General features: G+C 54.8%; 5 protein-coding genes across 5 annotated transcripts; 3 read left to right on the top strand and 2 right to left on the bottom strand.

The window, feature by feature from the left end:
- Positions 1 to 53,907: 53,907 nt before the first annotated feature.
- DOT1L (DOT1 like histone lysine methyltransferase) lies at positions 53,908 to 107,068 on the top strand. The gene is made up of 28 exons (XM_065874543.1): positions 53,908 to 53,988; positions 66,615 to 66,658; positions 75,179 to 75,253; positions 78,038 to 78,101; positions 78,685 to 78,913; positions 80,531 to 80,625; positions 81,024 to 81,086; positions 86,412 to 86,467; positions 88,443 to 88,522; positions 92,343 to 92,411; positions 92,924 to 93,030; positions 93,179 to 93,220; positions 93,883 to 93,993; positions 94,105 to 94,339; positions 94,618 to 94,737; positions 95,548 to 95,639; positions 96,035 to 96,136; positions 96,381 to 96,518; positions 96,726 to 96,851; positions 97,699 to 98,183; positions 98,335 to 98,470; positions 98,823 to 98,969; positions 100,110 to 100,239; positions 100,945 to 101,522; positions 101,606 to 101,811; positions 104,392 to 104,456; positions 104,841 to 105,770; positions 106,488 to 107,068. The coding sequence occupies exons 1-28, from the start codon at positions 53,908 to 53,910 to the stop codon at positions 107,066 to 107,068; spliced, it is 5,187 nt and encodes a 1,728-aa protein (XP_065730615.1).
- A 4,990-nt stretch (positions 107,069 to 112,058) lies between these two features.
- Positions 112,059 to 114,074, bottom strand: PLEKHJ1 (pleckstrin homology domain containing J1). Its single transcript, XM_065875266.1, has 6 exons — positions 113,700 to 114,074; positions 113,551 to 113,618; positions 113,359 to 113,425; positions 112,365 to 112,455; positions 112,225 to 112,288; positions 112,059 to 112,124 (listed from the first exon to the last, which is right to left on the bottom strand). Exons 1-6 carry the CDS (start codon positions 113,791 to 113,793, stop codon positions 112,059 to 112,061), a joined length of 450 nt encoding a protein of 149 aa, XP_065731338.1. The 5' UTR covers positions 113,794 to 114,074.
- Positions 114,075 to 119,051: 4,977 nt separating this feature from the next.
- SF3A2 (splicing factor 3a subunit 2) lies at positions 119,052 to 124,711 on the top strand. The gene is made up of 8 exons (XM_065874705.1): positions 119,052 to 119,207; positions 120,759 to 120,830; positions 121,565 to 121,611; positions 121,811 to 121,920; positions 122,894 to 122,943; positions 123,024 to 123,164; positions 123,643 to 123,711; positions 123,798 to 124,711. The coding sequence occupies exons 1-8, from the start codon at positions 119,082 to 119,084 to the stop codon at positions 124,575 to 124,577; spliced, it is 1,395 nt and encodes a 464-aa protein (XP_065730777.1). The 5' UTR covers positions 119,052 to 119,081; the 3' UTR covers positions 124,578 to 124,711.
- Positions 124,712 to 125,428: 717 nt separating this feature from the next.
- On the top strand, positions 125,429 to 128,207 carry AMH (anti-Mullerian hormone). Its single transcript, XM_065873950.1, has 5 exons — positions 125,429 to 125,895; positions 126,453 to 126,595; positions 126,809 to 126,917; positions 127,032 to 127,191; positions 127,277 to 128,207. The coding sequence occupies exons 1-5, from the start codon at positions 125,433 to 125,435 to the stop codon at positions 128,133 to 128,135; spliced, it is 1,734 nt and encodes a 577-aa protein (XP_065730022.1). The 5' UTR covers positions 125,429 to 125,432; the 3' UTR covers positions 128,136 to 128,207.
- A 295-nt stretch (positions 128,208 to 128,502) lies between these two features.
- Positions 128,503 to 131,220, bottom strand: JSRP1 (junctional sarcoplasmic reticulum protein 1). Its single transcript, XM_065875447.1, has 6 exons — positions 131,103 to 131,220; positions 130,679 to 130,716; positions 130,404 to 130,533; positions 129,853 to 130,020; positions 129,072 to 129,163; positions 128,503 to 128,964 (listed from the first exon to the last, which is right to left on the bottom strand). Exons 1-6 carry the CDS (start codon positions 131,218 to 131,220, stop codon positions 128,503 to 128,505), a joined length of 1,008 nt encoding a protein of 335 aa, XP_065731519.1.
- Positions 131,221 to 138,873: the final 7,653 nt, after the last annotated feature.

The raw sequence follows: 138,873 nt of genomic DNA, 5'->3' as shown, positions 1-138,873 counted from the left end.
GATAGAAATTTACTCTCCAAAGTATGTGGCGAAGTCCCTGTGTGTCTCCAAATACCCTTCCATGTGGAATGCAGAATTTATTGTTTACGTATACAGCATTTATAAGTAATACATCTAATTTACAGCTTCCGTATGTACATTATTAAAACTCAACAGAGACTGTAATAATTGCAAATGTTAGGCCAACCAAAGAAATTTCCCAGAGAAAGAATATTTAATGAATGACATTGCTTAGAATTGCCACTCATGGTGAAAACCAAAAGCAGATGAATTTATAGTTAACTTTCTAATTGTTTTCAATGTTTCTTTTTTTGCCAGGGCTCACTCCCACCGACCCACTTAGGGTGCCACTTAAGTGTCCTCACTGTGGGGCTAGTATGCCTTTACTTTTTTTTAACTTTTTGGCCACACCGCATGGCATGTGGGGTCTTAGTTCCCCGATCAGGGATGGAAACTGCACCCCCTGCAATGGAAGCGCGGAGTCTTAACCACTGGACCACCAGGGAAGTCCCTGGTGTACCATTATTTAGGCTCTGTTTTCTTGAGGCTGGAAGAGCCTATGGGTTTCGAAATCTGGGTCTTTGCCTCATGGTAACTCTCCGGTGTGTTACACAGACGGGCAATTCTGGGCTAAGAGTCCAGGATCTGGAACAGCCCATGGCTAGCCACTGGTCACTGGGTCGAGCCATGTTTACCCCCCATGACTGAGGCCACGAGTGACAGGGCTCCCAGCTGACTGCCAGCACAGTGGGCTCAAGCAGCCATGCAGACCCTGGTCCAGGGAGTTGTCTCCAAGAATGCCTCGCATGCCAGGCCAGTCTCTGAGGGATGACATTTAGGCCACGTCCAGGTCTCTGCAGTCCAGGAGAGCCAGCAGGAAACTCCAGACCCAGGACTTGGGGTGGGAGGTTCCTTCTTCATCAGCAGGCCGTGCGCCCTTGCTGGCCAAAGCACGCTTTAATTTGGAATCACTGTGGGTGGAAAGGGGAAAAGTATGTAACCTCTTGGTAAAAAAAACAAACTGCAGCAGCTGGGGGAAAAAAATGGGTGGAGAAGAAAATGGGTGCACATGAGGTCGGGGTGAGACGTGTCAGGAAAAGTCACCGTGAGGTCTCTAGGTGTTGGAGGGCCCCCAGCTCTGGGCGGGGATATGGGGAGCAGTGTCACGTCTTCCTCGTGGGGAGGGTGGGCTCCGGTTCTAGGGACAGCTCCCTCTGCCTGCTGTTGGGGAGGTGAGAGTGACCTGGTACAGGATGACACACGATGGGGACCGTGTTCCTCTGCTCTATCCCTGTGTGTGCATGTTGGGGGCACCAAAGCACCTGCCACTAAGATTGTAAACTCTGAACAAGACCAAACTCTCCTTCCAGGTTTCATCCGGCACCAAAGACCTTGCTCGCTGTCAGATCTCGGTTGTGAGCCTGCGGTCAGGGTTGGTTGTTTTTGTGTTTTTTGTGTTTTTTTTTTTTTTTTTTTGCCATGCCACGTGGCGTGCAGGATCGAACCCGTGCCGCCTGCTTTGGAAGCACAGAGTCTTAACGACTGAACTGCCAGGGAAGTCCTAGGGTTGGGTTCTCGAGGCAGAAATGAATGCCCACTCTTCACATTCGGGGCCATCCCGGGTGCCGTGGGGTGTGGAGCAGCCTCCCTGGCCCCCACCCCCTCGATGCCAGGAGCCCCCTCCCAGCGTAACAACCACAGAAGTCCCCAGACATCATCCAGTCTCCCCCCTCAGTGTCACCTTCTCCTACTTTCTCCCACTGATCTGGGGGCACCTGCACGTGCTGGGAAGGGGGAACCTACACACTGAGCAGACCACAGTGGGGAAGGCTCAGGGTGGGCATGGGTGCCCAAGGCAGCCACCCTGGCTGGGCTTGCTGGGGACGGAGAGAGAAATCAGGTGGGGCGACAGGGGTGATGTGGTAGGGAAGGATTGGGAGTTTGGGATTAGCAGATGTAAACTATTATATAGAGAATGGATGAACAGCAAGTTCCTACTGTATAGCACAGGGAACTATATTCAATATCCTGTGATAAACCATAATGGAAAAGAATATGAAAAAGAATGTATATATGTGTAACTGAATTGCTTGCTGTACAGCAGAAATTGACACTACATTGTAAATCAGCTATACTTCAATGAAAAATAAATATATAAATAAAAAATAAAAGACCCCCCCAAAAAAGAAAGAAATCAGACAGAGGGGAGGTGCCTCACTGGGAGCAGGGAGTCTGTGAGAGGCGAGGGCCCCAGACTGCAGGGAGGGAGAGGGGGACATCAGGGAGGGCTTCCTGGAGGAGGTGAGAGCTGAGCTGCTGGGAAGGGATAACAGAAGACATGGGACAGGCACGTCAAGGATGGAGGGCCCATGCCCGGTGTCCTGCTAAAATCAGTATGGCGAGGCGGGAGGATGCCACGGATCTCACTCTGATTTTTAGAAAGATTCATGGAGTGTAGTCGGCTGAGTAACAGCCCCCAAACACCTCCCCATCCTAGTCATGGGAACTGTGAATGTGCCACCTCACCTGGCAAAGGGACTTTGCAGATGGGGTTAAGTTAAGGCCCCTGAGATGGGGGTGACCCTGGATTCCCTGGGAGGTCCCAGCATCATCACAAGGTCCCTATAACGGGGAGGCGAGAGGGTCAGAGGCAGAGACAGAGACTGGAGATGCTGCACTGCTGGCTGTGAGGATGCAGGAGGGGCCGGGAGCCAGGGATGCAGCGCCTCTAGAAGCTGGAGAAGTCGGGAACTGCTGCTGCCCTGGAGGCTCCGGAAGGACCAGCCCGGCCCACGCCTGGATTTAGCCCCATGAGGCCCGAGTTGGACTTCCAACCTCCAGGACTGTGAGTGGATAAATCTGTGTTGGTTTAGGTCACTACACTGATGATGATTCGTTACAGGCGCCCCAGGGAGCTCATACACGGAGTGAGGGCAACATTCAGCATCTTCATGGGCCATTGGTGACATTCGGCACATTTGACAAAACCCACCTTACAGTGCAGTTGGGACATGTACATTTCCCTCGAGTGAATTTCATCCAAACATTAAAGACACATTAAAGACACAAACATTTGTCAAATGATTCTTTTTTTTTTTTTTTTTTGGCCACGCAGCTTGTGGGGTCTTAGTTCCCCACCAGAGATTGAACCCACACCCCCTGCAGTGGAAGCGTGGAACCCGAACCACTGGACCGCCATGAAAGTCCCTATTAATGACACAAACATTTATGGATCCCCAGTAAACGGTGCGCCTGCTAAAGGGGTTTGATGCCTGCAGTAGACTTTGAAATGAAATTTTTTTTTTTTTTTTTTTTTTTTTTTTTGCGGTACGCGGGCCTCTCACTGTTGTGGCCTCTCCCGTTGCGGAGCACAGACTCCGGACGCACAGGCTCAGCGGCCATGGCTCACGGGCCCAGCCGCTCCGCGGCATGTGGGATCTTCCCGGACCGGGGCACGAACCCGCATCCCCTGCATCGGCAGGCAGACTCTCAACCACTGCGCCACCAGGGAAGCCCCTGAAATGAAATTTTAAAAGTAAGGTGAGTAAACAAAGACAGGACAAGGCGAACACAGCAAAAGATGACTTGTAGAATCTAGGCGGCGGCAATGTGGGCCTTCACTGTAGATTTCCCTCAACTTTTCTGTCCGTTTGAAAATTTTCGTCATCAACTGATAAAAAGTAAACATAAAAGGGGCGAAAGTCCTTTCACCGCATTCAGCATCCTTTTCAAGCCTGGCCCTCTCTCCTAACCTTATTCTCCAAACAGAAAGTCAAGAGGCCGGAGGCAGCCAGAAGAGGGAAGTAAACAAAAAACGACCACTTTTCCTACAGTGAGAATCGGGCCAAAGGACAACAGCCTCAAATGGCCGGATTTGGCCACAAATCCGCACACACGTCTGTTGCCGAGTGATAAAGTACAGGACACCCCAACATGCTCCTGGCGTTTTGACAGCCCCGTAAAAACACCATGACCAAGGACTAGAGGGGGTGACGGGAGAAATGAGCAGGCTTATCTCAAACTCTGGGCTACTTTTTATGTTGTTCATATATATTTTTTTGAAGTATAGTTAATTTATAATGTTGTGTTAGTTTCAAGTATATAGCGAAATGATTCAGTTACACATATGTATTTATATTCTTCTTCAGATTCTTTTCCATTATAGGTAATTACAAGGTACTGAGTAGAGTTCCCTATGCTATACAGTAGGTCCTTGCTGTGTACTTTGGAGTTTCTGCTTTTGTGGTCATTACACAAAGGCTGTGTTGACTCTCTTGGTGTATACATATTTGTGGCATCCTAGATAACTTTCTTAGGATCAATTCCTAGAAGTGGAATCTCTAGGTCAAAGAAATAGCTATTACCTAAGAGCTTCTAGAAATGTTACAAGAATTTACTTTCCCACAGGCAGCACAAGCGAAGGCCTGTTTTGCCATGGCCTCACCAAAAGGAAGTATTATCATTAAAAAAATGTTTTGGACCTCTTTTTGCCTTAATCTGCATGTTAATGGTCACTTGTGGGGTTGGAGAGTTTCCACGTGGTGAGATTTTTTTTCTGCTGTGTTTCTGTTAGTCAGGAAGGCTGGGTACTGGGGTCTGCTGCAGGAACAAAAGCCCCCAGCTCACTGGCTTAAAGCACGAGGGGCTCGCCACAGTGAGACGCCACCTCACACCCAGTAAGGTGGCTATTATCAAAAAGATGGAAAATGACAAGTGTTGGCAAGGATGTGGAGAAATTGGAACCCTTGTGCACGGCTGCTCCGAAGGATATAAAATGATGCAGCTGCTGTGTAAAAGTCTGGAGGGTCCTTGAAAGGTTAAACATAGAATCACCATATGACCCAGCAATTCCGCTCCTGGGTACATCCCCAAAAGAACTGAAAGCAGGGTCTTTTTTTTTTTTTTGTCCATACTGCAGCATGTGTGATCTTAGTTCCTCAACCAGGAATCGAACCCATGCCCCCTGCAGTAGGAGCATGGAGTCTTAACCACTGGACCACCAGAGAAGTCCAGCAGGGTCTTGAAGAGATATTTGCACACCCGTGTTCAGAGCAGCTTGAGTCACACCAGCCAAAATGTGCAAACACCCCAAATGTCCATTTGACAGATGATGGATAAACACGATGTGGTCCATCCACGCACTGGAATATTACGCAACCTTAGAAGGGAAGGACACCTGCTACATCATGTATGAACCTCAAGGACGTGGTGCTCAGTGAGAGAACCAGACACAGAAGGACAAACACAGTCTGATTCCACTCACAGGGGGTCCCCAGAGGAGTCACATTCACAGAGACAGGAAGTAGATGGTGGGGGCCAGGGGCTGAGGGAGGGGCTGGGGAGTCAGGGTTTCATGGGAACAGAGTTTCAGTTTGGGAAGATGAGAAAGTTCTAGATATGGATGGTGGGGGTGGTTGCCCGACAGTGTGAATGTGCTCAATGTCACTGAGCTGTGCGCTTAAAGATGGTTCAGATGGTGAATTTGTTATGTGTATTTTACCACAATAAAAAAAAAGGCACCCCACACCCACAATCCAGGGGTATTTCTTCCTCTTGCCCAGTGGCCTTCTGGGACCCACACGGGTGCTGCTTCCCAGAGTGGCCCGGGCACCCTACCCTCTTGGACTTCACTGTGGCCCTGGAAGGAATCACGCCAGCAGCTCAATACCCCAGCCTGGACGTGATCCCACCAATGGGTACAATGGTAAATTTCTTCTGCGAGCCTAAAATTATTTCAAAATAAGAAGTTAAAAACGAAGCCACTCTCTATATCTGTGGTTCTGCCTGTTCTGGACGTTTCCCACCAGTGGAATCACACCCTGTGTGTCCTTCTGCGTCTGGCTTCTCTCACTGAGCATCGTGTTCTCAGGGTCCGTCCACGCTGTAGCGAGGGTCAGGGCTTCTCTCCTCTTCATGGCTGAGTGATGCTCCCGTGTGTGGAGGGACACGTGTGTTTATCCACTCATTAATCTGTCAAAGAACATTTGACTCATTCGCACATTTTCGCTTTTGTGAAACATGCTGCCATGGACGTGCGTGTAGAAATATCAATTCCAGTCCCCACTTGCTCCTCCTTTGGGTGTATACGTAGGAGTGGAATTGCTGTCATATGGTGATTCTATGTTTAGCTTTTTGAGGAACTGCCAAACCGTAATATACTCTTGAGAGGAAAAGAAAAAAAGAAGGTTCCAAAACAAGATGTTCAGACCTTCACTAATGATGCCAGTCTTGTAAAAATAAATATGTAAATAATATTGAAACACAAGGTTACAAAAACATCTGAGGAGAGAACCCTCGAATATTAAACAGCGTCTGTTTTCGGATGGGAGCAGGAGGGTGTTTTAAAAACTGTCCTCTTTGAACTTGGGTACGTTTCTAATGTTCAGGTTTTGCCTGCGTCATAAGGCAGAGAGTAAGAGCTGTTTCTGAGCGAGGTGGGAGGGGGCAGGAAGCCTTCGGCCTCGGCCCCGAAGGTGGGCAGGTGCGTCTGGCCTCCGGGTGTCTCCGGGGGTGGGGAGGGCAGTGAGGTTATGTGTTCAGGATTTTTACTGGTGGAGACTCATTGAAGAAATCCACTTCCCTTTCTTCTCAGGGGTCCCAAAGTGGCCCACGCTTTCCAGCTGCAAACACCTGGCTGCAGGTCTTAGGATGTCCCTCTGAAGGCTGAGGTCCCCCCAGAGGAGGGGAGCTGGGTTTCTCTGCACCACCAAATGGGGGTGTGTGTGTGAATATTCAGGATGTTTGAGTTTCCTGCAGCTGCTGTAACAGGTGACTGCATACTGGCGGGCTTCAGTCAACAATAATTTGTTCTCGAATGTTCAGGAGGCCAGAGTCTGAACCCAGGTGTGGCAGGGCCGAGCTCCCTCCAGAGGCTCCAGGGGAGGGTCCTTCCTGCCCCCTCCAGCTTCTGGGGCTCCAGGTGTCCTTTGGATTCTGGACACATCACCCCAATCTGTCTCCGTCTTTACATGGATATTCTGTTTCTAAATTTCCCTCTTCTGATAAGGACACAGTCATACTGGATTAGGGCCCCCAACATTCCAGTATGACCTCATTTAACTAATTACATCTACAATGACTCTATCTCGGTCCATTCGAGCTGCTGCAGCAGAATTCCTGGGACTTCTCTGGTGGCCCAGTGGGTAAGACTCTGCGCTCCCAATGCAGGGGGCTCGAGTTCAAGCCCTGGTGGGGGAACTACATCCCGCATGCATGCTGCAACTAAGAGCCGGCACAGCCAAAATATAAAGAAATAATAAAATAAATTAAACAAACAAAAAAAGAGAATTCCTCGGACTGAGTGGCTTATAAACAGAAGTGTACTTCTCACAGTTCTGGAGGCTGGAAGTCCAAGATCAAGACACCGGCAGATTTTGTGTCCCGGTTCAAAGTTGACACCTCCTCTTCGCTGTGTCCTCACATGGTGTAAGAGGCAAGGGTGTTCTCTGGGGTCTCTTTCATAAGGGCACTGATCCCATTCAGAGGGCTCTGCCCTCCTGACCTAGCGTCCTCCTGACCTAGCGACCTAGCCCATATCATGTTTACTGATGGTTTAAATTAAACAGGGTCTCCCCCAGCACTGCTGACATTGCGGCCGGGTCACCCTCTGTCGGGGTCCATCCTGAGCGCTGTGGGGTGTGGAGCGGCCTCCCTAGTCCTGCCCGTTTGATGCCAGGAGCCCCCACTAAGTGATGACAACCAAAGATGTGGCCCAGTGTCCCCTGCAGGCAGCATCGCCGCCAGTTGAGAACCACAGACCTACCATCACAGACATCATGTCGTTTTACAAATTTCAAAATATATAGCTCAGGGGCTTCCCTGGTGGTGCAGTGGTTGACAGACCGCCTGCCGATGCGGGGGACATGGGTTCGTGCCCCGGTCCGGGAAGATCCCACATGCCGCAGAGTGGCTGAGCCCGTGAGCCACGGCCGCTGAGCCTGTGCGTCCGGAGCCTGTGCTCCGCAACGGGAGGGGCCACAACAGTGAGAGGCCCGCATACTGGAAAAAAAAAAAAAAAAAAAAAAAAAAAAAAAAAAATATATATATATATATATATATATATATATATATAGCTCAGGGAGAGTATTCCAAAGTTCCTCGGTGCTTTCGAGATAAGCCTGTGACTTGTAACTCTGCCAGTGCACGTTAGCTACTTCGTCAGGGTGAGGTTTGTACAGGCAGCCCTTGTGGAAGGGGGTTAAATTACTTTCAGTCTCTTTGTATGCCGTTTTGGTAACGACCAATGGATGTTTTAGTAATTATCAGGTGAAGTGGTATTTTAAGATTCTACAGAAGCTTACAGGGCCGGTACTGTTCATTTGACCATAGGAAATGGAATCCATAGATAAGTAACTCTTGGGTTGTCTTCACACATTTCAATATTACTAACTGTATGCTTTTTAAGGGTGAAGAGTACAGTATGTAAATTATATCTCATAAAGCGGGTATAAAAAAAGAAAGCAGGGTTTCACCCATGTTCAAAGCAGTGTATTCACAATGGACAAAGGTAGAATGAACCCAAGTGTCCACTGATGGATGATGGATAAACACGACGTGGTCCATCCCTACAGTGGAATAGTACTCAGCCTTAAAAAGGAAGGAGATTCTGACACCTGCTACAACAGGGATGCACCTTGAGGACATCATGCTCAGTGAGAGAAGCCAGACACAAAAGGCCCCATACAGTGTGAACCCACTCACAGGAGATCCCTAGGGAGTCAGATCCACAGAGACAGGAAGTAGATGGTGGGGGCCAGGGGCTTGGGGAGGGGGAGGGGGAATCAGTGTTTCATGGGGACAGAGTTTCAGTTTGGGAAGATGAGAAAGTTCTGGAGATGATGGTGGAGATGATTGCCCAACAGTGTGAGGGTACTTAATGCCACCGAGCTGTGCACTTCCAGATGGTTGAAATGATCGATTTGGTGTTACGTGTATCTTTCCGCAATAAAAAACTGGATATGGTGGCGAGTGACTGCTGTGTTGCAGAGCCCAAATTTAGAGAAAGGTTGAATGGGGGCGGGGTGAGGTGGAGTGAGGAGTGGCCTGCACTCCGTGGTTATGCCCACGACTCTGTCGGGGACTCAGGCAGCTCATTATTGGAGCCTCAGTTTTCTCATCTGTTTTGAGACGAAAACTAAACAAAAGTCCTTGATTCATGGGGTTGAACTAGGATTAATACAGAATCTCTCACCTGGGGGCGATCCCCCTCCCAGGGGACACTGGGCCACGTCTGGGACATCTGTGGTTGTCACGACTGGGGGGAGGGCTAAGAAGCTGTAGGAGTGATCATCTCTTTCCCAGAATCCAGCTTCTTAAGTCGGATTCACCTTTGCAGGCCCAATGTCAGCCGTGATGAAATAGAGAAACTGTGCCCTAGAAAATGCAAGGTGACCTATAGTGACACAAAGCAGATCAGTGGTTGCTTGGGTACAAGGGGTGAGGAGGGAAGGAAGGAGGGATCACAGAAGGGCATGAGGAAACTTTTGAGGATAATGGGGTGTTCACTACCTTGACTGTGCTGATAGTTTCCCAGGGTACACTAATGTCAAAGTTTACCAGATTCTGTAATATACATATGTGCATTTTACTGTGTCAGTTATACCTCAATAAAGCTGTTATTTTTTTTTAATGAAGCCACCCCCAGACTTCCCTTGTGGAGCAGTGGTTAAGACTCCGAGCTCCCAATGCAGGGGGCCTGGGTTCGATCCCTGGTCAGGGAACTAGATCCCACATGCACGCCACAACTAAGAGTTCACATACCATAACTAAGGAGCCCACCTGTCGCAGCTAAGGCCTGGCTCAACCAAATAAATAAATAAATATTTTTTAAAATAAATAAATTTAAAAAAATGAAATGAAACCCTGTGATATCTGCTCCCTTTTCTGCTGAATTTTTCTCCATAAACTTTAGTATCTTCTAACACCATATTATTTTTTTATTTTTTTTTATTTTGCGGTACGTGGGCCTCTCACTGTTGTGGATTCTCCCGTTGCGGAGCACAGGCTCCGGATGCACAGGCTCAGCGGCCATGGCTCCCGGGCCCAGCTGCTCTGCGGCATGTGGGATCCTCCTGGACCGGGGCACGAACCCGCGTCCCCTGCATCGGCAGGCGGACTCCCAACCACTGCGCCACCAGGGAAGCCCTAACACCATATTTTTAAAAAATAAATTTATTTATTTATCTTTTTATTTTTGGCTCTGTTGGGTCTTTGTTGCTGTGCATGGGCTCCCTCTAGTTGCGGTGAGAGGGGGCTACTCTTCGTTGTGGTGGCTTCTCTTGTTGTGGAGCACGGCTCTAGGCACAGGGACTTCAGTAGTTGTGGCATGCCGGCTCAGTAGTTGTGGCTTGCAGGCTCAGTAGCTGTGGCGCACGGGCTTAATTGCTCCGCGGCATGTAGGATCTTCACGGACTAGGGATCAGATCCGTGTCCCCTGCATTGGCAGGCAGATTCCTAACCCCTGCGCCATGAGGGAAGTCCCTAGCACCATATTTTTGACCACTAGGCTTATAATCAGTATCCATCACTTCTCCCACCCTGAACTCAAATTCTATGATCTATGGATCTTTGTCTTTTTGTTTGCTGTATGGATAGGTGCTTAATAAATGTTTATTAAGATGATGAAGACTGGGGACTTCACTGGTGGTCCAGTGGTTAAGACTCCGTGTTCCCAATGCAGGGGGCCTGGGTTTGATCCCTGTTCAGGGAACTAGATCTTTTATGCCACAGCTAAAAAATATCCCGCATGTCGGAAAAAAAAAAAAAAAGAAGAAGATGAAGACTAAAGCAGGATTTTGACAAGAGCCTATTTTTACATTACTGAGAACGGGTGGGCTGCATGCAAACTCCAGGACAGCCAGCAGAGGGCAGCGGTAGTCAGGCTCAGAGAAAGGATGGCTCTTCTCTGAAATGATCTTGGCCTGGAACCCTGAGCATGGGGATCTGGCCAGAGGTTTGGACATGTATGATCAGTCCTTTTTCCAGCCCTGAATCAGTTCCCTCATCCCAAAATGACCCATCCATCCATCTATCCACGCACCCAACCAATTTGTCTATCCATCAATCCATCCATCCATCCATCCATCCATCCACCCATCCACTCGCCCATTTATTCATTCATTCAGTAACAGTATACTGAGTGTGTATTGTGTGCTGACTTCGGCAGTGAGCAGAGGTGGAAAACAAAGTCATAGCCGAGAAAAGTTTTTGGGGAAACGGTCCAGGCAGATGTCAGGACAAAGTGAAAGGTTAGAATGAACTTGTGGTGTTTGGTATGATGTGGGGACAGAGAGGAGGCGAGTGTGGTTGGAGCAGAGTGAGCAAGGAAGGGAGTGAAGGAGGGTGAGTTTGGCAAGGTCATCAAGGCCCAGATCAGGCATCGCCTTATGGGAGAATGTATTGAGTGCCTATGGTATACTGCGCACATGTTCTTCTATTTTGATCCTCGAGACAATGGGTGGGGGTTCTCTCCATTTGCTCTCTCTTTTTTTTTAATGGAAGTATAGTCGATTTACACTGTTGTGCCAGTCTCTGCTGTACAGCAAAGTGACTCAGTTATACACGTATATGTGTGTGAGTATATATACATCCATATATATATGTATATATATACATCCTTCTTTTCATATTCCTTTCCATTATGGTTTATCCCAGGAGATTGGATATAGTTCCCTGGGCTATACAGTAGGACCTTATTGTTTATCCATTCTAAATGTAATAGTTTGCATCTGCTAATCCCAAACTCCTAATTCATCCCTCCCCCACCCCTTTCCCTCTTGGCAACCACAAATCTGTTCTCCATGTCTGTGAGCCTGTTTCTGTTTTGTAGATAGGTTCATTTGAGCCATATTTTAGATTCCACATATAAGTGATATCATATGGTATTTGTCTTCCTCTTTCTGACTTACTTTACTTAGTATGATAATCTGTAGGTCCAACCATGTTGCTGCAAATGGCATTATTTCATTCTTTTTATGGCTGAGTAGTATTCCATTGTATATATGTACCACATCTTCTTTATCCATTCATCTGTCCATGGACATTTAGGTTGTTTCCACGTTTTGGCTATTGTAAATAGTGCTGCTATGAACATAGGAGTACATGTATCTTTTTAATTATAGTGATGTCAGGATACATGCCCAGGAATGGGATTGCTGGATCATACAGTAATTCTCTTTTTAGTTTTCTGAGGAATCCATTTGCTCTTGACAGCCAGAGGCTCAGAGAATTGAGGTCAGTTAACCAAAACCCCACAGCTATTATTAAGTTGCCAGATTTGAAGCCAGGTCTCGTGTTCGCCTGTGCTCCCAGCTACCTTTGGACGCCACCCATCACCCTTAACAGACTCTCATCTGCACTTGGCTTCACTGCTCTGACGCTCTCTTGGTCCAACATGGTGGACACCTGGTGTATCAGTCAGCAAGTGTTGTGATAATGCCATGTAACAAACTACACCAAAGCTCAGTGGCTTAGATCATGGTCACCCATGGTCAGCCAGGCTTCAGTAGGTCTAACCTTGGCTCAGCTGGTCTTGATTCCAAAGTTTAAATTGGCCCAAGTATGTTCCATGCAAGGTGAGCTGGCAAATGTTTAACCTCGGGCTCCTTGGCAGGGGTGGGGTGGTGGGGGCATTGATTTGTCACCTTGGCCAATTTCTGCTGTGTAAATACTCTCACTGATTTCAAGCTACCATTGTGACATCACCGAGTGCAGAATTAGGAAGAAAGGTGGAGGGGTGGGCCATTACACACTGTCTCAGTCTGTTTGAGCTGCTGTCACAGAACATCACAGCAGACTTTTATTTCTCATAGTTCTGGAGGCTGGAAGTCCAAGATCAGGGTGTCGGCAGATTTGGCATCTGGTGAGAGCCCGATTCCTGGCTCCTAGGTGGCCGTCTCCTGGCTGTGTCCTCACATGGTGGAAGGGGTGTGGGAGCTCATTGGGGTCTCTTTTACAAGGCACTCATCCCATTCATGGGGGCTCCACCTTTATGACCTCATCCCAATAGCCCACCTCCTAATATCACCTCCTGAGTCCTCAGTCCTCTTGTGTTTCTCTTTTACTTGCACACTGCTGCCCACTCACATTTCTGACACCAGATACATGGTTTTATTTCCCCCAGAGCAAGCAATTCTCTGTGACATCAGCTGGGAGTCCTACCATTCAACTAAATTCTGACACGCTCTACCTGAAGATGGCATCAGACCCCACAGGTTAAAGGCTCGGTCCCACAAGACTGCCCCTCCCCACAGATGCCAAACTCAAGTCCAGGTTGTCACCTGTGCTTCTGACCAACTGGCTAGAGATCGGAGGTCCCATGACCCCCTCCTTGGGTTCGATTAATTTGTTAGAGCAGCTCACAGAACTCAGGGAAACTGTTTCCTTACTGCTTATTGGTTTATTATAAAGGGTGTGATAAAGGATACAGGTGAGCCTCCAGATGAAAAGATGCATAGGGCAAGGTATGTGGGAAGGGGCACAGAGCTTCCATGCTCTCTCTCCAAGCCCCTCCCCATGTTCACCGACCAAGAATCTCCCTGAGCCCCATAGTTTAGAGATTTTTATGGAGGCTTCATCATATAGGCATGATCCATCATTAACTCCATCTCTGGCCCTTCTCCCCTCCCTGGAGGGTGGCAGTGAAGCTGAAAGTTCCAAGTTTCTAATCATGGCCTGGTCTTTCTGGTGACCAGTCCCAGCCAGGAGCCCACCCAGAGCTATCTCATTACACCAAAAAACACTCCAATCAACCAGAAAATTAAAAGAGATTTAGGAGCTTTGGCCACCAGAAACCAGGGGTCAGAGACCAATAGATATATATAGATAGATAGATAGATAGATATTTATTGTTTCACAAATATTATTATTATTATTATCTTGGCTGTGTTGGGTCTTTGTTGCTGCGCGTGGGCTTTCTCTAGTTGTGAGAGTGGGGATTACTCTCTGTTGCGGTGCACAGGCTTCTCATCGTGGTGGCTTCTCTTATTGTGGCATGCAGGCCCTAGAGGGCATGGGCTTCAGTAGCTGTGGCACATGGGCTCAGTAGTTGTGGCTCGCGGGCTCTAGAGCACAGGCTCAGTAGCTGTGGCTCGTGGGCTCTAGAGAGCAGGCTCAGTAGTTGCGGCGCATGGGCTTGGTTGCTCCGCGGCATGTGGGATTTTCCCAGAACAGGGATGGAACCCGTGTTCCCTGCCTTGGCAGGTGAATTCTTCACCACTGCGCCACCAGGGAAGTCCCACAAATCTTATTTATATACCATGAAATTTACACTTTTAAATGTACAAATCAGTGGTTTTTAGTACATTCACAAAGTTGTGCAACCACCACTCCATCTAATTCTAGAATAGTTTCATCACCGAAAGACAAAAACAAAATCTGTGTCCACTACCGTCGCTCCCCACCCGCTTCTCCAGCCTCTGCAATCAGGAATCCATTTTCTGTCTCTGTAGATTTGCATGCTCTGGACGTTTCCCATCAGTGGAATCACACCCTGTGGGTCCTTCTGCGTCTGGCTTCTCTCACTGAGCATCGTGTTCTCAAGGTCCATCCACGCCGTAGCGAGTGTCAGGGCTTCACCCATTTTCATGGCTGAGTGATGTTCCCGTGTATGGAGGGACCACGTTTTGTTTATCCATTTATCTGTTGATGAATATTTGGGTTGTCTCCACTTTTTGGCAATTTGGAATCACGCTGCTGTGAACTTTCATACACAGGTTTTTGTGTAGACACATATTTTATTTCCCTTGGGCATATACACAGGAGTGGAATTGCTGAGTCATATGATAACTCTGTTCAATATTTTAAGGAATTTTCAGACTGTTTTCCAAAGCAGCTGCACCATTTTACATCCTCATCAGCAATGTATAAGTGTTCCAATTTCTGCACCTCCTCTACAACCCTCGATATTATCTGTCTTTTTGATTCTAGCCATCCTAGTGGATATGAAGAGATACCTTATTGTGATTTTGACTCGCATTTCCCTGGTGGCTAATGACATTAACCAACTTTTAGGAGCGCATTGACTATTTGTATATCTGCTTTAGAGAAATGTCTATTCATCTACTTTGCCTTTTTTTTTTTTTTTTTTTTTTTTTTTAGCGGTACGTGGGCCTCTCACCGTTGTGGCCTCTCCCGTTGTGGAGCGCAGGCTCCGGACGCGCAGGCTCAGTGGCCATGGCTCACGGGCCCAGCCGCTCCGCGGCATGTGGGATCTTCCCAGACCGGGGCACGAACCCGTGTCCCCTGCATCGGCAGGCAGACTGTCAACCACTGCGCCACCAGGGAAGCCCCAAGTTTGCCTATTTTTTTACAGAGTTTTTGAAAATTTTTTGAATTGTAAGAGTTCTTTACACAGTCTAGATAGAAGTCCCTTTTCAGATATCTAGATGCAAATATTTTCTCCTATTCTGTGGGTTGTCCTTTCATTTTCTCAGTGGTGTGCTTGGAAGCATAAAAGGCTTTCCTTCTGATGATGTGACATTTATCTAAATGGTGTACATTCTTGGAAGTTCCCTGGTGGCCTGGTGGTTACAAGTTGGTGCTTTCACTGCTGTGGCCCAGATTCAATCGCTGGCCAGGGAACTGAGATCCCACAAGCTTCATGGAGCAGGCAAAAAAAAAAAGATGTACATTCTTGTGCATGTTTTTTGGTGGACAAGTGCTCTCATTTCTCTTGGCTGTGTATGCGGGAATGGAATCACTGGGTCATGGGGTAAGTGATTGCTAGATTTAGTCATTGATGCCAAACAGTTTTCCAAAGCATTGTACAAATTTACAATCCCAGCAGCAATGGGTGGGGGTTCTGGTGCTCTCTATTCTCGCCAACTCCTGGTTTTGTCAAAAAGTTTGTTCAATTAATACATGCCCATAAGGCGATAGTTCTGGTGCCCATATGGCAGGTGAGGAAGCTTACCCGGGTCACTGAGAAGGTCAATGGCAGAGGAACAGCCATCTGGCTCAGAGCCAGAAGACACCTCTGCTTCTGCCTTTGAAAGGTGGAGTCCCGAGGGTTGCGTCTGGCTGGTGTCTGGGTGAGTGATTAGGCACCTCCAGCCCCCAGACACACCAGTTAGGCTGCCTCAGGCCCCTGGTGGCCAGGGAGGAGATCCCAGCAAAGTGTCCATCATCTTGCATCACCTGCGGTACCAGGCACCAGTTCCGCCGGGAGGGCTGGTAACTCCTGTCACGACTTCGGTGTGAGCTGGGCTGCCAGGGAGTTGGTTCAGGAGCCTCGAGGGGTCACAGCCAAGGCTCCACCAGGAGCTCAACTCAGCAATGTGATCCTGGGCCTTGGTTTCGTCAACTTTAAAGTGGGGTTATTGTATTCCCTGCTTGCCTAATTTCATGGGAAGAAGGAAAGGCAGCGCTGACAGGAAAATGAAAAGAAGGAAGGGTAAAGCTGTTAGTTATATGGAAACTAATAATGACAACAGGACTTTCCTAGTGGTCCGGTGGTTAAGACTCTGCATTTCCACTGCAGGGGTCAGGGGTCTGATCCTTGGTCGGGGAGCTAAGATTCCGCAAGCGGTATGGTGCGGCCAAATAATAATAATAATAACAATGGGCAGATTTATTGAGCACTTAGTATAAGCTTTGCCTATGGTGCCTCGATTAATTCCCTTTATGAAGTTCATATAAAAATCTGAGGCTTAAAAATAGATAACTAGGGCTTCCTTGGTGGCACAGTGGTTGAGAGTCCACCTGCCGATGCAGGGGACACGAGTTCGAGCCCTGGGCTGGGAGGATCCTGTGTGCCGCGGAGCGGCTGAGCCCGTGCGCCACAACTACTGAGGCCTTCGCGCCTAGAGCCCGTGCTCCACAATGAGAGAGGCCACTGCAATGAGAAGCCCGCGCACCGCAATGAAGACCCAATACAGCCAAAAATAAAAACAAATAAATTTATTTTAAAAAATAGATAACTAACAAGAAACTGCTGTATAGCACAGGGAACTCTACTTCACTTTGCTGTACGGTAGAAACTAACACAACATTGTAAAATAACTATACCCCAATTAAAAAAAAAATCTGAGGCTGAGGACCCTCCAAAACACAGCCACTAAGGATCAGAAGCAGGATTTGAACCCACTTCTATTTCTCCCTTCACTATTCCTACAGAGGAAGGCTCTCATTGGTCCAGTATGTCACCGCCCAATGCCCCTATTGGCTAGAGCTCCAGGCTACATGATAGGCTGCTTCTCCAAACATATGGCTGGAAGCTTTGGGAGATCCAGTCCCTGTCAAGGAACTATGGTCACGTGACAGGGTCACATGATAACAAATAACAAACCCAGGCCTCAGGAATTGACCGGGACCATTTTTCCAAAAAGGCTGCCAGTATATTTCTGGGTTGGAATGCCACCTAAAATACAGGACTGCCCAGTTAAATTTGAATTTCAGATAAATAGTGAATTTTGTTTAGTATAACCATGTCCCATTCAATATTTGGGCCATATACTACAAAAATTATGGTTTATCTGAAATTCAACTCTAACTGGAAATCCTGTATATTTATTTGCTAAATGGCAATCCTAATTCTGGAAACTCTCTACTGCAGGCGGTTCAGAGGGAGGGAAGGGGAAAGGGACTAAATATCTGGATTGTTGATCCTGTCTCTCCCTCCTCCCACCCACATTGCAGCCTCACCTTTCCCCAAGACCCTTCCTTTCTTTCCTCCTGCGAAGAGGACAGCTGAAATACGTCTCATTTCTCTCTCCTCTTCCATTCTCACAACATCCACGGAAGTTCACTGGAACAAATTTACTGACCCCATTATGCTAATGAGACAACTGTGTCTCAGAACAACTGAATGTCTTGTGGAACATTACACAGAAAAAAATGAGTCTAAAGACCTGGACTTAGCAAGGGCTAATCCCCACTTCCTTCTCTGTGTTGCAGAAATGGCCCTTCGCCACCCCCATCCCCTTCACTGGTAAAGCCCATCTGATAAAGACCTCCCGGGACACAATTTTGGTCTCTGAAAGTTAGGCTTGATAACTTGATGCAGCAAGAGTAGACAAAGTATGGGTTATCTCCCCAAACAAAAAAACAAAAAGACAGAGACATATTATAGGATTTGGGGGAGATGTAGAGTTTAGGTGATATTTACATAAAGTGGAGTTTGTTAGGCTCAAAGCTAGGCAGAGCTATGAGTAAAGAGGTTGGCATTAAGCTTGGGCTGATGGGAATTCCCTGACGGTCCAGTGGTTAGGACTCTGAAATTTCACTGCCAATGGCCCGGGTTCAATCCCCAGTCAGTGAACTAAGATCCCAAAAGCTGCACAGTGTGGCCAGAAAAAAAAAAAAAAAAAAAAAATATATATATATATATGGCTGAGATGAGGATGCAGGGTCCTGTTTCCTTGGAAACTACCAAATAGAATGTTTTGTCTAGACAACCTTTACTTGAAGCTCCACACCTGGGCTGGAAAACCAGGCTGCTTCTCTGGGTCAAAGTGACCTACAGGGTTCACACCCTCCAGGCAAGAGCAAGATGTTGGATTCTCACTAACGGGACTCAAAACAGCAATGGTAGTCTATAATTTTAGAGTACAGTGTGGTCCAGCACTATATCTTCAATGTGATTAACAAAAGACATTTATACAGTCTCACATCACATATCCCTGCCCCATCCCATGGAACACTGACAAGTTCATGACACCCAGCACCCAGATCTTGGTTTCTAATACCATTCTCCAATAAAAGGAACCAGAGCTTTGTGGAGAAATGGCTGATTGTAAGCTGGGGCAGGAAATATAGAAGATGAGCCTGGAGCATCTTGTGCTACAGAAAGTGTTAAGAAATCTACCACAATTGGGACTTCCCTGGTGGCGCAGTGGTTAAGACTCCGCGCTCCCAACGCAGGGGGCCAGGGTTCAGTCCCTGGTCAGGGAACTAGATCCCGCATGCCGCAACTAAGAGTTTGCATGCCACAACGAAAGACCCTGCCTGCCACAACTAAGACCCAGTGCAACCAAATAAATAAATAAAATCAATATGAATATATAAATAAATAAGACTCCACGCTCCCAACGCAGGGGGCCAGGGTTCAGTCCCTGGTCAGGGAACTAGATCCCGCATGCCACAACTAAGAGTTTGCATGCCACAACGAAACACCCTGCCTGCCACAACTAAGACCCAGTGCAACCAAATAAATAAATAAAATCAATATGAATATATAAATAAATAAGACTCCATGCTCCCAACGCAGGGGGCCAGGGTTCAGTCCCTGGTCAGGGAACTAGATCCCGCATGCCGCAACTAAGAGTTTGCATGCCACAACGAAAGACCCTGCCTGCCACAACTAAGACCCAGTGCAACCAAATAAATAAATAAAATCAATATGAATATATAAATAAATAAGACTCCATGCTCCCAACGCAGGGGGCCAGGGTTCAGTCCCTGGTCAGGGAACTAGATCCCGCATGCCACAACTAAGAGTTTGCATGCCACAACGAAAGACCCTGCCTGCCACAACTAAGACCCAGTGCAACCAAATAAATAAATAAAATCAATATGAATATATAAATAAATAAGACTCCATGCTCCCAACGCAGGGGGCCAGGGTTCAGTCCCTGGTCAGGGAACTAGATCCCGCATGCCACAACTAAGAGTTTGCATGCCACAACGAAAGACCCTGCCTGCCACAACTAAGACCCAGTGCAACCAAATAAATAAATAAAATCAATATGAATATATAAATAAATAAGACTCCATGCTCCCAACGCAGGGGGCCAGGGTTCAGTCCCTGGTCAGGGAACTAGATCCCGCATGCCACAACTAAGAGTTTGCATGCCACAACGAAAGACCCTGCCTGCCACAACTAAGACCCAGTGCAACCAAATAAATAAATAAAATCAATATGAATATATAAATAAATAAGACTCCATGCTCCCAACGCAGGGGGCCAGGGTTCAGTCCCTGGTCAGGGAACTAGATCCCACATGCCGCAACTAAGAGTTTGCATGCCACAACGAAAGACCCTGCCTGCCACAACTAAGACCCAGTGCAACCAAATAAATAAATAAAATCAATATGAATATATAAATAAATAAGACTCCATGCTCCCAACGCAGGGGGCCAGGGTTCAGTCCCTGGTCAGGGAACTAGATCCCGCATGCCGCAACTAAGAGTTTGCATGCCACAACGAAAGACCCTGCCTGCCACAACTAAGACCCAGTGCAACCAAATAAATAAATAAAATCAATATGAATATATAAATAAATAAGACTCCATGCTCCCAACGCAGGGGGCCAGGGTTCAGTCCCTGGTCAGGGAACTAGATCCCGCATGCCGCAACTAAGAGTTTGCATGCCACAACGAAAGACCCTGCCTGCCACAACTAAGACCCAGTGCAACCAAATAAATAAATAAAATCAATATGAATATATAAATAAATAAGACTCCATGCTCCCAACGCAGGGGGCCAGGGTTCAGTCCCTGGTCAGGGAACTAGATCCCGCATGCCGCAACTAAGAGTTTGCATGCCACAACGAAAGACCCTGCCTGCCACAACTAAGACCCAGTGCAACCAAATAAATAAATAAAATCAATATGAATATATAAATAAATAAGACTCCATGCTCCCAACGCAGGGGGCCAGGGTTCAGTCCCTGGTCAGGGAACTAGATCCCGCATGCCACAACTAAGAGTTTGCATGCCACAACGAAAGACCCTGCCTGCCACAACTAAGACCCAGTGCAACCAAATAAATAAATAAAATCAATATGAATATATAAATAAATAAGACTCCATGCTCCCAACGCAGGGGGCCAGGGTTCAGTCCCTGGTCAGGGAACTAGATCCCGCATGCCACAACTAAGAGTTTGCATGCCACAACGAAAGACCCTGCCTGCCACAACTAAGACCCAGTGCAACCAAATAAATAAATAAAATCAATATGAATATATAAATAAATAAGACTCCATGCTCCCAACGCAGGGGGCCAGGGTTCAGTCCCTGGTCAGGGAACTAGATCCCACATGCCACAACTAAGAGTTTGCATGCCACAACGAAAGACCCTGCCTGCCACAACTAAGACCCAGTGCAACCAAATAAATAAATAAAATCAATATGAATATATAAATAAATAAGACTCCATGCTCCCAACGCAGGGGGCCAGGGTTCAGTCCCTGGTCAGGGAACTAGATCCCACATGCCGCAACTAAGAGTTTGCATGCCACAACGAAAGACCCTGCCTGCCACAACTAAGACCCAGTGCAACCAAATAAATAAATAAAATCAATATGAATATATAAATAAATAAGACTCCATGCTCCCAACGCAGGGGGCCAGGGTTCAGTCCCTGGTCAGGGAACTAGATCCCGCATGCCGCAACTAAGAGTTTGCATGCCACAACGAAAGACCCTGCCTGCCACAACTAAGACCCAGTGCAACCAAATAAATAAATAAAATCAATATGAATATATAAATAAATAAGACTCCATGCTCCCAACGCAGGGGGCCAGGGTTCAGTCCCTGGTCAGGGAACTAGATCCCGCATGCCACAACTAAGAGTTTGCATGCCACAACGAAAGACCCTGCCTGCCACAACTAAGACCCAGTGCAACCAAATAAATAAATAAAATCAATATGAATATATAAATAAATAAGACTCCACGCTCCCAACGCAGGGGGCCAGGGTTCAGTCCCTGGTCAGGGAACTAGATCCCGCATGCCACAACTAAGAGTTTGCATGCCACAACGAAAGACCCTGCCTGCCACAACTAAGACCCAGTGCAACCAAATAAATAAATAAAATCAATATGAATATATAAATAAATAAGACTCCACGCTCCCAACGCAGGGGGCCAGGGTTCAGTCCCTGGTCAGGGAACTAGATCCCGCATGCCACAACTAAGAGTTTGCATGCCACAACGAAAGACCCTGCCTGCCACAACTAAGACCCAGTGCAACCAAATAAATAAATAAAATCAATATGAATATATAAATAAATAAGACTCCATGCTCCCAACGCAGGGGGCCAGGGTTCAGTCCCTGGTCAGGGAACTAGATCCCGCATGCCACAACTAAGAGTTTGCATGCCACAACGAAAGACCCTGCCTGCCACAACTAAGACCCAGTGCAACCAAATAAATAAATAAAATCAATATGAATATATAAATAAATAAGACTCCATGCTCCCAACGCAGGGGGCCAGGGTTCAGTCCCTGGTCAGGGAACTAGATCCCGCATGCCGCAACTAAGAGTTTGCATGCCACAACGAAAGACCCTGCCTGCCACAACTAAGACCCAGTGCAACCAAATAAATAAATAAAATCAATATGAATATATAAATAAATAAGACTCCGCGCTCCCAACGCAGGGGGCCAGGGTTCAGTCCCTGGTCAGGGAACTAGATCCCGCATGCCGCAACTAAGAGTTTGCATGCCACAACGAAAGACCCTGCCTGCCACAACTAAGACCCAGTGCAACCAAATAAATAAATAAAATCAATATGAATATATAAATAAATAAGACTCCATGCTCCCAATGCAGGGGGACCAGGTTCATCCCTGTTCAGGGAACTAGATCCCGCATGCCACAACTAAGAGTTTGCATGCCACAACGAAAGACCCTGCCTGCCACAACTAAGACCCAGTGCAACCAAATAAATAAATAAAATCAATATGAATATATAAATAAATAAGACTCCATGCTCCCAACGCAGGGGGACCAGGTTCGTCCCTGGTCAGGGAACTAGATCCCGCATGCCGCAACTAAGAGTTTGCATGCCACAACGAAAGACCCTGCCTGCCACAACTAAGACCCAGTGCAACCAAATAAATAAATAAAATCAATATGAATATATAAATAAATAAGACTCCACGCTCCCAACGCAGGGGGCCAGGGTTCAGTCCCTGGTCAGGGAACTAGATCCCGCATGCCACAACTAAGAGTTTGCATGCCACAACGAAAGACCCTGCCTGCCACAACTAAGACCCTGTGCAACCAAATAAATAAATAAAATCAATATGAATATATAAATAAATAAGACTCCATGCTCCCAACGCAGGGGGACCAGGTTCATCCCTGGTCAGGGAACTAGATCCCACATGCCACAACTAAGAGTTTGCATGCCACAACGAAAGACCCTGCCTGCCACAACTAAGACCCAGTGCAACCAACTAAATAAATAAAATCAATATGAATATATAAATAAATAAGACTCCATGCTCCCAACGCAGGGGGCCAGGGTTCAGTCCCTGGTCAGGGAACTAGATCCCGCATGCCGCAACTAAGAGTTTGCATGCCACAACGAAAGACCCTGCCTGCCACAACTAAGACCCAGTGCAACCAAATAAATAAATAAAATCAATATGAATATATAAATAAATAAGACTCCATGCTCCCAACGCAGGGGGCCAGGGTTCAGTCCCTGGTCAGGGAACTAGATCCCGCATGCCACAACTAAGAGTTTGCATGCCACAACGAAAGACCCTGCCTGCCACAACTAAGACCCAGTGCAACCAAATAAATAAATAAAATCAATATGAATATATAAATAAATAAGACTCCATGCTCCCAACGCAGGGGGCCAGGGTTCAGTCCCTGGTCAGGGAACTAGATCCCGCATGCCACAACTAAGAGTTTGCATGCCACAACGAAAGACCCTGCCTGCCACAACTAAGACCCAGTGCAACCAAATAAATAAATAAAATCAATATGAATATATAAATAAATAAGACTCCACGCTCCCAACGCAGGGGGCCAGGGTTCAGTCCCTGGTCAGGGAACTAGATCCCGCATGCCGCAACTAAGAGTTTCCATGCCACAACGAAAGACCCTGCCTGCCACAACTAAGACCCAGTGCAACCAAATAAATAAATAAAATCAATATGAATATATAAATAAATAAGACTCCATGCTCCCAACGCAGGGGGCCAGGGTTCAGTCCCTGGTCAGGGAACTAGATCCCGCATGCCACAACTAAGAGTTTGCATGCCACAACGAAAGACCCTGCCTGCCACAACTAAGACCCAGTGCAACCAAATAAATAAATAAAATCAATATGAATATATAAATAAATAAGACTCCATGCTCCCAACGCAGGGGGCCAGGGTTCAGTCCCTGGTCAGGGAACTAGATCCCGCATGCCACAACTAAGAGTTTGCATGCCACAACGAAAGACCCTGCCTGCCACAACTAAGACCCAGTGCAACCAAATAAATAAATAAAATCAATATGAATATATAAATAAATAAGACTCCATGCTCCCAACGCAGGGGGCCAGGGTTCAGTCCCTGGTCAGGGAACTAGATCCCACATGCCACAACTAAGAGTTTGCATGCCACAACGAAAGACCCTGCCTGCCACAACTAAGACCCAGTGCAACCAAATAAATAAATAAAATCAATATGAATATATAAATAAATAAGACTCCATGCTCCCAACGCAGGGGGCCAGGGTTCAGTCCCTGGTCAGGGAACTAGATCCCACTGCCGCAACTAAGAGTTTGCATGCCACAACGAAAGACCCTGCCTGCCACAACTAAGACCCAGTGCAACCAAATAAATAAATAAAATCAATATGAATATATAAATAAATAAGACTCCATGCTCCCAACGCAGGGGGCCAGGGTTCAGTCCCTGGTCAGGGAACTAGATCCCGCATGCCGCAACTAAGAGTTTGCATGCCACAACGAAAGACCCTGCCTGCCACAACTAAGACCCAGTGCAACCAAATAAATAAATAAAATCAATATGAATATATAAATAAATAAGACTCCATGCTCCCAACGCAGGGGGCCAGGGTTCAGTCCCTGGTCAGGGAACTAGATCCCGCATGCCACAACTAAGAGTTTGCATGCCACAACGAAAGACCCTGCCTGCCACAACTAAGACCCAGTGCAACCAAATAAATAAATAAAATCAATATGAATATATAAATAAATAAGACTCCACGCTCCCAACGCAGGGGGCCAGGGTTCAGTCCCTGGTCAGGGAACTAGATCCCGCATGCCACAACTAAGAGTTTGCATGCCACAACGAAAGACCCTGCCTGCCACAACTAAGACCCAGTGCAACCAAATAAATAAATAAAATCAATATGAATATATAAATAAATAAGACTCCATGCTCCCAACGCAGGGGGCCAGGGTTCAGTCCCTGGTCAGGGAACTAGATCCCGCATGCCACAACTAAGAGTTTGCATGCCACAACGAAAGACCCTGCCTGCCACAATTAAGACCCAGTGCAACCAAATAAATAAATAAAATCAATATGAATATATAAATAAATAAGACTCCGCGCTCCCAACGCAGGGGGCCAGGGTTCAGTCCCTGGTCAGGGAACTAGATCCCGCATGCCACAACTAAGAGTTTGCATGCCACAACGAAAGACCCTGCCTGCCACAACTAAGACCCAGTGCAACCAAATAAATAAATAAAATCAATATGAATATATAAATAAATAAGACTCCACGCTCCCAACGCAGGGGGCCAGGGTTCAGTCCCTGGTCAGGGAACTAGATCCCGCATGCCACAACTAAGAGTTTGCATGCCACAACGAAAGACCCTGCCTGCCACAACTAAGACCCAGTGCAACCAAATAAATAAATAAAATCAATATGAATATATAAATAAATAAGACTCCATGCTCCCAACGCAGGGGGCCAGGGTTCAGTCCCTGGTCAGGGAACTAGATCCCGCATGCCACAACTAAGAGTTTGCATGCCACAACGAAAGACCCTGCCTGCCACAACTAAGACCCAGTGCAACCAAATAAATAAATAAAATCAATATGAATATATAAATAAATAAGACTCCATGCTCCCAACGCAGGGGGCCAGGGTTCAGTCCCTGGTCAGGGAACTAGATCCCACATGCCGCAACTAAGAGTTTGCATGCCACAACGAAAGACCCTGCCTGCCACAACTAAGACCCAGTGCAACCAAATAAATAAATAAAATCAATATGAATATATAAATAAATAAGACTCCATGCTCCCAATGCAGGGGGACCAGGTTCATCCCTGTTCAGGGAACTAGATCCCGCATGCCACAACTAAGAGTTTGAATGCCACAACGAAAGACCCTGCCTGCCACAACTAAGACCCAGTGCAACCAAATAAATAAATAAAATCAATATGAATATATAAATAAATAAGACTCCATGCTCCCAACGCAGGGGGACCAGGTTCGTCCCTGGTCAGGGAACTAGATCCCGCATGCCGCAACTAAGAGTTTGCATGCCACAACGAAAGACCCTGCCTGCCACAACTAAGACCCAGTGCAACCAAATAAATAAATAAAATCAATATGAATATATAAATAAATAAGACTCCACTCTCCCAACGCAGGGGGCCAGGGTTCAGTCCCTGGTCAGGGAACTAGATCCCGCATGCCACAACTAAGAGTTTGCATGCCACAACGAAAGACCCTGCCTGCCACAACTAAGACCCAGTGCAACCAAATAAATAAATAAAATCAATATGAATATATAAATAAATAAGACTCCATGCTCCCAACGCAGGGAGACCAGGTTCATCCCTGGTCAGGGAACTAGATCCCACATGCCACAACTAAGACTTTGCATGCCACAACGAAAGACCCTGCCTGCCACAACTAAGACCCAGTGCAACCAAATAAATAAATAAAATCAATATGAATATATAAATAAATAAGACTCCATGCTCCCAACGCAGGGGGCCAGGGTTCAGTCCCTGGTCAGGGAACTAGATCCCGCATGCCGCAACTAAGAGTTTGCATGCCACAACGAAAGACCCTGCCTGCCACAACTAAGACCCAGTGCAACCAAATAAATAAATAAAATCAATATGAATATATAAATAAATAAGACTCCATGCTCCCAACGCAGGGGGCCAGGGTTCAGTCCCTGGTCAGGGAACTAGATCCCGCATGCCACAACTAAGAGTTTGCATGCCACAACGAAAGACCCTGCCTGCCACAACTAAGACCCAGTGCAACCAAATAAATAAATAAAATCAATATGAATATATAAATAAATAAGACTCCATGCTCCCAACGCAGGGGGCCAGGGTTCAGTCCCTGGTCAGGGAACTAGATCCCGCATGCCGCAACTAAGAGTTTCCATGCCACAACGAAAGACCCTGCCTGCCACAACTAAGACCCAGTGCAACCAAATAAATAAATAAAATCAATATGAATATATAAATAAATAAGACTCCATGCTCCCAACGCAGGGGGCCAGGGTTCAGTCCCTGGTCAGGGAACTAGATCCCGCATGCCGCAACTAAGAGTTTGCATGCCACAACGAAAGACCCTGCCTGCCACAACTAAGACCCAGTGCAACCAAATAAATAAATAAAATCAATATGAATATATAAATAAATAAGACTCCATGCTCCCAACGCAGGGGGCCAGGGTTCAGTCCCTGGTCAGGGAACTAGATCCCGCATGCCACAACTAAGAGTTTGCATGCCACAACGAAAGACCCTGCCTGCCACAACTAAGACCCAGTGCAACCAAATAAATAAATAAAATCAATATGAATATATAAATAAATAAGACTCCACGCTCCCAACGCAGGGGGCCAGGGTTCAGTCCCTGGTCAGGGAACTAGATCCCGCATGCCGCAACTAAGAGTTTGCATGCCACAACGAAAGACCCTGCCTGCCACAACTAAGACCCAGTGCAACCAAATAAATAAATAAAATCAATATGAATATATAAATAAATAAGACTCCATGCTCCCAACGCAGGGGGCCAGGGTTCAGTCCCTGGTCAGGGAACTAGATCCCGCATGCCACAACTAAGAGTTTGCATGCCACAACGAAAGACCCTGCCTGCCACAATTAAGACCCAGTGCAACCAAATAAATAAATAAAATCAATATGAATATATAAATAAATAAGACTCCGCGCTCCCAACGCAGGGGGCCAGGGTTCAGTCCCTGGTCAGGGAACTAGATCCCGCATGCCACAACTAAGAGTTTGCATGCCACAACGAAAGACCCTGCCTGCCACAACTAAGACCCAGTGCAACCAAATAAATAAATAAAATCAATATGAATATATAAATAAATAAGACTCCACGCTCCCAACGCAGGGGGCCAGGGTTCAGTCCCTGGTCAGGGAACTAGATCCCGCATGCCACAACTAAGAGTTTGCATGCCACAACGAAAGACCCTGCCTGCCACAACTAAGACCCAGTGCAACCAAATAAATAAATAAAATCAATATGAATATATAAATAAATAAGACTCCATGCTCCCAACGCAGGGGGCCAGGGTTCAGTCCCTGGTCAGGGAACTAGATCCCGCATGCCACAACTAAGAGTTTGCATGCCACAACGAAAGACCCTGCCTGCCACAACTAAGACCCAGTGCAACCAAATAAATAAATAAAATCAATATGAATATATAAATAAATAAGACTCCATGCTCCCAACGCAGGGGGCCAGGGTTCAGTCCCTGGTCAGGGAACTAGATCCCGCATGCCGCAACTAAGAGTTTGCATGCCACAACGAAAGACCCTGCCTGCCACAACTAAGACCCAGTGCAACCAAATAAATAAATAAAATCAATATGAATATATAAATAAATAAGACTCCATGCTCCCAACGCAGGGGGCCAGGGTTCAGTCCCTGGTCAGGGAACTAGATCCCGCATGCCGCAACTAAGAGTTTGCATGCCACAACGAAAGACCCTGCCTGCCACAACTAAGACCCAGTGCAACCAAATAAATAAATAAAATCAATATGAATATATAAATAAATAAGACTCCATGCTCCCAATGCAGGGGGACCAGGTTCATCCCTGTTCAGGGAACTAGATCCCGCATGCCACAACTAAGAGTTTGCATGCCACAACGAAAGACCCTGCCTGCCACAACTAAGACCCAGTGCAACCAAATAAATAAATAAAATCAATATGAATATATAAATAAATAAGACTCCATGCTCCCAACGCAGGGGGACCAGGTTCGTCCCTGGTCAGGGAACTAGATCCCGCATGCCGCAACTAAGAGTTTGCATGCCACAACGAAAGACCCTGCCTGCCACAACTAAGACCCAGTGCAACCAAATAAATAAATAAAATCCATATGAATATATAAATAAATAAGACTCCACGCTCCCAACGCAGGGAGCCAGGGTTCAGTCCCTGGTCAGGGAACTAGATCCCGCATGCCACAACTAAGAGTTTGCATGCCACAACGAAAGACCCTGCCTGCCACAACTAAGACCCAGTGCAACCAAATAAATAAATAAAATCAATATGAATATATAAATAAATAAGACTCCATGCTCCCAACGCAGGGGGACCAGGTTCATCCCTGGTCAGGGAACTAGATCCCACATGCCACAACTAAGAGTTTGCATGCCACAACGAAAGACCCTGCCTGCCACAACTAAGACCCAGTGCAACCAAATAAATAAATAAAATCAATATGAATATATAAATAAATAAGACTCCATGCTCCCAACGCAGGGGGCCAGGGTTCAGTCCCTGGTCAGGGAACTAGATCCCACATGCCGCAACGAAGAGTTTGCATGCCACAACGAAAGACCCTGCCTGCCACAACTAAGACCCAGTGCAACCAAATAAATAAATAAAATCAATATGAATATATAAATAAATAAGACTCCATGCTCCCAACGCAGGGGGCCAGGGTTCAGTCCCTGGTCAGGGAACTAGATCCCGCATGCCGCAACTAAGAGTTTGCATGCCACAACGAAAGACCCTGCCTGCCACAACTAAGACCCAGTGCAACCAAATAAATAAATAAAATCAATATGAATATATAAATAAATAAGACTCCACGCTCCCAACGCAGGGGGCCAGGGTTCAGTCCCTGGTCAGGGAACTAGATCCCGCATGCCACAACTAAGAGTTTGCATGCCACAACGAAAGACCCTGCCTGCCACAACTAAGACCCAGTGCAACCAAATAAATAAATAAAATCAATATGAATATATAAATAAATAAGACTCCATGCTCCCAACGCAGGGGGCCAGGGTTCAGTCCCTGGTCAGGGAACTAGATCCCGCATGCCACAACTAAGAGTTTGCATGCCACAACGAAAGACCCTGCCTGCCACAACTAAGACCCAGTGCAACCAAATAAATAAATAAAATCAATATGAATATATAAATAAATAAGACTCCACGCTCCCAACGCAGGGGGCCAGGGTTCAGTCCCTGGTCAGGGAACTAGATCCCGCATGCCACAACTAAGAGTTTGCATGCCACAACGAAAGACCCTGCCTGCCACAACTAAGACCCAGTGCAACCAAATAAATAAATAAAATCAATATGAATATATAAATAAATAAGACTCCATGCTCCCAACGCAGGGGGCCAGGGTTCAGTCCCTGGTCAGGGAACTAGATCCCGCATGCCACAACTAAGAGTTTGCATGCCACAACGAAAGACCCTGCCTGCCACAATTAAGACCCAGTGCAACCAAATAAATAAATAAAATCAATATGAATATATAAATAAATAAGACTCCGCGCTCCCAACGCAGGGGGCCAGGGTTCAGTCCCTGGTCAGGGAACTAGATCCCGCATGCCACAACTAAGAGTTTGCATGCCACAACGAAAGACCCTGCCTGCCACAACTAAGACCCAGTGCAACCAAATAAATAAATAAAATCAATATGAATATATAAATAAATAAGACTCCACGCTCCCAACGCAGGGGGCCAGGGTTCAGTCCCTGGTCAGGGAACTAGATCCCGCATGCCACAACTAAGAGTTTGCATGCCACAACGAAAGACCCTGCCTGCCACAACTAAGACCCAGTGCAACCAAATAAATAAATAAAATCAATATGAATATATAAATAAATAAGACTCCATGCTCCCAACGCAGGGGGCCAGGGTTCAGTCCCTGGTCAGGGAACTAGATCCCGCATGCCACAACTAAGAGTTTGCATGCCACAACGAAAGACCCTGCCTGCCACAACTAAGACCCAGTGCAACCAAATAAATAAATAAAATCAATATGAATATATAAATAAATAAGACTCCACGCTCCCAACGCAGGGGGCCAGGGTTCAGTCCCTGGTCAGGGAACTAGATCCCGCATGCCACAACTAAGAGTTTGCATGCCACAACGAAAGACCCTGCCTGCCACAACTAAGACCCAGTGCAACCAAATAAATAAATAAAATCAATATGAATATATAAATAAATAAGACTCCATGCTCCCAACGCAGGGGGCCAGGGTTCAGTCCCTGGTCAGGGAACTAGATCCCGCATGCCACAACTAAGAGTTTGCATGCCACAACGAAAGACCCTGCCTGCCACAACTAAGACCCAGTGCAACCAAATAAATAAATAAAATCAATATGAATATATAAATAAATAAGACTCCATGCTCCCAACGCAGGGGGCCAGGGTTCAGTCCCTGGTCAGGGAACTAGATCCCACATGCCGCAACTAAGAGTTTGCATGCCACAACGAAAGACCCTGCCTGCCACAACTAAGACCCAGTGCAACCAAATAAATAAATAAAATCAATATGAATATATAAATAAATAAGACTCCATGCTCCCAATGCAGGGGGACCAGGTTCATCCCTGTTCAGGGAACTAGATCCCGCATGCCACAACTAAGAGTTTGAATGCCACAACGAAAGACCCTGCCTGCCACAACTAAGACCCAGTGCAACCAAATAAATAAATAAAATCAATATGAATATATAAATAAATAAGACTCCATGCTCCCAACGCAGGGGGACCAGGTTCGTCCCTGGTCAGGGAACTAGATCCCGCATGCCGCAACTAAGAGTTTGCATGCCACAACGAAAGACCCTGCCTGCCACAACTAAGACCCAGTGCAACCAAATAAATAAATAAAATCAATATGAATATATAAATAAATAAGACTCCACTCTCCCAACGCAGGGGGCCAGGGTTCAGTCCCTGGTCAGGGAACTAGATCCCGCATGCCACAACTAAGAGTTTGCATGCCACAACGAAAGACCCTGCCTGCCACAACTAAGACCCAGTGCAACCAAATAAATAAATAAAATCAATATGAATATATAAATAAATAAGACTCCATGCTCCCAACGCAGGGAGACCAGGTTCATCCCTGGTCAGGGAACTAGATCCCACATGCCACAACTAAGACTTTGCATGCCACAACGAAAGACCCTGCCTGCCACAACTAAGACCCAGTGCAACCAAATAAATAAATAAAATCAATATGAATATATAAATAAATAAGACTCCATGCTCCCAACGCAGGGGGCCAGGGTTCAGTCCCTGGTCAGGGAACTAGATCCCGCATGCCGCAACTAAGAGTTTGCATGCCACAACGAAAGACCCTGCCTGCCACAACTAAGACCCAGTGCAACCAAATAAATAAATAAAATCAATATGAATATATAAATAAATAAGACTCCATGCTCCCAACGCAGGGGGCCAGGGTTCAGTCCCTGGTCAGGGAACTAGATCCCGCATGCCACAACTAAGAGTTTGCATGCCACAACGAAAGACCCTGCCTGCCACAACTAAGACCCAGTGCAACCAAATAAATAAATAAAATCAATATGAATATATAAATAAATAAGACTCCATGCTCCCAACGCAGGGGGCCAGGGTTCAGTCCCTGGTCAGGGAACTAGATCCCGCATGCCGCAACTAAGAGTTTCCATGCCACAACGAAAGACCCTGCCTGCCACAACTAAGACCCAGTGCAACCAAATAAATAAATAAAATCAATATGAATATATAAATAAATAAGACTCCATGCTCCCAACGCAGGGGGCCAGGGTTCAGTCCCTGGTCAGGGAACTAGATCCCGCATGCCGCAACTAAGAGTTTGCATGCCACAACGAAAGACCCTGCCTGCCACAACTAAGACCCAGTGCAACCAAATAAATAAATAAAATCAATATGAATATATAAATAAATAAGACTCCATGCTCCCAACGCAGGGGGCCAGGGTTCAGTCCCTGGTCAGGGAACTAGATCCCGCATGCCACAACTAAGAGTTTGCATGCCACAACGAAAGACCCTGCCTGCCACAACTAAGACCCAGTGCAACCAAATAAATAAATAAAATCAATATGAATATATAAATAAATAAGACTCCACGCTCCCAACGCAGGGGGCCAGGGTTCAGTCCCTGGTCAGGGAACTAGATCCCGCATGCCGCAACTAAGAGTTTGCATGCCACAACGAAAGACCCTGCCTGCCACAACTAAGACCCAGTGCAACCAAATAAATAAATAAAATCAATATGAATATATAAATAAATAAGACTCCATGCTCCCAACGCAGGGGGCCAGGGTTCAGTCCCTGGTCAGGGAACTAGATCCCGCATGCCACAACTAAGAGTTTGCATGCCACAACGAAAGACCCTGCCTGCCACAATTAAGACCCAGTGCAACCAAATAAATAAATAAAATCAATATGAATATATAAATAAATAAGACTCCGCGCTCCCAACGCAGGGGGCCAGGGTTCAGTCCCTGGTCAGGGAACTAGATCCCGCATGCCACAACTAAGAGTTTGCATGCCACAACGAAAGACCCTGCCTGCCACAACTAAGACCCAGTGCAACCAAATAAATAAATAAAATCAATATGAATATATAAATAAATAAGACTCCACGCTCCCAACGCAGGGGGCCAGGGTTCAGTCCCTGGTCAGGGAACTAGATCCCGCATGCCACAACTAAGAGTTTGCATGCCACAACGAAAGACCCTGCCTGCCACAACTAAGACCCAGTGCAACCAAATAAATAAATAAAATCAATATGAATATATAAATAAATAAGACTCCATGCTCCCAACGCAGGGGGCCAGGGTTCAGTCCCTGGTCAGGGAACTAGATCCCGCATGCCACAACTAAGAGTTTGCATGCCACAACGAAAGACCCTGCCTGCCACAACTAAGACCCAGTGCAACCAAATAAATAAATAAAATCAATATGAATATATAAATAAATAAGACTCCATGCTCCCAACGCAGGGGGCCAGGGTTCAGTCCCTGGTCAGGGAACTAGATCCCGCATGCCGCAACTAAGAGTTTGCATGCCACAACGAAAGACCCTGCCTGCCACAACTAAGACCCAGTGCAACCAAATAAATAAATAAAATCAATATGAATATATAAATAAATAAGACTCCATGCTCCCAACGCAGGGGGCCAGGGTTCAGTCCCTGGTCAGGGAACTAGATCCCGCATGCCGCAACTAAGAGTTTGCATGCCACAACGAAAGACCCTGCCTGCCACAACTAAGACCCAGTGCAACCAAATAAATAAATAAAATCAATATGAATATATAAATAAATAAGACTCCATGCTCCCAATGCAGGGGGACCAGGTTCATCCCTGTTCAGGGAACTAGATCCCGCATGCCACAACTAAGAGTTTGCATGCCACAACGAAAGACCCTGCCTGCCACAACTAAGACCCAGTGCAACCAAATAAATAAATAAAATCAATATGAATATATAAATAAATAAGACTCCATGCTCCCAACGCAGGGGGACCAGGTTCGTCCCTGGTCAGGGAACTAGATCCCGCATGCCGCAACTAAGAGTTTGCATGCCACAACGAAAGACCCTGCCTGCCACAACTAAGACCCAGTGCAACCAAATAAATAAATAAAATCCATATGAATATATAAATAAATAAGACTCCACGCTCCCAACGCAGGGAGCCAGGGTTCAGTCCCTGGTCAGGGAACTAGATCCCGCATGCCACAACTAAGAGTTTGCATGCCACAACGAAAGACCCTGCCTGCCACAACTAAGACCCAGTGCAACCAAATAAATAAATAAAATCAATATGAATATATAAATAAATAAGACTCCATGCTCCCAACGCAGGGGGACCAGGTTCATCCCTGGTCAGGGAACTAGATCCCACATGCCACAACTAAGAGTTTGCATGCCACAACGAAAGACCCTGCCTGCCACAACTAAGACCCAGTGCAACCAAATAAATAAATAAAATCAATATGAATATATAAATAAATAAGACTCCATGCTCCCAACGCAGGGGGCCAGGGTTCAGTCCCTGGTCAGGGAACTAGATCCCACATGCCGCAACGAAGAGTTTGCATGCCACAACGAAAGACCCTGCCTGCCACAACTAAGACCCAGTGCAACCAAATAAATAAATAAAATCAATATGAATATATAAATAAATAAGACTCCATGCTCCCAACGCAGGGGGCCAGGGTTCAGTCCCTGGTCAGGGAACTAGATCCCGCATGCCGCAACTAAGAGTTTGCATGCCACAACGAAAGACCCTGCCTGCCACAACTAAGACCCAGTGCAACCAAATAAATAAATAAAATCAATATGAATATATAAATAAATAAGACTCCACGCTCCCAACGCAGGGGGCCAGGGTTCAGTCCCTGGTCAGGGAACTAGATCCCGCATGCCACAACTAAGAGTTTGCATGCCACAACGAAAGACCCTGCCTGCCACAACTAAGACCCAGTGCAACCAAATAAATAAATAAAATCAATATGAATATATAAATAAATAAGACTCCATGCTCCCAACGCAGGGGGCCAGGGTTCAGTCCCTGGTCAGGGAACTAGATCCCGCATGCCACAACTAAGAGTTTGCATGCCACAACGAAAGACCCTGCCTGCCACAACTAAGACCCAGTGCAACCAAATAAATAAATAAAATCAATATGAATATATAAATAAATAAGACTCCATGCTCCCAACGCAGGGGGCCAGGGTTCAGTCCCTGGTCAGGGAACTTGATCCCGCATGCCACAACTAAGAGTTTGCATGCCACAACGAAAGACCCTGCCTGCCACAACTAAGACCCAGTGCAACCAAATAAATAAATAAAATCAATATGAATATATAAATAAATAAGACTCCGCGCTCCCAACGCAGGGGGCCAGGGTTCAGTCCCTGGTCAGGGAACTAGATCCCGCATGCCACAACTAAGAGTTTGCATGCCACAACGAAAGACCCTGCCTGCCACAACTAAGACCCAGTGCAACCAAATAAATAAATAAAATCAATATGAATATATAAATAAATAAGACTCCACGCTCCCAACGCAGGGGGCCAGGGTTCAGTCCCTGGTCAGGGAACTAGATCCCGCATGCCACAACTAAGAGTTTGCATGCCACAACGAAAGACCCTGCCTGCCACAACTAAGACCCAGTGCAACCAAATAAATAAATAAAATCAATATGAATATATAAATAAATAAGACTCCATGCTCCCAACGCAGGGGGCCAGGGTTCAGTCCCTGGTCAGGGAACTAGATCCCGCATGCCACAACTAAGAGTTTGCATGCCACAACGAAAGACCCTGCCTGCCACAACTAAGACCCAGTGCAACCAAATAAATAAATAAAATCAATATGAATATATAAATAAATAAGACTCCACGCTCCCAACGCAGGGGGCCAGGGTTCAGTCCCTGGTCAGGGAACTAGATCCCGCATGCCACAACTAAGAGTTTGCATGCCACAACGAAAGACCCTGCCTGCCACAACTAAGACCCAGTGCAACCAAATAAATAAATAAAATCAATATGAATATATAAATAAATAAGACTCCACGCTCCCAACGCAGGGGGCCAGGGTTCAGTCCCTGGTCAGGGAACTAGATCCCGCATGCCACAACTAAGAGTTTGCATGCCACAACGAAAGACCCTGCCTGCCACAACTAAGACCCAGTGCAACCAAATAAATAAATAAAATCAATATGAATATATAAATAAATAAGACTCCATGCTCCCAACGCAGGGGGACCAGGTTCATCCCTGGTCAGGGAACTAGATCCCACATGCCACAACTAAGAGTTTGCATGCCACAACGAAAGACCCTGCCTGCCACAACTAAGACCCAGTGCAACCAAATAAATAAATAAAATCAATATGAATATATAAATAAATAAGACTCCATGCTCCCAACGCAGGGGGCCAGGGTTCAGTCCCTGGTCAGGGAACTAGATCCTGCATGCCGCAACTAAGAGCCCACATGCCAAAACTAAGACCCGGTGCAGCCAAAAAAAAACCACAAAAAACAAAAAAAACACTACCACGGTGATGGGAGTACGTTGTAGAAACACAGAAACCAAATGAAGGAGTTCCCAATGCCCAAAGCTAGAACAACTTTTGCTGCAAGGTAAGGCAATGCTGGATTATAACCCCAAAATTAACATAAATATCCATGACTCCATACTGTTATAAATAAATGATTAAATGAATAGGAGATTAGACAGACCTCCCAGGCAGCAGAATTCAAAATAATTTACGTAAATAGTCATCAAGGAAAGGGAGCATAATTCCCCACTTCTTAAGTATGGGCTGTGCACTATTTACAATAGCCAAGACGTGGAGACAACCTAAACGTCCACTGACAGATGAATGGATGAAGAAGATGTGGTACATGTATACAATGGAATACTACTCAGCCATGAAAAAGAATGAAATAATGCCATTTGCAGCTACATGGGTGGACCTAGAGATTATCACACGAAGTGAAGTAAGTCAGAAAGAGAAAGACAAATACCATACGATATCACTTATACGTGGAATCTAAAGTATGGCACAAATGAACCTATCTATGAAACAGAAACAGGCTCACAGACATAGAGAACAGACTTGTGGTTACCAAGGCGGGGGTGGGGGTGAGGAAGGGAAGGATCGGAAGTTTGGGGTTAGCAGATGTAAACTATTATATAGAGAATGGATAAACAGCAAGAATGGATAAACTGAATTCCCATCAGAATGGATAAACTGAATCACTTTGTTGTACAGTAGAAATTAACACAACATTGTAAATCAACTATACTTCAATAAAATAAACTTTTAAATTTTATTTATTTAATTAATTTTTTTTTTTTTTTGGCTGCGTTGGGTCTTCGTTACTGTGCGAGGGCTTTCTCTCGTTGCAGCGAGCAGGGGCTACTCTTTCATTGTGATGTACATGCTTCCCTTTGTGGTGGCTTCCCTTGTTGCGGAGCATAGGCTCTAGGCATGTAGGCTTCAGTAGTTGTGGTACACGGGCTTAATTGCTCCACGGCATGTGGGATCCTCCCAGACCAGGGATCAAACCCATGTCCCCCGCACTGACGGGAGGATTCTTTACCACTGCACCACTAGGAAAGTCCCAATAAAATAAATTTTTTTTTAAAAGTCTGTGCCGTGCATTTTGACTTCTTTCAAAAGAGTGGGGGCTGGAAAGACTGTAGGGAAGAGTAAATTTATGGTGGAGAAAACTGACAAACACACCTCAGCCAGGTGATCAAGACCAGCACCCACAGGGATAAGTCATGTGGATGGCACAGACCCTTGATACGACATGATGAGAAGTGCCCTTCACCTCTGCAGTGTCTTCCTTCCTGAAAACCCATCACCACAGCCTAATCATCAGAAAAACACCAGACAAGCTGCATTTGAGGGATATTCCAGAAAATTTCCAACTAGCACTCCTCAAAACTGTCAAGGTCATCAAAAGCAAGAATTTCTGAGAGACTGTGTTAGCCAAGAGGCACTTAAGAGAATGGACGTGACATCTAAGTGTCATGTGGTACCCTGGATGGGATCCTGGAACAGAAAAAGGACACAGAATTGGCAAATCCATAGAGACAGAGAATAGAACATGGAATGGTGGGGGCCAGGGGCTGGGGGAGGGCTGGGGAATCAGTGTTTCATGGGGACAGAGTTTCAGTTTTGGAAGATGAGAAAGTTCTGGAGATGATGGTGGGGACGGTTGCACAACAATGTGAGTGTGCTTAATGCAATTGAATTGTCACTTTAAAATGATTAAAATGGTAAATTTTATGGTATGTGTATTTTACCAAATTTTTAAATTTTAAATTTTATTTAATTAATGTATTTTTGGCTGTACCACGTGGCAAACGGGATCTTAGTTCCCCGACCAGGCGTCGAACCCGTGACCCCTACAGTGGAAGCCCAGAGTCTTAACCACTGGACCGGCAGGGAAGTCCCTACCATAATTTTTTTTAAAAAGCACATCTGGAGATTCCAGGGATCCTATGTGGCTGACCAGATGGCTTCTGGAGGCTGCCATGAGGTCAAAATAGCAGAACAGAATTTGTTTTTTGTTTATTTTCCCTTTGTTTTTAATCAGCATGCTCAAACCAACTGGTATAATTTGAAGCCCAAACCTGGACGCTTGACCTTGCCTAATTCCTAAGAGACATGTCAGTAAAGGGAGCGCTTCCTTCAGTTACAGACCTCCCCTACTGCACATCCATTGAGAGTCTCTAAGTGCAAAAATATTTAGAGGTTCCAGGAAAGATCCAAGATATGCGTTGCCCTAGAACTTGAGGATGACCCCCAGCATGAGACCAAGTAAGGATCTGGAAATAAGGAGGCCTGGGGTGTAGTTAGCAAGACAAAGCAGGAGCTAGAACTTCAGAGACCCTCAACTCTCTCTAGAGACGAACTAGGGGTGGGGGGGGCATTTCAGTACCACGGAGAGCGCCAAGCTGCCCAGAAAGAGACAAGAGCCCAGATCCTGCTGAAGTGGGGAGGACGCAGCAGCCTGGACTAAGGGGGCAGAGGAGATGCAACCTCAGACCCCAGGGACTTTATGGGGAATATGGAGTGCCCTAAAATAGCTCCGCCTACTTTACTTAGTGAAAGACCGGGTTTCCACTTTTCTAAACCCTGCATTCAGCCCTCCACTGCCTTCCTCCTGTCCACAGGCACTTGGGGCCCTGAAAATCACAGCTCTGGTGAATAGCCTGGGCTCTGGAGTTAGACCACCCAGACCAACCACTGTCTAGTCCCTTGTGACCCAAGCAAGTCACTGAACCCATGGGATGTTTTACAAAATATGGTAGGCAGGTAAAAGGGCCTCCCCACAAAAGAGGTCCACATACTAGTCCCCAGAAGCTGTGAATATGTTAGGATACAAAGGAATTAAATAAACAACAAGGTCCTACTGTATAGCACAGGGAACTATATTCAATATCCTGTGTCAAATCATAACAGAAAAGAAGATGAAAAGGAATGTATATACTTTACTGTACAAGAGACATTTTTTTTTCTTTTTTTTTTTTGCGGTACGCGGGCCTCTCACTGTTGCGACCTCTTCCGTTGCGGAGCACAGGCTCCAGATGCGCAGGCTCAGCGGCCATGGCTCACAGGCCCAGCCGCTCCGCAGCATGTGGGATCCTCCCGGACCGGGGCACGAACCCGTGTCCCCTGCATCGGCAGGCAGACTCTCAACCACTGCGCCACCAGGGAAGCCCTAGGAGAAATCTTTTAAAATATTTATGTATATATATATGTATGTATGTATGTGTTCGTTTGTTTGTTTTGGCTGTGCCGTGTCCTAACTGTGGCACGTGGGATCTTCAGTGCAGCACGCGAGATCTCTTAGTTGCGGCATGTGGGAGGTAGTTCCCTGACCAGGGATTGAACCTGGCCCCCTGCATTGGGAGCTCGGAGTTTTATCACCGGACCACCAGGGAAGTCCCTGTACAGCAGAAATTAACCCAACATTGTAAATCAACTATACTTCAGGGACTTCCCTGGTGGCACAGTGGTTAAGAATCCACCTGCCAATGCAGGGGACATGGGATTGAGCCCTGGTCCGGGAAGATCCCACATGCCGCGGAGCAACTAAGCCCGTGTGCCACAACTACTGAGCCTGCACTCTAGAGCCCGCGAGCCCCAACTACTGAAGCCCGCGTGCCTAGAGCCCGTGGTTCACGACAAGAGAAGCCACCGCAATGAGAAGCCCACGCACCGCAACGAAGAGTAGCCCCCTCTCGCTGTAACTAGAGAAAGCCCGCACGCAGCAATGAAGACCCAACGCAGCCAAAAATAAATTAAAAATCAACTATACTTCAATAAAATTAAAGAATTAACGTTATAGGTGGAATTCACATTGTGATTTAGCTGACCTTGTTGAGAGACCAACTGGGGATTTTATCTTAAACGGGGAGTTTATCCTGGTTTATGCTGGTAGACACAAGGTAATCCCAAGGATCTTGAAAAATGGGAAAAGGCCAGAGGGATGGCAGCATAAGGACTCAGCCTGATGTTTCTGACCTTGAACATGGAGGAAAGGGCCACGAGCAAAGGGTTGCAGGCAGTTCCCAATAGCTGAAAAGAGGAAGGGAATGGATCCCCCCCAGACCCTTTAGAGAGGAATGCAGCCCTGATGACACCTCGATTTTAGCCCAGTGTACTAGTCAATGTTCTCCAGGGAAACAATATATGTATGATAATGAATTTGTGTTGTTTTAAGCCACTAACTTTGTGGTCCTTTTTTACAGCAGCTGTAGGAAACGGATATGAAAAGAATGTCTCCCACGGGGGTCCTTGAAGGATCGAGTGAGGATTGTGTGTAAAGGGCGTGGTGCAGTCCAGGCACGCAGTAGTCGCTCAGTAATTGGAGGTGTTTTAGTTGCCTAAGTCCCCAGTAGCAGGGAACTCAGAGACTCTGGGCTCCGGAGGGGTCGGCAGGCTGGACTTTGGCCCAGCAGAGCCAATGTGATTCTTCTGTTCTCTGCAGCTCTTGCTGTCCCTCTGTTGCAGGAAGGGGGACCCCTTCCGGGGCCTGAGAGTGGGCTCTTGCCTAAGACTCAGCAGTGAATTGTCCGAGGAGACACATGTTTTGACAAAGCAGGAGACTTTATTGGGAAGGGGCGCCCAGGCAGAGAGCAGCAGGGTAAGGGAGGCCAGGAGAACTGCTCTGCTACAGGGCTCACAGTCTTGGGTTTTGTGATAATGGGGTTAATTTCCGGGTTATCTCTGGCCAATCATTCTTTTTTTTAAAAAAATATTTATTTATTTATTTTGACTGCTAGGGGTCTTAGGTGCAGCGTGCGGGACCTTTAGTTTTGGCATGCGGGATCTAGTTCCCTGAATAGGGATCAAACCCGGGCCCCCTGCATTGGGAGCAGAGAGTCTTAACCACCGGTCCAGCCGGGAAGTCCTTCTGGGCAATCATTATGACTCAGGGTCCTTCCTGGTGGCGCGTGCATCACTCAGAGGAGATGGATTCCAGCGGGAAGGATTCTGGGAGTTGGTAGGACATGGACTGGTGTCTCCTCTCTCCTTTCGATCTTCCCCAAGTTCTTCCAGTTGGTGGTAGCCTGTTAGTTCCACGTCCCTACCAGGACCTCCTGTTGTAAGATAACTCATGCAAGTGGTTACTATCGTGTCTGGCCGGGATGGGCGGTTTTGGTCAATGGTTCCCTTAACGCCTCCAGAGACTTTATTTATTTATTTGTTTGTTTGTTTTGGCTGCACCACATGGTATGTGGGATCTTAGCTTCCCGACCAGGGATCGAAACTGCGCCCGCTTGCAGTGGAAGTGCGGAGTCTTAACCACTGGACTGCCAGGGAAGTCCACCTCCGGAGACTTTCAGGTAGGCCTCGAAGAGCTGGCAGCTCCATCATTTCACTTCAGAGGGAGATTTGGCAGTTCGGCAGCTGATCCCAAGGGGAGGGTGCTCTTGATGCATTACATCAGGGGCTGGCAAACTTCCTGTAAAGGACCGGGGAGTAAATGTTGTTGCCTTTGCAGACCAGGTGGTCTCTGTCCGATGGTGCAACTGTGCTGTTGCAGCGGAAAAGCAGTCACAGACAGTGTGTAAACAAATGGGTGTTCTGATAAAACTTTATTTACAAAAACCAGAGGTGGTCAGGACAGTCAGGACTGTCTTTAATCAGTCCTCCTTAGGGGAGAAAGCATGGGCCCTTAAAGCCTCTCCAAATGGCCTCAAGAGGTCTGGAAACTTCCATCCTTGTCCTCTTACAGGAACGTCAGGTTATACTGCACTGAAGTCTGATTTGCCTGCTGGAGGACCAAGGTCAGAGATGAGCCAGCCCAGCTGAAGCCCTCTAGAGCAACCAGCCTGCCGCCCACCAGCTAAATGAGCACATATATGTGAGTGACCCCTGGCAAGACCAGCAGGGGAACTGCTCAGCTAGGCCCAGTCCAAATTGCTGATCTATGCCCTAATTATTAGAGAAATGCAAATCAAAACGACAATGAGATACCACCTCATACCGGTCAGAATGGCCATCATCAAAAAGTCTACAAACAATATGGGGCTTCCCTGGTGGTCCAGTGGAAGCACCCTTCTATCACAGAGGGTGTGGGTTCAATCCCTGGTCCACATGCCTTGTGGCCAAAAAATCAAAACATAAAACAGAAGCAACATTGTAACGAATTCAATAAAGACTTTAAAAATAAATAAATTTTAAAACTCTACAAACAGTAAATGCTGGAGAGGGTGTGGAGAAAAGGGAACCCTCTCGCACTGTTGGTGGGAATGTAAATTGATACAGCCACTAGGGAGAACAGTATGGAGGTTCCTTCAAAAACTAAGAATAGATGGGCTTCCCTGGTGGCGCAGTGGTTGAGAGCCCGCCTGCCGATGCAGGGGACACAGGTTCGTGCCCCAGTCCGGGAGGATCCCACACGCCGCGGAGCGGCTGGGACCGTGAGCCATGGCCTCTGAGCCTGCGCATCCGGAGCCTGTGCTCTGCAACGGGAGAGGCCACAACCGTGAGAGGCCCGTGTACCGCAAAAAATAAATAAATAAATAAAACTAAGAATAGAACTACCATGTGACCCAGTAATCCCACCACTGGGCATATACCTTGAGAAAACCATAATTCAAAAAGAGTCATGTACCACAATGTTCATTGCAGCACTATTTACAATAGCCAGGACATGGAAGCAACCTAAGTGTCCATCGACAGAGGAATGGGTAAAGAAGATGTGGCTCATATATACAATGGAATATTACTCAGCCATAAAAAGAAATGAAACTGAGTCATTTGTAGTGAGGTGGATGGACCTAGAGTCAGTCATACAGAGTGAAGTAAGTCAGAAAGAGAAAAACAAATGCCATGTGCTAACGCATATACAAGGACTCTAAAAAAAAAACATGGTACTGGCTATTGTAAAAAATTGTCCTGGCTAATAATTAGTGCATAGATCAGCAATTTGGACTGGGCCTAGCTGAGCAGTTCCCCTGCTGGTCTTGCCAGGGGTCACTCACATATATGTGCTCATTTAGCTGGTGGGCGGCAGGCTGGTTGCTCTAGAGGGCTTCAGCTGGGCTGGCTCATCTCTGATCTCGGTCCTCCAGGAGGCAAACCAGACTTCAGTGCAGTATATCCAGACGTTGCAGTAAGAGGACAAGGATGGAAGTTTCCAGACCTCTTGAGGCTATTTGGAGAGGCTTTAAGGGCCCATGATTTCTCCCCTAAGGAAGATTGATTAAAGACAGGGTCTAGAGTTCTCAAAACATAGAACATCCACCATGTAATACGCTCCTTGCTCTGTAGATCAGCAATTTTAAAAATTTTTTATTGGAGTAGAGTTGCGTTACAACGTTGTGTTAGTTTCTGCTACAGAGAACAGAAAACCATGGCAGAAAACCACAAAGAAGATGAGAAGACAACTCTCAGAATGGGAGAAAGTATTTGCAAACGAAGCAACTGACAAAGGATTAACCTCCAAAATATACAAGCAGCTCATGCAGCTCAATATCTAAAAAGCAACCCAATCCAAAAATGGGCAGAAGACCTAAATAGACATTTCTCCAAAGAATATACACAGACGGCCAACAAACACATGAAAAGATGCTCAACATCACTAATCATTAGAGAAATGCAAATCAAGACTACAATGAGGTATCACCTCATACTGGTTAGAATGAAAGGGAAAAACAAATACAGTATATTAATGCATATATGTGGAATCTGAAAAAATTGGTATAGACGATCTTATTTATGAAGCAGAAATAGAGACACTGATGTAGAGAACAAAAATATGGACACCAAGGGGAAAGAGCGGAGTGGGATGAATTGGGAGATTGAGATGGACATATATACACGATTGACACTATGTATAAAATAGATAACTAATGAGAACCTACTGTATAGCACAGGGAACTCTACTCGGTGCTCCGTGGTGACCTAAATGGGAAGGAAATCCAAAAAAGAGAGGGAGGATATATGTATGTGTATAACTGATTCACTTTGCTGTGTAGCAGAAACTAATACAACATTGTAAAGCAACTATATTCCAATAACATTTTTTTGAAAAATTGCTGATCTACAGAGCAAGGAGCGTATTACATGGTGGATGTTCTAAGTTGTGTGCTGGTTTGTATGCAGCAGCAGATAACTGCTCTGCATCATCAAGCCTGGGGTCAGTGGGGCAGGGTTGTATGTTTTGAGCACTCTAGCGGGAGACCCTGTAAACACACATGGCAGAGCGTGGGGATGTGCACGGTCCTCTTTTTGGGAGAGACTCGGATATCCGGGAATAGCAATCTACTCTTCCCTTCCAGGTACCGTGCGTGGTGTGTTTCTTGTGAGCCAGAAAGAGCCCATCATACGCAAGCACACTGTATGTACGTGTGTGTGTGCAAACATGAGTTTCTTCTGCACACCCCTCAGCACCTTGCTTTGTCTGTAGAACGTATTGTGTCCGTTTTTCTCCATGAGAACATCGTCCAAAGTTACATCTGCTGGATGACCTTCACCTTGACATACAAATTTCTCATCCTCCTTCCCTGCTGAAACAGATGCATGCGTGCTCCCAGTCTTGCCAAGAATGAGCTCACTGACCCCGGGGCAAAGGAAAGGAGGTATCAGGAAGGCATCAAGGGGACGCAGAGGGGGATCCAGATTTCTGGGGCAGAAGCTTTGCCTGCAAAGCTGCTTATTAGGGTTGTATTTGCTACCACTGTTTTTCTTTTAACTGTGATAAAATACACATAAACATAAAATGTACCATCTTAACTATTTTTAAGTGCACAGCTCACTGGTATTAAGTACATTCCCATTGTTGGGCAACCATCCCCACCATCCATCTCCAGAACTTTCCCATCTCCCCAAACTGAAACTCTGTCCCCATGAAACACTGACTATCTGTCCCCCTCCCCCAGCCCCTGGCCCCTACCATCTACTTCCTGTCTCTGTGGATCTGACTCTCTAGGACCTCGTGTGAGTGCAATCAGACAGTATTTATCCTTTTGTGCCTGCCTTATTTCACTGAGCATCATGTCCTCAGGGTTCGTCCATGTTGTAACGAGTGTCAGAATTTCCTTCCTTTGTAAGGCTAAATAATATTCCATTGTATGGAGGGACCGCATTTTGTTTGCCCACTCATCTGTTGATGGAAATTTGAGGTGTTTCTGCTTTTTGCACATTGTGAATGGTGCTGCTATAAACATGGGTGTACAAATATCTGTTGGAGTCCCTGTTTTCCATTCTTTTGGCTCTCTGCCTAGGAATAGAATTTAGTGAATCATATAGCAATTCTATGTTTAACTTTGTGAGGACCCACCAAACTGTTTTCCACAGTGGCTGCACCATTTTACACTTCCACCATCGCACACCTAGTTTTATTTTATTCTTTTCTTTCATTTTTATTTGAGGTATGATATACATACAAAAAGGACACAGAGGGGCTTCCCTGGTGGCGCAGTGGTTGAGAGTCTGCCTGCCGATGCAGGGGACGCGGGTTCGTGCCCCGGTCCAGGAGGATCCCACATACTGCAGAGCGGCTGGGTCCGTGAGCCGTGGCCGCTGAGCCTGCGCGTCCGGAGCCTGTGCTCTGCAACAGTGAGAGGCCCGCGTACCACAAAACAAACAAACAAACAAAAAAAGGACACAGATTACCAAGTGACCAGTTTAATAAATTTCTATCTATCTATCTATAATCTAACTATCCATCTCTTTCTCTAAGTAACCGGCCCCCAAGAAGTCTATATGCCCATTCTCAGTCAATATCCCCCAGAGAAAACCTCTGTCTGACTTCTAATTTCATCAGTTTCTCCTGTTTTTGAACTTCATGTAAATGGAGTTCTAAAGTATGTCCTCTTTGTTGTGTGTGACAGCCTTCACCCAACCTTTGTATTTTGAGATTCATCCAGGCTGTTGTGTGTAGTGGCAGTCTCCTCCTTTGCGATGCCGTATATGAATGTACCACAGTTTATTCACCCGCTGTCTTCTTTCTTTTTTTCTTTAATATTTATTTATTTATTTATTTAGGCTGTGCCAGGTCTTGGTTGTGGCACGGCGGGATCTAGATCCAACCTGGGCCCCCTGCATTGGGAGCACGGAGTCTTAACCACTGGACCACCAGGGAAGTCCCTCACCCATTGTCTTCCGAAACGACATTTACATTATTTCCAGTTGTTGGCTACTGTGAATAGAACCACCATGGACATTCTGGTGCACGTCCTTTAGAAGGGAGTAGACATGTTCCTCTTGGGTGTGCCCTTTGGAGGGGAACTGCTGAGACCTGGAGTAGTAATTTCAGCTCTGGTGGATCATGCTGGACAGTTTTCCAAAGTGGCTGCTCCAATCTGCACTCCCACCAGGAAGATACAGGTGTTGCAGTGGCTCCCACCTGAACCAGCACTCTGCGTTGTCTGTCTCTTTAATTTTGTCCCTTTGAGGAAGAGGAATGTCCACCCGAGGGTTAAAAGACAATACTGGGGACTTCCTTGGTGGCGCAGTGGTTAAGAATCCGCCTGCCAATGCAGGGGATACGGGTTTGAGCTCTGGGCCAGGAATATCCCACATGCCGTGGAGCACCTAAGCTCGCGCCACAACTACTGAGCCTGCGCTCTAGAGCCCACAAGCCACAGCTACTAAGCCTGCGAGTCACAACTACTGAAGGCCGCATGCCTAGAGCCCGTGCTCCAGAACAAGAGAAGCCACTGCAATGAGAAGCCCGCGCACCACAACGAAGAGTAGCCTCCGCTCGCCGCCACTAGAGAAAGCCCGCGCGCAGCAACGAAGACCAAACGCAGAAGAAAAAAAAAAAAGACGATACTGGCCAGGTGATCAAGGGTAAATTCGTTTGTCATAAGTCCCACTGATGGTGTGTATCCTTGATGTGACCTGAGGAGAATGGCATTTTTATCTCTGTCTGGATCTTCCACCCCAAACCCCGTAACTCCAGACCAACCATAAGAAAAACATCAGAAAACAAACAGATAAACAAATTGAGGGACAAAATATCTGACCAGTCCTCCTCAAACCTTTCAAGCTATCAAAACCCAGGGATGTCTGAGAAATGTCACAGCCCAGAGGAGACTGGGACAGAAAAAGGACCTTAGGGGAAAACTAGGGAAATTCTAATAAAGTGTGGACTTTAGTTAATCGTAATGTATCCATCTTGGTTCCTTAGTTGGATAAACATGTCGTACTAATGTGTTGGAAATAAGGGTACTGGGTCGGGGTCCACTGGCATTCTGTACACTCTGTACAGATCTTTGCAACATTTTTGTAACTCTAAGCTATTCTAAAATTAAGCAAGTGCTAAACAGAGATAAGAATGTTATTTCCTTGGTTTGAAAATGCCTGAGTTTCTTTTCATGGTCACATTTTTGCTCTCTGGATGTGTCTTGGAATTAGTAGCAAAGGAGAGTTGCCAGCCCCTGGGAAGATGTGGCTGGTTTGCAGGTGGCTTGCTCTGGAGCTGAAGACCACGGTGGGAAGTCTGCAGGCTCGACTGCACTTAGAACTATGGGAGGGGATGGGCCAGCTCAGTTAGGGATGGAACCTATAAATAAAACTCTTTTTCTTTTCCATTATGGCTTATCACAGGATATTGAATATAGTTCCCTGTGCTAGACAGTAGGACCTCGTAGTTTATCCATCCTATATTTAATAGTTTGCATCTGCTAACCCCAAACTCCCAATCCAACCCTCCCTCACTCTTTCTCCCCCTTGGCAACCACAAGTCTGTTCTCTATGTCTGTGAGTCTGTTTTTGTTTTGTAGACAAGTTCATTTGTGCCGTATTTTAGATTTCACATATAAGTGAGATCATATGATATGTGTCTTTCTCTGTCTGACTTACTTCACGTAGTATGATAATCTCTAGGTCCATCACTTTGCTGCAAATAACATTATTTCCTTCTTTTTATGGCCAAATAATATTCCATTGTATATATGTACCACATCTTCTTTATCCATTCATCCATCAGTGGACATTTAGGTAGCTTCCATGTCTTGGTTATTGTAAACAGTGCTGCAATGAACATTGGGGTGCATGTATCTTTTCTTTCTTTTTTTTTTTTTTTGTCACACAGCATGTGGGATCTTAGTTCCCCGACCAGAGATGGAACCCATGCCCCTGCACTGGAAGCACGGAGTCTTAACCCAGGGGTGCATGCATTTTTTCAGATTAGAGTTTTCTCCAGATCTATGCCCAGGAGTGGAAGTGCAGGACCCTATGGCAGCTCTATCTGTTCTCTGCACGTCTCATATCAACAATCTGCATTCCAATCCTTGCTCTCAACGTCATCTTCGGGGAATCCAACCTGCGACAGGGACCTTGACAAGAAGAAATGGCTCAGGGAAAAGCTACCTGCACAGGGAAGAGATAGAGGCCATCGCCCCTGGAGTGAGGCGGGGAGGGTGGGCACAGAGATTTGTCATTTCACCCCCGATACTCATCTCAGCCTTCCTGGCTGCCCCACTCTAGGTCACCTCGGGATACAGAGGTGGCCCGGATAGAGTCCCTGCCTGTGCAGGAATCTGGGGGCACCAACTGGTCTGAATAATGTTAGTACAGGGTCTCCCCCGCGGCACTGGGGTTACTTGGGGCGGGTCATCCTCTGCTGGGTGTCCCTCCTGGGCACTGTGTGGGGTTCAGGAGCATCCCTGGCCCCACCCATTTGATTCCAGGGGCCCCTCCCTCCCAAGTGTGAAAACCACAGATTTTCCCCATACATCACCGAAGAACTGGGTGAGGTGGGGGCAGGATGGCCCTGGGCGAGGACAGCTGTGTTGAAGCAACCAGCCTGGCCCAGGGCAAGGTCTGCCCCAATCCCGTCAGAGCCTGCATTTAGAACTGCCCCTTCCCTCTCCCACCTCCCCTGCCCTTCAGTGGTCTCTGAGACATCATCCCCATGTAATAAATCACACCTTCTCAGTTTACTGTCCCCAGCACCTAGAAGAGTGTCTGCTGTGTAGTAGGTGCTTCATAAATACTTGCTGAATAAAGGAGTTGAATAAAGGGATGAGTGGATGAATGAATGAATGTTACCATGGAAGGAGGGGGGAGATTCCCTTTCTGGCTCTCGGGGGTTGGGAGATCAAGTGAAAGATCTGTCCTAAATAGGCTGACCAGCCTTCTGGGGTTCCCCGGGACTGAGGGTTTCCCCACAGTTCCAGCGCTCAAACCTGAGCGGTCCTGGGTAAACTGGCGGCAGGTGTTGGTCACCCTGTGTAAACACAGTAACAATTCCAACTGCAATAGCAATGGCCAAGGACCTCTACAGTCTTATTGACCAGGCACAGTTCTTTACCTGGCAGGGAAGGGTGGGCCGGGATTGGAATTCCGGTGATCCAGGGTGGGCGGGTGAGGGCACACCCCGGGCTTGTGTAGGGGAGTCCAGGAAGGTTCTGGAGGAAGTGACAGTGACACAGGAGGGAGGGAGGAGTCTAAGGAAGAACGTCCCACAGCACAATTTGTGCCAATGGCCCTGGGGCCAAGGTCACACCTGACCAGGGCTTGCTTTTTTTTTTTAATTTACTTTTTCCCACATGGATATGCAATTGTCCTAATGCCATTTATTGAAAACTCCTTAATTTCCCCACTTTCTGTCATATCAAGTTCTCATCTATCTGTTTCTGGACCTTTATTCTCTACCATAGAGCTATACGTCCCATCCTTGCACCACTAGGGCTGTTTCATCACTATAACTTTATTTTTTATTCATTTATTTCTTTGGCCGTGCCGGGCGGCATGTGGGATCTTATTTCCCTGACCAGGGATCGAACCCGCACCCCTTGCAGTGGAAGCTCGGAGTCTTAATCACTGGACCTCCAGGGAAGTCCCCAGGGCTTGCTTTGACATCCATCGAATGGTGGGGGTGGGCATGGGGAGAAGCGAGCCATCCTATGTAGAAATGCAGGGTGGAGGGCAGGACAGCTGGAGCGGGAGGGGAAGAGGCGGAGGAGGGAGGGAGGGATGGCGGGCGGGCGAGAGACAGACAGAGAGTTTCCGGAGACAATAGCTCTGGCGTGTCCTAGGGCATGAAAGCTGAAAATAGCTCCTAGTGCCGGGAGCCTTGGAGCCGGAGCCTGGGAGCCAGGGTGACTGGCTCTCCTCCCTGGTGTGTGTGTGTGTGTGAGTGGGGGTGGGGGGGGTGGGGGGGTGTGGGGGCGTCTGGACTTCTCAGGCTGGGAATGGGGTGCACGGAGCAGGGACGGAGCAGGGACCCTTTTCTCTGGGACCTCACGGGCCAACCTCAGCTCAGAAAGCTGAGCCACTCCTGGCCCTACGAGTGGGGGGCTTATCCTCCCTGTCCCCTGGATCACACCCCCTCACACACAACTTCCCCGTGTGTGCTCCCAGCAACCAAGAGAATCTGTTTTTAAAAGATTTGGGGGAGGGGGTGAACATACAAACAAGAGCAGAATGGATACTTTCTCAGAATGGGAATGGCTCTGTGTAACCCCATCCCCAGGGTAACCAGAGTCCTGACCTCTAACACCCTTGAGGAGTCAGCCTTGGTCTGGGCTTGCAGACCCACGGAAGCTTTCTCATCCCCTCCTTCAGACCCCGTCTCTCCCTCGGCGTCTTTGGGAGAGGCACCCGGGGAAGTGGGACTGCTAGTCTGTACTGCTGCTAGAACTCCACCTGGGCTCCACCGGGCTCCAGCCCCCCGCCCTGTGCACCTCTCTGACCCTGAGGCACCTCAACTGGTAGGAGCGGCATCACCTTCCCTCCCGGGACTTGTGACACTTAAGGGAGACACAGAAAGGACAAGCGTTTGGCTCCCTCGCTGGCAGAGAGCAGGTGCTCAATTGTCATAAGTGTCCGTATCAGTGAGGGTTCTCCAGACAAACAGAATCCATAGGGGGTGTGTGTATATACACACACACGTACATATGTACACGCATACAAAAATATACAGCTGTGTATATATGCAGTATGCATACAGACATATACACATATAGTATATACAATACACACATACATATGTACACACATATAAAATGCATAGTTTGTATATATACAGTATGTATACACACATATACACATAATACATACAATACACACATACATATACACTATACATACACACATATAATAAAATGCACGGTTTGTATATATACAGTACGTACACATACATATAACATATACGATATACACACCTAGGTACATATATATCATATATATACATACATACAAAGATATATTAGGTGTGTATATATACAGTATACATACATACACATATACTATACATATATGCAATACATGCACATACATACATATAGACATATAGACACACATATACACCTACATATAAAAGCATATAGCATAAAAATATATATGTGCTGTATATACAAATACACAGTATATATACATACATATATCATATATAAAATATATACACATACATATATACAATGTATATACACACATACACACCTATACGTAAATATGCGCATGTATATACACATATAAATACATACGCAAGTGTGTATATATACAGTATATACATATATACATATAATGCCTATACAACATACACACATACAGGTATACAACATATATACACACCTATACACTGTATACATACATACATACAGTGTACATATACTGTATATATACACACCCATATATAAATATATATGGGTGTGTATATATACAGCATGTTCACATGTATAATACATATACTATATATATACACATACATACATATATACAATATATACACACAAATATATAGGTGTCTATGTATACTATATATAGTACTTACACACATACTACATACGCACGCACACATAAACATATGTGTATATACATATAAACGTGTATGTACATACTTTATATTCAATATATATGCATGCGTACACACATATATATAATATGTGTACACACATATACAAATTAATAGGCTTGTATATATTCAGTATTTTTACATATATAGTTTTGTTTTAAGGAGTTGACTCATGTGACCGTGAGGCAGGCAAGTCAGGGCAGGACTCTGGGCTGGAGACACAGGGAAGAGCTGATGTCTGAAGGCCACTGGAGGAACAGTTCCCTCTTTCTACAGAACCTCATTTTTCTCTCGTCCTTCAACTGATTGACGAGGCCCACCCACGCCGTGGCATTGACAATCTCCTTTACGCAAAGTGGACCGATTTCAGTGTTAATCTCATCTGAAAAATACCTTCCTGACCATATCTGGGATGTTTGTGGTCGCCGGGGCCCCGCGCAGTGCGCACATGAAATTAACCATCCCCGTAGCGTTGATGACACTTTACTTTCTCCCCCGAGCATTGTCACTACTATTCCAATTAAAATGGGAGCGCCAAGAGGGCAGGGCATTTCCTTTTTTGGCCAGTACTGAGCGTCCAGGGTCTGGTGCCTAGCATAGGCTAAATACATGGCATTCTTGGGAACAGAAGCAGGGATTCCGGCTGTCACATTTAATGAGGAATTATAGTCATTAATGACGGGGGGGGGGCGGGTCACGGTACGCCAAGACGGGGACTCGAACCCGCCACCGCAGGCCCCGAGGGGTCTCCCCGGGTCCCCACGTCGGGCCGGTGGGGGAGGCCGGGGGCAGCCGAGGACGTGCGTGCGTGCGTTCGTGCGTGCGTGAGAGCGGGCGAGCCCACGGGGCGGGGCTGAGGGGGGGCGCGCGCGGAGCGGCGGGCGGGGCAGCGGGAGCGCGCCGCCTCTTCGCGCCGGGCCCCCCCGCGCGCGCGCCGCGAGTGGTTCAGCCCGGCCCCCGGCTCATTGTGCTCGCCTCACGCCGGCCCAAGATGGCGGCGGCGCTGGAGGCTCCGGGCCTGTGACCACAAAGAGGGAGCCGGGGGCCGGACGGGAGCGCGGCGGCGGCGGCTGAGGCCCAGGCCAGGCCCCCTCCCCTCAGCCTCCCGCCCGCCCGCCCGCCCGCCCTCCTCCGCCCGCCCGCCTGCCTGCCCCGCCCCCGCCGGCGGCGCCCCGCCCCTCCCCCAACCGCCCGACTAGCATGGTGCGGCGGCCGCGCGCGCAGACATGGGGGAGAAGCTGGAGCTGAGGCTCAAGTCGCCCGTGGGGGCTGAGCCCGCCGTCTACCCGTGGCCGCTGCCGGTCTACGTGAGTGCCGCCCGTCCCCTCCCCCCGGACCCCCGCCCCTCTTCCCCCACGGCGCGCGCTGGGCCCACCGAGAAACGGAGCGACTCGAGTCCCGAGACCCTCTTTGGACCCTCCTTCCCGCCCCGCCGTGGTTCTCCGCGGCCGTTTCCAGCCTCCGCGCGCAGGGTGGGCAGAGGGGAGCCGGGGCCGGCCGGGGGCGCAGACTCGGCCGCGGGGAGCCCGCGCTTCCGAGGGGCGCCCGAGCCGGGCTGCCGTTGGCTCTGCCGGGCTGGGGTCCCCGGTACCCCCGGGCCTGGACTGCCGGCGGGCTTGCTTGTCCGTACTTTATGATCTGACATGTAGGGTTTCTTCTTCCTGGTAGTTAATTCTTGGTGCTGTCAACGTGCTTAGCTTTTTTATTTTTGAGGACACCCTTTTCTCCCTCTTTCCAGTTTTTTGTGTTTTTGTTTTGTTTTAGTTAGGCATTTTGTCCCTCTGATCTTGAGTGGCAGGACTGGCTGGACCTTTGGAAAGGAGGCATTCCGTTCCCTGATCTTGAGTGGGTGGGCTGGCAGGACCCTTGGAGAGGAGGCGTTCTGTGCCCTGATCATGAGTGGGTGGGCTGGCAGGACCCTTGGAGAGGGGGCGTTCTGTCACCTAATTTGAGTGGGAGGGCTGGCAGGACCCTTGGAGAGGAGGCATTCTGGCCCCTGATTTTGAGTGGCCTTTGGAAAATGACAGGGCAAACGGAAATTTACACAGGCGTCCCGGTGATTCCAGAAATGTAGGGTGCCCAGCCGGGTGGGCGCCCGGCCTCTCGTCCCCGGTGGCGGCGTGGTGCGCGTGTTCGTGTCCCAGGGTCCACGCTTGGGCCCTGCAGCCCGCCTTTGGGAGGGAAAGCGCAGCGGGCGCCGTGGGACGGCGCCTTTGGGGCGCTCTTTCGCGCGCTCGGCTTGCGTGGAACCGGCCTCCAGGGACCCGGCGGGGAAGCCCGCGCGCCCCGCCCCTCGCGCGGGCTCCGTGTGTGTCAGTTTGTGGAAACTGTGTCGCGGCCGGGGGCGGGGTCGGGACGCTGGGACCGCCCGGGAGCCGATGTTGGCTCCGGGCCGCGGTTCTCCCCGGTTCTCCGAGGTCCGAGGGTTTCCAGCCCGCCACTGCGCACCGGCGCTTTCTATTTTTGCTCTTCCTGCGCCCGGAGGCGCGGCTGAGCCCGGGCTCTGGCTTTTCCGGTTGGGTAGCTTCGGGTGGCCCGGTGGGCGGCCTGAGCAGTGGGCAGGGCGGGGAGACATCCCAGGGCACGGAAACTGAAAGTGGGGAGAACCTTCAGAACTCCAGCTGATCCACTTGCCTCACCTCCCCCGCCCCTCTTACTGCACTTGTCATGTACCGGTTGGCTGGCCGGCGCATTTTTCAAAATGTAATAATTCGTTTATCCTTAGTAGCCGTGAAGCATAGTTCACTTGCAGTGCACAAGGAGTTTTGACAGATGATCGCCGTCAGGCGGCAGAGCAATCCCGTCATCCCATTTGCTGCCCTTTGGCGCCAGCGTGCCTCTAGCCTCTTGGCCACTAATCTCCTCTCTGTCCCTAAGGTTTTGGCTTTTCCAGAAAGTCAGATAAATGGAACAACAGTATGTAGCTTTTTGATTCTGGCTGCTTTGGCTCAGCAAAACCTATCAGAGATTCATCCCTTTTTTAAAAAAAATATTTAGTTATTTACTTGGCTGTGGTGGGTCTTAGTTGTGGCACATGGGGTCTTCATTGCTGCGTGCAGGATCTTTTAGTTGCGGCGTGCGGGATCTAGTTCCCTGAGCAGGGATGGACCCCAGGCCCCCTGCATTGGGAGCACGGAGTCTTAGCCACTGGACCACCAGGGAAGTCCGTCATCCCTGTTGTTGCGGGTATGAGAAGTCACCCCTTTTTCTTCCTGTGTTGTATTCCATGTTCCGTTTGTCCATTTGCCTGCAGGTGGCAGGACTTGTGGGATGTTTCCAGTTTTGAGGGGGTCAGGAATAAAGCTGCTGTAAACATCCCAGGGCAGGTTTCCACGTGAACTTGGGTTTTTACGTCACTTGAGAAAATACTCAGGAGTGGGGCTTCCCTGGTGGCGCAGTGGTTGAGAGTCTGCCTGCCGATGCAGGGGACACGGGTTCGTGCCCCGGTCCGGGAAGATCCCACATGCCGCGGAGCGGCTGTGCCCGTGAGCCATGGCCGCTGAGCCTGCGCGTCCGGAGCCTGTTGCTCCGCAACGGGAGAGGCCACAACGGTGAGAGGCCCGTGTACCGCAAAAAAAAAAAAAAAAAAAAAGAAACAGCAACAAAATACTCAGGAGTGGGACTGGGGACTGTGCTAAGTGTATGTTTAACAACCCTTTTGCATCTTAGAAATGGTATTTTTGAGTATTGGAAGAATTTAGAAATCCACTGTGACCCAGCACCCAGGCACTTGAAACAAAGATGAAAGTTCATCTGGAGATGGTCACGTTGTCCCCGTCTCTTTTATTCGAGGCAGAGCAAGGCCACAGATTTGTAACCCTTGTAAGAAAGGCCTCATGTGTCCAGGCCCTGGCAGGACCTGGCTTTCTAGCGGTGGGCGGTTCTGAAGTGGAGAGCGTCTTTCCCTTGCTGGCCGGACCTCGCTTGGCAGGGTGCGGGGTGTGCTGCCTGCCTGGCCGGGCGCTCCTCCTGCCGGTCAGCAGCCGTTCCTGGTGTGTCTGTCCCACTACCAGGCAAGCAGTCAGGGGCCCTAGTGAAGTGCTCAGTGAGCCGCAGCCTTCCTAAAGCTTTGCGGGTAACGTCTGCTACCCCCCCCATTTCCCCGCTGAGGAATTTTGCTTTCTCATGGGAAGTGAGGGGGCGGTACTTTATAAGAGTTCGTATTCTGTGATGACTCGATGCTGAATACATTGAGAAAATGGGCTCCTTCCAGAAGCTTAACTTTTCAGAAGGTCAGATTACTCATGTGACCGCACGTTTGAAATGACTGAGCTTGTTTGTTCATTGATTCATTCATTCTGCAAGCACCTCCTGGATATTTACACTCAGTGTTCCAGGGGGTACGGAGGACAGTAGACAGTATTCTTATTCTCAAGAAACTTATGAACGAAGGACGGTAGGTGGTCTATAAAGACAGACGGTCACCTGAGGTGTAGTGCCCTGTATATGGGACCGGCTGAGGTCCCAGAGGGTGGGGCTGCCAGGTTTGCCCTGGGGGAGGTGTGGGTGGCTTCTCTGAGGAGGGGGCACCCGCAGGAGGAAGTGCAAACAGCCACAGCCGTCTGCACGCGGAAGTGTCCAGCCTCCAGAATGGGCTTTTGCGCAATTGACAAATGGGAGGGCGGGGTGCAGGGGGTGCAGGGCGAGTTTTGTTCCTTCTGTGACTGAGAGTTCCCAGATACCCACTTGTAGCTCACGGCAGCATTTCTAAAGCAGCATGGCCCTTCTTTTGGTGGGAAAACCGGGTCTCAGCTCAGGAGGGAGCAGGTGGTATCTTCGGCTGCCTGATGGCTGGGCAGGAGCCTGCGAGGGTGTGCAGTGGTCCTTCCCCTCCGTGACTCACTGAGGCTGTGGGCGTGGAGCGGCCCCAGCGTGACTGTACCCGCCTGCTTCTGGCTTCCTCCTCCGAGCCCACAAGTCTCTGATGAATGCCCGCTGAGCAGTCATGCCCTTCACTCAACTGTGAGTAGTAGCTGAAGTGGGTGGCCGAGTGAGCCATCCCTCCCTGTGACTCAGAAAATATTTTCTGATCTGACCTCTGCTGGTATGAGTCCTGCCTGGTCTGAGCTCAGGTGGAAGGCAGGTTAACCCTTTAACGACTTTCTGTGAGTGAAGTAGCCTCTTTAAAGAGGAAGGGATCACCGGAAAAGCCTGATATTCCATACGTACGTGGCTGTTAGCTTTTGTACTTTTGTACCTTAACGTCCAAATGCCACCTGTGTACTCTGTTCCTGGTGGGAGGAGCCAGAGGTGGCCGGCCCTTTGGATATTCACTAGGCAGGCGGTGGCGGGAACTGCAGGGGACCTGCCCCCAGTCTACCTCTAGGAACTGCATCCTTTTTTCCTTAATTAAACTTTTTATTTTGAGATTATTGTAGATTCTTGCACAGCCGTCAGAAATAAGACGGAGACATCCCACGTTCTCTTTACTCAGTTTCTCCTGATGGTGGCATCTTACAAAGCTGCGCACCGATGTAATGATTTTGTTGGCATTGGTACAATCAAGATACAGAGTGTTTGGTGTCCCTTTTGAATTCGGTGACCTGTAGGGTGCGACTGGCTGTGTCTGCGTGTCCCTGGGTCCCGGCCCGACGCTCATCTCCCAGGAAACCCCTCTCCTGCCTCTTTCTTTCTCCCGTGTCCTCCTCTCGTGGTCCTGGCGCTCTGCCCAGTGCGTGCGCCTTCTCTCCCTGGCTGTGGGATGACAGTCCTGTTTCCTTCCTCCCACTCAGGGCGCTGCCTGGAGGCCTCTTTGGCATCTTCTCTGTCCCTTCAAGCTGTCCCTGCCGTTCCCACCAGCCGGGTCTCCTGCCGCGCCCATGGCGTTGAGCGGTCCCAAGGGTGTTCACAGAGGACGTGCCGGGTGTCTGTCTGCTGTGCTCCACAGCTCACACGTGGCTCTGTAGTGCCTCCCTCACCGCCTGCCTTTGTCGTTCCTTCCCAGACTCTCTCTCCCCACCCATGGGCGCTGTCGCGGTGCCTGGCCTGGGGCTCTGTTCCTTGGCGCCCCTGTGTCGGACCGGGCCCTCTTCCTGTCCAGGGCGCCTGGCAGGGCTGCCGAGTCACAGGTTCCCGTGAGCTGCAGTTGGGAGGTCAGAGGCTGTGTGCTTCACTGAGTATTGACCTTGGATGACGATGTCTCCTCATCTCTGAGGGGCTCCCGTTTAAATCCCCTCAGCTAGTCATGCGGTGCCAATGCCTGGAAAGCGCGTTAGACTCACACCAGGGGCACGGGCAGCCGGTGTGTGAGAGAGGTTACCTCTGAGAATGCTTCTCCCTTAAAAACCTGATGCGTCTTTTCCCAGGTGGGGAAGGGGTTTTGCAGGCTGTGTGCTGGGGGCCAGGGGACCGCCACGGGGTGGTGCCCACAGGGATGGCGGGAGTTGTGAGGCTCGGGGCGGGGAGGTCTCGGGAAGGATTTGCAGGTCGCATGGTGGTGGTGGCTCACATTTCCCCTGGTCTGCAGGTGGCTGGCTCCCTGACATCTGCTCTGTGCTCACCCTGCAGGCTGAGTGAGGCTCCCACCGGGGAGCAGGTGCTGGGGCCGCAGGACACGCTGGGCCCACACCTGGTCTGGGACAGACACCAGGTGAAGGGGCGGGACAAGGGGAAGAGGAGCTGTGCTGGGTCTTGTGGGTTTTGTGTCTTTTTAAATAACAGCTTTGTCAAGATAGCATTCACACACCCATGTGAAGTGTACAATTTAGTGGCTTCTGCTATATTCACAGAGCGGTGCAACCATCACTTCTAATTCCAGAATGTTCCATCAGCGCAAAGGGCCTGCAGTCCCCTGCCCCAGCCCCTGACAACCAGGAACCCACTCTGTGTCTGTGGATCTGCCTGTTCTGGACGGCTCTCATCAGTGGAATCACACGCTGTGTGTCCTTCTGTGTCTGGCTTCTCTCACTGGGCATCGTGTTCTCAGGGTCCGTCCACGTTGTTGTGAGTGTCAGGGCTTCACCCCTTTGCGTGGCTGAGTGATGCTCCCGTGTGTGTGGACCAGGTTGTGGGGTCTCGAGGCCCCGGGAGAGACGTTCGTTTGGCTTGGTCCTGGGGTGGGGCGATGTCAGTTGCACTGATACGGTGCTAACAGGACCCCTTGCTGGAGTGGGAGACAGTTGAAGGCTGGGGGCGCAGCTCGCCTTGGCCTTTGAGACCGCGGGGTGGAGGCCGTGCTGCTGCTTGTCGCTTGGGGAGCTCCGGGCGAGTCCTTCTCCAGCTGTGCCCCCTCGGTCCCTGGGCTTTCCCTCCTTTCCCGTCACGGCCTCGGCCTCAGGCCGGACTGCTCTGTGGCAGTAAAGCATTTTCTTTGGTGAGGGCAAGAAAAGTTCTGATGGTGAACTTTTGGTCGTTGCGTTCCCCCGTCCCACCGGAGTCACTGCACGACGGCCCCTCCACGCGGACCCCCAGCGTCAGGCGCTGAGCACTTGCAGGCGCTCCTTGTGTGGCTGGGTGGCCTGGGCTGTTACAGGTGGGCTAGTTCGGATTGAAGCAACTGAAATGGTCTTGTCACCCCTGGAGCCACCGTGGCACCCCGTCCTCCTGTGGACACACCCATGCCCGTCCTGCAGAAGGACGGCTGCCCGGACAGCAGGGCGCCCCAGCTGGTCCTGGCGCTGCACAGACTAGCTTCCGTGAGCTGCGGACCCAGGCGTGGAGCTCAGGGTCAGGTCTGGAAACGCTCCCGCAGGTGTGGCGGTAGGTGAGGGGGCACAGGAGCCACGCACATGCCCTCCTGGGGAGCCACGTGACGAGTCAAAAGGGGGAGGCGAGGTACGTTTTCATAGCGTTGTACATAACCGAGTATAGCCCAAATACTACATTTTCAACGTGTCGTTTAAAAAATTAGTAAAGGGCAGTTTTACTTCGTGTGTGTGTGTGTGTGCGCGTGCTGTCTTAGAAATCCGCGTGCATCTTGTGCTCACAGCACACGTCACTGGAGTGGGCCAGTGCGCACCATTGCCCCTCGTCCAGGTGGCCAGTGAGGCTCTAGACCCCTCTCCCTCGGGGTCTCCTTGGACCCTGGTCATCGGGGCCCCAGTGTGCACAGCGGGTCCCACCTGCCCGGGTCAGGGCCACGGGCCCACCGTGTCCATGGCCCGAGAGCCACGGGCCTGCTCCCTCTTCTCTCTTCCTCCTCCAGCTGGACTTTGGCCTCATGGGGTCCCGGCAGCCCCTTCCTGTTTTCCCATGTTGACTGTTCCTTGCAGTGCCGGTCTCGTGGGCAGGGTTTTGCGACGCGGCTCGGTCCCGAGACCAGCCTGTTTTGTTGCCTGGCCCTGCGGGGAGAGCACCGGGTGGGCGGTGGGAGGAGAGCCTCCTTCCTGGCTCTCTCCTTTGCATCGCTTTACCAGGCGGTTCCCATCCTTGGCCTGGCTTGTCCTCAGGTACAGTCCTGGGGCCAGGCAGCACCCCCTTGCTGGGGGCCTGCGGACGTCCGGGGCTGACTGTGGACGAGACCCGTGTGATGCTGCACAGCCAGTCTCTCTGCCACCCCGCCCCTGTGTGAAATGAACTCATTTTCAAGTGAAAACCTGTTCGCTTCTTGAATACTCAGGCCCACCGCAGGCGCCGGCCCTCCGCCTCCCCCTTCACCCCCTGCTCCCTCTCCCTGGCAAGTGGGTGCTCCCCAGCGGGGCTGCAGGCTGAGAGGTGCTCCCCAGCGGGACCGCAGGCTGAGAGGTGAGGCTGAGCTCCTTCACTGGGCCTCGGGGCCCTCTGCTCACCCACCTGGCTTTCCTCCCAGACTGAGAGCCTTCTGTGGATTTTCCACTCCTCCAGCCAGACCTCTGCTCTCAAAGCCCTGCCACTGAGAGAGGCAGACAGCCAGCCAGCAGAACTCCCGCCGTGTTCCATCTCCCGTGCCTTTGACTCCTCCTGCTGTGCTTCTCCACTTTGGGAAGCAGTGCGTGCATCACATCCTGGCCGCTCTGTCCCACTTGCCTTGGCCTCCACCCCAGGTCTCCGGAGGTGTGCAGAGCCTCGGGGAAGAAGGCAGCGACCCCCAGCCCGCAGGCAGTGCCCCCTGCAGCCTGCTGGGGAGTGGGGACTGTGGGCAGAGTCCCAGGGTGCTCCCCCTCGGCACCTCCTGGGCACTTCTGCCCCCAGCAGACGGTGATACAGAGTGTGGTCCCTGCTTGCTTCAGGCCGGTGGTTCTCTGAGCAGGGCCCCTGGGCCAGCAGCTTCCCCACCAGCTGGAACTGGTTAGGAATGCAGGTTCCTGGGGCCCAGACCTGCTGACTCTGAAACTTTGTGGGTGAGCCCCAGAACTCCACTCTGACCAGGGATTCTGATGCTCGTCCCGGTGTGATGCCCCTGCCTCGGAGGCCCCCTGGGTCCCGGCGTCTTCCTGCTGCAGGTGGGAAGAGGAGGACGGAGTCCACGTCTTGTCTCCTCCCTAGTCTCTGCCCCCTGCCTCTCGCCGGGTTCTCCAGGGACGATGTTTCCAGATGTCATGCCCCTGTCACCGTGAACCAGCCTGCGTGCTCAGGGGTGGGCCGTGCCCTGGCAGTGAGCACCCAGGAGGCCTCCTGTCCAGGCTCCTCACGACGGGTGCAGGGCCTGCGGGGATGAGCAGGGGCAGAACCAGACCTGCGGGCGTCCGGGTGGAGTTCCTGTTCCCACACCTGTCCTCACGGTCAAGGAGGAGGCAGGGGGCCTGCCGAGTGGGACAGCCAGACTCCCCAGCCCCGTGGGCGGCCGCCGCCCTCACCTGAGCTGGGCAGGGGAGGGGAGCGGACGGGACGGGCTTGGTGGCGGCTCAGGCCTGATGACAGCCCCCGGCTTGCGCACAGCGTGCTTTTTCAGGCGGGAACGGCTGTGCTTACTGCGGCTGCTTTCCCAGGACCCCGCAATGAGGCCGCGGCTCTGTGGTGAGCAGCATTCCGCTAAGCCTCTGCGCGGCTTCCTGCGGAGGCTGTGAGACTGTCAGTGAGAAGAGCCTGGGTTAGTCACTGACTCAGCAAGCAGCCAGCAGCAGGCCGGGGCTGTGGCTGGGACGGGGAGGCCGGGCGTCCTGTGCAGCAAGACCAGGGCTGGCCTCAAACCCCGGAGTTCCAGGGCTCCCCCGGGGAAGGAGGTGTGGGCGCTCCTAAGCGTGGGCTTCCTCAGGGCTGTTCTCAGTTGGACCTTTCTGGGTCGGCTTCTGGCGTCGATCTGTTCTGAAGGCCTGTGAAGCAGAAGAAGAGGCCACAGCCGAGAAGCTGTGAGAGCTTCTGAATCATCGATGGTGATCAGGGCATCTTAAATCATACGACTCAGGTCGGTCGCTGAAAGCTGGCCAGTCCCTAAAGCAGCATCCTCAGATAGTAGGAGGCACATCATAAACTGTTTCCTTCCTTTCGTTCTGGTTTGAAAGTTGAAAGCTTGGGAAAGCTTGAGTTCATCTCATCACAGATGAGACCACGTTCCAGGCCCCTGTCTTCCCAGGTCTGCGTGATTCGGTCTGAGACGTGGTGGCTCAGCCAGGGCTGCGGCCCGCGTGCCGTGAGGGCCCCTGCCGCTGCTGCAGGAGGAGCGTCTCTGGGGCGCGCCCGCCTCCTGGGGGGCGCCGAGGGAGGGAGCGCAGTCCGAGCCGGCACGGGGCTGCCACGCGGCGCACGCTCAGGCACACGCGCGTGCTCACGGGGTCCTTTCAGAGCGCGCACCCTGTTTTGTAACTCCACAGTGGTGACTGGAATCAGACTCTCCTGGCTGCTGCCACGTCCTCCTGTGGCTCTAAGACTTGTTCTTACGGGCCGTGCTTGCAGGGTAGTGTATCGGCCTAAACGCAGACATGAATTTAGCAGCTTGAGACAATGCACACTGATGACCTCCCGTGGTTTCTGAGGGCAGGGATTCAGAGCAGGCGGGCCAGGGGATTCCGGCCGAGGGTCCCTCAGGAGGCTGCAGTAGGGGTTTTAGCCGGGGCTGCTCCATCTGAAGGCTGGCCTGGGCGGAATGCCTGGCTTCCAGGAGGCCCCTCCCGTGGCTCCTCTGCACGTGGGCCCCGCAGGGCTGCTGAGGCTCCTCGGTGCACGGGGGCCGGCTCCCCTCAGGAGGAGTGTGACACGGGAGAGCGTTGGTGGAAAGTTCTAGACCCTCCTCCTCATCCTGTGACTGCCTCAGCGCCTTGTACACTGTGCTGTGTGCGTTTGTCTCTGAGCAGACCCTGCAGGACAGCGTGGCGTCGTCTTTGCTTTCAGTGGGTCCAGGAGCCCAGGGAGTTCGGGACTGCCAGGACTGTCTTTGTGGACTCACTGAATTTTGGGGACCAGGAACAGGGTCTGTCGGCCGAGTGAGTGTCTGAGATGCTCAGTGTCTTCCTACTGAGGCGGAGGTGCTTCTAACGATACCGTGCGTTTCCTCCTGTAGGTTTTGTTGTGGTTTTTTGTTTGTTTGTTTTTGCCGCACCGTGCAGCATGTGGGATCTTAGTTCTATGACCAGGGATTGAACCTGGGCCCTCGGCAGTGAAAGCACAGAGTCGTAACCACTGGACCTCCAGGGAAGTCCCTTTTGTTCTTGTTGTTGCTGTTGATAGCTGTTTTGAGGTGTAATTCGCACAGTCTTCACCTCATCCACCTAAAGCATGCTGTTCCCTGCTTTGTAGTGTATTCATTGAGTGCATTCGTCACTACTACCAATTTTAGAACATTCCATCACCCCGAGAGGAAACCCCATCCCCATTAGCATCCCTCCCACCCCGCTCCACAGCCCCTGACAGCCAGGAACCCACTCTCTGTCTCTGTGGAATCTGCCTGTTCTGGACATTTCCCATCAGTGGAATCACAACCTGTGTGTCCTCCTCTGTCTGGCTTCTCTCACTGAGCATCGTGTTCTCAGGGTCTGTCCACGTTGTAGCGAGGGTCAGTGCTTCACTCTTTTTCATGGATGGATAATATTTCAGTGTGTGGAGGGACACATTTGTTTATTTGTTCATCTGTTGATGGACATTTGGGTGGTTTCCACCTTTTGGCTGTTGTGAATCACGCCTCTGTGAACATTAATGTTCAGGGTTTTTTTGTGTGTGGTTTTTTTTTTTTTTGGTCGCGTTGGGTCTTCGTTGCTATGCACGGGCTTTCTCTAGTTGTGGTGAGTGGGGTCTACTCTTTCTTGCAGTGCGCGGGCTTCTCATTGCAGTGGCTTCTCTTGTTGCAGAGCACAGGCTCTAGGCACGCAGGCTTCAGTAGTTGTAGCATGCAGGCTCAGTAGTTGTGGTGCACGGGCCTTGTTGCTCCCCAGCATGTAGGATCTTACCAGACTAGGGCTCGAACCTGTGTCCCCTGCACTGGCAGCTGGATTCTTAACCACTGTGCCACCAGCCACCAGGGAAACCCAATGTTCAGGGTTTTGTGTGGACAAATACTCTCATTTCTCTTGGGCAGACACCAGGAGAGGAATTGCTGGGTCATTTGCTAACTGTTTAACCTTTGAGGAGCTGCCAGACTGTTTTCCAAACCCAGCTGTCCTCACTGTTTTCTGACGTTTGCCAGGAGGCCTTGGGGCCGATCAGTGGTTCTTCCCAAGGGTTTCTGGGTCAGCAGTGGCGCTGAAGCTGCGAGTCGCTTCCCCCGTCTCGGGAACCACTGGTCTGCAGGGCTGTCCTGTGCTGGACTGCACATGCTCCATCTCCCGCCCCCGGCCTTGTCTAAGTAATGTGAGTTCAATGGATATTTACTGCTCCGCCCTTGGTAAGTTGGAGGATGTTATTAAGAACAGTAGAGGATTGGTTTCTTTCCTTTGCCTTAAAAAATAAGACTCTGGGCTAAAGGTCACATATCGTAATTCTATTTACAAAGGTCCAGGACTGGCAAATCCACAGAAACAGAGAGTGGGTTAGTGTTGTCAGGGGCTGGGGAGGGGATTGGGGTACGTCTGCTAATGGGGTGATGGGATGTTCTGGAACTAGATAGAGGTGATGGTTGCACAGCTCTGAATGTATTAAAACCCACTGAACTGTATACTTGAAGTGGAGGCCCATTCTGTGTGAATTAGAGCTCAGTAGGGCTGCTATTGCAAAGATGAGGCTTAGGACACAAAGGGTGTTTCCGGAGTTGTTTGACCTGTTAGGAACGCTGCGCCGTAGGGGGCCCTGTCCTGGGACCTTACGGGCATCCGTGCCCTGACCTGCAGGGGCTCTGCCCGCGTTGCCGTCCTCCTCTGTGAAGCGTGGAAATGGTGGCCTGGGCTGAGAGGGGCAGTCGCTGTCCCGGGGCAGGGCTGGCAGCTCTGGGCCTGACCATCTCACCTCCGGCTTCAGCCCGTGCTCTTCGCGGCCCCTCCTCTCGCTGTGCATCCTTTCGAGGCCCCTGCTCACCACGATAGAAACCTTCACTGGCGGGGCAGAGGTGCAGTCTAGAGTTACAGACCGTCCACACGATGCGTCGTCCTCACTTGGTTTCTGCGCGGTCTTGGGTTAGCTGGCCGCCAAGACCCCGGCGAAAGGCCAGAGCGACCCCCGACGTGCTCCTCGGGAAAAGCGGCGAGGCCAGCCCGCCGGGCGCAGTGGGGCCAGGAGAGCGCCGCTGTGGCCGGGAGGGAGGACCGCTGCTCGCCCGCTCCCGGTGGTTGCACGACTGGTGTTTCCCCATTTTACAGATGGAAACCGAGCCCTGCAGCGGTTCAGGGATTCAGAGCCAGGCCTGTGGCTTCCAGGCTGCAGGAGCGCCCGGGGGAAGTCCTGGGGAAGGAGGGTCAGGGGCTTAGACTCCGTCCCGGTCCCTTCCCCGCAGCCCACTGGGCGGCAGGGCGCTGCAGGAACAGGCGCTCCCGAAGCCAGCGTGTCCCACGTGACAGGACATGGCCCCAGCGCTGTGGGTAGGGCTCTCTGGTAGGTCCCGCGGGTCGGGAAATGAGGCGGGGAGTCCTGGGGGCTGCAGCACCCGCCTCCTCTGGTCGCCACCATCACCGGAGGGTGGAGGGACGGCTCTAAACCCTGTCCCATTGTCTTTCAGGACAAACACCACGATGCTGCTCATGAAATCATCGAGACCATCCGGTGAGTGTGGCACCTGCTGGGGCGGGGCCTCAGGGGCGGGGCCTCGGGGTGGGCCAGTCCTGAGTTCCCAGCAGCCCCCCAGCTGTGCGCTCCCCCATTCCTCCATGCTGATCTGTGTCAGCATCGTCAGCATCGAGGTGGCTTGGGAAGCGGGGCTGTGGGGTCAGGGGTCAAGTCCTCTGAGTGTGACCCAGGACAGGTCTTGGTGCTTCGTGAGCTGGCTTCCTGTGGAAGAGGCTGGAAATCCTGAGTGGCCAGCTTCCCAAGGGACCCCCCCCTCCTCTCTCGCCTCATCACCTTGCTTTACTCTTCTCCTGTGGGGTTTGGTGTGACCTTTGGGTTTGGGCTGCTCTTCCCTCTGTGAGCCTGCCCCGTGCTGTGCAGAGGAGGCCGGGTGCCCAGGAGGCTGACCCGGGCGAGATCTGGGAGGAGGGCCGCCGGCTGTGCTTCTAGTGGGCTGTCTCCTCACGTGGGACCTGAGGGTCTGCGACAGCCTCCAGAGTGCCCTCGGGGGCCCACGCGTGGAATCCTGCGACCGCTCTTGGCTTTAGATGTTCCACGTGTGTGACCGTGGCCCTGGCATCCCGCTGCATTGTTCCTTAAAATCCTTAGCTCTGTAGCCACTGCCTGGGCCACACGCCATTAGATCCACTCGAACCTGGGGCGGACGGGCTGGCAGTGCCCCAAGGAGGAGTCAGGATTGGGGCCTGGGCTGTGACGTGAGGCCCCGTCCTGCCCCTGGTGGCTGAGTGGCCTCAGACTCCCTGAGATTGTTTTCTCTGCTCTCGGGTCTGAGCAGGGCCTCCTGCAGGATTGTCTGGAAGACTGAGTGAAATCATGGGTGTGAGTCTTGCAGGGTGGGCCTGTCCAGGGGTGGTGCTGAGAATTTGGGATCTACTTTTTTTGTTGTTAATGGTGTAATATGTCATAAAAATAATGGTTTAGTTTTAAACAAGACTGCTGGTTAGGAAGTGGGGCTGTGTGATTAGGCAGGGGGCGCTGAGTCGGCCAGCCTGGGTTCTCACCCACTCCCCGGAGCCGAGCTGGAGCCGAGTGAGCTCCAGGGGCGGGTCAGCCTCCCCACCTGCCTCCTTTCTGCAGGGAGGGGGTGTCCCTGCAGTGCGGGGCGTCAGGACTGGGTTTGCAGCTGTCTAGCCGGGCCTGGTCCTCATCTCACAGGCGACTTCACCTCCTTCCCTCGTGTCCCCGAAGGCGGGTTCTGTTCACTGGCAAAGACAGTGGTTACCTATTTTGTTTTTCCTCTTATTTTACTTTTTATCCCGGAGGATTTACGACATGCCTAGAGGTAGGCAGTGGGTGTGATGAGCCACCCAGCCCAGCACTCGCCGACTCTCAGCTGCTCTTGTTTCACCTGTACCTCCACTCACTTTCTTCTTTTCCATGTTAGGGTTTATTATGACACAGTAGAGGTGTGGTTGAAGTGCAGGAGACTGCATGTGTGGAAAGTGTACAGTGGCCGACGTGGATGCGTGGGTGTCCCCATGTACCAGTGTACAGAGGAGTCACCCCTGTGTTTCCTTGTGCCCTCTCTCGGCCACCTCTCCCTCCCTTCTGTCCCAGGCAGCCCAACCTGCTTTCTGCCACTGTGGATTACTTTGCACTTTCTAGAATTTTACATTTTTAAAAAATGTAACAATAGTTTTTCCTTTTTATTCGTGAGGAGTGCATCATTGCAGGATGGACCACAGTTCGCTCATTCGTTTACCAGATGACAGGCATGTTTGGGTGGATCTCGATTTTCGGCAATTGTAAATGAAACTGTTGTAAACATCCCGCAGAGGTTTTTGTGTGGACACATCTCCCTTCCTTCTGCGTAAATACCCGGGGATGGGATTGCTGGGTTGTGCTTGAAGACAGGCTGCCAAGGTGTTTTCCAAAGGGACCGCCCCACTTGGCGCTGCAGGCAGCGGTGCAGGACCGCTCCCGTGGCTCCCGTTGTTGGCAGGTGATGTTCACTGGGTTGTTTTTGCTGGTCCTGTTCGAGTCATGTGGTGGTATCATTGCGGTTTTGATGAGAGTTTTCCTAATAATTGATGATTTTCATCATCTTTTGCCTGGTTTTAAAAACTGGTTGTTTTTTAATTATGGAATTTTGAGCATTCTTTATCATTGTGATTTATCCTTATCAGGTATGTTTTCTTCTGGTCTGTGGCTTGTCTCTTCATGCTCATGACATTGTCTTTTAAAGATCTGATATCTTAAATTTTGATAGAAGTCCAGTTTATCACCTTTTTTTTTTTTATAGTTTGTGGGTTTTTTGCATGCTAAGACGTGTTTGCCTAACTCAAGGTCACAAAGATTTTCTCCTATGTTTTCTGGAAGTTTTATAGTTTGGGTTTTACATTTACATCTTTTCATCCATTTTGAATAAATTTTTACATGTGGTGCAAAGTATGGGCTCAAGTTTATTGTTTTGCATGCCAGACGTCCAGTAGTTCCAGCAGCATTTGTTGATGAAACTGTCCTTTCTCTGTGGAATCTCCTTGTCACCCTTGTGAAAGATCAGTTGACAGTGTACCAGGTGGTTTATTTCTAGACTCTGTTCTGTGCTGCTGATTCATGGCTCTCTCCTTTGGGCAGTACAAAGCCTTGGTTACCACAGCTTTATGGTAAGCTTTGGAATCAGACAGAGTCAGTCCTCCATCTTTGTTCTTCTTTTGAAATGTTGCTTTGTTTATTCCATCTCCTTTGCATTTCCATGTAAATATTAGAATCAGCTTGTTGATTTTTGCACAGTTTAGTTAGGAATTGAATCTGTAGGTCATCTTGGAGAGATTTACCATCACTGTTGAGTCTTCCAATCCATGAACATGGTATACCTTTGCACTTACTTAAGCCTTTCAACACTTCTCTTGGCAACTCTGGCATTGCAGTGTGGAGGTCTTGGATAACCTTTTGTTAGGTTTATTCCTAGCTCATTCATGCTTTTGGCACTACCATAAGTGGGATTGTGTGTTAAATTTTATGTTCTATTTGCCTTCTGGTAGTGGGTAAAAATACTGTTGATTTTTGTGTACTAACCATGACCTTGTGCTTAATTCATCAATCCTAGTGGTAGTTTTATAGATTTCCTGGGGTTTGCTGTGGAAATAATTGTATCACCTGTAAGTGGGGACAGCGTTACTTCTTCCTTTACAGGCTTCATGATTTCATTTCTTTTTCTGGACCTTATTGAATTGCCTGGGACCTTCAAGACTGTTTTGCAATGAAGTGGTGAAATCTGGTATTCTTGCCTTTTCCCTGATCCTGGTGGGAAAGATTTAGTCTTCCACCACTGAGGTGATGTTAGCTGTAGGTTCTTCACAGATGCCCACTATGAGTTTGAGGAATTCTCTACTATTCCTGGTGTTGTTTTCCCTAGGTGTGACAGTGGTATCCACTTATGTTTAAAAAAAAAAGAAGCCATAACTTTTACAGTTAAATACTGAAATATTTATGGATGAAAACGTCACATGTGGTCTGCTTCCAAATAGTATGGAATGGGTGCAGAAAAAGTATTTGACAAAAAAGTGTTCCTGATAAGAGCTCTGAGTACAGCAAGAGGCACGTGGCATCTACATGTCTTGCCATGATGACATTAACTTGGATCATGTGGTTGAGGTGGTATCTTCCAGATTTCTCCAGTGTAAAGTTACTGTTTTCCCCTTTTTAATTAATAAAAATCGTGGGGGAAATATTGGGTTGGCCAAAAGGTTCATTCGGGTTTCTGAACAAACCTTTTGGCCAGCCCAATACTTGGAGGCTGTGCAGATATCCTGTTTCTCCTTGGACTTTTGCTTCTGATTTTAGCATCCAGATGTGGGTCTCACCTGCAAGGACTAGTTACTGGGGCATTTGAAAGATACTTTTTTTTCTTTTTTGGCCGTGCTGCGCGGCATGCGGGATCGTAGTCTGAACCCGTGCCCACTGCAGGGGAAGCGCAGAGTCTTAACCACAGGACCGCCAGGGAAGTCCCAAAAGGTGCTTTTCTGTTTCCGTCATTCTCCCTCCATTTATTAATTGGAACTCTTCTGTGAGGAAGGGTTGTTCCTCCACAGGCATTGACTTCATTCTGTGGGTCATACCCCGCTGCTGCATTACTTGTTTTGCTCCTCAGACTGTTCCTGTGCTGGCCTGGGGGGCTCTTTGGGTTTGTGCCCAGTCCCTTTGACTTGGCCCTGCCCACTCGGAGCACATCCTCACTTTCTGGAGCCGCCAGATGCTCCAGAGTCATCTTGAATTTGCTGTGTCCCAGCCCAAGAGTCGGCCACTGCTCCAGAGAGCTCTGGTTTTTCCCCTGGAGAAGAGTTTGTGCTGTTTTTTGTTTTTAATTAATTAATTAGTTAATTTTTATTTTTGGCAGTGTTAGGTCTTCGTTGCTGCGCGCAGGCTTTCTCTAGTTGCGGCGAGTGGGGGCTACTCTTCGTTGCGGTGCGCAGACTTCTCGTTGCAGTGGCTTCTCTTGTTGTGGAGCACGGGCTCTAGGTGTGTGAGCTTCAGTAGCTGTGGCTCACGGGCTTAGTTGCTCTGCGGCATGTGGGATCTTCCCAGACCAGGGCTCAAACCTGTGTCCCCTACATTGGCAGGCGGATTCTTAACTGCTGCGCCACCAGGGAAGCGCTGTGCTGGTTTTTGAGAATGGGTTGTTTGTCCTCTTACTGAGCTATAGAAGTTCTTAACATATTCTCACTGAGCGCCTAGTGAGATAGTGTATGTGCATAGTGTGGCTGATTGCAGCTTGAATGGCATCTTGATGAGTGGAAGTTTTTAACTTACCAATTTATTCTTTGATGGTGGGTCGTCTGGGTCATATCCAGGAAATCTTTGCCTGCAGAGTCATGCAGTTATTCTCCTGTTTTCTTCAGGAAGCTTTGTGGTTTTAGCTTTTACATCCAGGTTTAAGATCGATTGTGAATTAATCTTTGTTTATGTCTGATGAGGGTTTGTGTTTATGGGGGTCAAGATTTTTTTTTTCCATTCAGTATTTGATCCTTCTAGTCTCATTTGTTGAAAAGATGTTCCTTTCCCCATCAAATTGCCTTGGTGCTTTTGTCAAAAGTCAGCTGTTAAAATGTAGTCTATCTGTGGATTCCATGTCCTGTACCATTGATCTGTTTGTTCACCTCTCTGCCAATACCACACTCTTGGTTACTGTAGCTTTACATTAAGTCTTAAATTAAGGCAGTGTGAATCTTGCAACAGTGCTGTTAGTTTTGAAGACTATTTTGGCTGTTCGGGATTCTCTGCCTTTTTTATGTCAATTTGAGAATCACCTTGTCTGTTACTCAGAAAAAAGCCTACTGGACTTTTTTATAGGAATTATTTTGCAGTTCAGTTTGAGGAGGAGATTTAACAATATTTAGTCTTGTATTCCATGAGCATTGTTTGTTTGTTTCTATATTTACTATTATGTTGTCTTTAATTTTTCTCAGTGATGTTTTGTTGTTTTCAATGTAGAGGTCTTGCAAATTTTTCATTAAGATAATCCCGAAGTATTTACATTTCAATGTTGGTTTTTTTTACATTTATTTATTTATTTTTGGCTTCGTTGGGTCTACGTTGCTGCACGCAGGCTATCGCTAGTTGTGGCAACCAGGGGCTACTCTTCACTGCGGCACGGGGGCTTCTCATTTGCAGTGGCTTCTCTTGTTGCGGAGCACGGGCTCTAGGTGCACGGGCTTCAGTAGTTGTGGCTCGCAGGCTCAGTAGTTGCAGAATGCAGGCTGTAGGGTGCGTGAGCTTCAGTAGTTGTGGTGCACAGGCTTAGTTGCTCCGTAGTATGTGGGATCTTCAGTAGTTGCGGCGCTCTAGAGCCCGCGAGCCACAACTGCGGAGCCTGCCTGCCACAACTACTGAAGCCCATGCGCCTAGAGCCCATGCTCCACAACAAGAGAAGCCACCGCAGTGAGAAGCCCGTGCACCGCAACAAAGAGTAGCCCCCGCTCGCTGCAACTAGGAGAAAGCCTGCGTGCAGCAACGAAGACCCAACACAGCCAAAAATAAATAAATAAATTTATTTAAAAAAAAGAAAAATTGTTCCTTTTTAAAATTCTTTCTTGCTGGCATTTATAAATATAGTTGACCTTTGTCCTGTGACCTTGCTGAATTCACATGAGTTCTGGTAGGTCCTCTGTAAATTCCTTAGGATGGTCTGTGTATTGAGTCATGTGTATGTGAGTAGGGACAGTTTTGCGTCTTCCTTCCCGGCCTTTATTCTGTGCATTCCTTTTTCCTGCCTGTGGTGCTGTCCAGGACCTGTGGTAGAAGGCTGAAGGTCCCTGCCCATGCCATCCTTGGGGAGCGCAGGATCGCACCACCAGCTTGGTGCTTGGCTGCGGGGGCCCTTGCCTTCTGTGCTAGGGGCCTCCCAAGGGAAAGCAGGTGTGCTGGACAAGAGCTCCCCAGCGGTGAAGGCGCTCACCCTGAAGGCCCAGGGGGAGAGGCTCTGATGACCATGGGGGCAGTGACTCCAGGGGCCCTTGGGTCTGAGGGAGCCGGGGGCTGGGGGGGATGACACATGGAAGCCAGCACTGCTCAGCTGCTGTGGTGACTGTGAGCTTGGGCGGGTCTCGCAGGGAGGGGAGCCAGACCCCTGACGTGGGAGCACCGGCCACCAGTGGCTAGGGCCGGTACGTGTGTTTGGAGGGGCCTGGGGTCTGTACAATGGAGAAAACTACCTGCTGCTGGGTGAGGCAGTCTCGCTGGATGACACAGGGACCCGGGCGGGCACAAGAGAGCCAGCTCTTCTTCCTCTCCAGGCCTGTGGTCTCCTTGTGCCCCTCCTGGCAGAGCCCCAGGCAGCAGCAGGCTTGTTGCTGAGAGACAGTAGCTCCACCACGACCCCATGCCCTTCATCAGGCGGGAGGGTGGCTCTTTCCATTTCTGTTTTCCTGTAAGTTTTTATGTGAATAGGAATTGAATTTCGTCGTGTGCGTTTTCTGCATCTGTTGAGGCGATCGTATGACTTTTTTTCTCTTTTATTCTCTTAATGAGGTAAATTACAGTGACTAGTTTGTTTTTGTCTTTGTTTTTGTTTTTGTTTTGGCCGTGCCACATGACACGTGGGATCTTAATTTCTCAACCCGGGATCGAAGCCGTGCCCCCTGCAGTGTAAGGGCAGAGTCTTAACCACTGGACCGCCCGGGAAGTCCCTACAGTGACTAGTTTTAGAATGTTAAACAACTTTTCATTCCTGGGAGAAACTCTACTTGAATAAGATGTATTACTGACTTCGGTTTACTAATATTTCTAAAGGATTTTTGTGTCTGTGTTTGTGAGGGACACTGGTCTGTAGATTTCCTTCCTCATGATGACTTTATCTTTACAAGGCTTTGTCTTTCTCTGGTTTTGCTGTCAGGGTAACGTTGGCCTCATAAACCTGAAAAGGATTAGTGTTACTTCTCCAGTGATTCATAGAATTCACCAGCGAAGCTACCTGGGCTTGGAGTTTCTTTGTGGGAGGTATTTGATTAGGAAGTCACGTTCTGTAATACCTATAGGGCTATTCAGATGTTTCTTCTTCTGTCAGTTTTGGTAATTTGTGTCTTTCAGGGAATTTGTTCATTTCTCCCAAGTTGTTGAGTTTATTGACATGCCATTTTTCATAATATCCCTTAATTTCCTTTTATTCTCTGTAAGTTCTGTAGTGATGACTCTTCTTTCACAACTTTTCTCAAGATTGTATCAGGATCCAATCAGGGTTACACCTTGGGATTGGTGGATATATTTTTGTCTTTCGGTCCGCAGGTTCCCTCTCCATCTCTTTTTTTCCCTTGCAGTGTTTTTTTGTTTCTTGGGATCTTAGTTCCCCAACCAGGCATTGAACCCAGGCTCTTGGAAGTGAAAGCTCTGAGTGCTAACCACTGGCCTGGCCCACCAGGGAATTCCTTCAGTGTGTTTGTTGAAGAAGCCCCGTTGTTTGTCTTGGAATTAGTTAATTCTTCAAATAATAGTTCCCTTTCATTTCTGGTCGATACGTTGCTTTTCAGACTCCCTGATTTGAGCTGATTTGATTTCCTAGACCCTGTAACACATTAAGTCCATTTAGCTCCCAATGGACAACATTGTTGGAACTTGAAGCAACGTAATACTTGTGTAATTCATAAGGACAGCATCATTGTAATGATGGCATTGTAAACTTCACAGCCTTTTTTTTTTTTTTTTTTTTTGCGGTATGCGGGCCTCTCACTGCTGTGGCCTCTTCCGTTGCAGAGCACAGGCTCCGGACGGGCAGGCCCAGCGACCATGGCTCACGGGGCCCAGCCGCTCCGCGGCATGTGGGATCTTCCCGGAGCGGGTCACGAACCCGTGTCCCCTGCATTGGCAGGCGGACTCTCAACCACTGCGCCACCAGGGAAGCCCCACAGCCTTTGTTTTGAAGTAACACCTCCCTTCACTCTTTCACATTTTGAGTTGGGTAACGAGGATGTTTTGTTTTCGTATTTGTAGAGTAAAGAGTGTTTAGGAACAGTGTCGAGAGTAAAAACTAGAGCACTAATACTAGTTTTCTTCGTGTTTCAGGTGGGTCTGTGAAGAAATCCCAGATCTCAAGCTCGCTATGGAGAATTATGTTTTAATCGACTACGACACCAAAAGGTAAGCCGGGTTCTGCCTGGGCTGCGTCTCCACTTGGGACGGGCTCAGCGTGTGTGGACACAGCCTATAATTAGATCTTCCTCGATGCTGCAGGCTGATGGGAAAGTTCCTTTTAGAGTTTCCTTTCAGAGCCAGCATTGAGTTATTTTGGTAGGAAATGTTTATCCAATATTGGCAGAGGCTGTCAGAGTGAGGACATAATTGGACACTGCACGTTGCAGCAACTGGGATTGGTGTGTGTGTGAAACTACCCCAAGTTAGGAGTCACTCTTCACGGCAGGCAGCTGCCAGCGCCGGCGGCCTGGCCTGGGGAGCTTTGGTCCCTGCCCAGCTCTGGTCAAGGTCTCACTTGGCTTTGGCCACGTCTAGCAGTTTCCTACAGCCACATCCTGGGTCTCCAAGGAGAGTCCTCTGGGTGGGGAAGGGCGAGGCCGTGTCTGGAATGCCTGCCTGGAATTTTTTTTTGTTTTTCTTTGAGAAACGCTCCTGCCTGTCTCTGTCCTTGGCAGGCTCGAGGTGGCACGCAGGCTCGGGCTTAAGTAGCTGCTTATGGCAGAGAACGCGGCCCCGAGGCGCCCTCGAGCCCCGCACAGGCCCTGCTGCCAGGCCTGCTCACGTGGGCTCACTTCCGTGTTTGGAGGACTTGTGGTCCTGGCCGGCCTTCCGAGCCTCAGTCAGCCCCTGGTCCCAGCCCCTTGCCTCCTCCTCCTCCCCGTTCAGTCATCAGCACTTGCTGTTGTGACAAGAGGCCACCCGTGCTGGCCCCTGGTCCAGAGCAGCCAGAGCCCCGCAGCGTCGGCACAGGTGGCCGCACGGCCTTGGGCGGGCAGCGCATCCATGGGTCCTGACCCCTGATAAGGACACCTCCTGCCCCTGGGGCGAGGGCGCCTGTGGCCGCTGACCTTGAATGATGGTCTCGAGGTCCGTGCAGCTCACGTCTCTTGATGGTTGAGTGCCGTGGGCCTGGCCTAGAGCAGCTGGGGTGCTTAAAGTCACTTTTGGTGCAAGGTGCTTGCAGGTGGGAGTTTGGTGTTCTTCCCTCCGTGTTCAGCCAGTTGAGGAAAGACTGGAAGGACGTGGGGCTGGGAGAGGGCAGGGGGCCGTCTGACGGTGCCCACCCCAGGGACCCGTGTGACCTCAGGGTCTGTGACAGCAGGGCCGGCGCAGAGAGCCGAGCTCCTCTGTCTGGTGGATCCCGGCAGGGATCAGGGTGCCCAGGTTCCCCTGAGCTTCCGTGTTGCTCATCCTCCCAGGAAAAGGTCTCTTCCAGGGTGTAGCCAGAGGCTTTGAAGGAGGTGTAGAAGTCAGAACACAAGGAAGTGAGGTTGTGAACTAGTGCGTTGTTTTCTCCCTGAGGCCCGCGTAGGAAGACAGGAGCTGGAGATGGACTGGCCATCGCGTCCACCCTTCCATTTCGAAGAGTGGGTGCCTGGGGCCAGGGACAGGCGTGTCACTCACAGACACTGCACTCGGGTGGCTGCTGGGCCATGCTCCCTGGGACCCCGCGGCCCAGTGCTGGGCTGGACCCCTCTCGCCTGTGCACGTGGTTAGCTCCCCTGGAATGTGGGTTTCCTGCCTTGTTACGGCGTGTCAGCCTGCTCCCAGCGTGTTGGAGCCGCGTATCCCTCGCTGTGTGTCTGTGTGTGAGTTTCACAGGCTTCAGCCGCGCCTGCTCTTTCCTGCTCGAGATCTCTGGCTTTTCAGCTGCAGCTGCCATTCTAGGAAACTGAACTTGCCATATGGTTACAGGTCCCAGTTGAATTCTTTTACTTCTGTTAGGAAGGAAGGAAGGCGCACTTAAATTCCCAGAGCCCTTCCAGGGCCAGGGTCGTGGGCCGGGGGGTCTTGAAGATGCAGGGGGGGAGGGGCTGCAGGGGGTGCTTCCTGCACCCCCGTATGCGTCCTTGGGTTCCCCGGGGTCCTGGCGTCTCACTGGGGAGCAGCCGTCTTGCTGCCCTGCCTGTAGGGGGCGTTGGACGGGCCCCCGAGTGACAGCCCCTCCCCTGTGCAGTGCAGGCACCAGGCACAGCCCCGCACTGCAGGCGTCGGGCAGGTCATCCTCCGCGGGGCCATCCCAGGCAGCCCCCGCCCCATCTCTCAGTGCCAGTGGTGACAACCACAAATGGCCCCACATACCGCTCCGGGGTACCCCTGGGTTAGGGGGTTCCATTGAAAACTCATTCCCTTGGTGTTTGGGAGAACCTAGTCTTGTTAAAAACTCCCGACAGCTCCCTCATTAAGTGTCTAACACAGGCTGCTTAAATCTGTGAAAGTGTCAGAAACTTAAACAGGTATAGTAAACAGAAGTGCTGTCGGCGTGAGGGGGGAGGTGCTGACCCTACTCTCTGCAGAGCCGGGGTGTCGGCCGTCGTCTCCTTCCACCCGACCAGCAGAGTGGGAGCCCTTTCTGCCTGAGCCTGGCCCTCAGCGCCCCGGCTGTCCCCCCACCCACTCAAGTTAGGCCAAGGGGTAAACATGGAGGCCCCCCCACCCCCGGCTAGGACAGGGAAAGGGCGGCCCAGCCCTGGGGCGGTGGGACTTCATTGCATCCATGGGTTGGGGGTGAGGCGGCCTTGGTCCCGCCCGCCTCTCTCTGCTGTGGTAGCCGTTTCCCCACCCAAGGCCTGCAGGGCACCGCTGCCCGAGGCTTTGACCCGTGAACCGACCCCTCCGCCCTGGTCTCGAGGCCCCATGATGCCCCTGGGACCTCTGCCCCCTCCCACGAGGCCCAGTGGCTTGTTCCGAGCTCGGCAGTGGCCAGCGGCTATCACCTGCCTCTTTCAGCTTCGAAAGCATGCAGAGGCTCTGTGACAAGTACAACCGGGCCATCGACAGCATCCACCAGCTGGTATGTGGCCTTTACCCGCCCCTCGGGCCCGCCTCCTCCTCCAGGTCCACGCTGTGCTTCAGGACCCCGTTGCCTGTCGAGTCTCCTGGGTGCTTCAGCCCGGCCCCTGAGGCCCTGGGAGTGCAGAGCCTGCAGCACCCCAGGGCGTTGGACCCTGTAGTGGGTAGGAGGTGGGGAACCGCAGCCGCTGTGACGCAGACGGTCGGGACTGAGCGGCCTCATTACTTCCAAAGGGGTCCCGGGCCCTGGTGCGCCCCCGGGGGCCACGGCAGGCGGGCGGGTGACAGGGAGCCTTCCTGGGGCTTCTCCGTCCTTCACCCACCCCTCGGGCACTCTGGGCGCTGGGACAGACCAGCTAGGAGAGGGGAGCTGTGCTGGGGAGCTCACACTGCTTGGGTCCAGGGGTGCACACGTGTGCACACGTACCCCCGCACGGGTACATGCATGCATGCAGGTTCATACTACACACATCCACACACAGGCTCACACACACGCTCCCGCACACATGCGTCACCATTGGGGGCAGCGGCATGGCCGGCGGGGCGGGGCCCAGGTGGACCGACTGGCGCCCCCTGTGCCGCAGTGGAAGGGTACCACGCAGCCCATGAAGCTGAACACACGGCCGTCCACGGGGCTCCTGCGCCACATCCTGCAGCAGGTCTACAACCACTCGGTGACCGACCCCGAGAAACTCAACAACTATGAGCCCTTCTCCCCGGAGGTGTACGGGGAGACTTCCTTCGACCTGGTCGCCCAGATGATCGACGAGATCAAGATGACCGAAGACGACCTGTTTGTGGACCTGGGTAGCGGTGAGTGTGGGCCACGCCCATGTGCCCGCCGGGAGGGATCCGGGGCAAGTGCTAGGCAGTGGGGGGGGCCCTGACCCTGCAGTCCTGAGTCAGTACACCCCTCTCCCCACCCGGCAGGCCGCAAACCAAGCCCGCCTTTCTGGTGCCCAGAAAGCTGCCCCTTCACTCCTGCTAAGCCAGCCTGAGAAGGTCCGTGGGCTCCGCCCAGCCGCCAGCGCTGAGCTGCAGCTCTGCTTCTCACCCCCCCCCACCCCTGGCCTGCTCCTGCTGAGAGGAGAGCCCTGCTCCCTGTGCCCTCAGGCCTCTTGGCCGCACTCCCTCCTGCTCCCTCCCGGGCCTGGGGCTGCTCCTGGCTCTTGGCCCACAGGTGGCCCCAGGGACCACCGAGGCAGACCAGCCCCCACCTTGCTGGCGGTCCCTCCCCTCTTCCCACACTCACCAGCCCAAGCGGCCCCCCTGCTTGCTCACGGGGTGTCCTTCTGCACAGAGTCGAGACTCCTGGGGGTAGGGCCTGGCAGGCACACACGTGGCACACCGTGCTGCCTGAGTAGGCATTGGGCTGACTGGTTCCTGGTGGGACCCGTGAGGTCACGGGCTGATGGGGGGGGGCTGTCCGGCATGTTGTTGGGCAGCTCCATCAGGAACCCCCAGCACAGCCCGCTGGGGCATCTCTGCCATCCCATGTGACCTGCTCACAGACCCGAAAGTCCCATCTCAGCCGGGCAGGGGCCCTGCAGATGGGGACGAAGACGGCTTCTTTCATGGTGACATCATCGGTTTAAGTCCTTTTTAAGTGTATGATTCATATTTTGATAAGAATGCACGTACTTCAAAGGTCATTTCTCTAAAAGCCTGTAAAACTCCCCTAGTGTCAAAAGGCTCATGATTTCTCAGAAGCGCCAGCCTCCTCAGGCCGAGCTCTCCACGCCTTCCCCCTGTCCCCTGGGAGAGACCGCTCGTCCTCTCCCCTGTTTACCCCGTGTTTCTGAATAGAGATTTGTTTTCATCATTGGAGTACATTCTATTCAAAATGGGAAGTCAAGGGGCTCCTGACACTTTATTTAAAGTGCAACCGATCTAAGTTCAAGGAGAGACCATTTAAAAAGCTTCCTTTTGTCGTGAAGGCTAAATGCCCGCAGACTCTGCCTGCGTCCTACTGGTGTGTGCGTGCGGTGCGGGGCTCTCCCACCCCCTCTCTGAGCCCGCTTCAGACTCGAGCTGCGAGCTGGCCATGTAGTGGAACAGTGGTGTGTCCGGGGCGGGCGGGAGCCTTCCCGAGGAGTTCCTGGGTCCCACATAGCGGGGTCTGTGTCTGGACAATTAATGCCACGTGGGGCCGTGGACCAAGGACGGATTCTGGTTGGGGGACTGTGGAGTGTTGTCCTTGGATGATGAAGTGGAACCCAGATGGCTGTCCCCTGGTGGCTGCTCAGCCCACGGCCTGGGGCATTTGAACACATTCTGTGACCTCGGAGAGCGCTCGGGCACCTTCGCTGAGAGCCTGTGGCCTCTGCCTGGTGACCTTGTGGCCATCGCCCCAGTGGCTGGGGTGTGGCCTCTGTCACAGTGCACACCTGACACCTGCTGCTGTCTGTCTGTCTCTCTCTCTCTCTGAAGGAGTGGGCCAGGTTGTGCTGCAGGTCGCTGCGGCTACCAACTGCAAACATCACTATGGTGTCGAGAAAGCTGACATCCCGGCCAAGTACGCGGAGGTGAGCGCTTCTGGGCTCTGGGCGTGGTTGCATCTGTTGCTTTTCTTTCTAACCTTGGTTTGTGGTGGCCTGTGGGTCAAGGGCGTGGCCTGTGCCGGGGGTCAAGGGGAGGGGAGTTCCCCCAGCACCGTGGGGTCAGCTGGCATCACCCTTGTGCCGGCGTCTGCCTGGGGGACGGCAGAGTCTGGGGAGAGCTCACGTCTGAGCGGCGTCATCCCCACAGGAACGTGTTTAGAGTTGTGATTCGCACGCCCGCTGACTCGGGTTCCCTGTGGTCGGGAGCCTTTGCCAGGAACCCCGGAGCGGGCGGGCGAGGGGAGGAAGGGGGACTCGGGAGCCGTGGGTGCCATTCCGGCTGCCTGGTTCCTGATGGGCTGTCTGGTTCTGCTCCCTTGCAGACCATGGACCGAGAGTTCAGGAAGTGGATGAAATGGTATGGAAAAAAGCATGCAGAATACACAGTGAGTGCCACCGCTCCATGCCCCGTGGCTGCTGGTGCAGTGCCTGCCCTGAGCCTCCGCCCCCGGGGACGGGGGCAGCTCCCCCACCCGGAGCCCCCTCCCCACCGCTTTCCACCCTCTGCCGGCCACTCTCATCCTCCCTCCTGGGGGCCCTTGCGGGCGCTCAGAGAACAGAGGTGGCCTACGTGGCGTTTCTCTTCCTCAGCCCCCCTGGCACTGGCAAGGCCTCAGAGCACCGGCTCTTTCAGAGGCAGCGCCCCTCCCGGGTTGGCACGTGGGGGCGGCAGGGTGCGGGCGAGGCGGCCTCTGCCCCGTCCGCGGGCCGGCTGAGGGCATCTTTCTCCTGCTTGCCCCCCGCAGCAGCGTGGGGCCCAGCGGATGAGTCCCCCAGCTGTCCCGGTGCCGCCTGCCCCTCTGCCCCTCACTCAGCATCGCTCAGCCCGGCCTTTCGACGCCGAGGTTCCTCGGGTCTCGCTCCTGGATCCTGGACGCTCTGGCCTCTCTCTCTGCTCCTCCTACCCAGGGTGTCCGCATCCGCATCCTCGGCTCGAGTGCGTTTCTGTGCTCAAGGCTCCATCAGTCTTTCTGCCAGGTTTCGGTTGCCTGTGGACGCACGGCCGCCATGCAGCCACCATCCCCTGGGCCGCTGCTGGGGCATCGCAGGGGGCGGGGTCCGCAACCGGATCTTCACCACACCCACCACTTCCCATCTCACGCCCCCCAGGTCACTTAGACCCCAGCTGGCTGCGACGTGGTCCTGATGCCCCCTCCCAGAGTTCCTTGCCGTGCTCGCTGCTCTCCCTGCGCCGTCCTGCGGGCAGGGTTGTGGGGCCAGAGTCGGCGTCCCCGTCGCCTCAGGGACCCAGAGTGGGTCACGTAATTGTAGGTGGGAGGCGGATGGGGGCGCAGGAGAGGGGGCTCCAGGCCCTTAGAACAGCCTAGCCATTTCTCCTTTCATGGGTCGTGCCCTCGGTGTCGTGTTTAAAAAAGCCAAGCCTCAGCTTACCTAGATTTACCCTCATGGTATCGTATAGGAGTTCTGTGGCTGTGCGTTTTGCCTGTAGGTTCGTGGTTTCTTTCTGGTTACTTCTTGTGGAGGGCGTGAGGTCTGCATCTACATTCATTTCTCCGTGTGCAGACATTCAGCTGCCCTGCCCTGTCTGCTGCAGGGCTGCCTCTCTCTGTTGAGCCGTCTTTGTTGATTCGTCCAAGGCCAGCGGCCGCTGCGCTCCGTCCCACGCTCTCCCCGTGTGCTCTCTCAGTGGCACCACAGTGTCTTGACAGCTGCGTCTTCGTGAGACTCAGTCCTGAACCGCGTGGCATCGGGCCTCCAGCCTCGTTCTCCTCCTTCAGTGATGTGCTGGCCGCTCTGGGGGGTTTGGACTTGACTTCTGTCTGCGCTGCGCTGACGTACATCCATACCCTCATCCTGCAACCTTCCTGTAGTTACTGTGTTAGTTCCAGAGTTGTCGTCGTTTTCGTTGACTCTCTTGGATTCTCTACATAGGCGATAACATCACCTTTGAACAAAGGCAGTTTTATGTCTTCCTTCCCAGTCGGTACCCTTTCCTTTTCTTGTCTTATTGCATTAGCCGGGGCTTTTGGTGTGGTGTTGAGGAGCAGGGATGAGAGGGCACATCCTTTTCTTGCCCCTGATCTCAGCAGGAAAGCCTCGAGCTTCTCACCATGGGTATGATGTTAGCTTTGGGGTTTTTCTGTGGACGTTCTTTTTAAAGTTGACGCGGTTCACCTCTGTTCTTATTTTTGTTCCGGAAATCCTTATTGTGAATGGGTACTGGGTTTTGTTAGAGCTGCTTTTGCGTTGTGTGGTTGTCCTCTTTGGCCTGTTGAGGGGACAGAGTACAAAGGCTGGTGTACTTCCATGCCCGGGGTAAGTCCCGCCTGGCCCTGGGGTATAGCTCCTATTTCGTTGAGGGTATTTGCAGCCGAGAGGGATGCTGGTCTGTAGTTTTCCTTTCTCGTGATGCCTGGCTTTGGTATCAGGGTGGTGTGGCCTCGTGGTGTGAGCTCGGCTGTGCCCTCTCTGCTTCTGCTCTGCTGTTCTTGGACCAGGACTTGCACATCTACAGGCTGGGCCCAGCTCCCCTCCCCTTTTTCCTGGTGGGATTTCTTGCACGATTCTCTCCCCTCAGTGAAAAGTGAGGGGTGTATCCTCTGGCCTCCTGTGTCCCTCCTGCATCTGAAGTCCTCTGATGTTCGTTGTCAGGCTGAGGGCAGTCAGTCCAGTTGGTTTCTGTTTCCAGGAAACTTCTTCCTGCCCAGTCCCTAGATCCACTGGCATGCTGCTAAGAGTTCCTGGATGGTTTACCATTTTCCTAAGACCTTATGACCTCCTAAAACTTAGGTTTTTAAATTTAAGAAGTGCCTCCTGCTTCTGGTGAGAGGGCCAAGCTGTTCAATCCCGTAGTGTAGAAGTCTGCATCGACACAGGTCCCAGGGATGCCCCGATGGATCCGCGGGCAGCCTTCGCTGCTTTATTCGGAGTGTGGTTCTAGCTGTTGGTACAATCCCCGCGGCTGGAGGGAGAGGCGGGGGTGAGGCTGGTGGGCTGCCCGCCCCAGCGGGTCACCTCTCCTCCCTTCCTCCCCTCGTCACCTTTGGGCGGCAGCACCTGGCCTGGTGGGTGTTTGGGGGTCAGTGGCACGTCAGCTGGCTCATTGGCGGGGCTCCCTGTGTGTAAACCTTCTCGCTCTTTGGCCTCGTGAGATCCAGGGCGCTTGTCAGTTGCCCTTGCTCTGTGGCCTCGCGAGGTGGCTGTGAGCAGAACTCGGCTCAGAGGACTCTTGGTCGTGGCCTTGGCAGCCGTGTCCGGAGCGGCAGCCAGCTGTGCCTCTGGCGTCCACGTGGCCCTGCTCCAGGAGGGTGTGGCGACAGCCCCTGCCCAACGCCTGGATTTGGCAGGAGCTTGCCGGTTGGGTCTGGAAAGGTGCCCCCACTGTGGCTCTCTGTGGCTGGGAGCAGGTGCCCTGGTTGGCGGGCAGGGTCCTGCCCCTGTCACTTAGTAACTGAGGGGGGAACAAAGCCAGCAGGAGCCTCCGAGCCCAGTGTGTTTCCTGGCGTCTGAGCCGCCTCTTCAGTCCCTGCCCGGCCCTGCAGCCCACAGCTCTCCTCCCGTCGGAGACCCTGGGCCCTCCCTACGCCCGGCTTCTGCCTGCGTCTGTCACACCTCAGGGCGCCCCCTCCGCCTGGCGACAGCCGGGTGACCCCGTGCTGTCGGCCCCTGGCAGTGGGCCTGGCACACAGGTTTCCCTTGCCTGGGGCGGTGGCAGCCTCACAGAAGTGCTGTGTGGGGAGGTGCCTCTGGCCAGGTCCCCGGGCAGGCGGTGGCAGCCCCTGTGCCTTTGCGGGCTGGGGTCCGTTCTTCTCTCTTATGCCCGTGTACGTTTCTCCACACTGGAGGTCTTGGTTATCTTGGGCCAGTCACGGGTCCTTGGTGGGGGTGACATCTTCCTGGCACGGTTAACTCGGGCACACTGGCCCCAGCAACACAGAGCCGACTCGGCCAGTCTGTGTCAAGAGGCGAATGGCGGCGGGGCCGGGACAGTGGCTGTTTTCTTGCCTTGAACATGAGGCCACAACAGAGCAGTGGCGCTGTGGCTTGGATGGGTGAGCCCCCATGGAGAGAGAAGCCACATCAGGACGAGCCTGCGGGACCCCAGGACGCAGCAGACGTCGTCCTCGCATTGTGGTTTATTCAGAGACAGGATGGAGCAAAACCAGCAGAGGGAAGAGGCATAGGGTGGGTCCAGGGGACCAGGCGCAAGCTTCCAGACTCTATAGGACGCGCTTCACTCCCCCAAACGAGACGTGACAGCACGAGCGAGGTGTGTGCCCCAGGGAGGCTCACAAGACCCAGTGCCCGGGGGCTGTGGTCTGCTCTCTTGGCCGCAGAGACCCAGCCCAGGGTTCTCACTGGGGGCCGGTCAGCTGAGACCCCAGACTCCGGGAGGAGAGCAGGTGCCCGTGTGGACCCTGTGTTTTCCCAGAGAGTGTGCGGACAGGGAGCCCCCGAGGTCGGGTTCCAGACACCGAGCGCCCTTCTCAGGACACGGCCTCAGGCCTGCAGCTTGAGCGTTTTCCTGTGCGGCATCGTAAGGACTTTGGACTTGGGTCAGTGCCCCCGAGCCTGCTGGGCTGTGCGCAGGGAACCGTGGCAGCCTCACGAGGGGAGAGGACCCAGCGAGCAGACGCGGACGTCTGGGACGTAGACCTCCCACAGCACCTGGGTGTTTTAGGATGGCCATCTCCCTTCTGCCCTGCGGGGCTCGGCCCCTCGTGTCCCTGGGTGACTCCTGTGTGCTGGAGGGCGCCGGACTTGGCAGCTGCTCTGCCTGGGCGCCGTGGCATTCACAGGCTTCTACGCTTGGGGTCTTCCCTCCTGCCCAAGACAGGCTCAGGGGCCAGCCCTGCTGGGCGGCGCTGCCCCATCGCTGCCTGGAGGGCCTCCGGTCACCTGATGGCTTGTGGGGTGCAGATGGGGGCTGCCAGCAGCCACCTCCACCCTCCCCCAGAGACGCTCTGTCTGTGGGTCCGCCTGTCCTGGACGTTTGCCATCAATGGAATCACACACCGTGTGTCCTTCTGTGTCTGGCTTCTCTCACTGAGCATCGTGTTCTCAGGGTCCGTCCACGTTGCAGCGAGTGTCGGGGCTTCACCCCTTTTTATAGCTGGGTGATGCTCCCGTGTGTGGAGGGACCACAGGGTGTTTATCTGTTCACATTCATGATGGACACGTGGGTTCCCACCTTTGCTGCTGCGGACGGGTGTGCAGGTTTTCCTGTGGAGGTCTGTTTTCACTTCTCTGGGGTGGACACCCAGGAGTGGGATGATAGCCTTTTTTTGAAGAATTATAAAGCCAGATTTCTTGGTTTGTTAAATGGTACAGTTCTGGGCAGTTAGGTTAATAAGGTCTGAGTTGTCTCAGGCAGACTTTGGCCTTGAGGCACAATGAGATTAGTCAGCTAACAAAGATAGTGGTCAGAGCAGTGCTGAGGGCGTAAGGACAGCCCTGCTGCCCAGGAGACAGGCGAGGTGGTGCAGGAGAGCTGAGCCCTTGCCGCGTGTGCTCTGTCCAGCACGGCCGCCTCGGGGCGCCCCCTGCTGGCCCTGCATGGGCATGGCGTGGTCTCGGCCTCTCCCCGCCGTCCCCTTGTGGGAGCCTGGCCCCAATGCCACCGCCCCGCGGCGGCCTCCCCACTCAGGGCCTCTGCTCATTCCATCTCTTCTTTGGGGGGCAGGCAGGGGTGGGGTGCAGCGGCGAGCGAGACCCCTGAGTGATGGGCTATCCCTCTTTTCTCCTTTCAGCTGGAGAGAGGAGATTTCCTCTCAGAGGAGTGGAGAGAGCGGATCGCCAACACGAGGTACGGCCGGGCTAGAGTGAGGCTGTGAGGGCCGCGGGGGCCTGCCGGGCAAGGCAGGATGGCACGGGGTGGCGCAGCTCCCCATCCCCCCCCCACCCCGGGTCGCTCCCCCCCCACCACGGGGGTCATCCCAGCAGGCAGGGGCTGGAGAGTGCGGGGAGGGCCTGGAGAGTGCGGGGAGGGCCCGGGCTCAGTGCAGGTTCCTGCTCTCGGGCCTCCCCGGGATGGATGGTAGCACCGTGGCAAGCAGTCTCCAGGCCGACACCGCCGTGTGTCCTGAGCTTGCCGGCAGCTCTGCCTCCGTGGCTCCTTCCCTTGTCCTGCCCAGGCCTGGGGCCGGGAGCGGGCTGGACCCCGCGCTTGCGCACCTGGCGGCAGCAGTGGCAGCACCTGTGGAATGCAAGGCGCTCGTGTGGCTCAGTGGGGATGGCTGGGCCTCGGTGACTGCGGGGCGGGCCTGTCACTCTCTCAGCTCTCTGGCGGGGGCGCGGGTCACACCATTTCCCTTCGACCTCGTGGTCTGGCCTCCCCGCCTTCTTTCTGCATGTGCTCGCTGCATGGCGCCCCGAGGCCCCACCACTGGGTTCCGTGCGGGCAGGTAGGGAGCAGGCGTCCCTCGTTCACAAAGGCCTGTCCTTGTCTCGCTCTCTCCCGTGAGAATGTCTCACCTGATTTGGGCACGCCATCCCCCTTTTCTTGAGGGGACCGTGCTGACCCCGTGGGTGTCCCCATCAGATCAGACGGGGTCGGGGGGCTCTGGAGTAGCTGCCGTGGGGGCCACTCCCATGGGGGGCATCCAGCAGCTGTGGCCCGGCAAGGAAGAGCTCGCCCAGAGCACCGCGAGGCCCCGAGGCCGGGCTCTGCCAGGCCCCCCAGACGGTGCCCCCCAGACGGCGAGCGCCCTAGGCGCTCTGCTTCCTGTTGGGGGTGTCCCCGCCCTGACGAGCTCCTCTGCGCTCAGGGGTCTTCATCCTGGCTTCTGCGGGCCTCGGGGAGCTTCCTTGTTTCCTCTCGGGTGACTCTAGTTCGGGCAGTCCAGGGTCTGTCCTGGCTTACCCCCTCTCCCCACCTTGGCCACCTTGAGGCCCTGGTGTGCAGCCTCCCCAGGCTCCGTCCCAGAGCAGGGACCCCTCCAGGCCAGCCCCACTCCCTGTCGGAGCCTCCCCAGCTCGCCGCTCTCATCAGGGCTCTGCCCGTCGGCTCCAACCTGAACCGCACCGCATCTGGGTTTCTTTCCAAGCAGTCGGCAGCGAGAGAGCTTGGCTTACACCTTCAGTGCTTCTCCTACTGCCCGTGACCATCCTCGCCCCGGTCAGATCTCCCGTTACTGTCGTAGTACCGAGATTCCAGACAGGTGGCATGGAATGGCAGCTTGCTGCTGTCCATCACGTTCAGATGGGGAAGGGATCCCTGGTGGGGGTCCTCCATGGGGGCAGGAGCCGGCGGGCAGAGGAGGGGACAGGTTGGGGGCCTGTGCAGGCAGCAGTCTCCCACCACCCGGCGGGCGTCTTCAGGCAGCGCTTCCTCGGGCCGTCGGGTGCCAGAGAACGTTTGAGAAACGGGAGAGGATGGGCCAGGCCCTGCCTCGGAAGAACTTGGCGCTGGGCCCCTGGGTGGTGGTGCAGCTTGATGGGTCTGTGCTGCTTTCCTGCCTGGGTGTTCTCGCACCTCTCTGCCCAGGTGGCGCTCGAGCTGCCCGCTTTCCAACCCCGGGGCACCAGAGGGGCAGGTGGGGCAGCCCGTTGCCCTGGGCCTGTGTCCGTGCGTGCCTTCCCAAGGAAGCCAGGGGTCTGCTTGTCACGGCATCTGTGTTCACGGCACCCAGGGTGGCAGTCACAGCCTCTGGGCCCTGGCACCCGTCCCCAGGCTGGGCGGAGGTGGTGTGGGCGGAGGCGGTAGGCGGCGTAGGCGCGGCGGCTCTGTGTGTGTGTGCAAGTAGAACCTCCTTTCACTCAACTGGAATATTATTTTGCAGTGTTATATTTGTGAATAACTTTGCCTTTGGTCCTGAGGTGGATCACCAGCTGAAGGAGCGGTTCGCAAACATGAAGGAAGGTAACGGACTCCCCCCCACCCCCCACCCCCACCCCGTGCATCCTGCGTCTGCACCTGCTCGGAGCTCTGCAGCTGTGGCCCTGATCGCAGGTGGTGGGGTCCGGGCTGGTGTTGGGATCAGCCCTGGTGGGAAGGCCTCAGGCAGCGTGTCCCGTCCATGGTGGTTCTTACCGTCACCTAGGTTGTGGGAGGGTGCCTCGCAGCTCAGCGTGTGTGGTGGAATAGACCCAACGCCTCCCCCGCTCAGGCCCCAGCTTGCAGCCACTGGAAGGACTGGGGCGGGGACCAGATTAGCAGGGGAGCTGCAGGCTGTCTGGTTCGTTCTGTTGCGGAGACAGGGAGTGACTTCTTAGTTCAAGGACATCCTGCCTTCTCCTAAAGGATTCTTCACGGTGTATGGGAAACTGAAACTTGATTGGGTGTCCTCACGTGATCTGGAACCCTAACTTGGGGGCGCTGAGGGCATGGGGGTTCCCCTGGCCAGCCCCTGTGGCCTTTGCTGGTCGGGTCTTTCCTGTACTTGGACCCGGGCTGCCTGGCTAGCGCCACTCCCGCTGCTTCCCCTTCCCCCTCACACTCAGTCCCCGGGCCAGTCGAGACCCGGACACCGGAGGGGACCTCACCCTTCTTGTGTCCAAGTAGGAGGGGCGTGTTCTCCCGTGCTTATGAAAGCGTTTAGACTCACAGGTTACCTTGGTGCTTTTGTGGAGTGAGTGCTGTTGGCATCTGGCCAGAACCTGGTGCGGGGGAGGTCTGGACAGGCCAGGAAGAGACCGGGAGGGAAGTGCCAAGGCCGAGCGCTTGGGTCGATGGGAGCTCCTGGTGTCTGAGCAGACTCTCCCCTCCTCAGGAGCGCGGGCAGGGGTTGTTAGGTCTTCTTGTGTCCCGAGCTCCTCCGTCTGGCGTGGTGAGCCTGAGCAGGGTGGTCCCCATGTGAGATCCCTCCAGGCCACTGAAGGCGCAGGGAGGGAGCTGTGTCGAGGTCTCGGCTTAGCCGCCAGAGTGGGTCGCGCCTTCCCAGGCCCAGCAGCACACACGAGGTGTCCCTTAGCTGTGCCTGGGGCATCCTCGTGCACATGGAGCATCAGACCGATGCAGACGCCTGGGTGGGAGCCTTCTAAACAGCTGGGAGCTGACCAGTTTCTTTGAACCTAGTTTGTGTTCTTGTGCCCGCCCCTGGGTCCCGTGGTGAGTTGCGCTTAGGCTCAGAGTGGGAGAGCAGGTCCGGTGTGTTCCAGGAAGAGGGGATGGAGGTGGCTGCTTCAGGCCGTCCTCCCCAGTCCGCCTCCCTCAGAAAGCTGGGTGCTTTCTGTCCCAGCACCATCGATGGTCCTGACAAGCAGGGCAGCAGCTGGGGGACCCAGGCAGGGCCTACGTTTCCCCTTGTCCTGTGCCCTCACGCCTGCTTCTCACCTGCTGCCTTGTTTCTTCCCTGTGGGGAGGCCGGGAGCTTCCCATGTGTGGTGAACACTCAGGACGATGGCAGCTCCGTCTGTGCCCTGTGACGCGCTCTGCTCCAGGAGCGTGGGGGTCATCCCACTGCTGGTGGAGTCATGGGCTTCTTTCCCTGGACGCCCAGTCGCACACGGCCGGGCTCTGGTCCTCAGCCGGGGGCTGTCGCCACCCGTGTGAGAACTCTAGCCTCGGGTGCCCATCTTTCTCGGAGTCCTCCTGGCAGGACGGGACCAGTCTCCCGGGCCCCCCGTGGGCTATGACCTCAGTGTGAGGTCAGATATGCTGCCCCACATGCCCACGGCCCCGCTGGGCTCTGCCCGCTCCCCTTCCTGGGGCCTGGCCGGGGATGCAGCCCTGACAGTGTGTCCCCATGCTTCTCCAGTCGTGACATGAGATGGCAGGAGCCACCTGTCCTGCAGGGAGGTCTCCAGAAAGCATCTTCATCCTTGGGCTCATGAGGGTGGCTTCTCCAGCCGCTGCTGCTGCCCCGATTCCCACGTCAGGTCTTCCCTGACGTGCCGCAGGAGCCCCGGCAGGGCAGACGTGCTGCGCTCTGTCCTGCCCCCACCCCCACTGCTCCCTGTCCCCGCAGCTGCGGGGAGGCCCCCGTGCCGTCCTGATCTCCTCTGTGGCCGGGAGAGAGAAACAGGGTGTGTCCCCGAAGTTTTGTTATGAAACATTTCAAGCAAACAGGAGAGGGGAAAGGATCACCCAGCATGGACGCAGAGAGTTTCCAGCTGCCCTCAGCACCGCCGGCTGCGTGTGCGTTTGCGCGTGTGCGTGTGCAGGTGAGCGTGAGCCTGAGCGTGCGGCAGGGTCGCTCCTGACGGTTTTGTGGGAACGAGCGCCCTGCCCGGGCCCCTCTCCTGAGCGCTCGGCGCCCATCCCCGCGCCCCACCCGGGAGAGGAGCGTGGATTCCTGCTCTGCCAGCTGCCACAGGCACCTCTTGGGCTGTGCAGTCCCGACTCTCTAGCCTTAGGGCCTCGGGTCGTGGCCCCTCCATCTTTGTGGACGCGGCCCGCTGGGCATCGGGCCTCATTGTCTCGTGGGATGTCACCCATTCTTCAGTTGTCCCTTGTGGTCATCTTGACCTTGCCCTCCGCATCCCGTGTCCCAGCTGAGCGCCTGGGTGTTGCACGCGGCTGGCTCGGGGCCCCTGGTGACATGCCCACAGAAGTCCCCTCAGGTCACCTGTTGTCCCGGAAGCCTTGCAGGGGGCACCTTCCTAATTCGAGTGTCCTCCCTTCAACACTCTTCAGGTGCGCCCAGGGGACCCCCTCAGCCTCTGGCTGCTGTGACTTTGCTGTCACAACCAGCCAACTGCCCAGACTCGCCCCTGGCCAGCCCGGGACCTGGCATCGCCGCCTCCTCGGGTGGGGGCCGCTCAGAGGCCAGGCTGGGGCTCGGGGAGCTGTGAACGCGTGCACGAGCAGAGGGCTCACCCTGACTGCTTCAGTTTACTCAGCACGCGTTTTCTTTGACTTCCGTATTTGGTTCTGTATTTCCTGCGCTGGAACGTTCTGGTGTGTTACGTTTCCTGACAGTGTTTCATACAGGATGGGGGAAGCGTCTGTAACCTGAGGGTGACATCATCAATCATGGTGACCTCACTGCAGGAGGCTGCGAGTCCTTGTGGTTCTTTTCCCTACAATGACTGCACACGTGCCGGGAGTTAATTGGAAAAACTGTTTTCTGTACAGCTGTTCCCGACCTGACCCTTCCACATTCTGTCTGTGTGGGGTCAGGGCCCGGTTCTGCCTTAGGTTCTGTCTGTTCCTGTGGATCAGGACCCAGTTCTCCCTCAGGTTCTGTTTGTGTGGGGTCTGGGCCTGTTCTCTCTGAGGTCCTGTTTCCCTGGAGTCGGGCCTCGTCCTGCCTCAGGTTCTGTCTGTGTGTGTGGATCAAGACCTGGTTCTCCCTCAGGTTCTGTTGGTTCTGTGTTAGGGCCTGGTCCAGCCTTAGGTTCTGTCTGTGTGTCCGGACCCGGTTCTCCCTCAGGTTCTGTCTCTGGGGTCAGGGCTGGTTCTGGTCCGGGTCTGGTGTGGGTGTGGCGCATCTAGACAGCGCAGAAGTTGTAGAGGGGGTGCCCAGCGGGCCCCACGACGAGACCCAGGGGACTGTGAGGCCCTGAGCACGTTTTGCAGGAAAGCAAATCGTGAGACGGGTCGGAGCCCTCAGGCGCCGCTTTGTTTGCTTTTAGCCGTGAGGTTAGCTCAGGACTCCCAGTCCCTCGGCTTTTCTGTGTTCAGAGGGCTGGTTTCTCTGGATGCTTTTGCGTCCTGGTGCTCTAAGCTTCACCAGGCTCTTGCTCGTATCGCGCACTGGTGTCCCCACGGCCGGCACTGATCCCTCTCTGTGTTTTAGGTGGCAGAATTGTGTCCTCGAAGCCCTTTGCACCTCTGAACTTCAGAATAAACAGTAGAAACTTGAGTGGTAAGAGCTCTCGTGTTGCCGAGTTCTTAACACGTGTAATTATGAGCACCTGCCGTGGGTTAAAGCGGGGTCACCCGCCAGCAGTGGTGACGGCGGGGGGCGTCCCGGGCGCTGTGGGATGTGGAGCGGTGGCCGCACTCACTCCATACGGGAGGCCCCCAGTTGTGACAACCCCAGACATCCCCAGACGTGGCCCTGGGCAGGACTGTGGTGCCGGGACCCAAGGGAGCAGTGACAAGGACAAGCAGCAATGTGTGCGGGCCTGCGGGGTGGCAGGACCCTCAGGCGCTGGGCATCCTTGCGGCTGCTTGGTTGCCACATCGGCCCCCACGGGCCTTCGGAACCCGCCCTGTGGGCTTATCGCCCTTGTCCTTGGCCAGGTGCCTGGGTGCGGGGAGGGCCGTGGGCACCTCCCCAGCTGGCAGTTGGGACACGCCTGGGACCTGAGCCCCGCCATACCCCTCCCCCTGGTGCCCTGGCAACCCCTGACCCCTGCGCCCCGCTGTGCGCAGACATCGGCACCATCATGCGCGTCGTGGAGCTGTCGCCTCTAAAAGGCTCGGTGTCGTGGACGGGGAAGCCGGTGTCTTACTACCTGCACACCATCGACCGCACCATAGTGAGTGGCACCCCTTCCTCCCCAACCCGCCTCTCAGCGCTCACCGCGCCCGTCACTGCCTGACGTCGGTGGGTCTGGGGTGTGGCTCTTGTCCTGACAGGGTTTTCCATTGCTAATGAGACGTTTTCTTTTCCTTTTCCATTTTTAGCTTGAAAACTATTTTTCTAGTCTGAAAAATCCAAAACTCAGGGTAAGTTTGTGTATCTGTCCTTGATCTCTAAGCTGACCAGGGCCCGAGGCATCCTGAGTGGCCGGGCGTGGGCCTGGGCACTGGGGCCCCCTGGCTGCGTCGGCCACGTCTTGAGCAGCTGCACCCTGGCCACGTTTCTTGAGAGATCTGGGGGGAGATAGGTTGGAGTTACAGCCTTTCAAAATGTCCCGCGGCCTCGTGCTCATCACTTTGTCTCTGAACCTCGTGGGACATCTGTCCCAGTGACTTTCTCTTTGGAGGCTCAGACAAGCACGTGAGCCTTGAAGGAGCCCCCCGCCCAGGCCCTTCCTGCCATACTAGGGCCTCTGGGTCAGGGCATGGTGATGGCCACCCTCACCTGGAGACAGAGGACGGCCTTGCAGGTGGCCCTGTCCTCCCTCCTGTTGCCGTGGGTGTCCCTCAGCCCTCGCCTGTGGACAGCATGCCCCTCGGTGGGGAAGTGGTTGTGGGGACCTGGGACCACCCGCCGCGGGGGTGGCCAGGCCAGGCCGTCCAGGGGCCCACTGGGTTCCCAGCAGAGACTGGGTGTGGGGTGTGGGTACCTCGCTTTCCCCCAGGGCCAGGGCTGCAGGGCCCCTGCAGGCAGGAGGGTCTCTGCGGTGCCCGCGGTTCAGAGGACGAGCCCCCCGCTTACTCCCCAGGAGGAACAAGAGGCAGCTCGGCGCCGGCAGCAGCGGGAGAACAAGAGCAACACGACCACCCCCACCAAGGTGCCCGAGAGCAAGACGGCCATGCCTGCCGACACCCCCATGGTGAGCGCCCCGCCCCCAGCCAGATGGGGCGGCCCCGGTCTCAGGGGAGGGAGCCAGGCTGCCCCCGGGAGCCCACATCGCCGGCTGGTCCCTCATGTGGTCTTCCGCTAGGACTCTGGTGCTGAGGAAGAGAAAGCCGGGGCAACCACTGTCAAGAAGCCATCTCCCTCCAAGGCCCGGAAGAAGAAGCTGAACAAGAAGGGCCGGAAGATGGCCGGCCGGAAGCGCGGACGTCCCAAGAAGATGAGCACCACCAACCCCGAGCGCAAGCCCAAGAAGACCCAGAGCGCACTGGACCTGCTGCATGCCCAGACCGTGTCGCGGGCGGCGTCACCCTCGCCGCAGGGTGAGTGCCTCCTCGCCCCCACCCTGCTGTGCTCTGGGGTCCCGGGGAGCCTCACCGCTGTCCCTTTTCCTGCTGGCCCGGGCAGAAGCCACTGCGACAGCGTCTGCGCTGAGTACTCGGAGATTGGGGGGGGGCGGTGCTCCAGTTCCAGAGCCTCCCGAGGGCTCTCCAGGGGTCCCGTGCAGAAGCCCCGCTCAGGCAGGGCGAAGTGCCGTGGTTTGGGGTCTGGTGGCGGCTTGGCTGGGCAGCTGGGGCGTCGCGCAGGGCCTGGCGTCTAGAGAGCGTGACCCGCTGTCTCCCCGCAGGCGCCCCCTATCAGCTACCTCCCAGCACGCAGCGACGCCCCCCTGAGCAGCTGCTGCTGGCGCCCGCCCCGCCTGCCCTACACCGGCTGCTAGGTGAGCCGCCCCAGGGGGGCGCGGGGGGAGGCCAGGCGGGCGGGGTGGCTTGTTCGCAGACCCCCTGGGAAACCCACGCTGCATGGCCAAGCGCACCACCCCCAGGGCTCAGGCTCAGTCCTGCCAGGGCGCGCCTGGGCTTCGGGGTCAGCGGGGCCCGTGCAGCAGTCTGAGGCTGCAGTCCTGCCCCAGGGGAAGTGAGGCCACGTCTGCGGGCATCATCACAACTGGAGGGGGGGCTCCTGGCGTCAAGAAGGTGGAGGCCAGGGATGCTGTTCCACCACCCACGGTGCCCAGGGTGCCCCGCAGAGAAGGACCCAGCCCCGTGTCTGCAGTGTCAGGGAGACCTGTCCGGGATGGGCCCGGTGCCCCAAGGGAGCAGGGCCCTGTCCTGCCGAGTCGAGCTCGTGCTCACGTGGCTGGGCTGCCTTGAGATGCCTCGTCCCTTCAGAAAGTGGATGAAGGAAACTCCTGTACAATTTTCTCATTTCAACATCGGTAGCATATGTTAACTGAGAAGACCGGCAGGCTGGCTGACCGCAAACCATGTGTCCTTGGGGAGAACGAAAACGCGGGCTGGGGATGGCAGGAGCTGTGAGGGTCCCCACGTGGGCACGAGCCCCACGTGGCGGCGGGACATGCTGAGGCAGTGTGGGGACACGGGCCCCGGCACGACAACGGCACCGTGCGACCCCAGCACCACTCGGGCCCTGGGGAACCTGCGCGTTGTTCCCGAACTCCGCCCACCCCCGCCTCGAGCCTCAGCTGGAGGGTTTCTGAGTTAAAACCTTGTCTTGGCTCCCCTCGTAGAATCCTTCAAGATTCAGTACCTACAGTTCCTGGCGTACACAAAGACCCCTCAGTACAAGGCCAACCTGCAGCAGCTGCTGGACCAGGAGAAGGTGAGCCGCATGTGGTGCTGCCAGACCCAGCTCCCCTTACCTACGGGTCTGATGGCCCCGGGGCCGCAGCTGGCCGGGCCCTGCTGCCCCGTTTGAGGCGTCCTCGTCTGGGGACAGTGTGCCCTGCAGCCTCGGTGGTGGAGCTGGGGTGGGGGGCTGTGAGGTGCGGCCGCCCTCATGCAGGCCCGGTGCGGGCACCCCAGCTTTCCTGAGGGCGGGAAGCGTCAGGCTCTGTGGCTCCTGGTAACGTGGTGCTACGTTCCGGGGTAAGGCCCGGATGGGGGTCTGGCCAACCTCCTCACGGGTGCGTGTCTGCCGCCGTGTCCGCCAGGCGGGCTGCAAGTCGGGCGGGGTGCCCGCCCCGGGGGCCTCACGCTCATGGCCCTGCCCCGCAGGAGAAGAACGCCCGGTTGCTGGGTGCCGTGCAGCAGCTGTTCGGCCACTGCCAAGCTCAGAAGGAGGAGATCAAGAGGCTTTTCCAGCAGAAACTGGATGAGGTAGGCGCCCTGCCCTGGCCACCCTGAGGCCACGCAGACGGCCCTGGCGCGGGATGGAGGGCAGGCGGGGCCCAGGGCCCAGCCGGACGTCTGGCCAAGATCCAGAGGGACTGGTGCCCTCCTGGTGCTCTTCACCTTGAGTCTCCCTGATGGAGAGGCCCGGAGGTGGTCAGAGGGAGGCTTCCTGCCTCGTGATGCCCCTGGCCCCCTGTGAGAGCCCCCCTTTGCCATCGTTTGTCCTCAGCTGGGAGTGAAGGCGCTGACCTACAACGACCTGATCCAAGCGCAGAAGGAGATCTCGGCTCATAACCAGCAGCTGAGGGAGCAGACGGAGCAGCTGGAGAAGGGCAACCGGGAGCTGAGGAGCCAGAGCCTGCGGCTGGTGCGCTGGTGGGGCTGGCGGTCTGCCCGAGGCGGGGCCCCCCAGGCCGCGCCGGGTCTCGGGACGGAGAGATGACCGAGGGCAGCCCCCGAGTCTGCGGCAGTGGGTCCTGGCAGCCCCCTGCCCCCCGTCCCCGTCCTCCCTCAGGATCCTCGCGGGGCGTCCAGGGGCCTCCGACGCCTCACGGCTGCCCGCCCATCCCCACAGCTCAAGGCACGGTGCGAGGAGCTGAAGCTGGACTGGTCCACGCTGTCCCTTGAGGGCCTGCTGAAGGAGAAGCAGGCCCTGAAGAGCCAGATCTCGGAGAAGCAGAGGCACTGCCTGGAGCTGCAGGTAGGAAGCCTGTCGGAGGTGGGGGGGGGCTCCGGGCTTCAGCTGGGGCACCAGGACCAGCGTCCTAGGCCCAGTCCCCGCCGCACCGCCCGGGCTTGCGAGCACCTTGTTTCTGAGGCCGCCGCTGGCGGCCCCCGCTTGCACCGTGAGAGCAGCTCATACTGACGAGGTGAGCAGAGGATGGTGCAAGAAGGAAGGACAGACAGATCAGCGTGCAAGTGCGGGCTTTCCGGAAGCCTGTCTGCAGGCCGAGGCCTCCCACCACTTTGCGTCTCCCCAGCGAGGTTTCGTGATTTACATGAAGCTTTCGCTGTTGCCCGGCCCTGGGGCCTCTTTCAGGGATGGGTTACTGCAGAATGGCACTGGAGTGAATTCCTCTGCACCGGAGGCTGCTCTGGAGGCTACGTCCCTAAAGACACGCGTCCCCCAAGTGGCCGTTGGAGCGGCTGTAGGTCCCGGGATACAGTGTTGTGCTGCCTCCTGTGGTGGCCCGGCCCCGCTGCCAGCCTGTGTGCAGGAGGAGTCTCGGGAGGCTGTGCGCTGGGCCATCACGCTCCTGTGTCACCGAGAGGCAGCCCGAAGCTGTGGGCCTTTGATTCATTGTGGGGAGAGCCAAACGATGCCTCAGGCCCCAGCCCCCGGGGCCGATACCTTACCCTCGCGGTCACAGTGACAGCCACGGAGCCTGGGCCCCTCGCTTCCTCAGGCCGGCGCGTCTGCCCGTCACACTAGCCAGCCCGTGTCCCTCTAGCCGGCCCACGTCCCTGTCACTCTTACAGGACCGTCCCTGCCAGTGAGGTGCTGGGCATGGGGCCTCTCAGGCCTGACGCCTCCTCTCGTCCCCCAGATCAGCATTGTGGAGCTGGAGAAGAGCCAGAGGCAGCAGGAGCTCCTGCAGCTCAAGTCCTGCGTGCCGCCCGACGACGCCCTGTCCCTGCACCTGCGCGGGAAGGGTGGCCTGGGCCGAGAGCTGGAGGCCGAGCCCGGCCGGCCACACCTGGAGCTGGACTGTGCCAGGTTCTCCCTGCCCCACTTGAGCAACATGAGCCCGGAGCTGTCCATGAACGGCCATGCAGCCGGCTATGAGCTCTGCGGCACGCTGAGCCGGCCCTCGCCCAAGCAGAACACCCCCCAGTACCTGGCCTCCCCCCTGGACCAGGAGGTCGTGCCCTGCACCCCGAACCACAGTGGCCGGCCGAGGCTCGAGAAGTTGTCCGGCCTGGCCCTGCCCGACTACACCAGGCTCTCCCCGGCCAAGCTGGTGCTGCGGCGCCACCTGAGCCAGGACCACACAGCCAACAGCAGGGCGACCGCCAGCGAGCTGCACTCACGGTGAGCTCGTGGTGGGGGGCCTTCTGAGCAGGGGATCGTCAGTTTGGAAGAGAATCTTGGGGGTTGCTAGGCCCAGGCGGCCAGCTCTGAACGCAAAATTGTGGCTCTGAGGGCTCCCCAGAAAATGACCGAGGACACGTCTCGTTTCCAGAGCTGAGCATGCCAAGGAGAACGGCCTCCCGTACCAGAGCCCCGGCATCGCCAACGGCATCAAACTGAGCCCACAGGACCCTCGGCCCTCGTCCCCTGCGGCCTTGCAGATGACGGGAGAGAAGGGCAGTGAGAAGGTGAGGCCACCGCTCTTGTGAAAGTGCCCACACGTGGGGTGGAGTGGGGCCGAGAGGGAAGGTGGGAGGCTGCCTGGCTGCGCCCTAACCCTGGGGTGAGGCTGGAAGAGTGGGATTGTCTCTGGGGAAAGGAGAGGCCGGGTTGAGCAGCAGGGGAAGGGAAAAGCCTGTTGCACTCCTGTAACGGGGTGTGTGCTGGGGTGATGGGTGGGGGCCCTGGCAGGTCGGGAGGATCGCTTTGGGGTGGGGGTGACTTGTCACTGGTTGGAGGGCTGCTGTGTCCCTCGGGGCGGTGCTCAAGGCCCAGTCTCCTGGTCAGCGGGAGCAGGCTGGCCCGGTGGTGTGTCTGCAGGGTTTGAAGGAGCGCACCTACGCCAGCAGTGGGGAGGCCATCACCAGCCTGCCCGTCAGCATCCCGCTCAGCACCGTGCAGCCTAGCAAGCTGCCCGTCAGCATCCCTCTGGCCAGCGTGGTGCTGCCCAGCCGCGCCGAGAAGGTGGTGAGTGAGGCCCTCGGCCTGGAAGCCTGGCGTCCCCAGGCACCGTGTGTAGGCGCCAGGAGAGCCGGTGCTCTTGTTCTTTCCCCTCGAGGCCCAGAGCCTTTTTGTTCAATCGCACGTGGTTAAGTTTGGAGCTTACCGTGATGCCCGAGAAAAACAGAATGTCTGATGTCCACATTTAATTCCAGTAACATTTTGCCACTTTTACTTTAGATCCTTTTAGTAAAAGGTGACGTGTGCAAACGGAGAGGGACTAAAACTTCCAGATTCTGTAGAAACTTCTCCCTTTCCTTCTAGTTCACATGTGCATTCAGCCTCACACGCATGGACTTGGAAATGACACTCTCCTGTGGAGTGGGCTGTTCGTGTTTATGGAGATGTCACTCACACACAACTCACCCACCTAAGGTGTTCGGTGCAGTGGGTTTTAGTACATTCACCAGTCGTGCAGCCATCTCTAGTTCCAGAACATTCCATACCCCCAAAAGGAAGCCCATCCCCACCAGCAGTCACCCCCACCCCCTCCCCATCCCCTGACAACCAGGAACCCACTCCCTGTCTCTGTGGATCGGCCTGTTCTGGACGTTTCCCATCAGTGGAATCACACCCTGTGTGTCCTTCTGCGTCTGGCTTCTCTCACTGAGCATCGTGTTCTCAGGGTCCGTCCACGTGGTAGCGAGTGTCGGGGCTTCCCCCCTCTTCACAGCTGAGTAATATTCCAGTGTGTGGAGGGACCACATTGTGTGCATCCGTCACCTGTTGGTGGTCATCTGGGGTGTTTCCACTTTGGGGCTGTTGTGAATTGTGCTGCTGAGGACATGCGTGTGCGGGTTTTGTGTGGGTACTTGTTGTTGTCTGGCTCCATGTAGGAGTGAAGTTGCTGGGTCAGATCATAACGGCTGCCCTCACTGCTCTCCCTGCCCATTTATCCCTGGCCCAATGCTTGCCTGTTAGCCAGGGCCATCCCTTAGAACCGAGGTCAGACACCTGTGCCTCACCTCGTGAGAACCTTCCCGTGGCTGCCCACCAGGCTCACACCCTGAGCGGCCACTTGCCCTTCCGTGCTCGCGGCCTCGGGCCCTTGGCACGTCCTGTGGCGTGTGGCCGGATCAGCTGAGAACCTGCATTTTCTCTCCGCAGAGAAGCACCCCCAGCCCCGTGCCACAGGCCCGAGAGTCCTCGTCCACACTGGAGAAGCAGATGGGTGCTGGCACCCACGGCTCCGGGTGCAGCGCTGCTGGGAGCAGAAGCCTCGCCCTGGCCCCTGCAGGTAAGGGCTCCCTCCCGTGCGAGGACCCAGAGGTGCTGGGTGGGCTCAGCACGTCAGCTGCACAGCATGGCCCGGGGCTCGGGGGCTCCAAGCTGGGCTGTCCCGCTCTGCTCATCTCAGCTGGCTGTGTTCAGCCTGGGCCCATGCCGGTCCTCTGGGCGGTGGCGTCCTCATCCAACCGCGTTCCAGCCGGTTCTGCTCCTCCTCAGAGAGCTTCGAGTGAGGCTTCTGGGCGGGGCCCTGCGACCTAGAGGGTGCCTGTCGCCACTGCCCAGCCATGGATCCCGTCGGGGGCAGCGGGCATGTGTGGTCAGGTTGCTTGCCTGTGTCCACACGGCCTGATCTACGCCTGTTCTTCTGGGGATAAAGAGCACAGTGAGGAGGCTGCTGTTGGGACGGGCGTCCCGCCTCTGGCGCTGCTGCTCTCGCGTGGGGAGGGCGTCACCGCTGGTGGTGCCCGGGGTCCACCGGCTTGTGCGTGAGCTCCAGGGCCCAACCATCCCAGGCCCAGAAGTGGGAAGAGCACACAAGTGACGGCCCAGGGGCCCCCACTTGTCCTCACCCGAACCTGGTTCCGTGGTGCCGTCTCAAGGTGCTGGGCACTGAGCATGCGGAGAGCTGAGCTTCCTTGCGCTCCGCCGGGTTCGGCCAGGTGGGCATCCTTTCCCGGACGAGCTCCCCTGAGAAAGCGTGTCCTTCCTACAGGCTTTGCCTACGCCGGCTCAGTGGCCATCAGTGGGGCCCTGGCAGGCAGCCCGGCACCACTCGTCTCTGGAGCCGAGCCCCCCACCCTGGACGAGTCCTCCAGCTCCGGAAGCCTCTTTGCCACTGTGGGGTCCCGCAGCTCCACCCCTCAGCACCCCCCCCTGCTGGCGCAGCCTCGCAACTGCGGCTCGGCCTCGCCCGCCCCCCAGCTCTGCGCCAGTCCCCGGCTTGGCGCCCAGGGCCCGCTCCCCGACACCAGCAAAGGAGACCTGCCCTCTGAGGCCGGCTTCTCGGATCCCGAGAGTGAAGCCAAGAGAAGGATCGTCTTCACCATCTCGGCCGGCTCTAGCAGCGCCAAACAGTCACCTTCCAGCAAGCACAGCCCTCTGTCCTCGGGCGCCCGCGGTGACGGCGGCCAGAGCCACGGGCAGGACAGCCGCAAGAGGGGCAGGAGGAAGCGGGCAGCGGCGGGGACCCCCGGCTTCAGCTCGGGCGTGTCCCCCAAGCGCCGGGCCCTGCCGTCCGTCGCCGGCCTCTTCACCCAGTCTTCAGGGTCCCCCCTGAACCTCAACTCCATGGTGAGGCTGGGAGTGGCGTTGGGGGCGGTACGTCCAGGGCGCTCCAGGGGCCTGCTGACGGGCTTGTGCGTCTGACCCCTCAGGTCAGCAACATCAACCAGCCCTTGGAAATCACGGCCATCTCGTCCCCCGAGAGTTCCCTGAAGAGCTCGCCTGTCCCTTACCAGGACAACGACCAGCCGCCCGTGCTCAAGAAGGAGAAGCCCCTGAGCCAGACCAACGGGGCCCACTATTCCCCGCTGACCTCGGATGAGGAGCAGGGCTCTGAGGACGAGCCCAGCAGTGCCAGGCGAGTGGGGCCGACGGGGCAGGTCCTTGTGGCCAGGACGCGGGGCAGGCAGCTTCCCACCTGCTGCTGGGTGGTGGGCACAGGGTCCTGACCTCACTTGGGGCACTTCCTGGAGCAGACAGGCCCCTTCCTGGATTGTTCACTTTAACTGTGTAAGAAACAGCCCGTGAAGGGCCCAGGGCATCTGAGAGCCTCTCGCCACGTGCGTGTGGGGCAGGGCTGACCCCTGAGTCTGTAGCTCCCGGGGCGCCGGCGCGAGGCGGGTGTTTCTTGGTGGCAGAGAGAAGGGGAGGGCGGCCGCCACAGCGCAGAGCCAAGAGGCAGGCGTGCAGGCTCCCGTCGGTGCCTGGTGTCCATTCAGCTGACGGTGAAGAGTGCTTTCTTCCTGGATAACAGCTTTATTAGGTATAATTCACACACCACACCGCCCGCTTGAAACGTGCGACCCAGTGGTCTTTGACGTATTCGTGGGGTTGTGCAGGCATCACCGCTGTCGGTTTTAGAACATTTTCATCACCACAGAAAGAATCCCTGTACCCTTAAACACTTGACTCCTCAGCCCCTCCCCCAGCCCCTGGCCCCCACAGTCTACTTCCTGTCTCTGTGGATCTGACTCCTCTAGGGAGCCCGTGAGTGGGATCAGGCAGCGTGTGTCCTTCTGTGTCTGGTTTATTTCACTGAGCGTCCTGTCCTCGGGTTCATCTGTGGCGTACGTAGCAGGTGTCAGAACCTCCTTCCTTTCTGTGTGTATATATCACGTTTTGTTTATCCACCGTGTGTCCGTGGACGCTTGGGTTGCTTCGTTTTCAGCTGTTGTGAATCGTGCTGCTATGAACGTCCCTATACTACATGTGTTTTTACTTGAAAATGTGTTTGCAGTTTACCCAGTACTTAGGCGTGGAATTGCTGGGTCTCGTGTGGCGAGTCTGGGTTTAACGTTTTGAGGAACCACCAGACTTTTCCACGGCAGCTGCCCCATCTCACATTGCTGCCAAGCATGCACAAGGGTGCCAGTTTCTCCACATCCTCACCGGCACTTGTTATTTTATGGGTTTGTTTTTAGTACGGTAGCTATTTCTGTGAGGGTGTGGTGGTGTCGCCGTGGTTTTGACCTCATCTCCCTCGCGGTCGACGGCACTCAGCATCATCTGTTCCTCAGACAGATGTCTGTTCAGGTCCCGGCCCCACTCTTGAGTCGGGTTGTCTTGTGCTGCTGTTGTCATGTTGTGAGAGTTCTTTAGACGTCTACGTACCGGATCCCTTGTCAGGTACGGGATCTGCAGCTGTGTTCTCCCGTCCTGTGGGTGGTGTGTTCACTCCATTGCTGGTGTCCTTTGAGGCATAAGAGTGTTCAGTGTTGACGAGACCCCGTGTGTTGTGTATCTGTGTTTTCTTTATTATTACTATTTTTCTTTAAAATTAATTAATTTAGTTTTGGCTGCGTTGGGTCTCTGTTGCTGCATGAGGGCTTTCTCTAGTTGCGGCAAGCGGGGGCTACTCTTTGTTGAGGTGCACAGGCTTCTCATTGCAGTGGCTTCTCCTGTTGCGGAGCAGGGTCTCTAGGCGCGCGGGCTTCAGTAGTTGTGACATGCAGGCTTACTAGTTGTGGCGCACAGGCTTAGCCGTTCCACGGCCTGTGGGATCTTCCCGGACCAGGCTCGAACCTGTGTCCCCTGCATCGGCAGGCGGATTCTTATCCACTGCGCCACCACGGAAGTCCCTTTCTTTAATTTTATTTAATTCTTAATTTATTTATTTTGGTCGCTCCGGGTCTTAGTTGTGGCATGTGTAGTTGTGGCATGTGGGATCTTTAGTTGCGGCATGCAGACTCTTAGTTGTGGCATGCATGTGGGATCGAGTTCCCCCACCAGGGATCGAACCCGGGCCCCCTGCACTAGGGGCACGGAGTCTTACCTGCTGGACCGCCGGGGACGTCCCTGTGTTTTCTTTAGTTGCCTGTGTTTTCAGTGTCTTGCTGAGTTATCCTTCCACATACGAAAAGTACGTTGTGCAAGTTCTGGATTCTTTGGCGAGTTCTGTGTCTCTGGAGGTCATAGTTCTTCGGGACGGTCCACAAAAATCCTGACACGTGAAGCACACGCTGCTGTGTACTTCGGTGCAACTACGGGTACAGCTTGCTGGGGAGTTAGCGTGCTAGGTGCTGCGCATCTGCCTCTGTGGACGACGCGGTCTCCTAGAGCTTGAGAGCACGTTGAGCATGGAGACAGTTCTGTCTGGGACTCGCGGCATCTGCCTCTGTGGACGACGCGGTCTCCTAGAGCTTGAGAGCACGTTGAGCATGGAGACAGTTCTGTCTGGGACTCGCGGCTGTCTCTGCGTGTTGGGAAACGGCATCCCTGCTCCTCCGCCGGGGCCTGGCTCTCAGCTGTGTCCCCCACCACAGCTGTCATCGTGCTGGCACAGGTGCCACCGCACGGGCATGGGGGCGCCCGGGGGCCCTGACGGCGGGTCATGCGTTGCCGGCTTACTGACCCCGCTGGGCAATTCGGTGTAAACGTATAGCGCCCTGGTGTGCCCGTGGATTGCAAACATTTATCATCTCTTTTTTTTTCCTAATAGAATTGAGAGAAAAATTGCAACCATCTCCTTAGAAAGCAAATCTCCTCCGAAAACCTTGGAAAATGGTGAGTTCGGTGCTCCCGATGCCTGAGTCCTTGGTGCCCGGCCTCTGAGGAGCCACACGGGGCTTCCAGAGTGGTCCCTGGGTGGTGTGGGTGCTGCCCGGCCTCCTGGCCCCTTTCCCTGTGGACATGGCGGGCGCTCTGGGTGCTGCCTGGGTAGATCGGGCACGTGTGGTGCTCTGTGCTGACACGCCGGCCGTCCCGCACAAGCAGCCCTGCTCCCTGAGTTTCTCCCACGGCCCCACCCTCGCCAGGTCTGCCCCGTCCTCCACCATGGGGGCTTGTCTTGGGGGCGGGGGTCATTCCGAGCCGGCGGTGGTCTGGTCCCCGCAGCTTCCGCTCTGCCCCACCCAGCCCAGGCCTCATAGCCGCTGCCTCTCCTGGCAGGGGGCAGCCTGGCGGGAAGGAAGGTGCCGGCCAGCGAGCCGGTCAACAGCAGCAAGTGGAAGTCCACCTTCTCGCCCATCTCCGACCTCGGCCTGGCCAAGGCAGCCGACAGCCCGCTGCAGGCCGCCTCCGCTCTGAGCCACAACTCCCTGTTCGCTTTCCGGCCCGGCCTGGAGGAACCTGGCACGGCTGACGCCAAGCTGGCTGCCCACCCCAGGAAGAGCTTCCCAGGCGCGCTGCCGGGGGCGGGCGGGCTGAGCCCCAGCAGCCATCCCGCCAGCAGCTTCGCCCTGGGCGGGGGCCTGGCGGCTGACCTCAGTTTACACAGCTTCAGCGATGGTGCTTCTCTCTCCCACAAGGCCCCCGAGGCGGCCGGCCTGGGCACCCCCCTGAGCTTTCCCGGCCCGCGGGGCAAGGAGGGCGGCGCCGCAGACCCCGGCCCCTTCGTGAACAAGAGGCAGCTGGACGGACTGGCCCCGAAGGGCGAGGGGGGCCCACCTGTGTGCGGACCCGCGGACAAGGCCTCAGCGACGCACGGCAAGGCGGGCAAGGGCCGTGACCGCGAGCCCGATGTCAAGAACGGCCACAACCTCTTCATGGCCGCTGCTGCTGCTGCCGCCGCCGCCGCTGCCACCCCCCCCGGGGGCCTCCTCAGCGGCCCGGGCCTTGCCCCGGCGGCGTCCTCGGCAGGGGGCACGGCCCCGTCCGTCCAGACCCACCGCCCCTTCCTGGGCGCCTTCGCCCCCGGCCCGCAGTTCGCACTGGGCCCCATGTCCCTGCAGGCCAACCTGGGCCCGTCCGTGCTGCAGTCCCTGTTCAGCTCCGTGCCCGCCGCCGGCCTGGTGCACGTCTCAACCGCTGCCACCAGACTGACCAACTCGCACGCCATGGGCAGCTTCTCCTCCGGGGTGGCCGGCGGTGCAGTCGGAGGTAGGCAGCGCCCTCTGGCTGTGCGGGACCCGCTGGGGGATAGGCCGCGGGCCGCATGCTCTCACCGGCGCCCTCCGGGACCGCTGGGTTTAACCACCGCTGTTTGCAGGTTCCCTTCCAGGGCCCCCTGAGGGGGGAGAGGCTGTGCCCGCGTATCCCCTTGGGTCCACTTTGCACCCGTCACCTCGTTCCTTTTCGCGAAACGCAGACGTGACTGTCGTGTGGGCAGAGCGCTCAGGCGTGAGTCGGCCTGTGCCACGCTCTCTGGTCTGACGGCGTCCCTCTCGCTCTCAGGGGAGCTGGCGCCAGACGGAGCTCTCTCCTTCCTCCCCGCGGAGGTCACCTGTCAGGCCTGACGCAGCCCGGGCTCTGGGCAGCCTTGGGGCCGGCGCTGGAGAAGAGCCAAGGGCCGCGGCGCCCGCCAAATGCACCGTGGCGCGTGCGGGGTGGAGAGGAGCGCAGGGAGCCACAGCCGGCCCCTCACCGGGCACGGGCGCCGCCGGGGCTGGGCTGGGGAGGGGAGGGGAGGGGAGCCGTCCTGCAGGTCATCCCAGCGCCTGCGCTCCCGCTGCCTGCGCTTCACCCTCACCTGTGCCGCTCGCACGCGGAGCTGGCTGGAGCTGCAGCCGCCGTCGGCTTCCCCTTCTCCGCGCGCCTTCCTTGGCTTGGCTGGCGATGCCCGCCTGTTGAAGCTGGGTTTTTCTCTCCTGTTTGCAGGTGCCTTTAACCACGCGGTGCCTCCCGCCTCCGCTCATCCGTTTGGAGCCAGTTTCGGCAGTGGGGCTGCATGTCGCAGCGCCACGCTGAGCCTAACCCCGCTGCAGGCGGTGGCCAGCACCCCGGCCTCTTCCTTTCAGGCCCCGCCCCCTGCGGAGCCGAGGCCGCCCCCGCCCCCTCCGCACCTGGGCCGGCCCCCTCCGGGGCCGCCCGCCCTCCACGCCCCGCCCCCTCCTAACGCCGCCTTGCCTCCGCCCCCCGCGCTGCTCCCGGCTAACTCTGAGCCCGTGCTCCTGCAGAACCTCGCGTCCCTCCCAGCTAACCAAGCTTTCTTACCTGCCTCCTCTGCTGCCTCTGTGCCGCCTGCTAACGCCTCTCTGTCCATCAAGCTCGCCTCACTTCCGCACAAGGTGTCCCGCCCCTCCTTCACGGTGCACCACCCGCCCCTGCCCGGGCTGGCCCTGGCCCAGGCCGCGCCCGTGATCCCGCAGGCCAGCTCCACGGGGCCGCCCGCCGTGTGGGTTTCCCTTGGCATGCCACCTCCGTATGCCGCGCGCCTTGCGGGGGTTAAGCCGCGATAAAGACCTTGCTTAGCTAGCAGTTCGTATTCTGTAAGGTAAGGCTAGAGCTCGACCAGGCGGCCCATACGAGAACCTGAACTGACCTTCCTTTGCAGAGAGCAGGCGGGCCCGCGGGGCTCCGTGGAGGGGCCCGGGGGCCAAGGTTGCTCTCCTGCGGCCGGGAGGCGCGAAGGCGAAGAGCCAGGGAGGCAAGGGAACCCGGGCGGCGAGAGCAGAGAGAGGGAGGGTGTGGCTGGCCCCGCCCACTCCGCCAGTGCCGGTGGACCCTCCCCCCAGGTCGCCCAGGGAGGGGGCCAGGAGGAGTCAGTCAGTCAGTCGGCTGGCGTCCTGGCCGGGTGGAGCTTAGCTCGAGCTTGCCGCCGCCCTAGGCTTGGCGTCTGCAGCAGCCCGGGACCTGGGCAGCCCCGGCGTGGGGTCATGGGGTCAGCTCAGGATCCCAGCTTTGCCTTGTGTGCGCTCTTGGGCCTCTCAGCCCGTTTCCATAAACGCGCCTTATGAGGGTTTGGGGAGAGCTCAACGCGTTTAAGGCCCCGGGTACACGGCAGGCCTTCAGGACGTGGCGGTCGCGTTTGTTGGGCTCCTTAGCTAGAGGGCCTGCCTGTAGGGGCCGATGGGCAGCAGGGTGAGTGTGGCGCCAGCCCCACAGGCAGGAACGCCGGGCCGGTGGCGGGGCTCTGTAGTTGTGGCCGAGGTCCAGCTCCTCCGGCCTCCGAGGCGCACGGCCTGCCTTTCAGACCGTCCGTGTGGGGGTCAGCAGAGACAAGCGTAGGAAGGGCCCGTTTTCGGGAGCTGGAGGGGGCAGGTGTCTGCGAGGCCTCCAGGGAGGGTCCTGGGCCCCGGTGCAGCTGGCCTGGCCACTGCTGGTGCCATGTCCACATACCCCTGGGGCGAGGACTGGAGCGGGGGTCCTGCCTGCCGTCCTTGGCTGTTTGTCGTGTTTTTAAGTGGAAACAGATGGGAGGCCGCTGGAGTCTGACGGCCTCTTGGTCAGGGTGCAGGTCAGTGGACAGCCCTACCCGAGGCCTGGGGATGGGCTGTGCCTCGGTTGTTGGAAAAGCCCAGAAGGTAGGGCGGCTCAGCCTGCAGTGGCCTCGCGCCATCAGAGGAGCTTGGAGAGGGCAGACGTGCACTGGGAGGTCGGGGACCAGGCCCACAGTGGACGCTGCCTGCCTGCTGTCCTGGCCGCGCCGGCCTCACTCCTGGGGCATGCAGGCTTGTCCTGGAGCGCTGCCCGGCGTGGGGACCGGGGAGGGTCTCCTGGGGAGGAGGGGAGGCCAGGACCCAGCCAGGGCCCCACACGCACTGGAAGGGCCTGGGGACAGGACTTCCTGCCTCTGACAGGGCCCAGAGGCGTGGCTCAGGGTGCTGCCACCACCTCATCTGCCGTCTGTCGTCCGTCCGTCCGTCCGTAGGTGGCTCTGGCGCCCTGGCCTGGGGGTGCGACGGGCTCGTCTGGGCGCGAGGCTAACGCTATGCTGCCTTTCCTCCCGCGCTGTGTCCGCAGGTAACTAGAATTTCTACCTCAACCGCGAGACTATGCAAGGATGGGGCGGGCTGGCGGCGCGGGGCCCCCCGCAGGACGGCGAGGACGGATGGAGGCCAGAGGACAGGCTCTACTGTGAATCAGCGCCGCGCAGAGCTGCGGAGACGGCGCGCTGGGGCCTGGCTCCAGCCTGTACTGTCGATAGTCTTAGATAAAGTATTTATCGTTTTTTAAAAAGTATAAACAATTTTGACTTATTTTATTCCACCGAAGTCGTGAAGGCAACCTATCGAGAGATGTAGATACTATATTATATGAGAGAATATATGTAAAGACATCGCCGAAGGACCGGCCCACCGCGGAGACGCTGGCAGCCGGCCCGGTGCTATCTCGTCGCCAGGCTCGCGCCTCCACGTGCTCTTGGTGCTGACTCTCGAGGTTGACCACGCCAACGCCAGGCCCTAGCGCCTGGCGTGTTCATTCCCGCCGCTCTTCCCATACCAAAGGCGGCGTCTCCGGTGGAGGCCCGCCCCGCCCCGCCATCACTGTGAACGGCCTCGGCTCAGCCCTCGGGATGGCGCCTTTGGCATCGGAACGGCAGTCCTGCGCGGCAAGGCTGCGGTGGCGGAGCCTCGAGGAGGGGACCCCTTCTCAGTGGTGCTTGTGAGGAGGGTCTGGTACCCGACTCTGCTGCCTGCCTGGCTGACTCACTCGTGTGACAGGTGCATTTACTTTGTACGTCTCCGCTCGCCCGGGGCTCACGCCGCAGCCCACCCCCACCCCCCGCCCCCGCAGGGTCGGCTCCTGTGGTGGCCGGGGACGCAGGCGGGTTAGTTGTGGGTGCCTGCTTTGTCTACAAGGGAGTCACGCTGACAGGTGACAGTATTTTATAGAGAGGTGATGAAAATTTATAAATTTCATAGACGGACTTCATTTATTTTTAGACTGTATGACGAATACACAGTAAACTAAAGAGAAAAGGAAGAAAGGAAAGTGAGGGGAAACCCTCCCGCCTGTTCAAGGGCACAGCGGCACTGGCCCAGGGCCCTCCTGCCCACCCTGCTGGGGTGACACCTGCTCCACCCGAGCGGCCACGGTGGTGCTTGAGAAGGGATGCGCTGGGGGTGGCCGGGCAGGAGGGCTGCTCCCTGAGGCTCCGAGGTGCCCGGTAGGGTTCTCGGTCCCTCGAGCACAGCACCTGTGACCAGTCCTGGGTCCCTGGGTGGGGCAATGTTGTCTGTGTGCCTCCCGAGAAGCTCTCGGTCCCCCGAAAGGGCCAACGTCGGCCAAAGGTGGGCGCCCCAGCGAGGGCTGAGCATGGGCAGTCGGAGCCCCATCCTCAGGTGTTTGCCACCCAGGCGGCACCCGTCAAGGAGCACGGGAGGGTGGGCCTCTGTGTGGTGGCCTAACGTGAGCCTTCCCCGGCCTGGCCGACTCCACATACCCTTCAGAGGTGGACGCCACGGGTCCTCCGCCTGCCCTTGAGTGGGGTCAGTGTGGTGGCCGAGGCCCGGCCCCGCTTCCTGACCCCCGGGACGCAGGCCACAAGGGTCAGAGCGGGCCAGTGCGCTGCCTGCAGCCACCTCTACACTGTGTGGGGCAGCAATCAGGCTAGAGACGGAGCCTTCCTCCTGTGACCGCCCGCCCTGCCCCCCTTCCCCCCAGGTCGGTGCTCCCAGTGCACGACGGTGCTGTCCTGACCCCCGGCCCCCGGCCTCTCCAAGAGGCTCCCCTCCCCGTGTCAGGAACACAGGGCTCCCGAGAAAGCTACGGCGCTGCCAGCGGAGCCCCCATCTGAACAAAGGACACTGTACACAAACACTGCAGTCACTTCGGGAGGACCACCGCGCCGCGTCTGTCCTCTGCACGCACGCGCAAGCACCAGGGGACGGACGACCCGCGCAGGGCCTGCCCCACAGCGGGGCCCAGCTCGGCCTCTCCACACCCACCCTCCGGTCCCAGCCTGAGCGCCGCCGCTGACGCCCGCCACGGGAGTAGGGCGCCGGCTGGCGTGCGTGGGGAGCGGCCCTGTGGGAGCCCCACCGCTGCTGCCGACGCGGGTGCTCCAGGTCTGACGGCTGCTGTCGCTTTGCTCAGGAAAACCTAACAACTAGGACAGCCTCCAGTCAGGGGATGCGTTCTCTGTTCAGCTATGAATCGTGACCTATTTAAGAACCACCACCACCACCACCACCCCCCCCCCCCCCGACTGCCCTTATTTATCCTGCCAGCCGGCCCGTCTACAGTTAGGACTGTTTGTTCTCATTTACACATCCATCCACGCTGGCTCACGCATCCCTGCCTTGGTTTGTAACGGAGACGGGCTTTGCTTTCTTGTTCTGGTAGCCTATGTTTCAGTTGGGGCGCTGGCTCCACCCCCTCTTCCCAAGGGAACCCCACTGCACTGCGTTTCCACCTCTAGACGCTGTAATAAAATACCTGTTTTCACTTGAACCTGGTCTGGTGGCAGTGTTTCTTCCCAACCGTGACACGGCAAGGTCCTGGAGCGCAAAGAGGGTCCCGGGCCGTGACAGCCATCCCCAGTTGGGGAGGACGGTCACTCCCAGCAGAAGCCCCACCTGCTCCGGGAGGCAGGCCCTGTGACCACAGCAGACAGTGAGCCCCACCTCAGGGAGGCCCAGCCCCTCCTTCAGGGCCAACACCTGACTAGGTCAGGCCCACTCAGGGTGGGCCTCCTCCTTGACTAACTGAAACCGACTGCTTGGGTACTTTTCACAACACCAACAAAACCCTTCCCGAAGTCCCGCCTGCACTCGGAGGGAGGCCTGTGAGCCCCAGAGGCCCTGTGGGCTGGGCCCCAGCCTCCCTACCTTTCCTGGCTCTGGGTTCTAGGCCTCCTCTCCTCTGTTCCTACTGGGCACTTAAACCTTGAACCTGGGCAGGGCTTCACTTCCCTCAGGACCCCGCTGTGACTCTGCGGGACCGGCAGCCTGCGGAGGACAGGGGTCCCTCTGCATTCACTGCACCGCCGTCCCGTGTGAAAAAGAGGTACCTTTATTTGAACAGCAAAACTGGCCACCCGAAAGGCGCACCTTCCAGCTCTGCCCAGAGGCGTCCGGCCGGGGCCTGCCCCTTCAGCAGGAGAATTCACAGCAGCCCCAGCATGGGCCCACGCCCTTCACAGCATCACCTAATGTTGTACATTCAGCCTGCACGGGGCAGGAGAGTTGCACCAGCCTCAGGCACCTGCCAGGCCTGGATGGACGCACCCAGGGGGCTGGGCACAGCTCCTGGGAGGGGACACCTGTCCCCTGGCAGCAGCATGTGGCACTGAGGTGCCAAACCAGTCCAGTGGGTCCCAGAGCATCCAGAAGGGGCTTGCTGGGTGGTTTCTTCAAAAAGGCAGCCCCTGCGGGTCCTGGGGCTTTTAAAATCTGTAAACCAAGACACCTCCCACGACAAATCCAGGCTTGGCCGAGAAACTGGGGACCCAGGGAGGGTTCATCCAGCCCCCAGCAAGAAAGCTGAGGAGCCCCACACCCAGACTCATGCCTTCAGGCCGCTCAGCTGGAACCTGGCCTCCTCGGATATGCCGAACTGCTCCAAGGGATCCTGTGTGGGTGGATGATGGCGGGGGCGGGGGCGGGGGGAGGGGACAGCATGAGCCTAGGCCCAGAAGACCCCCAACTCCCACCCCTGCACCCACGCGCACCTTGCCAGTCATCTTCTGGATCTCATTCCGGTAGAAGATGAGGCTCCTCCGCATGAACTCGTAACTAGGGAGGAGGCTGGTGTGAGTCCACAGGGCCTGCCCCGCCCCCGCCCCAGGCCCTCAAGGCGGCCGCACCCCACCTGGCTCGACGCAGAGCAGCCATCCACTCCTGACACTGCTCCTCACTGCAACACTCAAAGTGATACTTTCTCTCTGGGTCCTCTAGAAAGCCTGCGGAAGGAGTAGCCCCCATCTGTCCCCGCTCGCTCCCACCTCCCCCCACACCCAGCCCTCAACTTCCTCTTGCCATTGTCCGCGACTGTCCCCTTTCCAGCCCCAGCCCGCCTGGGCCCACTGCTTCCCACCAGCTGGGCGTCGGTTGAACTGTGTCCCCCAAAAGATGTATGTTCGAGTCTTAAAAAACATGAGACATTTCCCAGGACTATGAATCTATCCGGATGTGGAAGCACTGCAGGTCTAAGCAGTTACAAGCAGTTGAGCTGAAGTCACGCTGCACTAGGGTGAGCCTCTAATCCAACAGGACTGGTGTTCTTAAGAAAAGTGAAACCTGGACACGACCACACAAGGGAGAAGATCCCATGAAAAGGAAGGCAGAGGTGGAGTGAAAACGGTCGCCAGCGACCCCCCAGAAGCCGGGAGAGAGATCATGGGGGCAGATTCTCCTTCAGAAGGAACCAGCCATGCCAACACTCTTGATGTCACACTTCTTGCCCCCCAGGACCGGGAGAAATAAATTTCTGCTGTTTAAGCCCCCTAGTCTGTGGCACTCTTGCAGCCTCCCCAGAAGACTAGTTAGTAGCTCCGTCTTCACCTGCAGACCCCACCCTCTCAAGACGACCCAGGAGAATCCTCCCAGTCCCCCAGCACAGGGCCCTGATCCCAGGAGAAATGAAACAATTACAGCGAGGCATCCACCCCAGAGGGCAGCGCTCCCCAACAAGACAAGGGCGGTCTCTGGGGTAATGCGCTCGGCCTGGGCCCCCACCCAGAGGAGCCAGCGCGAGTGGGGCTGCCCGGGACACTGGACTCAGCTTCTGGGGACTCAGGCGGGGCCGCGCCGGGGTGGAGCGGGGCGGAAGGGGGTCAAGTAGCCTCGCCCCAGGCCGCACTCACTGATGGAGAAGCCGCTGGGCTCTTCCTGAGCGACTCTGCAGTGCTCCAGCAGCAGGGCTCCGACGGGCTAGGGGCAGACAGGAGCATGGGGGCGGGCACCGGGAACCTGCCCCCGCCCCGCCCCCCCCCAACTCCGGACCCCGACCCCGACCCCAACCCCAAACCCCGCCCCCGCCCTCCCCGCCGCCTTACCTCCGCCTCGTCCGTCCGGAAGTAGAAGAGGAAGTTGACCACCAGCTTCACCAGCCGCCGTTTCACCACTGCGGGAACAAGGCGGGCTCGCGCGGGTTCCGCGGCTGCCCACCCCCGCCCCCCGGCCACCCTGCCGCCCGGCCGCTCACCGCTGCCCTTCTTGGGGCCCCGCATGCCCAGCTCAGCTGCCATCTCGGCCGGCTGCCGGGACAGCGCCTGCAGCTCCTTCTCGTTATAGCGCATGGCGCCGCTGGGACCCAGAACGCGGAGCGCTGGGCCGCGCCCTCCGGGCCGCCGTCCTCACTCGCGCCGCTGCCGGCGCTAAAAGAGTCCCACGGCGTCGTCCCGGAAGCGCGGCCGGAGCTACCACGCCTGCGCGCTCCCGGGCCGCTCAGCCTGTCCTACACCGGCGAGTGGCAGAAGCGTCCCGGGGGCCGCCGGGGCCGAGTAGAGCCCTCGTGGAGCGCACAGAGCAGTAGGCGAGATGGACGGTTGTCATGTAACCAGGCAACAAGGTGGACCCGGGGTGGAAACGATAAAGCACCCCCACGACCTATAGCGCCCAGTACTCAAGAAAACAGGCGGATGGGAGTGGGAGACGAGCAGCAACTCGCTATCCCGCGAGAACTGGCTCCGCGCGAGTTTGGCCGACCATGACAGTGAGAGCCAGTGCGCACGCGCGCTTCGGTTTCCGGCCTGCGCTTCTACTGCCCGCTGTCCTCCAGCCTCCGAAGCGTCTAGCCCGCGCCGCTGGGCGGGCCGGGCATGCGCACACGGAAGACCCCGCCCCGCTTGCCCTTGGAAGTGCTTCCTTAGCCCGCGGCGCGCATGTGCAGAACGAAGTCGGCGCGGCGGCAGAGGTGGTGGACGAACAGGCGACGGCGGTGCGGCCGCGGGTGAGAGTTAAGAGCCGCGGGGGGCTAGGGCGGCGACCGCGAGGGGCTCCCTGGAAGGGAGTGGGCGAGGGGCGCCTCGGCAGGGGCGCGGGCTGGGGGCGGGCGCCGGCTCCCCGCCCGCGCCCGGCGCTGGGCAGGCCCGACCCCCACACCCCCGCCCGCTAGGAGCTCCGGCTGCAAAGGCCCATTGGGTCGGGTGGCGGCTCCCGTGGTCCGGGGCGCCTTCCCTGCGCCCGAGGACTCGTCCGTTGGCTTGCTGGCTCTGTGGTCCGGGACTCACCTGGATAGGGGTGACGGCGGCCCCAGTTCCAGGCCCACCGAGTGGAAAGGAAGGTCCGGAGGCGGAGCGCCCGGCACCGCGCCCGAGGCCACCAGAGCCCGTTAGCTGGGCCCGTTTCGCAAGCGAAGCCCCGAGGTTAAGTGACTTCCCCGCCTGTCAGTCTAGGTTTCTTATACCATTCTTCCTCCTGCCTCCCAAAGCTCATTAACTTCTTCACCTTTCTTATTCGCCTGATTTTCTTTGCTTGTTGTTAAACCTTTGTACTCAAAGCGTTTTCACCTCACACGCCTAGCGGTTGTATTTTCCCACAGGTTGAAACAAATGGATGTCTTTTTTCCTTTCCCCCGTGGAAACTTCCCTCTCAAAGCTGTCATCCTCCTGCTCCGGTCGGGACTGGAGCCCCACCTTTCAGCTGAGTAGCTGTCCTAGAACCTGCTGTCCGGGCTCCCCTGGGCTGGCTTGTTTTCATCTACTCCCCTTTCTTTCTTCTTTCTTCCATCAGAGCTCATCAGGTTGCTTTTGAAGAAGTCGACTCTTTTTTTTTTTTTTTTTGCGGTACGCGGGCCTTTCACTGTTGTGGCCTCTCCCGTTGCGGAGCGGACGCGCAGGCTCAGCAGCCATGGCTCACGGGCCCAGCCGCTCCGCGGCATGTGGGATCTTCCCGGGCCGGGGCACGAACCCGCGTCCCCTGCATCGGCAGGCGGACTCGCAACCACTGCGCCACCAGGGAAGCCCTCGACTCATTTTTTTATATTGAGCTCTCGGTTAGCTGAAAACGGCTTTATTTACCCTCACAGGCAGAAGCGTGGGTGTAAAGTTCCAGATCAAAAGCCCCCGGTGGGAACTGTGAAAGCATTGCCCGTCTTAGGAGTTCCCTGCTGTCCTGAAGGGCCTCGTCCCGTTCTGGTTTCCGACCTCTTGTTTCTGATTTTCTTTCTGTCGAGTAGAAACTTTAGGTTTTCATTAGTGCTGTGAAATTTCATGGTCTCTTCGTTTGAGAGTGTTTTTTTTTGGTTTTGTCTGAAAATTAGGTTCTTTCAGTCCTGGGGTATTTTCTTTTATTTCATAGGTTATTCCTTTGATGACATTCTCCCCGTTTGTTCTTTTTAATTGTTATTTTATGTGGGTCTGTAGTTGATTTACGACATCGTGTTAGTTTCAGGCGTACAGTAAAGTGATTTATACACATACATGTGTTCGCTCTTTTTCAGGTTCTTTTCGCACATAGGTCATTGCAGAGCATTGAGCACAGTTCCCTGTGTTATGCAGGAGGTCCGTATTGATTATCTTTTTTTTGAATATATTTATTTTATTTATTTATTTATTTTTGGCTGTGTCGGGTCTTTGTTGCTGCGCACGGGCTTTCTCTAGTTGTGGCGAGCAGGGGCTACTCTTGCGGTGCGCGGGCTTCTTGTCGTGGCAGCTTCTCTTGTTGAGGAGCACGGGCTCTAGGTGCGCAGGCTTCAGTAGTTGTGGCTCACGGGCTCAGTAGTTGTGGCTCGCGGGCTGTTAGAGCGCAGGCTCAGTAGTTGTGGCGCACGGGCTTAGCTGCTCCGCGGCATGTGGGATCCTCCCGGAGCGGGGCACGAACCCGTGTCCCCTGCATGGGCAGGCGGACTCTCAACCACTGTGCCACCAGGGAAGCCCTGGTTATCTATTTTACATAGAGTGGTGTGTCCGCGTTTCGTTCTGTTTTCAGTTTGTGATTTCTAGGTTCTTGTTTTGCCTCTTTATTATTTTGCTGTTTTTGTTATTGTTGTTCATTTTCCCGTTCTTCGTTATGAAAGCCGCCTTTGACTCTTACATTCAAGCACTCGTATTCATTGTTTTGTCAGGTTCATCACGTATTTACTTTTAAAGGTTTATTTTTTTTTTTAACTTTATTTGTTTATTTATTTAGGCTGCACCGGGTCTTAGTTGTGGCATGCGGACTCTTAGTTGCAGCATGTGGGATCTAGTTCCCCGACCAGGGATGGAACCCCGGCCCCCTGCATTGGGAGCGTGGAGTCTTACCCGCTGGACCACCAGGGAAGTCTCAGGGTTCGTCTGGTTTTAATTCACCGTGCTCACCTTTGGCACCTGTTCTAGTTTCACGATGTGGTAACGTCTCCTGTCATCCGGGAGGACGTTAACATCTTCTATTGATGTTTCCACCAGGTTTCTTTTTTGTCTGATACACACGTTTCCTTGCGTCTGTTTATGTTAAGTTACCAGTCTGCATGGAGAGTAGTGCTTCTCATCTAGCGAGCTCAGTGGGCCTGGCAGAGTGCTGGGGTTTGGGGAGTGTGGGGGGCCCCCAACCGTCAGTGTTTGAGAATACTGTCTCTGGTGCTCTCTTCCCAGAAAAGACTCCTGATCTCCCCTGGGCTGGGAGCACCAGCTAGGTCTCCTGCCTGCTGGACACAGACCAGGGGAAGGGGTGTTGCCTGCTTAGTGGGTAGGTTTTTTGTTGTCTTTTTTTTTTGGCTGCATCAGGTCTTCGTTGCTGCGCGGGCTTTCTCTAGTTGCGGTGAGCGGGGGCTACTCTTCGTTGCGGTGCGTGGGCTTCTCATTGCAGTGGCTTCTCCTGTTGTGGAGCAGGGGCTCTGGGTACGCGGGCTTCAGTAGTTGTGGCTCGCGGGCTCTAGAACGCAGGCTCAGTAGTTGTGGCGCACAGGCTTAGTTGCTCCGCGGCATGTGGGAACTTCCCAGACCAGGGCTCGAACCCATGTCCCCCGCATTGGCCGGCAGATTCTTAACCACTGCGCCACCAGAGAAGCCCTAGCAGATGGGTTTTGATGGACCTGCCCCCTTTTCTCTTTGGCCTCATCTCAGTCTCTGATAGCTACTGGCACTCACGGTAACGTGGTGAGTGATTAAGTACTTGCTTGCGTTTGGGTTTCCTGAGCCAGTCGGATCCTTTCCACAGGTGCTCTCACGACACCTGTGGCGCGTACTCCCGGCTAGGACAAGAGCTTGTTCTGGCTGCTTGAGGAGAAACTGGGCTCCCCCCAAACTGACTGGAACTCTTGGCTCTGGTAGTGTTTGGCGTTTACCGGTTGGCGGCTCTGGGTGGACTTGGCGTGCAATAAAAAGTCTAGTCCTGGGATTCTGCAGCCTCACCATATGTGAGGTTTTTGTAAACTCATCGAGTCCCACTGCCGGTCGATGGCACAGCTGGCTGGTGCCTGGACTGTTAGTTTCCTGTGGTCAGTGCAGCAAACCACCACCGACTCAGTGGCTTCAACGACCTAAGTTCACGATGCAGCTCTGGAGGTCAGGAGTTCATTGTGAGTCTCACTGAGCTTTATTTCTTCCGGAGCCTCCAGGGCAGCATCGGTTCCGCCTTTTCCAGCTTCTAGAGGCGCCGCCTCCCTGGCTCCCGGCCCCTCCTCCATCCTCACAGCCAGCAGTACAGCATCTCCCGTCTCTCTCTGCCTCTGACCCTCCCGCCTCCCTCTTATAAGGACCCTGGGATGACGCTAGGCCCCTTGTGGAATCCAGGGTCCTCCCCTTCTCAGGGGCCTTAACTTAACCCCACCTGCAAAGTCTCCTCTGCCCCGTGAGGTGACACGTCCAGGAACCCTTGAGATGAGATGGGACCATCTTTGGCAGGGGTCATAGTCACTCCTGGGCCCCATCCCTGTGAATTTACCCCAACAGAGACAAGATGCCAGGGGCCTGGGGCCAACGTTGACCAGTGGGAAAGGGAGTGTAAGATGAGAGAGGTTCCTGGAGGTTGGGTCTGAGCTGAGCCTGAAGGAGGGTGGGAAACAGTGGCTGGGCTGGAAGAGACATCAAGGGCTCGGGAGAGCCCTCCTCAGCCGCGAATGAGCCGTGAACATCTTGTGCGTTAGGCAGTGGCGGGGGGATAGGTTGGTAGATGTGTTCCTTGTTTCCAGCAAATGTACAGCTGAGCCAGAGAAGCAGAATTTAGGCTGAGAGAAGTAAGTGCAAGACAATCAGAAAGGGAATTCAGAGGAGGGAGTGAACAGCATGGGCTTGGGTGGTCTGGGGAGGCTTCTTGGAGGAGGTGAGACTAATTAGTGAGACCTTGGTCTCATTTTGCCCTTTGCCATTTCGGGTCCTTGGGTCTTTGCACTCCTCAGGCTGGGAGGACTTCCTCAGTCCACCCACAAGGTCACCTGGAGATGCCCTGTTTCTCCTTCTTCCTCATTTCCATGTGCCTGGCCCATAGTGGACCCTCGGCCACTGGAAGAGACTTGGTAAAGCGTGGGCATGAGGCTGAGAGCTGCGAGAGCGGGGTGGGGGATGAGGCTGAACCAGGAGGGCGAGGCCTCCTGCGCAGCCTCACAGCCGCCCCTTGGCCTCCACAGGTTTCCTCTCTGGTCTGGTAGAGCCCCAGGGTCCTCACCATGGACTTCCAGCATCGCCCCGGAGGCAAGACCGGGAGTGGGGGCGTGGCCTCCTCCTCTGAGAGCAACCGGGACCGTAGGGAGCGCCTCCGGCAGCTGGCCCTGGAAACCATCGACATCAACAAGGTACACGTGCCCTCCCACCACCTGTGCCCACCCTGCACCAGGGAGCTTCGCCTGGAGTGGCAGCTCTCAGTGTCCACCAGAGGCCGGCTGCTGTTCGTAGCCCCACGTTTGAAGGATCTGTTACCACAGGAAGCTATACTTAGTCAGAGGTGTGGGGAGTCGCCAGTGGTGGGGGCCCTGATGGCACCACGGGCAGCGAAAGACAGCAGCTTATCTGTACAGAGCTGTAGGGAGACAGGCCTCCGCCTCGGCCCTGGGGATACGTATGTGGGTCCCCCTGGGCGCTGTGGGGTGTGCAGCAGCATCCCTGCCCTGCCCCCGTGCCAGATGCCAGGAGCTCCCCAGTCACAGTGGCCACAGATGTCCCCATATGTCGCTCAGCGTCCCTTGGGGGGCGGAATCACCTCCGGTGAGACCCCAGGGATAGGGATTCCACTGACCGCAGGAGACTGGGTTCCATGACCACTTGACCTCTGTGGTCCTGGGATGCTGTACACATTTCAGCCCACACCTGAGTGGGAGGAAGAGGAGGTGATACAGATGATGGGGGCCCCCCTGGTTTACACCAGCTGAGCATCGGGGATTTATCCTGGTGTCCAGTGTGAGCAGGGAGCAGACTCAAGGTTTTCGCGAATAACTGACTAAGGGTTTCTCAGCTTGGAGGTGCGGCCGGGTCATTTCCTGGGGCATGGGGGCCGTCACGGGCGCTGTTGGGTGTGGAGCAGCACCCTCACCTCCACACTTGATGCCAGGAGCCCCCAACTCGTGACAATGACTGACGTCCCCAGACATTGCCCAGTGGACCCTGGAGGCAGAGTCGCCCTCGAGGTGCCCCTTGGTGTTCAGTGTATAGGTCCTCTTAGACTCTGAAACGCCCTGAGGTGTGTCGAGCCCGCACCGTGTGCCGGACGCTCCCAAAGCCCCTCACAGGCCTGGCCTGGGAGGTCAGTTCTGTTACTCTTCCCATTTTCCAGATGAGGAAACAGAGTTGAGGGTGGGATTGTCATCGCCAATGACGACACGGTCTCTGGGCGGTGGAGTGGGGACCTGAACCCCTGCCGTCTGCTCTGCGCCTCTTGAGTGGTCACCAGTTGGTCCTGGAGCCCCTGCCCCACTCACGGGATAGGCAGAGACGGGGTCTCCTAGGGCCTCGGGTTGGCCCTCTTGCTTCTCTGCCCGCGTCCGGCTGTGCTGTGGCACGAGGAGTGCTGGCCTGGTCGGCGCCATGGAGATGGATGAGCAGCGGTGCTGTTTCGGCTGTGCCTCCTGGACCCCAGGCTGCCGAGGACGTGGGGCCAGGGCTCCCGGAGGACCCTTCCCCGGAGCTTGCCGCAGGGGCGCGGGGTCAGCCCCAGCCCCACCCAGTGGACTCTGCGGTGCTGCCGTGGGGGCTCCTGCTTGTCCTCTGCGCCCCCTCCCCCGCCGCGAGCGTTTGCCCTGAAGAGAGTGGTGTTCTCTCAGCACCCGCCAGGGGCAGCCGTGCTTCTCTCACGCCCGTGCGGGGTCCCCAGGGCCCCTCCCACCGCATAACAAGCGTGCTTCCCTCCGCAGGACCCATATTTCATGAAGAACCATCTGGGCTCCTACGAGTGCAAGCTGTGCCTGACACTGCACAACAATGAGGTGCGGCCCCGCCCCTGCCCCGCCCCACCCCACCCCACCTGTGCTGCTGTGGACTTGCCGAGTCCTTCAGTACCGGTGGCACCATTGCCAGAGATGTGTATCTGGGAACGTGGGGACACCCTGGGACGTTCCACGTCAGGATCGGGGTCGTGAAGTCTAGCCGGTGTGGCTCTAGTTTGCGCCTTTGAAGCAGGCGAGAGTCTGATGCTCCCTCACGCTGGGCCCCTCTCCTGGCACGAGTAGGTCCCTTTGTCCCTTTTCTCGTGTGGAGGATGTGCTTTGTTTCTGGTGGTTGCCAGCCCCGGACGGCAGCACTGAATTGAACAGCCTGATACGGGAGGGTCTCCCCGCGGCATTGGGGCTGCTCATCCTCCGGGGAGGACCGTCCTGGGCGTGCTGTCCCCGGGGGTCAGAAACCGCCCCCACCACCGGCCCTCGTTGAGAACCACTGATTCGCGTGTCTCATCCCTGGGGCATCGTGGAGATGGAATCACATGATCACTCCCGGGTTTCCCCACCACTTCCAAGCAGTGTCCACAGCCCACACTGCACCCCAGCAGCTGCAAGACTGCCCGCGTCGCACCCTCCGGAGGCCTGCCTCACCCCCGGCTTTTGGGGGTCTCGTTCCCCTGTGTGCAGACCCACTAGCGCTCGTCTACTCAGCAGCGATTGGGTGCCTACCGGCACCTCCCCACTCGCTTTGCCCTGAGCTGTGCGTCCCTCTCCCGTTCTAGGGGAGTTACCTCGCGCACACCCAAGGGAAAAAGCATCAGACCAACTTGTGAGTACCTCACGCCCCTTCCCATACCCGGCGCTCACCCCCACCAGAGCTGTCACCTCACTTGACCCCCGTCCCCCCTGACCTCGAAGCTCCAAGGTTGGCTGGGGCAGGGCGGGGGGGTGGCACTCCTGGCACCTGGGCCTATGGCCTTGGCGGCCTGTGTGGAGGGGCCTCAGCCCCATGTCCGTCCCACCTGCAGGGCCCGGCGAGCAGCCAAGGAGGCCAAGGAGGCCCCCGCCCAGCCGGCGCCAGAGAAGGTCAAGGTGGAGGTGAAGAAGTTCGTGAAGATCGGCCGCCCGGGCTACAAAGGTAAGGATGCTCTGTGGCCTTGGCGGGCAGCCCCACACCCACACCCACACCCACACCCACACCATCCGCCTCTGGGGAGTGTCTCCACTCGCTTCCTGTCAGAGGGCTTTCTTCCCTGGGGGCCGGGACCCGCCTTCCCACCGTGAACTTTCACACACATGCCGGAGGAAGGGCAGTGTCGTTATTCTTTACGCTCCTAGCAAAGGGGGGTGAGCTTGTGGGACGTGAGCGCGGGCCGTGGTGTGGCTCTCTCCTCTGACCACGGAACTGGGTGCTGGCTCTTCTTCACCTGAGGAGAAAGGAAGGGGAGGGGGAGGGTCTGCGCGTGCAGCAGCGCCTGTGTCGCCTGGTTCGGAAAGCCAGTCAGGCGGCCCAGCTGGAGCACAGGGGATACAGGGGACCGTGTGCCGGGGGGGGGGTGGGGGGAACGGCAGGCCACCTGGTAGGCGTCCTGCTAAGGTGGGGACATCCTGCGTGTGGCTGGCGTTTCGGGGCGTGGCGTGCAAAGGCCCTGGGTGGGCCTGCTTGGTGAGCCAGGACAGGGATGGCACTGTTTCCCTGGGGAGGCCACCACAGGCTTTCTGGCCAGTCCAGGCCATCTGGCGTCTTCCTGGGTGTGGCGGGGAGACACTGAGCACGCGTGTGGAAAGCAGCCCAAAGCCACAGAGCTCTGGCAGTGGGCACCCTCTCCCAGAAGTGGGGGCACAGTCTTGACCCTCACACTCAATGCTCCCCAGGTGGGGCTCGGGCAGTGGGGAGGCCTCCCTCCCACCCCCACTCCCACCCGTGTGATCTGGGGCAGATGGCACCCGGGGTGCAGCCCTCCCAGCCCTGGGTGGTGCCTGTCCAGCTGCGGATGGCTCTTGTGCTTCCCCAGCCAGGTGACCACCCCCAGGCCTGCTCTCCCGTTTGTGGGTGGTGGTAGGCCAGCCCCAGGGCCCCTTAGCTGGTCCTGACACCTCCTGTGTTGCAGTGACCAAACAGAGGGACACGGAGATGGGTCAGCAGAGCCTCCTATTCCAGGTGAGCAAAGGCTGGGGACCCAGTTCTGAGGGGAGGGGCTCCCTGAGAGGCGGTGCTGCCACCCGGCCGTATCCCCACAGATCGACTACCCCGAGATTGCTGAGGGCATCATGCCCCGCCACCGCTTCATGTCCGCTTACGAGCAGAGGATCGAGCCTCCGGACCGGCGCTGGCAGTACCTGCTCATGGCCGCCGAGCCCTACGAGACCATCGCCTTCAAGGTAGCGCACTGGACCCCCGAGAGGTGGGGAGCCGGCCGAGGAGTTTGCTCCATGCGGGCAGCTGGCCTCTAGCCCACTCTAGGATGCCCCTTCCTGCCAGGGCCAGGGGTATCCCTCTGGGCCCTTGCCTCTTGAGAGGGTGGCAAAGGACAAGGCAGCGCGAGGCCTGGGGGCTGGGCGTCCAAGGTGGGTGTCCGCCCAGAAGCAGAGGCCCCTGACATGGCCCCAGCAGTAAGGTGTCCCTGCTGCTGGCTGTTCGTGGATTCCATGACGAGATCTGGTCCCCAGATGGACGTTAATGGCATAGCGTAGATCACAGCTTTCTCAGGGTTGCAGGTTTGCTGAGCGGTGGAGCAAGGACGTCAGTCGACTCTGTTACCCCCAAGCTAGACCCTGTTCCCTCACAGAAGGGCCTCCTCAGCCGGGCCATCTCGTGGTCCTGAAGGCCCGTCTCTGCCCCCTGTTCCACCCCACGCAGGTGCCAAGCAGGGAGATTGACAAGGCTGAAGGCAAGTTTTGGACTCACTGGAACCGGGAAACTAAGCAGGTGAGTCACTGCAGGTCCAGGCAGTTGCCGAACCTTCTCCCAGCCCAAGGCCCAGGGGCCGCGCTCAGCCTCTCCTTTCTGTCCAGTTTTTCCTCCAGTTCCACTTTAAGATGGAGAAGCCACCGGCCCCGCCAAGCCTCCCCGCAGGGCCTCCTGGGGTGAAGCGGCCCCCACCCCCGCTGATGAATGGTTTGCCCCCTCGGCCACCACTGCCCGAGTCATTGCCCCCGCCCCCGCCAGGAGGCCTGCCCCTGCCCCCCATGCCGCCCAGTGGGCCTGCGTCCTCGGGGCCCCCGGGCCCTCCTCAGCTGCCCCCACCGGCTCCCGGTGTCCACCCCCCAGCACCAGTGGTCCACCCCCCAGCGTCTGGAGTACACCCCCCAGCTCCTGGGGTCCACCCACCGGCACCAGTGGTCCACCCACCAGCATCTGGGGTCCACCCCCCTGCTCCAGGGGTCCATCCCCCAGCCCCGGGGGTCCACCCTCCAGCACCGGGGGTCCACCCTCCAGCACCAGGGGTCCATCCTCCCCCATCTGCTGGGGTTCACCCCCAGGCCCCAGGGGTGCACCCACCAGCTCCTGCAGTTCACCCCCAGGCCCCGGGGGTCCATCCACAAGCTCCCGGGGTCCATCCCCCAGCCCCAGGGATCCACCCCCAGCCTCCTGGGGTCCACCCCCCACCTCCTGGGGTCCACCCATCAGCTCCTGGGGTCCATCCTCCAGCTCCTGGGGTTCATCCCCAGCCTCCTGGAGTTCACCCGTCAAATCCCGGGGTGCATCCCCCAACTCCCATGCCTCCGATGCTGAGGCCCCCGCTGCCCTCCGAAGGCCCTGGGAACATTCCTCCCCCTCCCCCCACCAACTGAAAAGCCACCCCTGTCCCAGCAAGTTTGGCCTTGTTTTCCCGTGTTCCGCCCCCCACAATGAAGTTGAGTTTTTTGTACAGGGCTGGGGCTGGGCTGTGTTCCCAGAGCCCATTAAAGAGTCTCTGCTAACCTTGGAGTGCACTGCTATGTGGGCTGGCTGGTGGGCGGGTGGGCCGGCCGGCAGGCAAGTGGGCGGGAAGCACCCACTCGCTGTGGGTGAACACGCACGGCTGCCCTCTGCCACCTATGGGGGTGGCTCAGGGTCGGGGCCCCACCAGGACCCCAGGGGGTGGCCGCTGGCAATGCTGTGCCCTGGAGGCTGCTGGGTGAGGACAGACCCTGCTGGCCAGCAGTGGGTCTGGGGTCGCCCTCTGGGAGGAGAGCAGAGCAAAGGCTGCTCGCTGTCCTTGGGGGTCTCTGTGGGCCCCGAAGGCGTGGTGAGCGAGCGTGCAGTGGGTGTGGGGGGTCGCCCCCCACCTACCCAGTGGTCCTGTGGGGCAGGGGCTCTGCACCTCTGCCCTCCTCCAGCACCCTCCACCCCCCCAAATTGTTGATCGTTTGGGCCACACACTCCCTGCTCACATTCCTGCTCCTGGCTCTAAAGGGGAAAACTCGTCAAGGACATTTTGACAAATGGGTCACAGGCCACACTTTGTAGCACTGGTGAGAAGAAGATAGATAGGCAGCTGGGCCGGAACAGAAGGGGCTTTGAGGAGGCTGCCGGCCTGCCTGGGCTCACAGCGGGCACTGGCCCCCAAGGTCACATCCCTGAAGGAGATAGGGGCCGCCTTCTGGCACAAACATTCTTGCTCCCCCATATAAGCTGGGGCAGCCCGGCCCCTCCAAGCTCCCACGATGCAGGGTCCACCTCTCTCTCAGCTGGCCCTGATGCTGTTGGCAATGGGGGCCCTGCTGGGGGCCAGGACCCTCAGGGGAGAGGTCACCAGCACCCTGGCCCAGCCCAGGGAGCCAACCCCAGGCGGCGGAGGCGGAGGGCTCATCTTGCACCAAGACTGGGACTGGCCACCCCCTGGCGTCTGGCCACCAGACAGCCCTCGGGACCCCCTGTGCCTGGTAACCCTGGATGGGGCTGGCAACAGGAGCAGTGCTCCCCTGCGGGTGGTGGGGGCCCTGAGCGGCTACGAGCGGGCGTTCCTAGAGGCCGTGCGGCGCGCCCACTGGGGGCCCCGGGACCTGGCCACCTTTGCAGTCTGCCCCCCGGGAGACGGGCAGCCCGCCCTGCCCCATCTCCAGCAGCTGCAGGCATGGCTTGGGGGGCCCGGGGGGCGGCGGCTGGTGGTCCTACACTTGGAGGAAGGTACGTGGGGCCCTAACGCGGGGGCCTGGGCGGGGGGCTGGCTCTGATGCCCCGGGGTGGGAGAACCCTCGGGAAGTGGAGGCTGATGGCCACAGAGGTGGGTGATCTTATCTTTGCCCTGCCTGGGGCAGCAAGTCCTCCTGCAGTGCCTGGGGAGGGTCCCCTCTCCCGGACCTGGGAGCCACAGGGGGCAGGGCCAGCACAGCCTGAAGGTCCAGCCGAGGAGGGCCCCTCCCCCCACTCCCCGACCAGGCTGCCCAGGGGGCCTGTCCCCAGGGACCGCTGGCCTCAGACACACTACAAGGAAGGGCTTTACCCCAGGACATCCCCAGACCAAGAGACCCCCAAGGGCTCCACCCCACTGCCCACAGTGTCTGTCACTTCTCCCAGGCCACCCGTGTCCCAAGGAAGCCCTACACCTGGGGTCCAGGGGCGTCAAGCCTCTCCCACTAGGTTCCGCGGGGCTCTGGGTGGGGTGGGGGCTCTCCCTCCTGCAGGACTTGGACAGGCTTGGGGGAGGGGCTCAGGCGTCCCCTTCCCCACTGTCCTGGCCGCAGTGACGTGGGAGCCGACACCCTTGCTGAGGTTCCAGGAGCCTCCACCTGGAGGAGCCAGCCCCGAAGAGCTGGCGCTGATGGTGCTGTACCCAGGGCCTGGCCCGGAGGTCACCGTCACCGGGGCCGGGCTGCCCGGCGCCCAGGTACCAGGGAGTTGAAGGGGACTGCCCCTGGGCCACCAGGAGCCCTCACTCAGGGCGAGGAAGGGGTTACGGTTTTGTTGATTTTTTTAACTGGGTTTAACAAAAAGGCTGCAAGTGCCCAGGTTGGAATTTTGAAGGGATGCTAAGGGCAGCAGGCAGAGCAGGGCTGGCGCCCCGCGTGCCCACTGCCTGGCTGAGCCCCCATTTCCGCAGAGCCTCTGCCTGAGCCGGGACTCCAGGTACCTGCCCTTGGTTGTGGGACGCCCCGAGGCGGCCTGGCGCGGGCCTGGGCTCGCCCTGACCCTGCGGCGCCGCGGAGACGGTAGGTCTCGCCCAGACAGGGACAGGGATGCTGCGGAGCATGGTGGGGACGGCTGTCCTCGACCCCCAGACCCCCCGCGCTGAAGCAGCGCCGCGTACGCGCCTCCCCTCGCAGGTGCGCCTCTGAGCACCGCCCAGCTGCAGGCGCTGCTGTTCGGCGCCGACTCCCGCTGCTTCACACGGATGACCCCGGCGCTGCTCCTGCTGCCGCCGCGGGGTCCCACGCCGATGCCCGCGCACGGCCAGCTGGACTCGGTGCCCTTCCCGCAGACCAGGTGCGCGCGGGCCCGGGCCTGGGGGCGCGGGGAGTTGGGGGCGGCGCAGCCTTGCGCCCTCACGATCCCCCACTCTGCCGTCCAGGCCGTCCCCAGAGCCCGAGGAGGTGCCGCCCAGCGCCGATCCCTTCCTGGAGACGCTCACGCGCCTGGTGCGCGCGCTGCGGGGACCCGCGTCCCGAGCCTCGCCGCCGCGTCTGGCCCTGGACCCGGGCTCGCTGGCCGGTTTCCCGCAGGGCCAGGTCAACCTGTCGGACCCCGCGGCGCTGGAGCGCCTGCTCGACGGCGAGGAGCCGCTGCTGCTGCTGCTACCGCCCACGGCAGCCACCCCTGGGGTCCCCGCGCCACTGCAGGGTTCGGCGTCCGCGCTGTGGGCCGCGGGCCTAGCGCGCAGGGTAGCCGCCGAGCTTCAGGCGGCGGCGGCAGAACTGCGCGGCCTCCCGGGGCTGCCGCCCGCCGCCACCCCGCTGCTGGCACGCCTACTGGCGCTGTGCCCGGGGAACCCGGTCGGCCCCGGCGGTCCGCTGCGCGCGCTGCTGCTGCTGAAAGCGCTGCAGGGCCTGCGCGCCGAGTGGCGCGGGCGGGAGCGGAGCGGGTCGGCACGGGCGCAGCGCAGCGCCGGCGCCGCGGCCACCGACGGGCCGTGCGGGCTGCGCGAGCTGAGCGTGGACCTCCGCGCCGAGCGCTCGGTGCTCATCCCCGAGACGTACCAGGCCAACAACTGCCAGGGCGCGTGCGGCTGGCCGCAATCGGACCGCAACCCGCGGTACGGCAACCACGTGGTGCTCCTGCTGAAGATGCAGGCCCGCGGCGCCGCCCTGGCGCGCCCGCCCTGCTGCGTGCCCACGGCCTACGCCGGCAAGCTCCTCATCAGCCTGTCCGAGGAGCGCATCAGCGCGCACCACGTGCCCAACATGGTGGCCACCGAGTGCGGCTGCCGGTGACCCCGCGCCGCGCTCCGGCCGGCCCATATTTATTCGGACCCCTTCATCGCTCCCAATAAAGACCAGAAAGCACGCGGTTGGGGTGTCCGTGCATGTCTGGGGACAGGCGGAGGCCTCCTTCCCCCATTTCTCCTCTGGCGGGCAGGGCCGCGTCCTCCCCGTTGGCACCCACTGCCTCCCTGCCCCCGCCCCCCCCCCCCAGCCGCCTAAAGCTCCCCATCCCTGTCACTCAGGCCCCGGGCAGGTTCTGGAGTACAGGCACAAAGGAGCAGGCGATGAGGGGGACCACAGCGCTCGCTTTATTTGCTGGAACTGCGGGGCGGTCGAGCAGAGGTTCAGGGACCCCCGCGCAGGACCCAGGTCTGGCTCAGTCCCGCCCCTTGCCCGCGTGGTGCTTCTGGCGGCCGGGAGGCCGGTCCTCCTCATCGGGGCGCCGCGGGGAGGCCCAGACCTGCCTCTTCCTATGCTCGGGGTCTCTGGACTCTCCCGCCCATGCCCGATGGCCCCCTTCGCGCGCCTCCCAGCGTCGGGGTAGGGCCTCCCCGGCAGCCCGCGGCCTCTCCTCTTTCCGGGATCTCTCCCTCCTCGGCCTCTCTTCCTTCTGTGGTCTCTCCTTACGGGGCCTCTCCTTTCTCAGCCTCTCCGCCTTCTTCCGCCTCTCTTTGGGCCCTCGGTCGGCAAGCGGCACACGCTCCTCCTCAGCGGCCTCCTCAGACTCCCCTTTGTCCTTCCCTGCAGCCCCGCTGCTCCTGGGAACCGCGGCCCTTTCCTCTACCTTCGCCGGGGGCTCGAGCGATCCCAGTGGGGGGGCCCAGGCCACGGACTTTGGCTGCAGTGTGGACAGTGTGGGGTGGTGGGGTCGGCACAGAGTTCCACGGCCCAGGCCCCTTCCCCCAGTGAAGGCCCCACTGACAGGTCACTTGAGGAAGTGCTTACCAGGGGTGACGCTGGCTTCTTCAGGGACGAGCTTGGCGGGACCCACGGCTCAGGGACAGGCGCAGGGGCTTCCGCCTCCCCCGCCACGGCCTCTGGGAGGGGACGGGAGGGGATGCGAAACAGCCTGGCCCAGGGGACCGACCACTGCACACCGTCCATCCCCGCCCTTGCCCCCAGAGACCCCTCTCCCTGGGGACATGCAAGGGGGCCCAGCCGGACCCCACCGGGTACGCTGAGGCTGGGCTGGGTCCCTCCGAGCCCTGGGAAGGGGTTCCGAGTCTCCGCTGCTGCGATGACCTTCCCTTCAAACCTCCCTCATTCAGGCTGCAAAAGGATGCTCCCGTTTTTCTGAGGGACGCAGGAGCGCCCGCCCTGGCGCACAGAGAAAGCAGCACGCTACCGAACGGGGGCGCACACGCCCATCCCGGGCCTACAAGGCCCGGGGTGGGAGTCGGGGGGCGGTGAGGGTCGGTCACCGGGAAAGGGAGGTGCACCGAGGTCCTTGCTGGGGGGTGGGGGGCAGGGCTCCTCTTAAGGTCTATGGGAGGCGGGGGTCAAAGCTGGTCCTGGATAGAGGGACTCGGGCGCGACCGTCGGGGTGCACAAGGTCAGTCTGTCCCTGAGCAGGAGGTGCACGGGGCGGGGGAACCCCCCCTCACTCATAAGGTCCATACTGGGGGGAAGGGGGCGCGCACGGCCTAGAGTGGGAGCGCACAGACCCGCCCCCTGGGCTGTCCGCGCTTCCGGGAGGGAGTAACCACGTGCTGCGGCGCAGGCTCACCTCGGCACAGCTGGAAGGCGGAGCCCAGCAGCGCCACGAGCGAGGCGAGCACCAGGCACCTGTTGAGTGTCAGGTGTCCCCAGAGCAGCTCCTCGCTCAGGACCGGGGGCGTGGGCGGCGGCTGCGAGGGCGGCGCGGCCTGCGCCTTCTGCGCGGGGCTCCGGGGGCCTGCGGGAGCAAGTGCGGGCTGGGCGCAGGCCGCGTGGGGCCGACCCGCGGCTAAACTCAGCTCTGCCCTGCCCGGCTGTGCGGCCCTGGGCCGAGGAACTAAGCCCTGCGGGATTGGCCGCTTCACTGGGATGCCAAGAATATTCTAGAAGATAATTAGCTGAAGCTTAGTGGCACCTAAGCTGGTGTTATCATGAATTAGCAGAGGCTCCCACAGCCCACTGAGTTACAGCCTGTGACACCCAGACACCCCCCAGTCAGGAGCCCCATGCACGCTATCACCCTGCCCCCCAGATCCAAGGACCCAGCCCAGCACCGATCCCCCACCCCCATGCTGGTCCACACCCACCCCCCCACGTCACTCCTGCCTCCCGGAAACCCACTTGCTCCTGCTTTCAGCCTCTCCTTACCCGGTCCGGAGGCCACTTTGTCCACAGGCTCCTTTTCTGTTTTCTTGGGCCAAGCATCCACACCGCCTGCGGGGCTGCCCTCAGCTGCCGGCTCCTGAGAATCCTGTGGGGAGTAACATGTCATCCTGGGTGTTTCCCTAAGGGAGACCAAACCCTTCCCATGGGCTGCAGAAACGCACCCTCTTGGAAAACATGTCCCCTACTCTAGGGGCACCCTGGGCTGAAACCCCAGGGCCCCGGCTACTCACATGGGGCCAGCTGCTGGAGTCGGCCAGCCTGGATGTCGCTGTTGGCAGGAAAAGAGGAACAGTCACAGTCGTGGAAACCCCCAGGCTGATCCCACCCTCCGCTCAGTTCTGCTGGGTGAGGGGCAGGTGACTGCTCCCGTTCTGCAGATTAGAAAGCAGACAGACGCAGAGGCAGCCTTGCATGAAGGCACACAGCACGTCACTGCCAAGCTGGGACTCAAACCCTGACCTGTGTGGCCCAGCACCTGTGTTCTCTGGGCTCTTTACAAACCCCCGACACACTAATGGACACAGGTTGGAAATGGGGGGCATGGTTTAAGTCAGTCCAGTGTGGGAGGCCAAGTCCTGGTCCCTGAAGGTGAGCCACCTGGCTCAACAAGAGGATGGGGGCGTGGGCTTCATCCTGTGGTACCCTCTTGGCTACCTTGAGCCCTGTCCTCCCGGGGCCGGCCTGGGCAGGGGTCAGCCAGTGCAGAGAGGTCCTCGTCCACTTGGCAACTGCCCAGGCCTCCATCCAACTCCTCCAAGGCCCTGGTTGTCATGGAGACGTCTGAGAAGCAGCAGGTCCAGAGTCTGGCTTGGGGGGGAGGGGGAAGAGGCAGCCTGCATTTGCTGAGCCCCTGGTATGGGCCTGGGCCTGGGCCTGACCTGGGGAGAAGGGGGCTCCCTACCTTCCCACACCGCCTTCCTTGTCCCTCTGCCTGGAGCCACCTTTCCTCGGTAGCTTCACACGCAGGGCACGACCACAGCCCTCCGCCAGGCACTCTCCCTACCCCCCTCAGGCCTGCCTCAGGACCCCTCCTGACAGGCTGCTGGGCTGCTGGGGCCCAGAGTGGGCTGGGTTCTGGCCATGGTCACACAGAGGTGAGCAAAGAGCCCAAACCGGAACCCTTGGCTCCAGGGTCGGCTCATGTTCTCAGAGACCAGCGACTATTTTTATCCAGTGCCTGAGGCCAGCAGGACAGGCCAATGTGGGGCCCAGCCCCTCCTAGGCCCTTGCCCTCCTGGGGTCTCCCTTTGGACCATCCTCACCCCCTATTCCTGGCACCCAGCCTCCCCTCAGACACCCTGGGTGTAGGAGCTCAAGCCCCAGCAGCCGGGACCAGCCTGGTTCTGGCCTTGGCAGGCAGGGGCAGGGGTCCCGGGCCTCCAGACCCCAACGCTGGGGCCGCCGCCTCCTCTGGCCATCTCTGCTCCCATAGGGCAGATGAAGAAACTGAGGCTGGAGGTGGAGCCGTGGGCCAGAGGTTGTGCAGAGCTGGAGCCAAACCCGTCTGTTGGCTTCCACAGCCCTGCTCTTTGGGGTCCCCAGGGTCTCTGGCGCCAACGTTAGTGTGACCCATCCCTGGGGCCAGAGCAGGCCGTGGGGAAGGGGCCCAGTGGGCCAGGGGGTGCCCCTAAGGGTGTGTGTGGGCAGCTACAGGAGTCGGGGACCCCCATGGACCTCAGGGATGCCCTCCCAGATCCCAGGGACCCCCATCTCTGCCCAGGCCTCCCTCTGCCCCTCTTACCCCACTGTTGCCACGCTGGGCCTGGTGGACAGGATGGAGCATGGGGAGGGTGGCCCCAAGACAGACAACAGCAGGTGGCTGGAGGCCGCGAGGTGGGCCAATCAGCTCCTCAGCCGCCGCGGGGGTGGAAGGAGGGCTGGCCTGAGGTCCCTGCTGGGGCACATCCCCACCTCGGAGCAGGGCCAGGCACTGGCCCCACCCCCATGAGCACAAAGCCACTACCAGGCTGGCCGCGGTGACTCTGGGAGCATTGCTTCCTCTCTCAACCTCAGAAAAGAGTGTCCCTGGGGGTGGGAGCACCCACAAAGCGTGGTCACCTCGCTTTTATGAGCACCTGCTGTGTGCCGGGCTCAGAAGCAGCTAAACATCCACGTCCCTGTGGAGCCGGGGTCCATCAGGGAGGGCTTCAGGGAGGAGGATGACACCATCGAAAAGAAGCCAGGCTCTGCTGGCTGACACGGGTCAGGCACAGCTCAGAGGCCTTGGTTTCCTCATCTGGAAAGTGGGGTCGTTTCCTCCCAGAGGGGCAGTGAGGCTCAACTGTGGGCTGTTTTTTTTTTTTCTTTTAATTGAAGTATAGTTGATTTACAATGTTGTGTTAGTTTCTGCAGTACAGCAAAGTGACTCAGTTATACGTATATATATTTTTTCATGTTCTTTTCCATTGTGGTTTATCACAGAATATTGAATATAGTTCCCTGTGCTTTATAGTAGGACCTTGTTGTTTATCCATCCTATATATAATAGTTTGCATCTGCTAATCCCAAACTCCCAATCCATCCCTCTCCCAACCCCCTTTTCCCTTTGGCAACCACAACTCTGTTCTCTATGTCTGTGACTCTGTTTTTGTTTCGTAGATAAGTTCATTTGTGTCATATTTTAGATTCCACGTTTAAGTGATATCATATATTTGTCTTTCTCTGACTTAGTTCACTTAGTATGATGATCTCTAGTTGTATCTATGTTGCTGCAAATGGCATTATTTCATTCTTTTTTTATGGCTGAGTAATATTCTATTGTATATATATACCACATGTTCTTTATCCATTCCTCTGTCAATGGGCATTTAGGTTGTTTCCATGTCTTGGCTATTGTGAATAGTGATGCGAGGAATATAGGGGTTCACGTATCGCTTTGGATTAGAGTTTTGTCTGGATATATGCCCAGGAGCGGGATCGCTGGAACATACGGTAACTCTATTTTTAGTTTTTTGAGGAACCTCCATACTGTTTTCCATAGTGTCTGCACCAATTTACATTCAATTGTGGACTGCTTTTGTATCATCCCACCTAGTCACCCATCCACACCTTTGTTTAGTCAATCATCAAACACACACCACTCAGCCCAGCCGAGCTGTACTGGAAATTACTTTGTCATTTTCTTAAATAACAGCCTTATTGAGATACAGTTCATGTGCAATTCACTCTGTAAAGTGTACAATCCAGTGGTATTTAGTACATTCCCACAGTTGTGCCACAATCACCTCTATCCAGTTCCAGAACATTCCATCACCCCAAAAGAAGCCTGTCCCCATCAGAGTCACCCCCTATCCCCAGCCCCTGGCAACCAGGTATCCACTCTCTGTGTCTGTGGATCTGCCTGTTCTGGACGTTCCCATCAGTGGAATCACACCCTGTGTGTCCTTCTGTGTCTGGCTTCTCTCACTGAGCATCGTGTTCTCAGGGTACATGCACGTTGCAGCGAGTGTTGTGGCTTCACCCCTTTTCGTGGCTGAGTGATGCTCCCGCGTGTGGAGGGACCACATTGTGTGTATCCCTTCACTTGCATGTGACAGGGCTGGGATTAGGAGGAGGAGAGGAGGAGATTTGGTCAAGTGCAGGTTCGGATCCTGTCTTCCTGCAATTTTTTTTTTTTTTTTTTGCGGAGCACAGGCTCTGGACGCGCAGGCTCGGTGGCCATGGCTCACGGGCTCAGCCACTCCGCGGCATGTGGGATCTTCCCGGACCGGGGCACAAACCTGTGTCCCCTGCATCGGCAGGCGGACTCTCAACCACTGCGCCACCAGGGAAGCCCTGTGCATTAATTTTTAATTGTGGTAAAGTACACATAAATATAAAATTCACCATCTTAACCATTTTTAAGTGCACAGCTCAGTGGCATTAAGTACCTTCACATTGTTGGCCAACCATCCCCACCATCCATCTCCAAAACTTTCTCATCTTCCCAAACTGAAACTCTCTCCCCATGAAATACTGACTCTCCACCCCTCCCCCAGCCCCTGGCCCCCACCATTCTACTTTCTGTCTCTGAATATGACTAGGGTTAAAACATACTGCTTCACACATCCTGTAAGACCCTTACAAGCTTCCATTTCCATTTCCACCTCCCATTCTGTATATACTATTGCTTAACTTCAAATATGTTGTAAAATAAATCTCATAGCACATTGCTGTTAGTTTTTCTTTAAAAGGGAATTATCATCTGAAGACATTAAGAAATAATTATAGGGCTTCTCTGGTGGCACAGTGGTTAAGAATCCGCCTGCCAATGTAGGGGACACGGGTTCGATCCCTGGTCCGGGAAGATCCCACATGCCGCGGGGCAACTAAGCCCATGCACCACAACTACTGAGCCTGTGCACCACGACTACTGAGCCTGCGTGCCACAACTACTGAGCCTGAGCTCTAGAGCCCACGAGCCACAACTACTGAAGCCTGTGTGCCTACAGCCCATGTTCCAAAATGAGAAACCACTGCAATGAGAAGCCCGTGCACGGTAACAAAGAGTAGCCCCTGCTCACCGCAACTAGAGAAAGCCCGTGCAAAGCAATGAAGACCCAACGCAGCCAAAAATAAATAAATAAAAAATAAATTAATTAAAAAAAAAACCCTGAATGCAGTAAGGAAGAGACTATTTTAAAAAAAAAAGGAAAAGAAATAATTATATTGGGACTTCCCTGATGGTCCAGTGGATAAGGCTTGCACTCCCAACTCAGGGGGCCTGGGTTCGATCCCTGGTCAGGGAAATAGAAGAGCCTGCATGCTGCAACTAAGACCTGGCATAGCCAAATTAAAAAACAAAAAAATTGCATTAACCACATTTTGTAAATTTCTTGTGTCCTTCATTCCATTGCATAGATCCAAATCTCTGGTAACATTTCCTTCTTTCCAAAGAACTTCCTTTAACATTACTTTCTTTTTCTTTCTTTCTTTTTTTTTTTTTTTTGGTGCCAAAACCTAGGAATGAAAACATTTCTTTTATTGTATGTCTACTGGCCACACATTCACTCAGCTTTTATTTATCTGAAAATAGGTATTGCCTGGGACTTCCCTGGTGGTCCAGTGGTTAAGACTCAGCGCTTCCACTGCAGGGGGCCTGGGTTCAATCCCTGGTCAGGGAACTAAGATCCCACATGCTGCGCACGGCTTGTGGGGTCTTAGTTCCCCGACCAGGGATAGAACCCAGGCCCCCTGCAGTGGGAGCTCAAAGTCCTAACCACCAGACCACCAGGGAATTCCCACTTTATCTCTGATTTCCAACACTTTAATTTATAATGTGCTTGGTTGTGCTTTTCTCTGTGTTTATCTCCTCTGAGGTTCGTTGAGCTTCTTAGATTGTGGTTTTATAGTTACTGTATTTGGAAGCTTTGTGGCCATTCATTCTTTGATTTTTTAAAAAATAAATAAATTTATTTATTTATTTTTGGCTGCGTTGGGGCTTCGTTGCTGTGAGTGGGCTTTCTCTAGTTGCGGTGAGCAGGGGCTACTCTTTGTTACCGTGCACGGGCTTCTCATGGCAGTGGCTTCTCATTTTGGAACATGGGCTGTAGGCGCGCGGGCTTCAGTAGTTGTGGCACGTGGGCTCAGTAGTTGTGGCTCATGGGCTGTAGAGTGCAGGCTCAGTAGTTGTGACGCACAGGCTTAGTTGCTCCACGGCACATGAGATCTGCCTGGACCAGGGCTCGAACCCGTGTCCCCTGCATTGGCAGGTGGATTCTTAACCACTGCACCACCAGGGAAGCCTCATTCTTTGGTTTTTTGTTTGTCCTTCTTCTCTCTCCTTCTTTCTAGGACTCCAGTTATGTATATTAGATTACTTGATATTGTTCTACAGGTCACTGAGGTTCTGTTCATCTTGTAAGCGTTTTCGCTTTCTGTGTGCTTCATTTTAGATAGCTTTTAAGTCTTTAATTTCACTAATCTTTTCTTCCTCAATGTCTAATCTGTTATTAATTCCATGTAATGAATATTTTTCATATGTTGTACTTTTTCAGTCTACAAGTTCCCTGGTTTATTTTTTAAATCTTCCTTTTTCTCTCTTCATTGTGTACATGTTTTCTTTTCAATCTTTGAGTGTATTTGTCGTAGCTATAGTATAGTCTTTGCTTATTCTCGTCTCTCTGTTATTTCAGGGTCCATTTCTCTTTTTTTGGTCATGCTGAGCAGTATGTGGGATCTTCGTTCCCCGACTAGGTATCAAACCCGAACCCCCTGCAGTGGAAGAACAGAGTCTTAACCACTGGACCACCAGGGAAGTCCCCAGGGTCCATTTCTATTCATCCCTTTTGTTCTCTTGTTCATAGGTTACATTTTCTTGCTTCTTCACATGTCTACTAATTTTTTATTGAATTTATTTATCCAGTTTCCAGTTCTTTCTTGTATAGTTGTGTAACGTATGATGTTACTAATTTCTATCACCATAGATTAATTTTGCCTGCAATTGGACATCATGGCAATAGAACCACACTGTGTACACTCTTTTGTGTTCACCATTGTGTCTGTGTAATTCATCTATTTTGTTCTGTGTATTAGTAATTTGTTCTTTTTTTCTTATAAATTTTTATTTATTTTTGCCTGCATTGGGTCTTTGTTGCTGCGCACGGGCTTTTTCTTTTTTCTTTTCTTTTGGTTAATAGCAACTTTTATTGTTTCACTGGTGAAGCAGGCTTTTTCTAGTTGCGGCGATTGGGGCTACTCTTTGCTGTGGTGTGTGGGCTTCTCATTGTGGTGGCTTCACTTGTTGTGGAGCACGGGCTCTAGGTGCACAGGCTCAGTAGTTGTGGCTCGTGGGCTCTAGAGCACAGGATCAGTAGTTGTGGCGCACGGGCTTAGTTGCTCCGCAGCATGTGGGATCTTCCCAGACCAGGGCTCGAACCCGTGTCCCCTGCATTGGCAGGCAGATTCTTAACCACTGTGCCACCAGAGAAGTCCCAGTGATTTGTTCTTTTTTGTTGCCGCATAGTATTCCGTTGTTGGATATACCACAGGAGTTATATATCCATTTTATGTCAATGGACATTTGGATCATTTTGAGTTTTGGGCTAATATAAATACGGCTGCTGTGAACATTCTTATCCAAGTCTTTGGTGGATGTATTTATGCATTCTTGTTGGGTACAGTAGTAGAGTTGCTGGGTCAAAGGGCATACATATATTAGCTTTAAAAGATACAGCCAGGGGATTTCCCTTGTAGTCTAGTGGTTAAGACTCTGTGCTTCCACTACAAAGGCTTCCAGTGTAGCTGTTTAGTTTTACATTCCTACCTGAAATGTAAGACAGGGGAGTTGCAGTTGCTCCACATCCTTGCCACACTTGAAATTGGCAATCTTTCTAATTTTAGCCATTTTTATGGGGGTACAGAAATATCTCAGTGTGGTTTAAATTTACTTTTCCCTCATAACTGAGATACAGCAGTCTATTGGCCATTTGGATACCTTCTTTTTTTTTTTTTCGGTACGCGGGCCTCTCACTGTTGTGGCCTCTCCCATTGCGGAGCACAGGCTCCGGACGCGCCGGCTCAGCGGCCATGGCTCACAAGCCCAGCCGCTCCGCGGCATGTGGGATCTTCCCGGACCAGGGCACGAACCTGTGTCCCCTGCATCGGCAGGCGGACTCTCAACCACTGCGCCACCAGGGAAGCCCTGGATATCTTCTTTTGTGAAATGCATATTCACAATCTTTTGCCATGTTTTAACTGGTTTGTGTTTTTCTTTGCGATTTGTAGGAACTTTTGTTTGGTTCTGCTTTATTTTCTGTTTAACTGTATTGTGGATATAAGTCCTTTGTCAGATATATGTATTGCTAATATCTTACCCCAGTTTGTGGCTTGCTTTTTTACTCTCTTTATGGTGGATCACGGTGACAGGAACCAAGTGTATCTCATTCACTGCTCAGGCCTGGCACAAAGTAGGCTGTCAATAAAGTTCGTTGAATGAAAGACTGTGTTGAAGTCCTAGTTCTGGGCCTCAGTTTTTCCACGTGGCCCTGTTAATCCCTGTCCTGCCCATATCACAGGATTTTGTGAGATGTGCAGGAGACTCAGGATCGGTTCGCCGCAGAGTCGGTTTTGGAAGTTCTCTGACACCGTCAGCTTTTAGAATCAGAAAGGGCGGAGCTGGGTCCTTCTCCAGGAACCACCCTGGGAAGCTCCACGTGGGCGCCCCGCCCATAGCAGGCCCCGCCCACGGAGGGGCCCGCCCACACCTGTCACTTAACTGAGGGGCGGGCCAGGGAGGGAGCGCTTAGAGGGCGTGGTTACAACCGGAACGAGGAAGTAGGTGGAGTTCCGGAGGTCACTGACCTATGAGAGGGAAGAGCCCTGAGCTGGAGGGGGCGCGGCCGAGCGGCCCGGAGGCCGTTGTCTGCGTTTCCATTGGGCTGTCTGGCGTTGTCAGGGAAACGCGGCGTCTAGGGGTGAAGGGGCGGGGTTTACAGGGAGGCGGGGC

The sequence above is a fragment of the Phocoena phocoena genome, chromosome 3 (assembly GCF_963924675.1).
Source record: "Phocoena phocoena chromosome 3, mPhoPho1.1, whole genome shotgun sequence".
NCBI lineage: Eukaryota > Metazoa > Chordata > Mammalia > Artiodactyla > Phocoenidae > Phocoena > Phocoena phocoena.
Note: the sequence above shows the minus strand (reverse complement) of the source record. Positions and strands in the feature narration are given on the sequence as shown.

Excerpts from the sequence above, each read along its gene's own strand:
- AMH (XM_065873950.1), top strand. The coding sequence starts at position 125,433 with ATGCAGGGTCCACCTCTCTCTCAGCTGGCCCTGATGCTGTTGGCAATG. Across the intron at positions 125,896-126,452 it reads GGTCCTACACTTGGAGGAAG|TGACGTGGGAGCCGACACCC; the intron begins GTACGTGGGGCC and ends TCCTGGCCGCAG. Across the intron at positions 126,596-126,808 it reads CCGGGCTGCCCGGCGCCCAG|AGCCTCTGCCTGAGCCGGGA; the intron begins GTACCAGGGAGT and ends CCATTTCCGCAG.
- PLEKHJ1 (XM_065875266.1), bottom strand. The coding sequence starts at position 113,793 with ATGCGCTATAACGAGAAGGAGCTGCAGGCGCTGTCCCGGCAGCCGGCC. Across the intron at positions 113,426-113,550 it reads TCCGGACGGACGAGGCGGAG|CCCGTCGGAGCCCTGCTGCT; the intron begins GTAAGGCGGCGG and ends GTCTGCCCCTAG. Across the intron at positions 112,125-112,224 it reads TCCAGAAGATGACTGGCAAG|GATCCCTTGGAGCAGTTCGG; the intron begins GTGCGCGTGGGT and ends CCACCCACACAG.
- DOT1L (XM_065874543.1), top strand. The coding sequence starts at position 53,908 with ATGGGGGAGAAGCTGGAGCTGAGGCTCAAGTCGCCCGTGGGGGCTGAG. Across the intron at positions 95,640-96,034 it reads AGCTGCTGGACCAGGAGAAG|GAGAAGAACGCCCGGTTGCT; the intron begins GTGAGCCGCATG and ends CCTGCCCCGCAG. Across the intron at positions 101,812-104,391 it reads GACGAGCCCAGCAGTGCCAG|AATTGAGAGAAAAATTGCAA; the intron begins GCGAGTGGGGCC and ends TTTTCCTAATAG.
- JSRP1 (XM_065875447.1), bottom strand. The coding sequence starts at position 131,220 with ATGACAACCAGGGCCTTGGAGGAGTTGGATGGAGGCCTGGGCAGTTGC. Across the intron at positions 130,534-130,678 it reads ACTCCAGCAGCTGGCCCCAT|GATTCTCAGGAGCCGGCAGC; the intron begins GTGAGTAGCCGG and ends TACTCCCCACAG. Across the intron at positions 128,965-129,071 it reads AGAAGCCAGCGTCACCCCTG|CCAAAGTCCGTGGCCTGGGC; the intron begins GTAAGCACTTCC and ends TCCACACTGCAG.
- SF3A2 (XM_065874705.1), top strand. The coding sequence starts at position 119,082 with ATGGACTTCCAGCATCGCCCCGGAGGCAAGACCGGGAGTGGGGGCGTG. Across the intron at positions 119,208-120,758 it reads AAACCATCGACATCAACAAG|GACCCATATTTCATGAAGAA; the intron begins GTACACGTGCCC and ends TTCCCTCCGCAG. Across the intron at positions 121,612-121,810 it reads AAAAAGCATCAGACCAACTT|GGCCCGGCGAGCAGCCAAGG; the intron begins GTGAGTACCTCA and ends TCCCACCTGCAG.